This window comes from Lithobates pipiens, unplaced genomic scaffold, assembly GCF_037356315.1.
Source record: "Lithobates pipiens isolate NorthernLeopardFrog02 unplaced genomic scaffold, aLitPip1_a1.2 Scaffold_27, whole genome shotgun sequence".
Lineage (NCBI taxonomy): Eukaryota > Metazoa > Chordata > Amphibia > Anura > Ranidae > Lithobates > Lithobates pipiens.
In genome coordinates, this window is record NW_027507788.1 from 95,517,130 (window position 1) to 95,661,308 (window position 144,179).

The following is a 144,179-nucleotide window of genomic DNA, read 5'->3' on the forward strand; positions in this document are numbered from 1 at the left end:
GATACCCTGAAATACCCAGCCATAGACGCCCCCCACCCCTCACCGCCCTCCGGTGCTTCTACCAACTCGCCAGTACGATCAAAGCCAGAATCTTTTTTTTATTTTTTATTTCAGGCTTCCCAGCCTAGAGGTGAGATGTGGGGTCATATTGACCCCCAGATTTCACTGTAAAGAGGACCTGTCACCCCATATTCCTATTACAAGGGATGTTTACATTCCTTGTAATAGGAATAAAAGTGATCAAAAATATATTTTTGGGGAAAAAAATGTCAAACTAAAATAAATAAAGTAAAATGAACAATAAAAAAAAATAAAAAAAAATTAAAGCGCTCATGTCCCCATGTGCTCGCATGCAGAAGCGAACGCATGCGTAAGCCCCGCCCACATATGAAAACGGTGTTCAAACCACACATGTGAGGTATCGCCGAGAACGTTAGAGCGAGAGCAATAATTCTAGTCCTAGACCTCCTCTGCAACTCAAAACATGTAACCAGTAAAAAAAAAATTATGAAGAAAAAATTACTAATCTGCTAAATTTTATAACAGAAACAAAGAAAAATTCATTTTTTCGCAGAATTTCCGGTCTTTTTTCTTAGCACAAAAAATAAAAAACTGAGAGGTGATTAAATACCACCAAAAGAAAGCTCTATTTGTGTGAAAAAAAGGACAAACATTTCATATAGGTCCAGTGTTGCATGACTGAGTAATTGTCATTCAAAATGTGAGAGCACCAAAAGCTGAAAATTGGTCTGGTTATTAAGGGTGTTTAAGTGCCCAGTGGTCAAGTGGTTAATAATAGAGCTTGCAGTCAGTAGTGTTAGGAGATAGTGCGTGCTGTCTGCGTGCTCTGTACCCAGTACATACCGCTATAATATAGGGCAGGCCCCTACTTTCAAACATCCAACTTACAAACATCTCCTACTTGCAAACGCAAGGAGACAGCAGCAAGTGAGATGAAAAAAGACGGACGACAAAACTAATTATACAGGGGTGATAACCCTTCCCTATGTTTTCCAAAAAGCTTAAAAATAGTTTTTTTGACTGGAGCTACACTTTAAAAATGTACCAGTTGAAAATTACAAACAGATTCAACTTAACACAACAAACCTACACAGTCCCTGTCTTGTTTGCACCGCCTGTATACTGCTGTTCTGAGTATATAGGGCCTGGGGGCCACACGCATTTCCTTTTTTTAATATGGGTACAGGGTTCCCCTTAATATGCGTACAAGACCCAAATAGGCTGGTAATGGGCAGGGAGGGCTACCCATGCCATTTTTCTCAATGATTTTCAACCATATTGCAGGAACCAGATATAACATTAAAACCGCAAGCAGTTTTAAATGGTGTTATTTCCGTTTAATGTCATTTGGTGCAGGGACTGTTCTAAACACGGGAAACACGTGGCACTTCACAGGCATACTACAGACACCCCCCAGGCACCATATTTAAAGGAATATTTCACTTTTTTTTTTCACTTTAATCGTCATTAAAATCAGTGCTCCCGCCAAAACGGACGTTTTTAAAACTTTTTTTTGCATTGACCCATGTCCCCTGAGGCAGGAGGCAGGTCCCCAAACCCTTTTTAGGACAGTATCTTGCATATTAGCCGTTAAAATGAGCACTTTCCATTTCGAACGTTCGAGTCCCATAGACTTCAATGGGGTTCTAACGTTCGTAACGAACGTGGGGGCCGTTCGCAAGTTCTGGTGCGAACCGAACCGGGGGGTTTTCGGCTCATCCCTAATTATGAGTCTAATCTAAGATTTGTTACTAAAACCCTTTCTTTATTCATTACATAATTCATTTGCATGTTGAAGAGAGAGAAAGCAGAAACCAGAGAAGGAAAAATGTAGTGCCTTCAAAAAGTATTCATACCCTTGAAATTTTCCACATTTTGTCATATCGCAACCAAAAATGTAAATGTATTGTATTTTATTGGGATTTGATGTGATAGACCAACACAAAGTGGCACATAATTGTGAATTGAAAGGAAAATGATAAATGGTTTACAAAATATTTTACAAATAAATATCTGAAAAGTTTGGCATGCATGGCATTCAGTCCCTTTTACTCTGATACCTCTAACTAAAATCTAGTGGAACCAATTGCCTTCAGAAGTCACCTAATTGCGAAACGGAGCCCACCTACGTCTAATTTAATCTCAGTATAAATACAGCTGTTCTGCGAATCCCTCTGAGTTTTGTTTTGAGAACCTTTGTGAACACACCGCATCATGAAGGCCAATGAACACACCAGACAGGTCAGGGATAAAATTGTGGAAAAGTTTAAAGCAGGTTTATGTTATAAAAAAAATATCCCAAGCTTTGAACATCTCATGGAGCACTGTTCAGTCCATCACCTGAAAATGAAAAGTGTATGGACAGCTGCAAACCTACCAAGACACGGACTGACAGGCTGGGCAAGTAGAGCATTAATCAGAGAAGCATCCTAAGAGGCCCATGGTAACTCTGGAGGAGCTGCAGAGATCCACAGTTCAGGTGGGAGAATCTGCCCACAGGACAACTATTGGGCTTGATTCAGACCTATGCATTTTTAGTGCTTTCTGCATTTTGCAGATTTGCACCACAGATCGTGTTCCATAGGAAACCATGTTAAATGGACAATTTTGCAAATAGCACTAAAAATGCTTTGGTGTGAATCCAGCCTTAGTCATGCACTCCACAAATCTGGCCTTTATGGAAGAGTGGCAAGAAGAAAGCTATTGTTGAAAGAAAGTCCTGTAGTTTGCGAGAAACCATTTGTAAGACACAGCAACCATGTGGAAGGTGCTCTGATCAGATAAGACCTAAATTGAACTTTTTGGCCTAAAAGCAAAATGCTATATATGGTGAAAAATGAACACTGCACATCACCCTGAACACACCATATCCATCCTGGAACATGGTGGTGGCAGCAGCATGTTGTGGGGATGCTTTTCTTCAGCAGGGACATGGAAGCTGGTCAGAGTTGATGGGAAGATGGATGCAGCCAAATACAGGGCAATCTTGTAAGAAAGCCTGTTAAGCTCCATACACCCTATTAGTTTTTCTGCTGAGTTTTTCTTTCAGATTTACCAAAACCATATAATATGAGCTCAAACCTTACAAGTTTCAATGTGTATGCAATCAGGCAGACCCTTGCACTACATGGTTTTGGTGAACCTGAAGGAAAAACTGATAGTGTGTATGGGGCTTTAGAGTCTGCAAAAGACTTGAGAATGGGGCGGAGGTTTATTTTCCAGCGGGACAATAACCTCAAATATATAGCCAGGGCTACAATGGAATGGTTTGGATCAAAGCATATTTCTATGTTAGAAAGGCCCATTCAAAGCCCAGACCTAAATCCAATTGAGAATCTTTGGCAAAACTTGGAAATAGCTGTTCATAGATGCTCTACATCCAATCTAACAGACCTTGAACTATTTTGTAAAGAATGGGCAAAAATATCACTCTCTCTAGATGTGCAAAATGGGTAGAGACATACCCAAAAAGACTTGCAGCTGTAATTGCAGTGAAAAGTGGTTCTACAAAGTATTGACTCAGGTGGGCTGAATACAAATGCACGCTACACTTTTCACATATTTATTTGTAAAAAAAAAAGTGAAAACCGTTTATTATTTTTCTTCCACTTCATAATTACCGTATTTATCGGCGTATAACATGCACCGGCATATTACGCGCACCCCAAGTTTAGGGGGGAATTTAAAAGAAAAAAACTTTTAGGAGGGAAGTTTAAGGAAAAAAAACTTACATTTAAATGCCCATCAATGCAGCCTTATCAGTGTCATTTGCAGCCTTCCATTGCAGCCTTGTCAGTCACTTGCAGCCTTGCATTTAGCCTTGTCAGTCATTTTCAGTCTTTTCTGTGGCTTTGTCATTTAAAAATGGCGCCGCCAAGATACAGAGCGGATATCCTGTGTATCTTGGCGGCGCTCGGTAGTTCTCAGCGGCTTTTGCCTATTTTCGGCCATAGTTAGCCGTTCTCTGCGGCTTTCGGCTTTCCGAAAGCTGCCGAAAATAGCCGACAACGGCCGAGTGCGCCGAAAATACTCCGAAGCCGCAGGGATCGGCAGAAAGAGTTAAAAATTGTGGGGGATCGGTGTATAACACGCACCCCCACTTCCCCCTGATTTTAGGGGGAAAAAGTGCGTGTTATACGCCGATAAATACGGTATGTGCCACTTTGTGTTGTTCTATTACATAAAATCCCAATAAAATACATTTACATTTTTGGTTGTAATATGACAAAATTTGCAACATTTCAAGGGGTATGAATACTTTTTCAAGGCACTGTATAAGCAGATTAGGCCTCTTGCACAGCAGCTGGTATGTTCTGGACTGAAACAGTTCAGATGCACTTATCCCGGTTTACTTTTTCTTTTTTTGTTAGAACTTTTCTATCGGGATGTCACAAGTGACATTTCATTACATTCTAGTCACAAAGCAGTATAGTTTATGGTGCAACCCACTGTGCTCAAATGTATTGAAAAATATTGCATGCAGTATTTTTTCCTGCGCTCACCACTGCAACACAGTGGTTTGAATTGTCCTAATAAGGAACGAGGCTTTTTGCCTTCCCTTGCCTTTGGACTATGCTGGGCAAATTTTACCAATAGAGCAACACACCAATAAATAATAGTTCCTTCCTTCCTAGTTTAATTTTTTGTCCTGTTGTCTCCTGTTACACTCATTTTTTTCTGGGTGTCACTAAGTTAAAAAGTGAGAGAAAATCTCCCCAACAGAGCCGTAGACAACCATAATTAATAGTTTCATGTGTTAGGAAAACCATTCTCATGCCCATGCTCAAAGGAATGCACATGAGTGCAGAATGGTCCATGGAACTGAGCACAGAATTAGGATCCTGCATGCATCTACATGGGCACCTGTGCATGAGCTTTAGCGTACTCATGAGCGTGCATATTGGATGGACTATGGCACCCAGAGGCCTATTTATAACCCTACAGAGCTCAGGATTATTGCTGAGTGAGCGGTCTGCTCCTTTTGCTTGTGACCTAATCCATATCCTGACCTGGCTTGTTAATCCTGCTTGTTCCTGAACCTGTTGCTGACTCTGACTTGTGACCTGACCCTGCTTTACTGCCTGCTGTTCCGGTACCTCCTTTACTCATCTGATACTGACTTTGGCCTGGCTCTAACGTCGCTCCTGTTTCCTGACTCTGTACTCCTGCTGCCTAGTTGTTGCCAGCCTCTGCTCATCTGACTATGTATCCAGGATCCTGCACCTGCCTACTGCCAGCTTGCTTGCTTTGGCTCTGCATCTGTTACCAAGATTTTCAAAACCAGATCTCCTACAGGCACCTGTGCCACTCTATATCCTGTTATACCCTGCCATCATTCCCAGGGGAAATAGGACAAGAGCTGTAAGGGGAACCCTCACGTCAACTCCGCCTCGATCAGGTACATGACATAATGTTTACAGTTTTATAATTAATAATAAATGTTTATTCAAAGAAATCCAGAAAGTCGACAAGGGGAATGGAAATCTACCGCTCCAGGTCAGTCCACCAAGAGATTGCTCGTTCTCCAGGCAAGTAGGGGTCCCAGGTGCAGTCTGATTGTACAAACCAAGTAGATAAAGGATGAACAAACTCTGGACAGCCGCACTCTGGATCAGATGAAAAGTAAAAGGTGCCTTTATTTCTTCAAAATAAAAAACCTCACATCACGCAAATAACAAATATATACCATACAAGTGTCAAACATGTGATCATAAAATCAAGTGAAAAGCTGATGGACCATCATCATGAAATCTCCACACATGTGACTATTACACTCAATCACTGAGTGGTTAGGAGTGAATGAAAGTGAAAAGGAAAGGGGGGGGAGGAAGAAAAGAAAAAAAAAGAAAAGAGGCCCCCTAGATCCAGATCAAATATATGAAAAAATGTGTATATAGGTAGTGGATAAGTGTATAAATAAAGTTGAACTTAAAGGGTGAGAATGATAATTAATGAGGAGTATCACAAATATATGTGAAAAGTATAAGTTATTCGTTATGAAAAAAACAGTACTAATAAAAAATGTGTATGTATCTGAAACCAAAATACAAGATGAAAAATATTTAAATATATGTGTAAGTGTTTTAAAGTGCTTATGGGGACTTGTATAGAAGGTGATGTCAAACCGGTGCTGTGGAGTGAAGCTAAATTCCACAGTGCCACTCATTGGGTGATATTAATGTAAACTACCGAATGATAATACTTGATGTAAAGATCAGTTGAAAGGCATAAGAGCAGCAACATTATCTAAATTGTGCATTATTAGATTTATATGATTTAGTTACAGATTCTGATCCTCCACCCCCTTTGATCCAGTCGATGCTTGCAATAGAATCAAATTTAAAACTTTGTCAGATTTTTACCCGATTGAATCAAGGGGCAAGGATCCAGATCAATTTCAGAAAATGGTGGAGAGGGATTTGACCCGCCTTGCTCGCGCTTGTCACAATAGACCAGCCATACATAATTTAACATGTGTTAAAAGATCTGCTCTTAAGACATTGTCATCTGACAAAAATATAGTTATAAGGAACGCCGATAAGGGTGGCAGTGTGGTGGTTCTGAATTTGTGGGATTATAGAACAGAAGCTTTGCGCCAACTCTCAGATATCAAAACCTACCAACCACTCAGAACGGATCCCACTGCCCCCTTTAAGCGTGAACTCTTCAATTTATTAAACAGAGCAGTAAGCGCTGGTCTTCTTTCTAAGATAGAGATTTGTTTATTCCTGAGAATAAATTTGCGTGGTGTGAGGTTTTTTTATTTTGAAGAAATAAAGGCACCTTTTAATTTTCATCTGATCCGGAGTGCGGCTGTCCAGAGTTTGTTCATCCTTTATCTAATATATGTTTATTATTAGCCCCGATGATGGGGGTGCAGATCCTCAAAATGTGTTGACTCTTGTGAATCATTCCATTAACACTGCAACCATTTAAAGATTGTCATGGTGTAGCACATTCTTTTGAACATAGACATTGCCCTCCCTAATGGAGCGGAGCCCTTGAACCTCAGTTTTTACCTTAATAATAAACACCCAAAAAAGGCTCCAACCCTTCCCCAAAAGAAAAAGTTTTGAGTGGAGTTAGGCTCCAGACCTGCACACTAAACCCAACATTGCACTTGGCCATTGGCCACAGCTCATTACTGAAGAAGACCATATTTTCGCTTTTCTAAAACATACAGCTGGTTTATTAAAAAAATATTTATAATAAAAAATTAAATAAGTTACAGGAATGCAAAGTCTGTATCAAAACCCGTATTACCTTTCACCCTCTACTTTGCAGCAAAAGACATACATGAACAGAACGGTGGATACAGCAATTGTTTTTCCTATGTCATATAATCTCTTCTCAATCACAGATATAAAGAAGATCATCACTTCAGTCTACAATAGTTCATACTCAGTACATGAAGTTCATATTGATTCTTCTGAACTATTTACTTGAAAAATAATAACGTTTCTGTAGAGCTAAGTTGTGGAACAGTATAATGCTGTGATTGTTGAGGTATCTCTACCAAATGTTTTCAACATTGTCATGGCGTAGTAAAAGTGTATCACTGATCACAAAGATGACAGGCTGATAGATAAATGGGAAACTTGTGGAATGGTCTCCAGCTCTTGATGGCCTCTAGAAAAAGATTTGGTTTGTTGTTTTTCACCCCGGTGTAGTGGATCACTGGTCACAAAGACGACCAGGCTGATATGTGACAAAAAACGAATTTTGCCTCCCGTTCTTCATGACCTCTACAAAAGTTTTTGGTTTGCTGGATATCAACATTGCCATGGTGTAGTAAAAGTGAATCACCGATCACAAACATGACCAGGCTTGGAGGTAACAAGAAACTCAACTTACGGCCTCTAGTTCTTGATGACCATTAATCATAATCACCATGGCTCCCTCTGTATATAGAAACTAGACCCTAAGCTGTGACTCAGGCCTATTGGTACAGAAAATTTGCAAATAATAGCCCCTGGACTGTAAGGCTGAAAAACATCTCCAATATCATCATGAGTTGTTCCTGAATGCCAAGAGAGCATTTGTTCCCCAAATGTAGAAAAACTTTCAGTGTCCTAAAGCTAAAATCCAGGAAAAAAGGTAGATTTGTAGTTGAAGTACACACATGGTAAACTGCCTTATCTGCCAAATTATTTGTAATTCTCTCCAGGCGCTTTTGTAATTAATATACGTCAAGGGACTCACACCATTTTCTCTGTTCAAGTTAAAGGGTGACTTTAGAGAGATCCCTTGGGGAAATTCCCATGACAGAACAGGGGCACCCCTGGAAAAAAACCTGACAGTGTCTTAACCATTCCTTAGTCTATCCAAAGGTTTTCACTTTACATATAATTTAATGAGCCATCAGGCAGTTCAATTTTAATAAAACCCATTGCTCTTAGCGAGCAGCCTGGGGGTTCTTCCAGTACAATGACCAGGTTTCATACAGTCTGTTGCTGTATGTACAGCCTTCCATACTGATACATACGGTATGCCATTCCAATAGGTAGGATGAGTGAATAGTTGTACATTGTTGGTTTTCCAGCCAATAATGACTCACATACACTATTACACGATTATGTGAATTCTGATTCATAAGGGTAACCTTTCTTCAAACTAAATTGAATCAAAAAGGGGGGTGTCCTAAAAGCAAGTCCAATGGGAGTTACACACAAAAACATGGGAGTCCTAAAGCTTTTAATATTGATCAACATTAAAAGCTTTTGGACTTCCAGACCTTTTGTTTGGTGCTTTCTTGTAGACATACAGGCACCAACTCTTTAAATCTGGGCCACCCTCCTTTTGTTAAGTGCAGCCTTACCGAGACCTACGATGCCCATATAATAATCTAAATGATCTATTGATACATTTATTCCAGCACCATGTTTCTACTTGTTCCAGTTTATTCTGGCTATCTTTGACTTCACTAGGAAATGTAACCCCTCTGTTTGTTTGTCTCAGTGATTATTGTCATCAAGGCTGAAGGAGAAGCCTTTCAATGGGGACACTCATTGGGGGAGATTTCCTTTCATATTCTGTTGTGTGTACAGGACAGGAAGTGAAGAGAAATTTCTTGACGGAGGTACAAATGACATAAAATTATTCCTTATTGTTTCCAAAATTAAGGAAAAAAAGATTTTGTCTTTAGTAAGTATTCTAGTGCTAAGTAAATGTTAACTGCACACACCGACACTTGGGTATTAAATGACATACAGTATTTAGACTATGAATGGAGTGCACAAGTTTATGTCCATTGATCTACTGTGAACCAGCAGTCTATGAATGAATTCACTTATCTCCACTTCCAGCTGAAAAAATGGTCATGGTGGTATTGTGTGGGCTTCTGGTAGGTCTATGTTGAAGGGCAGTTTGCAGAGAACATTAAGGTGAAAGTGAATAGTTTTGGACTAGAGAGGGGGCCCATCTCATCCCATGATCCCATGTATTGGAATTCTCAGTTTGTTTTTATGCCCTGAAACTTGATGTTTTTTCAACATCCTTTATTTCGCCCATTGCCTTGTTTCCTAAAGTTCTCTAGGCCGATGGGGTCATTCAGTGAGGACCAGCAACCATGAATCCTAGTTGGAAGTCTTTATCTTTATTTATACAGGTCACAGTATTGAGTCTGAGGTAGGGAGAGGAAACGGATCCATATCTCTTTACGGAGGTGGACTGATGGAAGTGGGACTGGATGTTATAATTCTGTGTTGTGGTGGAGTGATGGTATGCTCTCGACTTTCTCCCTTGAACCTCTCGTTTTGAGCTCGTGGAGAAGAGGACTTTCCCCGGAGGATATCTGCAATCTGAAAGACAACATAACAATATCTTTCATTAAATCAGACAATTATTAACTTCTTTTATAACTCAAGCGAATATAACAATACAAAAAAAAAGCTCTTGCTTTTTGTTGAAAACAAAGTCATGTTTTGCATTTTTTAGATTGCCTGACATTAAGCAATGCTGCTTAATCCTTTCCTGATCAGAGTTTTGTTTTTTTCTGAATCTTAGAGAGTCGGACCAAATTTATAAGAAACCGTATGCTACAGTTAAATTGACAATAAAGTCTAATATTTCCATTTGATTTTGGGCCTGAGAACTAGGAACAACTAGGAGCAGTTGCACTTTGCCAGTCTTTGCTGCAAGGTTAATTAACTTTCTCCCAACAAGAGGCATTTTTCTTGTGAAAATAGAGTATATTTGCCATTGCAGTAAAATTTATTTATTTCTGTGTTGGGTGCTCCTGGATTCCTGCCTTTTTTAAATGGGATGTCTGTGTTTTTAGTTCATTTATTTTTCTTTTGGTGAGTTTTAGAGAAGAGTAAGGGTCCTTTCACACGGGGCGGATCAGTTCTGATCCGCCCCGTGGATGTCCGTTTGCTCAGCGGGGATCACTCCGCCGATCCCCGCTGAGCAGGGAGATGACAGGTCTGTCTCCGCACACTGTGCAGGGACGGACCTGTCACAGCGCCGCTCTCCCCTATGGGAGATCGGATGACGACGGACCGCAGTGCCCGTCGTCACCCGATCCGATCCGCAGACGGATGGAAAAATAGCTTTTTCCTCCGTCACACTTTTTCGGATCGGAGCGGGTCGGATGTCAGCGGACATGTCACCGCTGACATCCGACGCTCCATAGAGCTCTATGGAGCACCCGTTCAGGTCCGCCTGAAAAACTGACAGGCGGGCCTGAACGGGACGTTAGTGTGAAAGGGGCCTTATGGTCATTTTTATTTATATGTGCACCTTTTAAATTTTTACTCATATATGGGTAATTTTTGTTCTTGTCTCCTTTTGCTCAGCCTTATAGATTTTGGGGCAACCCAAATCATAACTCTATCAGTGTATGTCCTGACATTTTACATTGATATATTATCTCCACTATCTCCAATATCTACACTGAGGGCTAGGTAGGAACTTTCACATCTTATAGGGTATGTATATTCATTGTTTAATGAAACCGCTGAGAAATAATCAATACATTTTATGATAAATGATAAATACCTACCATAGTTATCTTTTATCTGTTTCTTATACAACCAACCCCCCCCACCACAGGCTAGGTGGTCTTCCTTTTTTGATATCAGGGATATGTAGTCTGTTTGTGTCTATGATCAGCTTGAAATCTTTTTTCTCCATCTAATTGAGATAATCCTAAAGCTACATGGAGCAGTTTTCAGTTGCAGATACTGATACCACTCAGTTGTTTTATAAATAAATTAATTGTGAGTGTGTCCCCAAAACTAGATATCTACTCCACAACTGTAGAGGGTGCATTTGATTTCCAGTGGTGCAGAAAAAAAGTTTGAGGGTTTTGGAACAAGGCTCTATAGATAGCTCTATAGCTTATTTTGTTGGATCCTGTACCAAAAGAATTTCTAAAATGCCCAATATATATTGCTTTGGCACTACACTGTAAAAGCGAGACAAAAAAAAAACACCCCAAAACAAAATTAGAAGGCATGCAGAGAGCAGCAGCATTCCCCATAGATGGTTTTCAGAGGACGGTGGAGAATGTCGCAGATCTCACAGACCTGCAGGTAGATATTTGCCGAAGATATGTATGGGATAGAGAACATGACTATCCTAAGATTACAGCTTGCACATTTCATGTGATGTACTCTTCATGAGTTATTTTGGTATTTAAACCAGCTATTTCCTTGTGTTTACATGGATTATGCAGTGAAAACAAGGCATAAAATACTGTAAAAAAAATGACACTTTGAGGAAGCAATGTGAATTTATTTTTGAACCATAACCTACAAAATAGTGCATGACACGCACTTAAAACTAAATTATGGGAAATCCCCCTTGCATTGCAAAGGTTAAACACTCAGGGTTGTCTAGGGTAAAAAGCACTATTTTGCCTTTCCTGTTGTCTCTTCCCATTTCTATTATTGTACTAATGAAACCTTTCTGGTTTTATTACATACCTTATTTTAGAGCTAGTGATGGCATTACTGGATCTCTGTGCTTCCCTATGCAATGCAGATAGATCAAGGCTTGTGGGAGAGGCTGGCAGGATACTGTACATAGCTTCATGAAAACATCACAGCACCCTGCTTCAGTACTCTTCTCAAGAGCCATCAGCCCTGGTGTAAGCAGTAGACATGTGCATTCGTTTTCGTCCAAATGCATTTTCGTCCGAATTTCAGCTATTTTTGTTTTGACAAACGATAACGAAAGCACAAAATCCGAAAAACGAAAGATCCGACATAAATAAATGCTTTATTTTCGTTTTCATTGTTACAACAGTTCGATATAGAATAGGAGATTCGACATGACTCTGACAACAATCTGTGTCAATAGAACCTGTGGTCGAATGTTCCTAACCTTACCTCTATTAGTCCAAGATTATATAGAGAAAATATTCGACAGAGAAAAAAGATTTGACAGAGAGAAAAGATTCTGCAAGTTACTGTCCTAAAAAGTGTTTGGGGACCCAGGTCCTGCCCCAGGGGACATGTATCAATGCAAAAAAAAGTTTTAAAAACGGCCGTTTTTTTCGGGAGCAGTGATTTTAATAATGATTAAAGTGAAACAATAAAAGTGTAATATTCCTTTAAATTTCGTAGGGGGGGGGGGGTTGTCTATAGTATGCCTGTGAAGGGGCGCATGTTTCCCGTGCTTAGAACTGTCCCTGCACAAAATGTCATTTATGCAGGAAAAAAAGTCCTTTAAAATCACTCGCAGCTATTATGAATTGTCGGCTCCCGTAATACAGAGAACACTCATTGAAAGTCATTGATAAAAAAATAAAAAAAAAAGCGTGGGGGTCCCCCAAATTCAATTACCAGGCCCTTCAGGTCTTGTATGGATATTAAGGGGAACCCTGCCTCAAATTTAAGAAAAAATTTGACGTGGGGTTCCCCCTAAATATCCATAACCAGACCCTTCAGGTCTAGTATGGATATTAAGGGGAACCCCACGTCAAATTAAAAAAAAAATTGACGTGGGGTTCCCCCTAAAAATCCATACCAGACCCTTTATCCGAGCACGCAACCTGGTAGGCCGCAGGAAAAGAGGGGGGGACGAGAGAGCGGCCCCCCCTCCCTCCTGAACCGTACCAGGCCACATGCCCTCAACATTGGGAGGATGCTTTGGGGGTCTGTGACCCCTCAAAGCACCTTGTCCCCATGTTGATGAGGACAAGGGCCTCATCCCCACAACCCTGGCCGGTGGTTGTGGAGGTCTGCGGGCGGGGGGCTTATCAGAATCTGGAAGCCCCCTTTAACAAGGGGACCCCCAGATCCCGGTCCCCCCCTGTTTGAAATGGTAAGGGGGTACAAAAGTACCCCTACCATTTCACAAAGAAAGTGTAAAAAATGGTTAAATAAAACAAACACACTTTTGAAAAATTCCTTTATTAAAAATAAAAAAATAAAAAAATTCCAGTGGCGGTAATCCACTCTTGCTATCCAGCGACGGACCCCGTGACGTGTGGGTGACCCCGCACCCCTCTGATGTAACACAGGCAGGTTTCCGTTACATCAGAGGGGTGCAGGGTCACCCATACGTCACGGGGAACCCCGGGTTTCCCCTTGCGTCAGAGGGGGGCGGGGTCAGGTGACGGGTGGCCCCGCCCTCCGTATATAAGAAACGTCAGCCGCCGGAATGTCTGCAGTGTCTCCTCCACGGAGACAGAAGAAGGATGGAGGATTCGCTGCGCTGGATGAGATGAGACATCGCTGGAGAGATGACCGTCCGTCGCTGGATAGCAAGAGTGGATTACCGCCGCTGGAATCTTTTTTTTATTTTTTTATTTTTAATAAAGGAATTTTTCAAAAAGTGTGTTTGTTTTATTTAACCATTTAACCATTTTTTACACTTTCTTTGTGAAATGGTAGGGGTACTTTTGTACCCCCTTACCATTTCAAACAGGGGGGGGGGGCGGGATCTGGGGGTCCCCTTGTTAAAGGGGGCTTCCAGATTCTGATAAGCCCCCCGCCCGCAGACCTCCACAACCACCGGCCAGGGTTGTGGGGATGAGGCCCTTGTCCTCATCAACATGGGGACAAGGTGCTTTGAGGGGTCACAGACCCCCAAAGCATCCTCCCAATGTTGAGGGCATGTGGCCTGGTACGGTTCAGGAGGGAGGGGGGGCGCTCTCTCATCCCCCCTCTTTTCCTGCGGCCTGCCAGGTTGCGTGCTCGGATAAAGAGTCTGGTATGGATTTTTAGGGGGAACCCCACGTCAATTTTTTTTTTAATTTGACGCGGGGTTCCCCTTAATATCCATACCAGACCTGAAGGGTCTGGTTATGGATATTTAGGGGGAACCCCACGTCAAATTTTTTTCTTAAATTTGAGGCAGGGTTCCCCTTAATATCCATACCAGACCTGAAGGGCCTGGTAATTGAATTTGGGGGACCCCCACGCTTTTTTATTTTTTTATTTTTTTATCAATGACTTTCAATGAGTGTTCTCTGTATTACGGAGCCGACAATTCATAATAGCTGCGAGTGATTTTAAAGGACTTTTTTTCCTGCATAAATGACACTTTGTGCAGGGACAGTTCTAAGCATGGGAAACATGCGCCCCTTCACAGGCATACTATAGACAACCCCCCCTACGAAATTTAAAGGAATATTACACTTTTATTGTTTCACTTTAATCATTATTAAAATCACTGCTCCCGAAAAAACGGCCGTTTTTAAAACTTTTTTTTGCATTGATCCATGTCCCCTGGGGCAGGACCCGGGTCCCCAAACACTTTTTAGGACAGTAACTTGCAAATTAACCTTTAAAATTAGCACTTTAGATTTTGAACGTTGGAGTCCCATAGACTTTAATAGGGTTCTAAAGTATGCTATATACTAGCTCCGTCGAATCTTCTTTATACATTTGACAGACACCATAAGCCTGCAAAGACAGATTCGACCGTAATTCATGTGGATTTTTGGACGAATGCAATTTTTGAACGAAAAACTAAATAAATAAAAACAAATTTCGGGAGTAACTAAATAAATTAAGTTTTCGGACGAAAACGAAATTCCTAAACGAAATATTTTACTCTGCACATGTCTAGTAAGCAGCAGGCTGGCTCTTAGGAGGAGTTAGGCAACTTTCAAAATGCCTTGATAGATAGATGGATGTCAGTCTGGAGGAGTGGGCATTTGTATTCAGACCACCCTAGGTAAGTCCACATGTGATGCAGAACCTCCATGATTGAAAAAAATAAAAATGCAATGAATAGAAGGGGCAGGCCAGGGGCATTCAGGCTGGTGAGGAAAAGGCTAGATGATGGACTTCCTCTAGCATGGAAATGAGACAGGCTCTATCTGACTTGCTGCAACTTTTAACACACATTGTGGAAGCTCATAGTGTGCAGTGAAATCAGAGTAAGCCTGTGGACATACCAAGACTTATGGGGAACTGTTACATCAGCCCTTCGGCCGCGTACACACGGGCGGACTGTTCGCCCAACTAAGTTTGTCAGACAATCCGACAAACAGTCCGCTCAAAATTTGCATGAACGGACTTGACCACACACGATGAACGAACAGTCCGCTGAAAGCGTGCGCGATGACGTGAACGGCACGTATGACGGGACTAGAAAAACGACGTCCTATACACTGCAATGCAACCTTCGCCGTGTAAATCCTTTCTGAGCATGCGCGAAACTTAGTCTGTCGAACGAGCCTACACACGAGCGGACTGTCCGCTGAAACCAAGTTTGGGCGGACAGTCTTACGGAAATTCCGAAAAACTTTGTTCGTCAGACTGTCCGCTGAAACAGTCCGCTGAAGCCCACACACGAGCGGACTGTCCGCTGAAACACTGTTCAGCGGACAAAGTTGGGCGAACAGTCCGCCCGTGTGTACGCGGCCTTCCAGGCTCTCCTGGCCCAAGATATATTACTGGTAATATTCATCGCGTGAACTGCACAGCACACATCCTATGGCACCTAACTGGTGGACAGTCATGTAGGTTTGTTTTCTACAATTTTGGAACTGTAATGAAATATTTGGAGTTTATTATACCCTATCTTGGGAATGTGGCACTGCCATAATAATGGACTTGTATATACTGTAATGCCATGTGCTAAACCAAGGTTCGTTCACTTTGCAACTCAAGTTTACCTTCAGTAAAGAAGCATAAAAATGAGAATTGTGGTCGTTGAAATTATTAGTATGTAAGGTGGGTGCACCTGCTTTAAAGGCCGTAGGCATTCATGCTTGACTTAGTGTATGGAGTAATGTGTGAAATTGGCTGCAGACAGGTATAGGCTGAGCACCAGTTTGGGGTGGGAATGGTGGTGGTTCAGTGATGGTGGATGACCAGGTAAGTTCCTCCTATTCACTGGTGGTGCCATCTTGGCACCAGTGTAGCATATGCCACAAGTGGACACCTAAGGACTTGCCCTGGAAGCACAAGTGTACCAGAGGTTGTAAAGTGTAATCAATACTCCTATCCAGGTCTAGGGCCATTGGGATTACTACGTGAGCATGTTTTGGAACCAACATGTCAAAAACAGAGCTTCAGCTTTCCATGGCTGAAAAGCTGCATACATGGGCCCTAACATCCAGGAACCAGTTTGACAACCCAGATGCCAGATGACAGAGATATTGAATAAAGACCTATTTTTCAGTTAGTTTAGCTTGTGCCTGAATGCAACTATTTACATAAAACTCTCATTCTGTGCAGAGATAAAATCCGTCTGTCAAACCAACTATAGACCAGCCCTTCTCAACCTTTTCAACACAGAGGAACCTTTGAAATACCTTTCTGGTCTTTGGGAACCCCTGATAAAAATTAATATATATACAGCTTATAATACATAAGTCTGACGGTTATTAGGAAGACTGCTCCTTGTGGTCATTGTGAAGAATTACCCCCTTATAGATAGCTAAACAGATCAATGGTGTCAGTAGGAACTTTTCTGAGAGGCAGAAATTGGTCATTGCTCAAGGAATCCCTAGCAACCTTTTGGAGGAACCCTGGTTGAGAAATCATGCTATATAGACATTTAACACCTTTTTGTTTTATTGTATTTAACCATTTTAAACCGAAGGTTCCGTTGAGTTTCAAAAGTTGGATGAATTGTTTAGTGTATAGCAACATGTATAAAAAGGTAACCAGATTTCCAAAATAAAATCCAGAGACACCTATCGACCACACCCACTTTTATTAGGGAGGGACAAGGGGGTAGGGATAATATCAGCACCCAAATGTTGGGTATGGCCAAATTGTGCTAACAGTAGGAGGGAATTAAAAGGGTATGGTTTAAAAAAACAACAAAAAAAAAACAGTCGGCTCTAGGTCAAGAGTACAGGCCCAAGTGTACACTGGAGGTCACTATCACAAGCAAGAGCAAGGCAGCAAGTAATCCACATCCTCACCTCCTGCAATGAAGTCTGCAGCCATGAAGGCATTGACCAGGAAGACCACGTAATATTTGCATCTGACATTATCAATAACCCTGGACACAACCAGAAGCAAACACAATTGTATCCTCCCTGTTCCTACTCCAGGCCAATCATAGAAATGTTGCCAAGATGGGTTACCCTAAAGTCGCCAGGGCCAGGACACCATTAGTAAATGTATAAAGAAATCAGGGACACATTCTATAACTGGGACATTTGTTTTCCTGGGCATTGCCCCCTAAAATTGGAGACTGTCCCCAGAAACCAAAGATATCTGGTCACCTTAATATATAGCATGTTCGGTAGTTAAATTGTGAATTTTTAATAGAAACCTGAAAACGGCAACTGAGGAGCAAAGAGGGATACACTGCCACGGCTTCAAAGCCAACATCCGCACACAACTTAATTGCGGCTTGCATGCAACTTCTTTAACAGAAGTCAATGCAACTCATGTTGAAGTTTTCCCAAAGTAATGCAAGAACTTTTTCCTAAGTCGGAGCGACCTATGTCAATCAATCAGTTAAGCCAGTGAAGCCAGTAAATGTTAACCCTAGAATGCCTTTGTATTAGATGGAAATTCTGCACTACCACATTTCACCTGTAGATGGTGGAAGATAAATTGTAACTGTAGCACTATCTTAAGAACAGCATCAAGCTGCAGGAGTTCCCCTCGGTGAGACCACTTGCAAAAGCTCCAAACATATAAACAATTTCCAGTATGTGGCCTTGCGTGTCTTTTACCATGAGAGTGAAGCCTCAGTGGCATGCATACAGCACTAAACACAGAAACATTTGCACAATGTGTTAATGTAGTGAGAAAAATCACATACCACTTCCTACCGTTCTGAGCTCTGAAGTGACGTCAGCAAGGACCCTCTCACCCAGGGTATGATGCTCAAGATTATTCAGAAACAGAAGTGACAAAATGAGTCATTTCTATGTTATACAGAGAATCTGTTTACTGTGTAAAGCATATTCAATATTTTCTTCCCGTCATTGTGGAATGAACATACTGAATAAATTGCAATTGGCAGTATAGCCATTTCCTACGAAGGCCACACATAACATGAGGCAAGATGAGTTTTTCTATAAGGGTGCCATTGGACAAAGATCCCATCTTTCTGGTGTTATGGATAGACAGATGCCAAATCTTCATCTCTCTGCTGTTTCCTACTAGGCTATAGTTGCATGAACATCTGAATTTGCTGTAGGTGGAGCTTGAATATAAGGAAAGTGGTATTGAGAGAGCACAGCAGAACCTGCTGTCTTCAGGCTGTCTGTAGGGCCTCTATAATGAATAGGACATGGAAAAAGAAGGCAGGGTTCAGAGCCTTACTCGCCTAGTTGTGTGTGTGTACATTTGATCTTGAGCTATTGAGCTTTGTGAACAGGCTTCTTTTAAAAGCATTGAATTCCAGCTCTGGGATACTGCTAAGTTTGGACTTGCAGATGCCCTCCCAAGGCTTTATTAAAATGCTGACTAAATGTAAATCAAAATTCCTTACTTTTCTTGTAGTTTCCACTCCCTTCGATGTCACCATGTCCCCCTGAAAAATGCATACTTCCATGTGCTGGATGGAAGACTTTCTGTCCTCTCACAAGTCACCTCTAATGTGGTGGAGAGCACTACATTTCCCACAAATCAATGGAAAATGCATGGCATGATGGCAACATTGTGTGGGTGGAGCTTTCGGTTAAAATTAGTCTGATGCCACATGTACAATGGGTGGTTCAGACCAGGTGTCTTAGACTCCCGGGTCCTCCTACTACAGCGAGCTGTTACGTAATTACATCACATCTCACTGTAACAGAACTAAAACAAGGAGGTTACCAGACTGGAGTGATTGCCTGCAGAGGTCATCATGTTCCTTAGTCTGGCATTGCACCCTAGGATGGCCAGGGCCCACCCACAACCCAGCGAGAGAAGAGCACCAGAGCCCACTGGCCTAGAAATAAAATAAGTATTGCAGCTTCTTCCTCTACCTCTAAACGTAACAATTGTTTAACCCTTGTAGTGTGTGAGCTCAAGTCAGCAAAATAAATTCCAGGTACATCACAGCAAACTATGATATAAGTCTTATGCTGTGTACACACGATTGGACATTCTGCCAACAAAACCGTGATTTTTGTTTGAAGCTTGTTGGCTCAAACTTGTCTTGCATACACATGGTCACACAAATTTTGGCCAACAATTACGAACGTGGGAATGAGGTGACGTACAAGACATACAACGAGCAGAGAAAAAGGAAGTTCAATATCCAGTGCAGCTCCTTCTGCTTGATTCCGAGCATGTGTGAACTTTTGTGCGATGGACTTGTGTACACACGATCGGACTTCCCGACAACAAAGTTTTGTTGGCGGAAAATTTGAGAACCCGCTATCAAACATTTGATGGCGGAAAGTCTGACAGCAAATGTTCTATGGAGCATACGCACGATCGGACTTTCTGACAACAAGCTCACATCCAACATTTCCTGTCAGAAAGTCTGACTGTGTATACGCGGCATTACAGTTAGGCTGCTTTCACACTGGGGCGGTATTCAGGCGTTACAGCGCTAAAAATAGCGCCTGAAAAAACCGGCCCCTTTAACTCCAGTGTGAAAGCCGGAGGGCTTTCACACTGGAGCGATGCGCTGGCAGGACGGTGAAAAAAGTCCTGCTAGCCACATCTTTGGAGCGGTGTATTCACCGCTCCTATACCGCTCCTACCCATTGAAATCAATGGGACACCGCGGCAATACCGCCGGCAAAGCGCCGCTGCAGCGGCGCTTTGCGGGCGGGTTTAACCCTTTTTCGGCCGCTAGCGGGGGTTAAAACCACCCCGCTAGCGCCCGCAGACCGCCGCTAAAACGACGGTAAAGCGCCGCTAAAAATAGCGGCGCTTTACCGCCGACGCTGCTCCCACCCCAGTGTGAAAGCAGCCTTAATGTTCTCTGAAAACTGGCCAGAGCCTTGGTAAAAAAGCCTGCGCCTTGCCAGCATGCATCTGTGAGGATTCAGTTATCTCTTTGCAGAAGTCTAATGCCGAGTACACACAACCGGACTTTTCGGCAGACTAGGTCCGACGGGATCAGTCGGCCGGCTAATCCGATTGTTTTTCGTTATAAAAATCAGACAGACTTAGAAATAGAACATGTTTCAAATCTGTCCGACGGACTCAGTTCCTATTGGGAAAACTGTTCATCTGTATGCTGGTCCGATGAACCAAATATGACGCAAGGGTAGCTATTGGCTACTGGCTATTGAACTTCCTTTTTTAGTCCCGTCTTACGTCATGATGTTCAAAACAAACGGACTTTCGAGCGGACTTAGTCTGTTCTCGTGTGGGCAAGTCCGTTCGTTTGGAAGTCCGTTGGAACTCCACTGAAAAGTTTGTCGGGAAAACCGTCGGACCTAGTCTGCCGGAAAGTCCAGCTGTGTGTACGGGGCATAACCCCCCCCCCCCCCCCCCCATGTAGTCAGTGTCAAAGTGTAATTACACCACTGCTTGCTGTAAGAAAACCAAAATGGCAAAGTTACCAAGTTACCAGACCAGTGGCTGGAAGGATTGACAGCACAGTGGCCACCACTCTAACAAAGTGACTGTGTAGGTGAATCAGGCCTGCAATGCAAAACCATTATAGATAGAAAATATTTCTGCCTGGAGTTCAGCTTTAAGAATAGTTGCACAGTAATTTGTTATAGCAAATTTGTTCATGGACATGAATGTCCTTTATGGCAAAATAGTTGCCTAAAGTTTTTTTTTTTTTTTTTGTTGTGTGGTCTTGAGCTGGTCAGTATTACCACTGGGGATTCATAGCTGAGTGGGAAGATGAGAACAGTGTAACTGCCTCTTTACTCCATGACTAACCAGAGTTTATAGTATGTGTTTCTGAATGACTGGCACACTCATGATGTGTATCTCTGTGTGGGAGAGAATCACTAATTCAGTGACCACATTGCATTATTAACATACTATAACTTCAATTGTATGCTCAGTTTAGACACCACTCACCTACACTCACATCCATAATCCTACAGAGTAGTCATGGGGTGAGCTGACTACTACTGTGTGTGGAAAATTATATTACCGCTTAAAGTGGTTGTAAAGGCTCAAGATTTTTTACCTTCTTTTCATGAAGGTAATAATATTCCTGTGTGCACCAGCAGCCCCCAGCCCCCCCCCCCCCCCAATACCCACCCGAGCCCCATCCCGATCCAAAGATGTGCGGGAGAACCTCAGCTGTCCCAGGTCTCTCCTCCCTCATTGGCTGAGATATTGTCTACCGCTACTGTCAGTCACAGCCAGTGAGCCAATGAGGAGAGAGTGGGGGTGGGGCCGATCCACGGCTGTGTGTGAATGGACACACAGAGCAGCGGCTTGGGAGCCCCCATAGCAATTTTTTTGCTGTGGGGACACTTGGCAGAAGGGAAGTTAGGGAGTTATCTTTTCTTAACACTGCAAAGAATTCTGTGATCGTAAGAGAGGCCCATCACATGACTCTCTTACTGGCTTTTTTAAATTCTTAATTCACTTTATTTGTACTCCATTTGCTTCTCAGCTTGGACGCATGCAAAGAACTTTTTTTTTTTTCTTTAAAGCAGCTCTATACCACTAAGCCCTTGTACACACGGTCGGAGAATCCGTCGGAATGTGTCCTATCGGACCGCGTTGACGGATAATCCGACTGTGTGTGGTATGCATCGGCCTAATTCCGTAGGACCCAATTTTCCAACTTGTTGGAAATATTTTCCGACAAACTGGTCCGATCGGACATACTCTGATCATGTGTAGCGAACTTTGATCGGACCAAGTGCCACGCATGCTCAGATCAAATTCCTACACCAAAGCTATTGGCTACTAGCCTGAATGTAGTCCCGTCGTAACGAAATAACTTCATCACGTTCTGAATGATCGGATTTTCCGACAACTTGGTCCAACCGTGTGTATGCAACAGTTTCGGACACAATCCGTCAGACAAAATCCAACAGATTTGGTTGCCAGTATGTCCGACCGTGTGTACAGGGGCTTAGGGATAGATTTCTGTATGGCAAACATAATCAGTGGCCTACAGCAACATAGGTGCAAAGAACAGCACACATCCACCCACACATCGTTTTCAGATTTTTGGTAACGCACTCTCGTGCAGGGCCGGTAGAAAGAGTGGGTAGGAGGGGGAGTTGACCTGGGTGCAGTGAAGCAAAGGGGCAAAAAATAGACACAGGTTGGTACACTTATTCTGAAACATGTATTAATAGCGGGGAAGGTGGCGCAATTTTAGATCCTTGGGCACTGGACAACCCTGTCCCAGTACTGCTTCCATGTATAGTAGAACTGCAGTGCCAATGCTCTGAAGCTGGGCCCACAATGTTGCCCCTGCACAGTTTATACACCTTTATTAGTTATAAGTACTATTATTTTACACATTGTGGGTCCCTGGCAAAACTGCAGAACAGGGTTACAGTTAGGTTGTCTACTCAGTCTGCATAATCCAACCTAGAACTGACAATCAATTTATTTTAGCCTCTCTGTCCCTGGTCTCAATTTATCTTGTGTGTACCCATTGTGTACTTAAAAGTGGGGTATGCCTGTATATATGATATTCTAACTTGTTAGCAGGGCTGGGACAAAGGGTGGGGCAGGAGGGTAAGTCACCTTTTGAAGGCACTTTCATGACAACGTGTGGTGAGAATCGCACCACAACTCGTGGACCATGGCCTCCCTTCCTTCAGCCCATGACATTATGTTTTCTCTACTCCATCATGCAGTGCGTACACTCAAAATGAAACACCAGGTACAATAACAAAAGGAGGACACAAAAAGTGAACCACAAAAAATGCACAGGGAGTACACATGGTCCTCCTCCAAAAAGAAAGGTCCCAGGCCCTGATCCCTCAGAGCAAAATACTGCTCAAAAATAGGTGGACTCTTTTCTTTAGGGGACCTGCCGAGGCAAGGTCCACCCAGGTACTAAATGGGTTTATCTCAAAGGGAGAACCTTACCATAAGACCACTTGCCCTCTCCCCAGGACTTTTAGGGCACGTTTGGGGATTTAAACCCTACTGGAGTGAATAAAGTGCATAGTGCTGTGAAAAAATAAATAAGTGCTTAGGAGTGTCAAATGCAAGATATTGGCGGGCCTTCTGGCCGGTATGAAATTTCCTTCTTTCTCAGCCAAAAAGCTCAGCCCAAAAAGCAGGTGTGATGAAACATATGCAGGAGTGTTGCGACCAAGATGCCATGCTCTGGCACTCCTACACTGCCACCCCAGGGGCACAAGCACAATGGGTTCTCTGAAATCTACTGCTGTTAAAGTGAGCTTCAACAAATCCACTCTCCACTAGCCCATAGCCAACATAAAAGACACACCTTGCATGTACAACCAAACCAGCTGCTGGAATGTAGACCACACCTACATACTGCACCCTCCATGCCAACTTTGGGCATCAGTGGCACAGGGCAGGGGGTGGAAAGTGGGAGCTTAAGAGCATGTAGGGCAGTATGATCACCTATGTCATACATTAGTGGGGGGGACGGGGTGGAGTTTCATGTTTTTGCCATGGTTGAATGTTATACTATGGTTGGATAGTCAACTGGAGTAGATTGGGGCTTGGGTGGCAGAGAATGTGAATCCAAACCTGATACCACTGCTTTATAAATTGATCTGTAAGTTGATGTTTAGCCTATAACACATGACTAGCTCAGTGATTAATGTTTATACAAACAGAGCAATATGGTAATTGAAGCAATGTTGTGCAGAGCAGCATTGTGCAAGAAATTGGGGGAATTCTATGCCGTTGTTTGCTGAATAACAAATTAAATAATTAGTTCCCTGTTACAGTATTTTTGAGCATTGCCATAAGCTAATCTATTATAATAGATACAAGGGCCCCTTTCACAGTGGCATCAAGATATGAGTTTATTCAAAGTTATTCAAGAGGAACTAAAGTTCAGATCACTGTTTATTTATGTCGAATTGCACGCCAGCACTAGACAGAATTTACCATTTCTTACATTAACATTAAAGTTTTACTTTTTCAATGAATTCCCTATAGATTTCATTACTCTCAAGCATACCTTCAGTTTGACTTTCATTCTTTGGAACAGATATAGTCTAAAAGTAGACTAAAACTCACCTGTGTGTGTGTGTGTGTGTGTGTGTGTGTGTGTGTTATATATATATATATATATATATATATATATATATATATATATATATATATATATATATATATATATATATATATATATATATATATAATTTTTTTTTTTTTTTTTTTTTTTTTTTTTTTTTTTTTATATTTTTTTTATTATATGACTGATAGCTAGCTCTCTTTACACTACACTTGTTGGCCAGTATATGTAAACACTAGCAATAAACTTCTTTTATTTGGTCTGTTAAATATGCTTGAAATCGTTTTGTTATATCCAGGTTTTTTTTTCTCTCTCTCAAGAGAATGGGTACAGCGCAGGCAGGGCCGGTGCAAGGATTTTTGACACCCTAGGCAAAACCTCATTTTGCAGCCCCCCTTGGCCACACCCCTGACTCCACCCCCTTGGCCACACCCCTGACTCCACCCCCTTGGCCACGCCCCTGACCCCACCCCCTTTGCCCTGCCCATGTATACCCCACCTTTTTAATGAAGCACCCATCAAAGCAGCCCGCCAGCGCCCATCAATGCAGCCTCACCAGTGCCATCAAATGCAGCTTCACCAACGCCCATCAAATGCAGCCTACCAGCGCCCATCAATTAATGTTTGCTTGCTTCCATTAATTCGAGACACAGACACAGTCCTCCGCTGCACCCCTGACACTACATGCGAATGGAGCAGAGGCTGCCTGCTGATGCTGAGACTTAGTTGCAGAGAGACGAGAGTAGGAACACCAGTGACTGGGCGCCCTAGGCTGCTGCATAGTTTGCCTAGTGGTAGCACCGGCCCTGAGCGCAGATACTCCCCGCTTCTAAGTCACCCCTTGTCTCTGTCCCCTACCCACTTCTGAAGCATGATCTTCTGCAGCCAGGAACAACAGACCCCCCCAGCAACATTGGATTCCCCCCAGGAACAATATATCTCCCCCCAGTAACAATAAACCCCCAATGTTACAATGTAGTAGATTTCCCAGCAGCCAGCAACAATAGACACCTTCCCTAGCAATATAAGATCCCAGCAACAATCCCAATAGATCCTAAAGCAGCCGGCATCAATAGATCCTCATTAGGATAGAAACTATTTTCCTGTGTATTGAAAAACAAGCATGCAGAAGGTAGCATTATCGCCTCTTGGATGCCTGTAAACTGGCTGCTCACTTTTCAGAGGGTGCTAATGTTTTCTGCCTGTGTCAACAAGGCCTAATTGTCCTAGGGTGTCAACGCTTCACCTTCATAGATTTATTACAGTGAGTGGGCTTTGGGATCCTAGGACAGAAAATGTGCAAGTTGCAGGATCTATATCAGGGTTTCCCAATCGGGGTTCCTCCAAAGGTTGCTGCTTGTGCAATAACCAGTTTTTGCCTCTCAGGTTTGCACTGGTACTCATCTTTTCAGCTACCTATAAGGGGGTAATTCCTCCCAATGACCACAAGTGTAAGGAGCATTCATTCCACTGACTATCTGCAACTCATGATACATTAGTGTGATAAAGTAATTTCAGGGGTTCCCTGAGACTGGAAAAATATTTGAAGGGTTCCTCTGTGTTAAAAAGGTTGAGAAAGTCTGCTGTCTATCATTGAAAATTGCAAATCCCATAAAAGACCTGAGAACAATGGCATGGTACTGCCAGGACGACTTCTCTCTCTGCCTCCCAGCTCACCTTTTTGTCCCTTGCCACTGTCAAGGCTGTGTCATTGTGGCAGTTTTTTATGCTGCCATCTGCGCCACTCTTCAGAAGTAACCGTGTGATTTCAGCAAGGCCTCGTCCACTTGCCACATGCAATGCAGTATTTCCAGCATATGTCAGCTGATTGACCTTTGCGCCATTCTGTGAGTAAGCAGGGAGATCATTTAGATACAATGGGTTACAATCTAAAATTTCTAAACAATATAAAATTCCAACACTAACAATATAAAATACCAACTCTAACATACTGTAATACAAAAGATTAACTAAATTGAGCCACAATGGTATTTTAGATGCAATACGCACCAAAAAGGTCGTTTTTTTTTTGTCTTTGTAGCTTTGTAAGCCATTCATTTTCTCTTACATTACTTCCTCAGCTCATCCCCTGCCAGAAGCCCGATTTGTGGGCGTTCCCAATTCTGTAGCTCCAGCAGAACTTTTTAGCTAATGTCCCCTTTGCTGTGACTGAGCATCCATTGGGAATTGACGAGACTGAATGTCTTCAGTACCCTCTGAAATTCTTTATACTGCAAAGTACCAACATGAATTTTCAACTATAAGTGCTTTAGTCTGCGGATCATCCTGACATACAATCTAATACTTTCACGATTTTTCTGTGTTACCCTTATTGATTCAATTAACCTATTCAGACCCAAACAGCAACTTGTCTTCTTGATTTTGATTCTGAGCCAGTTTAGGCTTATATCCTAATCTTAACTGATTCCCCATTGATACCATGTGAATTCACTATTAATGCAGGAAGTTCTGGCGACTTTGTGTTAATGTATTGGCTGCTCCATATTTTCCTGAAGAAGCCCTAATTGGGCGAAACATGTTGAAATCGCAGCTTTTCTCTTTCTGTATGGATAAAAGTCGGGTAATCCTGAAACGCCTTTCTACGCCTGAATGGGCAAAATTTGTTTTTACGAATGTTTGAGTTATACTATTCTGTATAATATGAATAAAATTACATTATTTTATCTATTTCTTTGTTAATTTTGTGATCTGATACCCTAGTCCCAGGGGTTGGTGATTCCCCAGCTCCTTTTTTGGCCCCCCACTTTTTCTCCTTTATAATTATTGGGATGTGGTATCCTTGTTGATTTGAATCCTTTTCTCTCAAAAACTTTTTTCCTAACATCCATTGGGGTTGATTTACTAAAGGCAAATCCACTTTGCACTACAAGTGCACTTGGAAGTGCAGTCATTTTATATCTGAGGGTGAGATCTGTAATGCGGGAAAGCTCTGCTGATTTTATCATCCAATCATGTACAAGCAAAAATGCTGTTTATTTTCCTCACATGCCCCCCTCGAATCTACAGCGACTGCACTTCCAAGTGCACTTGTAGTACAAAGTGGATTTGCCTTTAGTAAATCAGCCACATTGTGTTTGCTTTTTCTTATGCACTAAAAGACACTTGTGTTACGAAAGAGTGTTCTGAGCTTTATAAAGGCAGAATACAGCAGCAACTTCCTTTGTAACTGCCTATTTTTAATTGGAACATCATTCAGAGCAATATGGTGGAGCTAAGAGTTACATTTAGCTATAAGGCTTAATGTTCTGTAAATATTAGGCTTTTTTTCAGCAAAGCAGCTAAAGGCAGCCTGGTAAACACATAATAAGAAGCCTATTGTGCCATCTGCTGGCATGGCAGGAAATAGTGTCTATAAAAATAATATGCAAGCCTGATCTCGCTGCATCTCCCAATACTGTGTTCTCCTGCACTGTCTATCTACAATGGGCCCCCTGTATTTTGGGAGCCATACTACTATTGCTGTATGCCTGTACTATTACTTTTGTTATACGACCACGAAAAATAAATAAATTGTTATTTGCAAAAAATAAATAATAATATGCAATATTTCATATAATAAAAAAATATATTTTTTTTATTCTGAATATCATCAATATTAATATAATCCACTATAAGCCCTTGTACACGCGGTAGGACATTCTGACAACCAAATCCGTTGGATTTTGTCCGAAACTGTTGCATACACACGGTCAGACAAAGTTGTTGGAAAATCCGATTGTACATAACGTGATGACGTTATTTCGTTACGCCGGGACTACGTTCAGGCTAGTAGCCAATAGCTTTGGTCTAGGAATTTGATCTGAGCATGCGTGGCACTATGTCCGATCGGAGCATTTTGTTTGAAAATTTTACGGACAAGTTGGAAAACTTGGTCCGTCGGATACTCTGATGGAAACAGTCCGATGGAGACCACACACAGTCGGATTATCCGACAAAACGGTCCGATAGGACACATTCCGTCGGAATCTCCGACCGTGTGTACAAGGGCTCATATATTCCCTTTAAATAAATAAGTTTGATATTTGTTAACCCTGTCACCAGACCGGGTGACAATTAACAAAATATTTTACTGCTGTATCTATTCTATTTCAGATAATGTATTACTCATGTAAGCTTCATAACAATTCAGTTTTACAGGAATATATACAACCTATAAGTCCTGATGAAGGGTAAATGTTAAGACCCCCGAAAAACACATTGATATTTTTTTTTTATTATTTCATGAATGAATAAAGTTTATTTGGATCCATTTATGGTTTGGCGCTCTTCATGCTATCTTTTTAGCCTCTCTTGCCTGTTGACTGACAGAGCCAGGTACTCTCAATTTAAGCTTAACTTCACCTTTCACTTGGCAGGTTTTCAAATATTTGCTTAGATTTTGCTGATTTTCTGGTTTGGAAAGGAAGTACAAAGTTATATACTGGGACAGTCCCTTGATGGACTAAGCCTGTGACGTAATTTCCATTTATCTCAACCATGGTACACTTATGCTCTTCCCTGGTTAATCAATAAAGGAAGCTGAATTGAATGTTTCAACGTTATCTTGCTGGGTGAGAATTATAAACCATATCGTTATTTATAATAGACATCCACAATGAAAGATGTTGCACAATGCTGTTATCATATCTGGCCTTTGATCTGCTGTATTTTTTTCAGGAACATTATATCATTGCTTCCAGTAAAATATTGCAGTTTACTGACTGTTTCAACCTAAAGGATAAAACATTTATTCTGTATTTGCATTTGGTGAGAAGTTTTGAACTAGGAAGGAGTTTAAACCTTTGCTAGGTTGTTACTACTGTTTGTGTCAGAATGGGAAGTACGAGGAAATCTACCCAATGGGAGCAATGGAAGCAATACATTTTTCTTTCCCAGAAGAGGAAGTTTTAGAATCTCTATCAAGTTTTTATTGTTTTCTGTGATCCCATAAATTAGTTTTCCATTTCATGTCCAAAATCTAAGAATGAGAACACAACATTTCAAACTTTGATCAAAACTGACCATTCTTCACACTATCCAAAACTAACAAGATACATTTTTCCCTGGAATTTAAAGTGATATTCAAGCTTCAGTTTTTTTTTGTTTGTTTCTAAATAATAAACATGTTATACGTGCCTGCTCTGTGCAGTTGTTTTGCATAGAACAGCCCAGATCATCTTCTTCTGGGGTCCCCAAATGGTGCCCCTGGCTCCACCTCTTCAGCAAGTGCCCCCATAGCTGCTTTCTATCAGGACACTTGAGCGGGCTTGCTCCCGAGCCAACGTGTCTGTGTCTATAGACACAGATAGGGCAGCTCGACCATGTCCCACACTCCATGGTCATAGGATTTTATTGAGAGCAGCAGAAGTCATGGCTCCCATTGCTATTAATCTGCACTAGTGAGGAGGGGGAGAGCCGAGAGAGATCCTGCTTATCGTGCAAACCGCTGGACCAAGATCAAAATGGAAGGATCGCTCTGTTGCAAGGTCCCAACCCTTAAAGCGGAATTAAACAGATAGAGTCAAGGCATGCCCTAATTGATAGTTTTCACAGTTTCTTGTGCTCTCAACTGAACTGAGAAGCCATCAAAGGGCTGGTGTCATAACTGATTAGGTGTACAGCATCATGGAAACTACAGATCAAATAGAGGCTAAGTTGGTAACTTCCTTGGCTGTAAAGGATAGGACAGTTTAGTTCCACTTCAAAGTGAAATCACCTGCAAAGATGATTTTAAAAAAAGCTGCAAAAAAAGCAAAATAATACCTCGGCTTTGGCTTGCAAAGCTTTTGATAGGTGTAGGTGATGTCCCCTACCCTTATCGTTGCCCCTTGGGATAGCTGGGCACTGAAAAGTCCATGGGAATGTACTCTATCCCATTGCAGGAGCATATTCTTTTGAGATTTTGAGTGCCCAGCTCAGGAGCCAGGAGGTATCAATGAGGTAAGGTGATATACCACCATGCCTTCTGGAAGTTTTGGAAAACTAAATTATTGTTTTTCCTTTTTTAACAGCAGCTTTATTTTTAAATTGGCTTTGCAGGTATAGGGATCTGCTGCCCTCTACTGTCAGAATTTGTAAATTCCTGTAAATGTATTATTGATGTACTCTGTCCCTGAGCTGTTGGCTTTGAAATCTTAGAAGGAGGCAGTGGAAAGAGAAAAAAAAGTCTCAGCCCCATGTCCAGTTCATGTTGCTAAGCCTAAAGTTAGAAGGAAATATTATAAACTACTAGGGAATAGATAGGAGTTACAGTGTTAAACCACAATTTCTGCCGATTAGAAGCCCCATTCCAGGCTGATTGGACAACAGTTGGAGGATCTCCCCACGACTGCAGATCTTATCTTCCGGTATCAGACAAACACAGGTGCGGCCTCATTCTCAGGGGCCCCTGTAACTGGACTTTTCTGCAACATTTATCTAGAGATGTCACATTTAATAATAACTATATAAACTCGGGTATATGTGCACAATTCCACCAGGACTCCTATCGGGCACTTTGTTGATTAATACCTGTTTGTACATTGGATCCGTGTATTGTTAATAAAAGCTTTATATAAGAAAATATTTCTATAAAGGGTGCATCTATATAGTTATAGTTAATGTTTTATGCTGGTTGCATTTGTTCTTCTTTTCCCAATGACTTTGTTTAGATTACTGAGTAATTTTCCAGGAAAGGGTATTTCCTCTGTTCACAAAGGCCCTGACAACTTTATAATCAAACCCAATCTTCCACTTAGCGAAGGATCAGGTTCTCTTATTTACCTACAGGTTTGGCACAATATCCTGTTTGAAGAGGGTCATTTTCATACCCCCACAAGTTGATATGGTACCTTCAGTAGAGCAGTTCATCCATTTTCATTGAATATCCACTTTACCAAACTGTAAAAGAGCTTTTAAACAAGCCAGCCCTGATCTCTCTAGGTACTTGTAGTGTGGCATTGTGCATTCTGAATTCTCACTTCAGGATTAAGGACTATTTTTAACCAAAATATATATTTTAGCATTGGGTGATTACTGTTGAACTGAATTTTATGATGAATGTATAATTAGAGCATTCAAGTGACATGATTGCCCCACATCTGTGCCAATAACATGACCCAATAATTATGTTAATACCCAATAGATTTTCCATTATGTAAAATATATGGTTAAACAGGTTACCTAATTGTAACTATAACACCAGCTAAAGCAACATGCATAAAGGGAACCTGTATTTTGGACTCCATGAACCCATAAAGTAATAAATATAACCCTCCCAAAAATTGTATTGAGTCAATCGTAGTGGATTCAGCAGCAATTGGAGATGCAAACTGTTGGAGGGAAACTCAACCCTGGATGCCCAAGATACCGTATTTAATTGGAATATAAGTTTATATAATACTATCTACAATATCTGACTCTCTACAGTATCTATCCTTATTTCTTAAATGAAGCACTGCCAAAAAAATGAATAACCCTTAATAACACCTGCCACTGGCCAGGAGCACCAATCCTGCTCTTGTAACTGGAACTACTTGTTACTGACCATACATTTTACAAAACCTCTCCATAAAAAAGTCTGGTTTGGTCAGAAGTATTGCAGAGATAGCCTAAGAGGACACCCGGCCAATGAGTGCAAATCAAGGTACATTAGCATGAGGTAGCACTCACCTGAATAAGTAGGGACACCATGTCCTCTTGGTTACTTTCCACCGCTTGGATCAATGGACTTTGTCCACTCTTTATATCCTGTAAGAAAATGTCACTAGGTTAATGAAGAACTATGATCTAATTATTGATCTATATATTCTTTTGAAATCACTAAATAAAAAACATTGCACACATTAGGACTTTTTTTTATTTTAGTTTGGAATGGAATGGGGAGGGGTGCAAACTCTGATATATATTTTTTACTATTTTTGCTTTACTTGGGAGTTTTCCACTACTTCCTGCCACAGGCACAGATAGTGAGGGTTCTCCAGAACAATGTATTTAAAGGGCCATTGGGAACTTTCCAACTTGTATGTGCAATCAGATGAAGAAAAACTTCAAACAAGATTAATCTGGCAAGGTGGCCCCAACATGGAAATGCTTCCCCCAGTGGTCAAATAACAGGAATACAGAAATGAGTGCCAGACCAAAAATGGATGGGGGAGTCCAAGATACATTTAATTCAGTAAATATGTAATCTAAAAATAGCCCATGCATTTCAAAGGGCAACGCCACTACCACTTTATCAGGGCTCAACAGAATACAACTTGAATGGACTTGGAGAAACAGTGACATAACAGATCTATATTAGAACCAACATTAAACTCTGAGGAGCAACTATCCCACTGTTACTCTATGAGAAGAGTAATAATACAGGAAGTGGAATACAGAGGAGATGGTGCTAGCCTGTCATACAAGTGCTTGGAGCTGGAATAGGCACCGATTATTAAGTGCTGTTCTCCTTGCTAGCTATGTTGTTGGACAGCTGTGGGGGGGGGGGGGGGGGAATAACGTGTCTGACCTTGTAGCGTGACATATGAAGCATGTAGGAGCTTGGGACAAAGAACTGCATATAATGTGACAGTGCAAGGTCCTGCCACTGTGGAAATGTAAGAGAAAATGACACAGGATTTGCATTAAGGTTAATTGTTTTGAGTGGAGAAAGCTGTGTTTTTGGTTTTCTCCAGATTCTGTAGTAATGGATTGAGGCCTGGAGCTTGAAAGGTTCCAAAGTGTCTTGGGTGGGACAGAACCTTCAATGCTGTGTCCATATTTTACTGGGTTCTACAGCCTATGTGAGTACACAGGTGTGCAGGGTCATTAAATACTCAAGCCTGAGGATAGCTCAGGACTCCCAGTTTGGAGACAGGAGGTCTCACTTAGGGGTCGGAGGAGCCCCAGCCAGTAGACAGGGGGACAGATGGGCTTCTAGCAGGGTGTCAGGAGAATCCCTATCCTGAAGTTAGGAGTGGGCCATGCAGCAGGACGCTGTGACTAATAGCTAGGAGAAGCAATCGAATCAGGAGAGCTGGGCAACACAGTCAGAGGGACTGGTAAGAAGAGCAGTGGTGCTACTAACAAGGGAGCCAGGTGGCTCAGCATTTTAATATGACTATTGATGTTGAGGTGGAAGAATCCTTGCATGGGCAAGACATGTTTATGTGAACTTTCCATTTTGTTAAATAAAAGTAGGCTGCCATGCCCTGAAATACAGTTTTGACTGGCACAATTCATTGGGAAAACATCTGCCACATAAGTATAATCACCCCAACACCACAGTACTTTGTCCCTCCCCTTGAGGGACAGTACACTGAAAAAATATTTAAATGAGAGTTTCTCTATAAAGCTTTTTCAGCTTTTTCGTGGAATTTCCCACCAACATTTTCCTTTTTAGTAATGTTTGCTAAATGCACATTACACAGGTTTGACATAAGTTAACCTTTATATTGTTGAAATACAAAATGGCACCTTGTTAAACCATGAAAATGCTAATGGTTCCATGGTACATCATTGATTGTATGTTTTACATGGGTTTTTGGGATTGTGTCCCCTTCATTAGAGTTTAAACCACATTTGCCATATTATACACCACTAGCTAATGGTTGGAGTTTGGAGTTACGTGAGAAGGATTTAAGAGTCTGGCTGGATTGTCCCTGTTTTATCCTGACTGTAGCAATGGGCTTTGTCCATTTCTTTGTTCTTGATGTATAACAGGCCTCACTGTGCTGCCTATCATTAGAGGAGTTTTGTACACTAAAGGGTGGTCTATTGTGGTCTGAATTGTGAAAATTATAGTATTTGTGGCTAGATTAGTGGAAATTGGGGCTGTGTTAATAATGTGTTGAGTTAAATGCATCTTTTGAAACCCTTCATACTGTGTGCAGTTTTGTAGTATTGTAAGGACTATAGTATAGTATAGTATAGCTTTTTTTGGGGGGGAATGTTTGGGAAGCAAAGTAAAAATCCTGTTGAGTTTGGTACCCCATAAATGACATCGTACCACTGCGTTCACATCAACTCCGTGCTTCAGCAAACAAAGCGTTAAGTCCCTGCGTTCTGTACTGACAGCTATGTGCAGTGCGGTCATACCTAAAGGAGCAGACAAACGGAAAAGTTTAGTGTCACAGAGAGAAGACAGATAGATAAAGAAAACTCTTAAATGAATACTATGAAGGTTACCATTGCTGACCTCCTAAAAATGAGGGCTGTGCTGCCAATGAGGCCAGTGAAGTAGGCCTCATGAGAAGCACATCCTTGAAGTCAGGCAACCTTAATTTACAGTGGAGAAAATAATTATTTGATCCCCTGCAGATTTTGTAAGTTTTCACACTTACAAAGAAATGAAGGGTCTATCATTTTTATCATAAGTGTATTTTTAATGATTGAAACAGAATATCAACCAAAAATCCAGAAAAAAAACACACGAAGAAGAGTTGCAGTTTAGGCAGTAAAATAACATTTGTAAGCATTTGATCCCCAAGCAAAACATGACTGGGTGTGACTGTGAGCTGAACCGAGTACACTTGACTACTCTCGGCTCTGCTCGGGACTGCGAGAGGACCCGAGAGCCGCCGAGAGGACTCGAGAATCGCCATGAGCCGCCGTGAGGACCTGAGAGCCACCGAGAGGACCCGAGAGTCGCTGAGATACACAGGACTCTGTATCTCAGTGACGCCATTTTTAAACTTCAAGACTGCAATGACAAGGTTGCAAATGACACTGGACAAGGCTGCAGATGGACACTGCTAAGGCTGCATTGATGGGCATTTAAATGTAAGTTTTTTCCTTCCCCCTAAACTTGGGTTGTGTGTTATATGCCGATAAATAAGGTAATGTATAGAAGGTAGGGCTGAAATTGACTCAAGCCCGGGGGCCCCCACCACCAAGTCCTGTCCTGCCTGGTGGAGAAACTTGTTGGAAAGCACAGAGGTAAGAATTTTCTTGTAGTTGGCTACCAGGTTTGCACACATCTCAGGAGGGATAGTCACTGTATTGTCATACCGTAAACGCCATCGTTAGTGTAGCTGCTAAGTAATGCAGTGTAAAACCACAGGCTCAGGGTTACTAAGTTCCCCCGACCGGCCGCTGCACCTGCCGGCCTAGGGAAGGGGGGTGGGGGAAAGGGCCACCAAGGGAAACATCACCTCCTGGCTCGGCCCTGCCTGGATTCTGTATTGAAGCAATGGCTTTGGTACTTTTCCTAGAATAATTAGATCTTACTTTCCTTGCTGCAAGCTTATTACAAGCCAGTGATTGGATGCTGTGACTCGACATTTATGTTTTTGCCAACTATGTTCTTTTAAACATTATCCTAAAACATTTATTTATGTTATGGATATTCAGTATATTCTTTAAAAGGAATAAATACAAGCTAGTGCTACTTTTTTTACAAATTGTTGTTGTAATAAGGCCAGAGATTATTGATCCATGGAATATCCAATTGCCTTCTGTGGTATCAGGAAGGAATTTTTCTTTTTTTCGCTGGAGCAATTTGGTCCATGCTTCATAGGTTTCCTTCCTCTGGATCAACTCTGAATATAGGATTGTGTGTATGGAGGTTTTCCATTTATTTAAAACCAAGACAGATGTATTTATTTAAAACCAAAAAAAAAGAGACATTGGCCTTTTCCAGCATATGTAGAAAAAAAATAGATGAAAACTGGGGAAAATGGTCTCCAGCTACCTAAAAGGGCAGACTATAGCAGCACAGCAGGGGAACTAATTTAAAATAAAACATCTGAGCAAAGCAAAAATTTCTATAATGTTTACTTGCCTGTCTCCAAAGCACTAAGTGTTATACCTCTCTGCTGTCTAGTTCATCTGTTATCAGTCACTTCTGGCAAGTTTTTCTGACACCAGCTTGTGATTGACAGCCTCAGTTCTGTTCCTGTGTGAAGGAGGGTGTGTCCCTTCCCTCCAATCAGCTATCAGAGCTATTATACAGTGACATACCTGTCACTTATGACGAAACACATCTGGAAAAGCAAATGTGCTGACGTCACCATGCTGTCTCGTTAGGAGGACGGGAGTTTGTTTGTAGCCCTCTGGCTCTGTATTTTTGCACACTTTTTAAACTTCTACAATGTAAGTGCAATGTTGTTTTTTACTTAAATCAATTTCCAATTAGGCAATATTACACTGTGGTAGTTCTCTCTTTCTGGGTTTACTGCTGAGTGGGTTGCTGAATGGTCCTGGATTGAGCAGTGTCATCTGTGTTTGGATATAGCTATGCAACCATCCATCCAGAGCTTATCTTTACAATCTTCTGTGCAAGCAAAGGCCTTGGCTGGGCTATAGCCATATGCCTGGTTTTGCTTGCCATCTGGAAAGCAAGTTTTTCTTACGGTGGTGGCACATTTATTGAATTAACTCACTGTGGTGTTAATATTAGAAGAATTTGAATCCACAATTTTCCTGCCATATGAGAGATGAATTTAATTTCTACAATCAAATATTTATAAATTGGACGTTACATCAACAACTTATGAGGGGAGATTTGTTTAATCTCCATGTATCATCCTAAGGCCAGTTACCTCACTGGGTATAGGTAAGGGTTTACAACCATTTTAAAGTGGTTTTTCTGCCCACGCATGCCACCATAGCCTTGCGGCTATACAATTGGTCCTCTGCTGTGCATGCGTGAAGTGCGCTCCGCTCTCTTACTGGCCTGGCAGCAGAGGAAGGAGGAGGGGGGCTGGACTTCTTACATACCTCGCCATGTCGAGGTCTGACGGAAGTGGGGACAGATACCTATCAAAAGCAGGTACCCGCTCCCCCCTGAAAGGTGCCAAATGTGGAGCCGGAGGAGACAGATAAGCAGAGCTTATGAATGTCTCTTTGTTGGAGGGGGCATGTCTCTTTGTTGGAGGGGGCATGTCTCTTTGTTGGAGGGGGCATGTCTCTTTGTTGGAGGGGGCATGTTTCTTTGTTGGAGGGGGCATGTCTCTTTGCTAGACTGGGGCATGTCTCTTTGCTAGACTGGGGCATGTCTCCTTGCTGGAGTGGGCATGTCTCTTTGCTGTAGTGGGCATGTCTCTTTACTATTTTGTGGCTCACAAATCTTGGACCCACAAATCTTGGACCCAACTTCTTAGATGGCCATGATTTTTTTTGTTGGGGGGGGGGGGGGGTTGGGGGCATTTCATTCTTGAACCCAGTCAGCACAATGTATTGGGCCAGCCCTGGGTGTAGAACTTTCCATATGTAACCCATTTAAGTAAATGTGGCTGCTCTGCAACCATGTACTACACACGCGGTTGCAGCATGCCAATGCAGTGATCAAGAGGTTAAAGCAGGCAGTGAGCAGATAATACAAGGTCACCGCTTGTCAAATGCTCTGCGTTCAGGTCATTCCTCAAAGGCCAAAGCTTGTGTGAACAATCCCTAAAGCCATAGGTAACACTACATTACTATTTACATCAGTAAGGTCTCACTTTTTCTAGTATTCCTTCTGCAATTAGCCTTATGGAGTTGTCACGCTTTAGCTATCTTCATGTTTATCTGAATGACAAAGGTAAACCATCAAAACAGACAACAGGGGAATTCAATTTTACTGTTTTACTGCAGCCTTGAAGGGTGCAAACAAGCTGCTTCAGTACATTCTGAGTCAGTACTTTAGACAAGTATTCAGATCAGGAATCTTTTTGTTTGTTTCAAGTTTCTGACTCAGAAAGGATCAAAGTTGAGACACGCAATGACCATTCTCTGAAAGAGGTCAGCAATGGCAGCCACTATGTTTCTTTAAAAATAGCCTCTATTCAGCTGCAGAGTGTTTTTTTTTTTTACCATTTCAATACCGGAAAATTTTACCCCCTTCCTTCCCAGGCCAATTTTCAGCTTTCAGTGCTTTCACAATTTGAATGACAATTGCGCGGTCATACAACACTGTACCCATATGAAATTTTTATACATTTTTTACACACAAATGGAGCTTTATTTTGGTGTTATGTAATCACCTCTGGGTTTTTACTTTTTATTTAAAAAAACGCGTTTTTCTTTGTTTCTGTTATAAAATATTGCAAATAAATAATCTTTCTTCATAAATTTAGCCCAAAATATATTCTGCTACATTTCTTTGGTGAAAATAACTTAAATCAGTGTATATTATTTAGTCTGTAGGAATGTTATAGAGTCCCAAACTATGGTATATATCTGAAACTTGATCAATCCTGATGTACTGATAGACTATTTCATTTCTTGAGGCCCAAAAATGCCAGGACAGTGCAAATATCCCCTAAATGACCCCTTCTTGCAAAGTAAACAGCCCGAGGTATTTAGTAAGGGGCATGCAAGTTTTTTTACGTTTTTTTTTATTTTAATATTTAATATTTTTTCACATTTTTTTAAAAATTATTCACATACTGTCACCAGTGCAGTACAGCATCAAGCATCATCATATAACTGGTGTGGCGGTGATCAGGTGGTACACTGACTGGTGACAGTATGTAAAAAAAAATGTGTGTATGTGTTTATATATATATATATATATATATATATATATATATATATATATATATATATATAGTTTTCTTTTTTACATTTTTTCTTTTATATAGAGTGACCAGAGCAATACAATGTTACCATAGTAACACTGTACTACTCTTGGGAGGTGCTTTTTAAAAAAAAGAAAATGCTTACACACTATGACTGCTTATAGCTGACTTTTACTGTTATAAGCAATCTTTTTTTCTGAATGAAAACTATTCATTCCATGTTTATGTAGTGGATGACTTTTGGGATCAAATGTCACACGCCTGTAAATTTAGTTTTTTGCCTCAGAACAGTAAAGGTTTTGAGCGTTAATTTTGTAGGTAGGCCTTGACACCCGTCTTGCCAGGCTGTGTTTGGAAGTTCTGCCTGGTCATGTGGACGGTGAGGTGCATGTGACAGGCCAGAACCAAGTCTGGTTGGATGTTTGAGTATCGACCCTCTCTGAGCCAATCAGCAGGAGTGCCAGGGCCCGCTGAGGAGTCTAGGAGGGGGTACTTAAACGGGTGTGGGTCACGTGCTCAGGGTTCCGGAGTTGTTCGAGAGACCCGTGTTGTCTGGTCTGGTTCCAGGACCAGGGGAGCCCTGTGAGGGGTCCCGATAACGGGGTGTTCGACACGCCGCAACATGTTCCTGTCAGTGGTCCCTGATAGACCTGCTTGGTCTGGGGTAGGGAGCCATCTGTTCCCGAGTCTCAGAACCGGCTGGTCCGAGGCGCAGTAACTGAGGGAGGATTCAGAGTGTCCGAGTGTGCTCTCGGCTAGGAGGGACACCGCAGCTCATGGAAGTGACCGGGGGAGGAGGGCCGGCAAGTGGCATCCTGAGAAGTGCCTGGTTACTGAGTTGAGTAGGACATTGGTGAATTCACACTTTTCCAATACCATAAAGGAGACAGGAAATGTTCCAGGTATGGAGAAAAAAGGTTCCTGTTGCCCTTAGTAGTTTGTTCAAGTTTGAGTCAACGTGCTGACTGCCATGATCTCTAGCTAGAGATCTGTTCAGCCTTGAAGTACCCAGCTGCAAGTGGCTACTCTCTGGGTGGAAAATAGAGACTTTGTTAGACCTGCAGTTCAAGGTGCCTAAGTTCTTCACTCGTGTCCTCTGTTCCCTAAGAGACTGTGTTAATTGAAAGTTCAAAGTGCAAAATAAAACCTTTTTGAAAGGACTTTATCTGTGTCGGTGTACAAGTCATTGGGTATCAACCCTGGAAACCTCTAGAAACAGAGGAGCAGGCCAAGAGAAGGTAACCGGTAAGCCCGTTCAGTCAAATCCGCCCTGCAACTGGTTATGGCCGCTACATTTACTATTGTGATTGGCCCTGTCTGTACCAGTTGATCACATAGCTCATCACAATAGTACACAATGAGCGGCATGAATCAAAGCCTTTCATTGTGTATAATTGTCATGTGATTTGCCACGGCCATTACATGCTACCAGCAGCAGGCAGGCACGGCAAGTGACAGAGCTCAGTGCAATCCTGGAAAGACGTTGTATTAAAGTGGTTGTAAACCCTTACAACACACTTTGACCTACAGGTAAGCCTAGATTAAGGCTTACCTGTAGGTCCAAGAAATATCTCCTAAACCTATACGGTTTAGGAGATATTTGCCCGAAGACAGGCACCCCTGTCTACGGCGCATGCGCCGTAGACAGCGGCGCACAGGCGCACTGAACGCGGCATTTCCAAGAACGGAGCTGCCGCACGTGTCGACTCCTGTGCGCATGCACGGGAGTGACCTCATCGCGGCTTCGCCGAATGACAGCGGCGGAGCTGCGAGACCCCACCGACAACATGGATGAGCCGGACTACAGGGGACAGCGGTGACATTGCTGGCTGCTGTGTCAGGTAAGTGACACATAATGGACTACTATGCGATGCATAGTAGTCCATTATGCTTTGCCTTTGCAGGGAATGAAAGAGGAATAAACTCATCAGGGTTTACTTCCTCTTTAATAGACCAGGCGGGGTTTAACGTTCCAGCTTTTCACTCTTTGTACTGTTTTGTGGCTTGCTGATTTAGCTTATTTGCAATAGACACAGGCAATTACAAAATTATGAATAGAAAAAAAAAAAAAAAAAAAACTCTAAGGGGCCTATTTCTAAAAAAAAAAAAAAAAAAAAAAAAATTGGCTGTGTAAATATCTCAGCCTTGACATAGATGTCAAAAATAATCCCCATAATGTGTCTAATATGTTTAGTTCCTATGATTGGCAGGGCCACCTAGTGGTCATAATGCATTATGTTCTTGAAATGGTTTACAAAGGAAAATGTAGCATTATAGCCACTATATAATAATCACATTATGGTGATTATTCATGCCAAGGCATTCACATAGAGTTTTTTATTTTATTTTATTATAAATAGACCCCCCCCCCCCCCAAAAAAAAAAAAATTACTTGTTTCAGTTTCCACAGACAACTTAGCTGGATCAACAAACACCAAAAATATTGCAAGGCAGTGACATTGTCTCTGGAAAGGGCTCCCGACCCCACTGTGTTCACCTTCACCTTACCATGCACCGGCACAGCTCCCTGCTCCTCTATAGTCAGAAAATTACTTGGAACGTTTGAGCATAGAGTGAGCATTTGACCTGATCCCGTGTAATGAAGCCAGACCCACCAGCCAATAGCTAGGCCTAAGCACTGTGACCTGACCAGGGATTGATGGTTCCTCTGGGTCCTGCCAAAGCCAGGCTCAGCACCGGCTGCCAAGGAGCAAACAGCTGGAAGGGAGCATAGGTAAAATAAATGTAAAGGGTTCAGGGATGGCCTTTCCAAAAACAGTGTCCAATATGACCAAGTTGACAGTCTGATGCAACATTTCATCAGCGATGTTAGTCTATTTGCTGAATTCTGGTCAGGGAAATATGAAAACAAATTGGTTTACAAGGATTATTGGACCAATGGTCTGTGCATTGCCTGACCAAATCAGCCCACTAACTATATTTTCAATAAAAGACAATTATAAATTACATTTTAATATGAAATTATTCTCATACCCTCATAATTGGTGGCCTCCAAGTCTTTGGTGTCAGCTCTCATCAGAACCTCTAGGCAGGCAATACTTCCATATTCACACGCTAAATGAACACAAGTCTGTCCGTTACGGTCTTGAATGCTGGGCGAGGATCCATGTTCTAGTAGCAGGCCAACAATGTCTGGCTGATTTGTGATCACCGCAAGATGGAGGGGCGTCTGAGACAGAACAAAATGGATGCCAATAAAATGTGATGTCAAAGTGCTCAGAAAAATCATTTTTAAATTCCATTTGATCCTTTTTGGATGGGGCAATTTCTACTTGGGAATAGAAGGGGAAAAACACACACACACAGGGGGCTTATTTAAAAAATTAATAAAAAAAGGTGTGATAATCCCTGTAATCTGTATAATGTTTTATTCTTATGATCATTAGCTCCATCTAGTGATCATAATGTTATATTTTCCTGATTGAAATATTTCAGGAACCTACAACATTATGACCACTAGATGGAAATGACAATCATAGGAATTATACATATTAGACACGTTACAAGTGATTTTTTAAGATGGATAGGCTGAGACATTTGTACACCATTTTTTTTATTTTTATAAATAGACCCCTTAAACATAATATCATAATATATATTTTAGACTTTATTAATAATAATAATAATAATAATAATTCTAAATTCTAAATGCATACGCTAAAAGGAACTCTAACTCAAAACCACATCCTTTTTTTGGTTCAATTCAGCAGGTGGTAACAGCAGCAGCTGTCACCTTCAAATGATCTATTGTTCCATGGTAAATTGAAAAAAAAATATATATGTTTTGGTCGGAGATGCACTTTAATGTCTTTTTTTTCTGTTTTGGATAGAGTAGGTAGGGGTTAATAATCCTGTAAGGTCATTATTGTGTCCCTACTGAGGATATTCACACTCTTTATTTGTTCAGGAGACTATGAAACAGAGAAAGGAAACCTGGCCAATGAGAAACGAATACCATTTACAGAAAGGCTTGTGACTCCACCATAGTGGCCCTATCATTGCCCCTCCCATACATATGTAATGCGCTCCAGAAAACCAGCAACAGCATCAGCATCCCCTCTGGTGTTCATTTTGGAGGTAAGTAACCACAGAGTACAAATGAACTGGGACCCTTCACCCACTAACACAGATAATAGTGACTCTTTAGCCAATAACACCAACAGTAGGTGGTTCTTCGCCCACAAACACCAACAGTAGGCGGTTCTTCGCCCACAAACACCAACAGTAGGCGGTTCTTCGCCCACAAACACCAACAGTAGGCGGTTCTTCGCCCACAAACACCAACAGTAGGCGGTTCTTCGCCCACAAACACCAACAGTAGGCGGTTCTTCGCCCACAAACACCAACAATAGGCGGTTCTTCGCCCACAAACACCAACAATAGGCGGTTCTTCGCCCACAAACACCAACAATAGGCGGTTCTTCGCCCACAAACACCAACAATAGGCGGTTCTTCGCCCACAAACACCAACAATAGGCGGTTCTTCGCCCACAAACACCAACAATAGGCGGTTCTTCGCCAACAAACACCAACAATAGGCGGTTCTTCGCCCACAAACACCAACAATAGGCGGTTCTTCGCCCACAAACACCAACAATAGGCGGTTCTTCGCCCACAAACACCAACAATAGGCGGTTCTTTGCCCACAAACACCAACAATAGGCGGTTCTTCGCCCACAAACACCAACAATAGGCGGTTCTTCGCCCACAAACACCAACAATAGGCGGTTCTTCGCAACCAAAAAAACCAACAATAGGCGGTTCTTCGCCCACAAACACCAACAATATGCGTTTCTAAGCCCACAAACACCAACAATAAGGGCTCTTTAGCCATTAACACCAATATTAGGGGGCTCTTTAGCCATTAACACCAATATTAGGGGGCTCTTTAGCCATTAACACCAATATTAGGGGGCTCTTTAGCCATTAACACCAATATTAGGGGGCTCTTAAGCCACTAACACCAATATAATAAGATTATTACCTCATTGACACCAACAATTCCCCTTCCCATGACCACCAGTCTAGTAGAGGTATTTACAATGACCATCAATCAAATGAGGGATTCTACACTGATCACCACTGTACCAGGGGCATTTATGCCAACTTCCATTGTAACACTGGATATTTCACTAACCTATAATGTAATGGGAGTATTATTCAAAGTCCACCAATGTAACAGGCTTTTACATTGACCACCATTATACCAGGGACATTGATGGCAAGTGTAGCATCTCCTGTAAGGAGGGGACACCTACACTGATGATCAGTGTAAAAGGAGTATTCTTCACTGGCCACCAATGTACTGGGGAACCTACCCAGACAACCATTATATCTGGGGCATTAGTAGTGGGGAAAATGGTGGGGAAAATAATGGTCATCATGGCAAGTAATGATCATTTTAGCTAGTGCAGTGCCTCAAACCTAATTTCTGCACAGGGACCCCTTGTTTACTTTACCTATTACCGATTGGCTAGACACCCATAAGAAACAGTTACAAAATCGACATCACTTTCAGTGAGTACATGTGTGGGTGATTGAATTTGGATTCCCCTGTTTTCGTAGTGTGAAGAGGTGTATGTGGTGAAATCCTTGTTTATTTCAAAGAACATTTACTCAGAAAGTGAATGTTGGTTTTTTACACACACACCCAGTAATGGAAAATGTTTAACATTTTCTGCATAAACTTGGGGCTTGTTCACATCAGCCCCCGCACTAAAACATCTTGTGTAGGGGGAATAAAGGGGTGATGCAATGCATGGTTACAACACATGACACTCTTTACTTTTAACTATAAAATGAAACTTTATTTAGATCTATGCATTGCATTGTGACGGACTGTGGTGACATGCAGTACCATGCGTTGTGATGCACAAAGATGCAAACATGCTATATTGTTATTCTGCTTTATGGGACAGTATACAGATCAATGCACCTGGTGTTTTAAGCTGTAAAGGAAATACAGATTTGGCCTGTTTGTCCGTCTGTCCCCACACATTCAGCAGAAATCACTTTTATAGTGGTGATATTACTAACCCCACTAAATGACAGCTTCCATCTGGCTGCTACTTCAAAATTGTAAACAAGCCGGCAGACATCTGTGGTGACGTTAACCATGTATAATCATGACCATATTTGGTCAATGACGTCAGCGACAGAGTGGCCATATTTTGGCATCTTGAGACGCCATTCAATACCTGCCTGCAGCGAGGTCTGTGTGAGTGCCCGGGAGACTGCAGCCTGTGAGGCGCAGAGAGGAATAGATCGGCCTCTGAGATGTTCCAGAGCACAGACAGGCGGACCCAAGATTTCTAGAGGTCTCCAGCATTACAGTCATCAACCATCAGATGGCGCGTTGTGACGGCTCCAGTTTTGGATTGAAATGAGATATCAGGAAAGGAGCCTTGCAAACAGCTGGGCCTGTTGTGGAGAGTGGGCACTTGCCCTGATCAATATAGCGCACTGTTGCTGTGTGAATTAGTTACAGACTGCTGTGGGACTTGTGGTCCCACAGGAGTGATCTCATTTATTCATAGACTGCCTACAGTGGAACGTCAGGGTTTGCCTTCCCTGTGCTATAAAGATATTGCTGAGTTGCACCTACTGCTAATTACAAGTGCTTTATATGTGCAAGTACATGATCACTAGCACATTGTTTATTCTACAATTTGCTCCTTACATGTTTCCTTGTTTGGATTTACAAATACTGCAGTCTAAATAACATAAGCTAGCTGAAGATCCAAAGAAGACATGGGACTTTTTATCATCTTCTACCAGGCATCACAGTTTGCTTTGCATTTGGGACATTGCATTACAACATAGGGGGAGGCCTTGAGTACAGAATACATATATTGTACTGTTGGATGTTCATAACCTTATATTGCCGATTTGGTGTGTGTGCTTTGAGGTTTCAGTGGGAAGGCGTTTAATATAAGTGTTGGAGTATATTGGACGTTTATCTCATTATGGTAAATATTTGATTTGCAATTCTCAAGTTTATATTTAATGTTATCCATTGTTATTTATTGGTCACAGTAATTACAGTAAATTACTTAACCACTTAAGCCCCGGACCATTTTGCTGGCCAAAGACCAGAGCCCTTTTTGTGCACTGTTGCTTTAACTGACAATTGCGTGGTCCTGCAACATGGCTCCGAAAACAAAATTGACGTCCTTTTGTTCCCACAAATAGAGCTTTCTTTTGGTGGTATTTGATCACCTCTGTGGTTTTTATTTTTTTATGCTATAAACAAAACGCATAATTTTTTTTTGCTATAATGTCTACAAAATAGGGGTTCGTTTTTTATGGCATTTTTATTATTTTTTATTTTTTTACTAGTTATGGTGACGATCTGCGATTTTTATCTTGACTGCGACATTATGGCGGAAACATCAAACAATTTTGACACATTTTTGGGACCATTGTCATTTTTACAGCGATCAGTGCTTTAAAATTGCACTGATTACTGTAAAAATGACACTGGCAGTGAAGAGGTTAACCACTAGGGGGCTAGGGAGGGGTTAAGTGTGTCCTGAAGAGTGATTCTAACTGTTAGGGGGCGTGTCTACCAATGATACTTCACTGATCATAGCTTCTGATTACAGGGAGCTATGAACAGTGACAGTGTCACTAGGCAGAACGGGGAGATGCTTGTTTACATTAGCATCTCCCCGTTCTTTAGCTCCGTGAGACTATCGCGGGTATCCCCCCGGATATAGAGTCTGCGGGAGGGTGGCGCGCATGCAATCACACAGCGGAAAATTCAAAGGGATGTACCTGTACACCCATTTGCCCAGCAGTGCCATTCTGCCAACGTATATGTACATGCGGCCGTCGGCAAGTGGTTAAGTGGTTCAGTAACTCTGTGTGTGGTTTTCATTGATAACATCACTAAACCCCATGGAACCCGAGGTGTCAGAGGTAAGAGAGGATCTGCAGAGTCGGGGTAGCCAGTGGGATATAAAGTCATTCAGCAGCCCCTACGGGGATACCGCTACAGTAGTCAGAGTTTTATATGATGACCACCAATGTGACATGAGCATTTACATTGATCACTATTATACCAGTGATGGTCAGTGTAAATGTCTCCTTACAGGAGAAAGGGGGCTGGATGCACATTTGCTGTCCTTTCCTGGCCAGAATGCATGCCTAGGTAAAAGTCTGGAATGGATTTCAAGGGGGAGTCCCAGACTCGTCTTTTAGTGTGAGATCCACCTCAATTTCCATACCAGACCCTTATCCAGGCATGCACAGCCTGGGTGGCAAGGAAAGGGAGGGGGCACTGAGCATGCATCTTCCCCCTAATCTCCTAAACCAAAGCAAGCCATATGCCTGGAGAAAAAAAAGACACAACATAAAAAGGCATAGGGCCCCCTTCAAAGTTTATATCAGTTTAAGGTGCACTCCAGGCAAAAAAAGGTATGTGGTCTCCAACAAAATTTATACCAGGCCCCTTTCCAGGCATGAAGCCTTCCTGTAACAGGGGCATTTATACTTCTGTTGTAACACTGGATACTTCACTAACCTTTTAAAGTGGTAGTAAACTGCTGAAAAGAAACAAAAAATAAATAAAAATAACCCGCAAGACAATAGCATAATGTGCTAGTATGCATCGCATATGCATCAAAATACTTACCTTAGAAGTCATCACAAATAGACGCCACAATCTGTCTAATATGTGTATTTGCTATATTTGTCAGCTCCATTTAGTGCAGAATTTTCCTAATTGAGGTATGTCAGGAAAATACCACACCTATGGCCAAGATGTAGTTGGTATTCATATCAAAATACCACACCTATGGCCATGATGTAGTTGGCGATCTTCGGAAATAAACATATTAAACAAATTACAGCGATTACTCATGACAGCTGAGCAAATACTTGAGACATTCACATGGCAATTTTTCTTTTTTTAAATAGATCATTAAATGTTAGGTTTAAAGTGATACTGAACCTTATTTTTTTTTTATTATCAATCAATCATCAACTGCCAACTAGACTCTCTGAGCCTGTGTAGATGGGCAAATGCAGCATGTTTCCAGATATATTCAGCTTTCTGTCCTGTTTCTGACCTCCTGATTTTATTCTCTTGTTTCTGATCTTCTGACCGCCTTCTCCTGTTTTTGATCTTCTGACCGCCTTCTCCTGTTTTTGATCTTCTGACCGCCTTCTCCTGTTTTTGATCTCCTAACCGCCTTCTCCTGTTTCTAATCTCCTTCTCCTGTTTCTGGTCTCCCAGCTCCTTTTCCTGTTTTGAATCTCCTGAACTTCTTTTCCTGTTTCAGATGTCCTGAACTCCTTTTCCTGTTTTGGATGTCCTGAACTCATTTTCCTGTTTTGGATGTCCTGAACTCCTTTTCCTGTTTTGGATGTCCTGGACTCCTTTCCCTGTTTTGGATGTCCTGGACTCCTTTCCCTGTTTTGGATGTCCTGGACTCCTTTCCCTGTTTTGGATGTCCTGGACTCCTTTCCCTGTTTTGGATGTCCTGGACTCCTTTCCCTGTTTTGGATGTCCTGGACTCCTTTCCCTGTTTTGGATGTCCTGAACTCCTTTCCTTGTTTTGGATGTCCTGAACTCCTTTCCTTGTTTTGGATGTCCTGAACTCCTTCTCTGGTTTCAGATCTCCAGAGCTCTTTCTCCTGTTTTAGTTATTCTAAACTCCTTACTCCTGGTTCAGCATTCCTCCCCCTGTTTCTGATTTCCATTTCCTGTTTCTGATCTCCTTCTCTTATTGTCCTCCTTCTGTTTCTGATCTCCTGAACTCCTTTCCCTGTTTCAGGTGTCCTGAACTCCTTTCTCTGTTTCGGATGTCCTGAACTCCTTTTCCTGTTTCGGGTTTGCTAAACTCCTTTTCCTGTTTCGGGTTTGCTAAACTCCTTTTCCTGTTTCAGATGTGCTAAACTCCTTTTCCTGTTTCGGGTGTCTGGAACTAATTTTGCTGTTTCGGGTGTCTGGAACTCATTTTCCTGTTTCGGGTGTCTGGAACTCATTTTCCTGTTTCGGGTGTCTGGAACTCCTTTTCCTGTTTCAGGTGTCCTGAACTCCTTTTCCTGTTTCAGGTGTCCTGAACTCCTTTTCCTGTTTTGGATGTCCTGAACTCCTTTCCCTGTTTTGGATGTCCTGAACTCCTTTTCCTGTTTCAGATGTGCTAAACTCCTTTTCCTGTTTCGGGTGTCTGGAACTCCTTTTCCTGTTTCGGGTGTCCTGAACTCCTTCCCCTGTTTCTGATCTCCTGTTTCTTATCACCTTCTGACCTTTGGCCTACTTTAATACTGTTTAAAACTGTTTCATGCTTACATTTTTTTATATATATATATATATATATATATATATATATATATATATATATATATATATATTATACTTGGAGAATTGTGTAGTGGAATGGGAGGTGGGGAACATGGCAAGGGGTGGGGGGGGGGGGGGGGGGGGGTGGAGAAGGGGTTAATGCCAAACGAAAATATGTGGTTGATGGGAAAATGTAACCTTTGTTTGATTTTAACAAATTTTTTATGTTGAACCTAAATAAAATAAAAAACAAAAAAAAAACTTTTCTGCCTTTTTTACATCCCTGTTCTAATGTATAAAAAAGTCAGTTTATCATTTCACCAATATCAGAAGATGTAACGGAGTCTATGTGACATAATTACTGGATGCCAGACACTTACCTGCCTGAGGTTATTCAGTATATCCAGGTTTATTCTCCCATGGTTTAGCAGTGCAATCACCCTTTGAACAGCTAAAATGTTCTCATGGACCACAGCAATGTGCAGCGCTCTAGAGAGGGAGAAGTAGAGAATATTGTTATCACTGGAGCACAGTAATCACCGGAAAACAAAGATACCAAATAGATCACCGGAAAACAAAGATACCAAATAGATATCAACAGGTTGGACTTTTAAGGCATGGAAGCAAATAGGAAAGTAGAAAAAAATATTTATTTTATTGAAAAATACAATATCATAACAGTGTTCAAAACAATATAAAAAGCATATAAAATGATAGACTTTGTACATTGAGCCCTTGTGCGTCACGTCAAGTTGGCAGCCTTGTGTAGAGATCAGAGTTTGTTTTAAATTTGTCGAGCCAATAGATGCTTTCTTCTATACTACATTATTACCTTATTCACCAATTGGACCAACCGAGTACGACTAACTATTTACCATGGAGCCACGCTTCAGTAAATTTGGTTATCTATAATGTTTACAGTATGAACCAACTATGTTACTTTATTATGGGATTGTGAGTTAATAGTTGCAATTGGATTGTATCAATTTACCAAGAACATAATTATCTATTATAGAGACCTGCTTCTAATGGAATTGTTTTCTACAGTATTTACAGTATGAACTAATCAATTTTATTTATATTATTTATACAATTGGAGATTTGTCTCCAATGAATTCGGGTTTTTATAGTATTTACAGTATGAATTATGATATTTTTACTTTTGTTATATTTTATATACAATTAATTTAATACCAATTGATGTCATGTGATGCTTCTATGCAATATTTTTGGCTATATTCATTTATTGTGTTATCTCCTGGGGTGCATGCCTCATATAAAGTCCCACCTGTTTTGTTCAAATTATCGGGAATGGAGGAGCTTGGCTCTACACACCTCGCGCCTCATATAAAGTCCCACCTTGCTGCTCTGTTCTAAAATTTTATTCAAATTTGATGTGTCAAATCACCAGAATTTACCAAGAACTGCTGACATGTTTTATTATTGTTATTTAGACACCCTTGCCAGACAACATACCCAGGTTGGTGACCTCAATTTGCTGTTGCAGTATGCAATTTTGTCACTGACCGACTCTCAGCCTGTTTACTGGACAATGAAGGATCATCACTATACTGAAGGGGTCCTCATTATGCTCTACTGTCAGCATGCTCCCTGTGTCACATTTAATAGAGCCTGGCTATCATACTGTCAGGGCTGTGCTCAACCCTTCCTTCTCAAAGCTGGCTGCTCAGCTGTCAGCTAATTGTCAGCTCCTTTCTCTCTACAGTGACTCACCTGTTGATGATCCTGCTCTTCAGTCCTGTCTACTTAAGCCGTCCAGCCCAGATGATCTCTGCCTTCGCCACATCTCTAGAGACGCTCTCCTGTGTTCCTGTTAAAGACTTGCTTGGCTGACATTCCTTCTGGCTGCAGATCCTTCTTGCTGTTCTACTATCCTCATCTCAGGCTCCCTGACATTTTGGCTTGTCTGACTATCCATTCCAGTTCCTTAACTCTGGCTATGTTTTGACTACGTTTACTCTGTTTAACATTTTATTATTATTATTAAACACGTGTGATTTAACTGTACTTCTGTCTCAGTTTGATTCATGGTTTCTGACACATACCGTCCTCTCCTCTACAAGTCTGGCTCTGCATGGAATTACAGAAATCTATTATGAAGACAGTTTCAGTGTTTTATATCAAAATGTTTTATTTAAATGAATGTGGATGTATTAGGAGTAAAAGGTCATTTTATTTTAGATCAGGGTTACTCTTTACGTTGAGGCTTACATTAACATTTTAATGGAGGGCTCTTTGGCTTCTTACCTCACTCCACTGAACATTACTTGTATCTCAGATGGCCAAAAGACATAACCCATACTGTATTGGTTTCGGTAAACCTACAACCATCTCTATAGACAGAATTTATTTTTGTCACAGCTTATTGCATCTGACAGTAGTGTAAGCGCTAATAGGACTTAATATTTAAGTTCTTAGGGTAAGTCGACACTCTTGATGTCGGGATTGATGTGATCAAAAAATAGGGCGGGTAGGCACCACATCATTGGGGTGATCAGATGGGCACCCTCCTTCTTTAACGTTTTGTTGATAAACCCACTTTGTCACCAAAGTCTCAACAGTGATACCTGATGTACCAGGCACACCAGGCTCATCTTGATGATGGGATTGGTGTGAAGAAAAACAGGGGAGTAGGTACATCATTGGGGTCATCAGGTGGACATCCTTAGGTCCCTTTCACATATGCGGATCATTTGTTTCATCAGTTCAGTCACGTATTTAAAAAAAAAATAGATGAAGTTTACATCAGTTTTTCATCCATTTTTACATACGTTTTTTTATATCCTCCAGCTACAGTCCTTAACCACTTGAGTCCCGGAACCATTTTTTCATGCAAAAATGGACTGTTACATCCTTTTTTCACTTGATCTGTTTTTTTTTTAACGGAAGGAAAATAGGGCTTTGATCTGTTCCAAAAAATAGATGTTGACAGAAGTGTATATGAATGGATAATCATCCGTTTACATCTGTTTTTCCATAGAGATGCATTGATGTCTATTTTTTCATCTGCCAACAGATGAATGAAAAACAGACAAATCGTCCACATGTGTGAAAGGGGCCTTATTGTTTTGGCATTTTGATGATGAACCTACTACTTCTCTAAGGGCTCAATAGTTATACCCAACCTTCCAGGTGCAGCCACTCCTAGAAATATCACAGTTGACCAGATCTGAACTGTGCTTGCTTCTCCAGTTACTCTTTGGGCTTTCCTATCAGATTCATCAAATAGACGTATTTGATAGATCTGATCTAAACTAAGCACATTGCCCATAAAGTTTCTCCTCTTACATGGCACGGAACAGTGGTAAATGTGTTAACAGCTTGAATTTAGTGGGTTTAGTGGGCTAATCCTTTTTAAAGATAACTTGTTGCAACTTTTTTTTTAAGGCCTTTCTCTAATTCTGAAGGCTGTTATTGCCAATCTTCTGGATGTGGCACCACTCCCAAGGACTGGATGACAGTGATCTCCTAAATTAGACAGAAGCCTCAGCTGATCCACATAAGGAACCTTCTGAGAGGTTCCATTTTTAATAATGCCCTAGTTTTCCATCAAACTGGAGTTGGCATTTAATACTTGACTGTTTTAGACACACTGCAAAGTGTATGTTAACCCAAAATTAAAATTGTAGTACATTTGGATTTATGTCTCCCCATGTACAATTCCCTTAAGGAAATTGTTTTTGTCAATCTGGTGTAAAGTTTCTTACATGAAGTTCCTGTCAGTAACATCAGTTGCTATTTAAGGCTGACAATGCTATGCCACTGCTGCATAGTTAGCAGCAGCGTTGTCAGCCTGTCGTGCTAGCTTCTTTAGTTGGCCATTGGGCTACCTAACAAAGTTATTAAATAGAAAGCCCAATGACCAACTGAAAGAGCTTACCTAGTAAGCTTGTAGGCAGGTACAGTCTGTATTCTCCCATGCAGATGGGAGAGGAATTTTAGAGAAGTTGGGTTTCTCTATGTTTTTCGTTTGGATGCACATGCCCCAGGTGACCTTGGCACCTATCTTGGGTCAAGCAGAGTCTATTTAAGACTCTGTACCTGATAGATGAGGAACCTATCCCTACCTTATCAACTCACATAAAGTGCACCAAACCCAGTGCTCATAGTGATAGAGAGAAGTTCATGTGGTGTAGGGAAAGAGCAGGGACTAAGTCTTCCTTCTCATGAAGCTTCCCCGTTGGGTCAGACTGGCCAGGTGGCTATCTGCTCCTCATACCAGAAGCTGTTGGCATCCCTGAGTCTTTAAACCACTGCCTCTCTGCTGTGCAGTTTTAAGTGGCTCCTGACAGGCGAGCCTCCCTGCCAGGCCTGTTTGTGCTGTTAACCTGCTGTTTTAATGCATCTTTCTTTGCAAATCTGGACTTTGTGTGTTTACTGCCTACCACACTATGTTGCATCTATCCATCAAGCTGAGAACGTTGCTGCTAATCGTGCAGCATTGTCTTAAAGGGTTTGTAAAGACAGAACGCTAAAGAGGAAGTAAACCCTGATGAGTTTTACCTTTCTTTTAACCTGCAAAGTAAAAGCATAATGTGCTAGTATGCATCTCATACTAGCACATTATGTGACACCTGCAAACGAAGCCCGCGCCATTACAGCTGCAGGTCGCATCCATGTGTCTCCCTCTTCCTTTCCAGGGCCGCCGACTCCGGCTCTGTGACTGGCTGGAGCCACGTGACGTCACTCCCACACATGCGCGTGGGAGCCACCGGTCACAGCACTTGCTCATGAAGAAATATCGAGGGGGGCTGTTTCCTCACAGCAAATGTGCCAATGACATAATCTGCGCAGTATACAGTAAATATCTCCTAAACGGCGCACTTTTACGAGATATTTACAGTACCTATTGGGAAACCTTATTCTAGGCTTACCTATAGGTACAACTTGCAAATGGGGGTTTACAACCTCTTTAAGATAAAAAGCCTTCTGTGTACAGCAGCCCCCCTAACACTTACAGAGAGGTCCCTCTCTGTCCAGCAATGTCCACGAGTGTCTCAGCCGAGTTTCTCCTTCCTGATTGGCTGAAACACAGCAGCAGCGCCCTTCTTGGCTCCCGCTGTTGTCAAAGTCAGCTAGCCAATCAGAGGAGCGAGGGGGCTGGGTCAGGGCTCCTTGTCTGAATGGACACATGGAGCTGTGACTCAGTTCGGGTGCCCCATAAGCTGCTTGCTGGAGGGGCCAAGAGATAAAAGGAGGATCCGAGCTGCTCTGTGCAAATCCACTGCAACATAGCAGGTAAGTATAACGTTTATTATTTTTATAGGGGAAAAAAGGAGACTTTACAATCATTGCTTTATGTCAGCCTGCAACATGAAATGCTGTTACTGGCAGGAGCTCCAAAAAAGCCACGGCTGCCTAAAAAACGTTTTGCTAAAGTAAGCTCTATACAGTGAAGTATGATGCCAAACATGTTGGAAACTTGATTTTGGGCCATTTCACACCAGTTGCGAAGGAGTGGTTGATCTACATTTTTAGCACCCCACAACCACCCACTTAAATTCTGCTTGAGAAGCCATGGCCACAATGCTTTGCTTCTTGACCACGGCAAATTGAACTAGGCTTGCAGAGTTTGACAGGCATGTCAAACTCTCTCATGATGTCAAGGGGACTGAACCACAACCCAGAGCCTGCACCTTGGTTTGCAATTGTGATGCACGTTTTTTCACATCAAAATCCCCCTTGGGATAAAAAAAAAAAGGTTATCTGGAAGAGGCAATATCACCTCTTGAATGTCTGGCAGCCCTTGCTCCACCGCAGCATAAGCAGTCCACCGCAGATCCCTTTTCAGAGGTTGGTAGAGACTGCTGTTCATGTGAAAGAGCTCTTAGGGTTTACATAAAAATGTATGTATTTACCACAATATCTGTAACTCAGAGATTTTTTTTTTTCTTTTGTGGTACGATAAATTGTTGGTGTCAGCAGGTGACAGATCTGAACAAATAGGGTGGCGGTTCACTGTCTGGGGGCAGGACGGGGGAAGGAAAGTTAGTAATGTGTCAGTTTTAGGAAGTTAAAGGGATTTCACAGAAAAGGCTCTTACTATAAAATGAAACTAAACACTGAAGGGAATGACGTCATATAAAGATACAAACACAGATAACCAACAGACATACTTCGGGTGAAGATAGCGAAATTGCAAAACAGACCCAGAGCATCAGATATACAGAAAGCACTGCTCTGCAGAAATGTACAATTTCCTATAAACCCTCCGGCAGACTTTATATAAGAGTAGAAGTAATTCACATCTAGGAAACTAAAAGGTTTGACCACTGTGGACCAGTAATGGCCAACGTTCTGGATATAAGGGATCCCCAAGTGCGGACACCTACATCAAAGGGCTGCATGTAATATCCAGTATATGTAATGCTATAGGAGACACAGACTATGGGGTTGATTTACTAAAGGTCAAATTTGTTGTTTGTTCAATTTGCAAGAGATGTTTCATTTTGCAAGGCAATTTGCCTCAGAGCTTGGTTAAAAGAAAAAAAACCAAAAACGTCCGGTTCTGCACTGAGAACTGAGTGATCAAAGACCGTTGATCACTCAATTGTCAGCATTCTGTGAGCAGAGAGCCAGGGACTTTCTGCTCTTCCCCCCCAATCTCACTGGAGCGCTGAGCTGTGGAGGAGATGAGAGGGGCTGGCTCAGGCTCTCACCAGATCTCTGGAAGGCTGAACCAGCTGTCAGCCTAAGCTTCTGGGTGGATCCCAACCATATGGTCAGGATCTTTTCAGAGTCTGGACCAGCTATGCTTCTCCTCTAATGGGGTAACATTTCCCTTTGCAAACAATACCCAATCACAGACAAGAAAAAAAATAAATGGATAATAGCAGTCAACAGAGCTTTACCCCATTCACTTTTTGTAAATCAAACCCTATGGGTATGCTATAGGAGATGGCCAGAGATGACTGATGTGATTACAGTTTTTGTTTTGTTGGAGTCTGGAGGCATGCTATATTACCAGTGATGTAAGTAACTCAGTTAAAATAAACAGAGTTACTTAACACAGTTACTTTAGAGGGTAACAAGTAATCTGATTACTTTTCCCCTCATGGGAACTCAGTTTACATTACTTGGGCATCGTTACTGCAATTACATCTACCGCCCGAGAAGCCCGCCGTGGCCGCGCTGCCTGGCCGCTCTTTCCGCCATGGGGAAGGGGGCTTTCGCCCGCTGAGCTGAGAAGAGGCTGAGACTCAGTGAGACTGTCTGGACCGCCCCATCCCGCCCCGCCTATCTAGAGAGAGAGAATGTAGGGAGGCGGGGCGGACACTGAAAAATTAAGTCAGCTGACACCAATCGAGTGAAGGGGAGGGTCTCCCTCTCTCCCCATGAGGAAAGGCATCACTGGAGGCATTCAAGTAAGTGACTGTCTGACGATTCGAATTGCAGTGCAATTGATCCATCCCAAGTCCTCCACCACCTCTGCTTCTTACTGATCCCATCCCTACCCACCCACCATCACTTCTACAACAGAGGTGATGGGGGATAGGGTAGGGATGAGATCAGTGGTGGTGGGGGATGGGATCAGTAAGAGGCAGAGGTGGTGATGGGAGAGGATGGCACCACCACCGCTGCCTGCCACCCCCCCCCCCCCCCCCAAGTACTGTACACCACCACCATTGCCACCCCCCAAGTACACCACCACCACTGCCACCCCTCAAGTACCACCGCTGTAACCCCTGTTACAGTTACTTTGCTGAGTAACTAATTACTTTTCCAATGTAGTAACCGAGTTACTAAACGCAATTACTTTTTCGGAGAACTAATTTGTAACTTAACTAATTACTTTTTTAAAGTAAGATGACCAACACTGTATATCACTACCATTACATTCCCTATAATTGCTGCCACATTTTATATTCTCTGCATCAAGATAATTATAAGTTCAGAGAAAAGACTTCATTCACATAAGCATGTATGAGCCATCTTTTTGTGTGGCAGGAGCTGCGTGCTGGTAGCCTATGTTACTGAATGGGGACACAGCGTATGGACATGACCGCAAGTCCTAATTTTACAGTCGCGCGGAGCCAATGAATGCAGACCATGTGCTGTGAACCCGCCTGCATACCTCTTGAACTCGGGCATGTGGCTGTGTCCATACAGATGCTGGGTCCCTGCTCAGTAACACAGTCTGCCTGCAGGTAGCACTGGGTGGCTCCAACCACATAAACAGACAACTGTATGGACGTCAGCACCCATGTGAATGAAACCTAGAAGAGAAAAGGAAATGGACAGTGTTGTACAGAAAAAAATAAGTGTAAAATAAATAAATGTAGCTAGCAGAAGCCAGTATAATTAATATATTGCCTTCACTGACTTAAGTCCTGGTCCTGGCTGCGGGCTGAAAAATAAATACTAATAGAGCCATGTGTGTCCATTGGGCTGCAAGTTGGACACCAGGAGTCTGGACTTACTATATACTAATAAACCTCAAGGGTTCTTTTTTCCTAAAGGCAAACAGGCTGTTCACTTTGCAAGGGAAGTTGCACCATGCAAAATAACTTTCCCCAGAGCTTAGTGAATGTGGTGAAGTTCCATCATCTAATCATGTGCAAGCGAAAAGGAAGTCTTCATTTTCCTTTCGCAGGATTTGGTATTCTTTGCAAATTGAAATTTCATCACAAAACTAAGAACGTTACCTTGCAAAGTGTGCAGTTTACTTGTCTTTAGAAAAATAAGCCCCTTAGAGTCTAGACTTTAGCTACCCATAGATTTTATAGAATGATCAGTCTTGCAGGTAGGATACCCCCCCCCCCCCCAGCTATATTTCACTAGAACATGGTAACGATATGAAAGCTCAACTTTTTTAAGCTTACAAGGTGTTGCAGTAGACAAAGGAATGAGTGTAGGTAAACTGAGGTTGCAGCTGGGTGTAGCCTGATGCCGCCAGGTGTGTAATCTCTTGCTCGACCCCCCACCCTGTTTAATGACAGACCAGGCTATGCCCCCTCCTTTTTTCCCCCAGCCACTATGTATGAGCAGTGATACTTGCAAGAGCATACCTCCCAACATTTTGAGATGGGAATGAGGGACAACTACTAACAAATGTATGTAGGCATAGGACTCACCCCCTGCCACACCTCCTTAAGAGAAAATTAACCAAAAAAAGTTCAATAAAACCACAAGGACTTTTTTAACACTACTATTCCTTTGTATTGACTTTTAAAATGTACAAATGCAACAATTTAGAAATTGTATGAAAGGTTTGGCACTGTGAAACACTTTTTGAAAGATAACAAGTGCATTTTATATACAACTATATGGATCAGACCAAAATGAGGGACAAAGGAGGGGAAAAGAAGGACTGTCAGGAAGGGCAAGCCAGCACCTAAGATGGCTGCCAAAGAAGAAAACCTGTTACCTCTGCCCCTGTCAGAATTCCATTGGTGCACACACACCCTGTGACAGCTTTTGGCGCCCAAACAGGCTATTTAAATTCAGCCAGTTTCTAGACTCAGTACTGTCTGCTCTACAGCGTTCCTGTTGCCTTGTATCTGATACCTGTTCCTGTTAACTGACCCGGCTTGCCTCTGATGTTCCTGCTTCCTGCCTGTACCTGACCCAGCTTGTTTGACTCCGCATCTGCCTGCTCCCTCTGCTACCTTGCTGCCAGCCCATCACCGATCCGGCCTGTATCCTGACTACGCTTCTGCCCTTGCATCTGCTTCTGACGTGCCCTCCAGTGTATGACCCGGCCTGCCTGTACCTGCCTTCTTTTCTGCTTGAAGAATCCTACTGAACTACCATCCCTCCTACAGCTGTCCCGGCTTTCACTGTCTGCGATCCACCTGGCACTCGTGCGTCTCTACACTCCTGCGCCTCCTGTCTACTCTACCAGAGGCCTCGAGTCAGAGGTGTAAGAGAGGCCATCCTCTGCATATCAGGCTCTACCGTCAGGTACGTGACATGGACAGAGGGACATTGTTCCAAATGAGGGACAGTCCCTCGAAATCAGGGACAGTGAGGAGCTATGGAAGAAGAGTCTGCAGATGCCCACTTCCTCCCTAGCATTTGGATGATGCCATTTGAGCCTGGAATGATGGGACATGTATTCCCCAAGGAACACTGAAATGCAAATGAATGGGCTGCAAACTACAATTCCCAGTGGAGGACTGAGTTTCTTTCGGGCAAATGTGTGAGATCTGGGAAGTCTAGTGGGGAGATCCAGGAAGTACAGACCTGCTACTGGAGTCTGCAACAGGTCCATCCTATCTCTGGTGTGGTGTACAGAGTGCTGAGGCTGGGATTGAGTTGGTGCCTATGTGCGGTTAAAGGAGCTGGGAAGGCACTGGATCTGAATGTGCCTACATCAGTGAGAGACTAAGCCTTTCTGGGCACTGAGGAAGCTGCGAGACAGAGCCACAGAGAGTTGCTGTGTCTTGGGACCTGAGCTGGAGGAGACCTGTTGCCATGTATGCCACATCAGAGAGGACCCAATCATGAGTATTGAGCTTTCTGGGGCAGCTGACCACCACGCTGATGGAAAAAATGTCATTGAGTGGTGAGTGGAATTAGCAAGTTTACTCCCTTACTGTCTACAGTTAATGCCAAGGGAGAATGCTTGTTTCTTAACAGCCGTACAGTCTTAAAAGGATAACTTCACATGCACCACCTTACAGATGGCCCCCAACGATAGCCGGATTTGTACTGCTAAATAGGTGCCAGGTACTTTACAGCCCTCTTCAGGGGTTCCCCCTTGTCAGGAATGCATACGCCCACCTGTATGCATAAAGTGCACTCAAGGACATTTCTTTGGGTTAATTAATATTTTTTTATTGTCTACGTTTTATACTAGCTGTAATTTGGTTTAACTTTTTTTGCAGTTAATTGGCATATTATAGGCCAGCGTTCACCTTAACCAGTACAGCATGTTTAAACTTGTTCAATTTCCTGATTAAGGATTATTGCGTTGTCTAACTTGCCTTGCCATAATACATATAAATAATCTACTACCAAGTTGCTGGTGGACTATTTTCTGGTTATTATTATAGAGTGGTAGCATACTAACATTTCAGTTTCACAGGTGTGTCAGTAGGGACCCAAGCAGCTTAAAAGAATCATAACAGGCAATCATTAGGCCCTTTTCACACTGAGGAGCTTTGCAGGTGCACACTGGAGCGTAATTGTGCAAGAAAACATAAGTAGCATAAAATAAGGAATCCTCACTAACCTCTTTTATTATTTCACTTATTCTCATCTTTCTCACATGACTGCGTGAAGTTGAGGGTGAGCCGCGCAGCCATTACTTTGTCACTGAAACCGGCCCACTGAGCCATCGGCCCACCGGGAAACTCCCTGTAGTCCCAATGGCCAGTACATGCCTGGCGACAGAAAAAGTCCAGCCAGCAACTTCTTTGGAGCGCATTAGGAGTGGCAATCTCAAGGGTAAAAAAAATTCCCAGTTTTAGTATTGTCCCTTAACTCCTTTTTATACTTTCCTGAGCCCTATCTCGACCCAGTGCTGTGCCCGTTTGTAGCGGCTCTCTTTTTTCTCTCATCTCCTGCTGCTGTCAATCAAATCCTGTGAGTAGAGGGCTGTGCTATGTGTGTGAATAAACGCATACAGCCTAGTTCAGGATTGAGCGCGCAGGTGTGCCACCATAGGAAGTGGCTTCCTATAGTGGCACATCGAGAAGTGGAGGGGCCTGAAACACCGGCTGGGAACCCCAGAAGAGGAGGTTCTCTGTGCAAAACCATTCCACAGAGCAGGTAACTATAACACGTTTGTTATTTTAATAGAAAGAAAAAATAGCTTTACAAATATTTAACTTGCTAGATTGAAGCTAAGGTTGATCTTTCAAAAATGGCATCTGCAACCCAGTTGACTACAAAAAAGGGTCACAAATTTCTCACATTATTAAAATACACACAGCCTTTTCCAAAAATTGACTTTCTAGTCCAAATCAGAACAAACGGCGACCATAAAGGTGATGCCACAATAAATGTGCCCAATCTATATGTACTGTAGCTGTATACATTGCTGGGCTAACTAAATGGGCAATGGAAAGAGTAGTGATGTGGAACGTACCTGGCACCTTACCTTTGATGAAAAATGAAATGTTTGATTGCTATGGGTTACTGCGCTACAAATACTGCCCTCTTCCGTTTAACGTGGAAGAGTCAGGGGAATATTGCAGACACCTGCGAAACACATTATTACAATAACACAGGCAGGGAAGTATTGTATGGTGCAGGAAGTTTGCGGTGGTGGGGGAAGAGTAGGGGAACTTTGTGGTTTCTGAACGGCTAGATTAGGTGGTTTCTATGTGCTTTACTGTTTGCTATTTTCCAGTAACAAGGTGATTGTTTGGTTATGAGAGGTCACCCACCTAGACTCTGCATGGTCATGAGAGCCTCAGGTATTAAGGGTTTAAGATGCATAGTTAAACTGACTTATTTCAGATTAATATTTGTAGGCAACCCTAATGTGCAGACTCTCTATATTTGAAATATTATTTATACTGTACTCTATTCCTAAATATAACCTACTTTGTGTTCCCATCATCCTTACAGCAAAGAAGCCAAAACACTATGGCCCACCCAATGGAATCAAGGGTATGCTCAGATGGGTTGCACTAAATTAAATACATATGGACACATTGGCTTGCATTATGTTCTATTTCCCAACACAGAAAGATAAATGTACAAGAAAAAATACATAATTTTTCAGATTTTGTTCTCACAAATGTATTGCATTACAGTTTGATGTGGAAAAGTTCTGCATGCTGTATTTTTGTTTGTGTTGATCCACATATTGCCATTCAATTCAACCAAAAAGTAATCTTCTCAGTCAACCAGATGTGGCCTAAAATGTTTCTAAAGTAACCAAAAGGCTATCCATAGCTTCTTGACTTCTTCCAAAGTCACAATTAAACTCCACCCCTCTCATGGAACTTGACCTCCATTCCCATCATTCATGCTAGAACTCTATTGAGAATTAGTAGCATTTAAAACTTAAATATCAAGGGCCAGGCCTTAGAATCAAGAAGGTGGAGTGCCAAATCTTTACTTGAAACCCAGTGAACAATTTTTTTAACAAAAGAAGGTTCCACAAAGACATACAGGTCGATTTGAAATAAAATACTTCAGAGCTGTTGAATCATTTGGAAGTGGCTTATTGGTCAGCACTTATGCCATGTGGCAGTAGAGCCATTCATTCATTGAATTCAAACAGGACACTACATGCATGGAGTTTGCATGTTCCTGTGCTTGCATGGGCTTTCTCTGGGTACCTTGGCCTCTTACCACACTCCAAAGACATGCTGGTAGGTCAATTGGTGCTTGTCTAATTTGGCCCTTGTATGTGTAGGTATGCCAATGAGATGGGGACCTTAGATTGTAAGCTCCTTGAGGGCAGGGACTGATAAGAATGTTAATTGTCAGAGCTATATGCTGTGGATATTTGTAATACATACATCAATAAAAATTAAATAATGGCATACAATTAGCATTAATGAATGTCAATGCATGATTTTCTGTTGTAAGCTCAACTTAATAATAAAAAAAAATCTCTGAGTATCTATTCCTACTGAACTAGATTTTTCTCCCACTTTCTAAATGTGCATATTCCTAGCGTGAAGACTATATGCATGGAATCTAAATAATGCTTGTTTGCCTATATTTTACTCCCGTTTTCTTCTGCAATTCAAAAGCATACTTTTATTGGCTTCCACCCATATTGTCAAGGATTGCCTATGACTTCCACCCATATAGCCCATGGCTTTCACTCATATTGTTCATGGCTTTCACTCATATTGTTCATGGCTTCCACCCATATTGTCCATGGCTTCCACCCATATTGTCCATGGCTTCCATCCATATTGTCCATGGCTTCCACCCATATTGTCCATGGCTTCCACCCATATTGTCTATGGCTTCCACCCATATTGTCTATGGCTTCCACCCATATTGTCTATGGTTTCCACCCATATTGTCTATGGTTTCCACCCATATTGTCTATGGTTTCCACCCATATTGTCTATGGTTTCCACCCATATTGTCCATGGTTTCCACCCATATTGTCCATGGTTTCCACCCATATTGTCCATGGCTTCCACCCATATTGTCCATGGCTTCCACCCATATTGTCCATGGCTTCCACCCATATTGTCCATGGCTTCCACCCATATTGTCCTTAACGTCTACCCATATTGTCCTTAACGTCTACCCATATTGTCCTTAACGTCTACCCATATTATCCATAGCCTGTGCCTTGAAGACTATGATAGGGATGCTATTATTATACCCACAGGGCTGAGAGAGATAAATCACTTGGTTCCCCCATGCACGCTAAATAATGTGGGTGGAAGAATCTGCCATGCCAGGCATATATTACAAATGGCTTAATAAAGATATATAGCAGGGGCAAGTGTTATGAGATGTAGAACAGATGAGTGCAATAAAAGCTGAAGTAACAGAAGTGACACATACTGGAAGAGAAGAGGTTTCTGGCACTTACGTGTCCCCATCCTCATCCGCCCGGGTAGCTGCGATGATGTCAGCATGGAGATCTATTTCAGTATTAAGCGTTGCTGGCACTAGTCTCAGGGGTCGTGGGGTCATAATGGCAGGAGCAGAGTATATCGTGGAAGATACATACGCAGGCGGACTCCCTGATAGCAGACAAAAAAACAAGTTGGGCTCATTTTTTAAAATAGTCATAAATATTCACCACTTTAAAATGAACATATACAGGACTTTGTGCCTCACACATGTTCAGAGAACTTAATTTTTTACATCTGGTGTAAATAAATAGACCACTCAGCTAACAAATGATTCATATCTCTTAAAGCCTAACTTTTTTTCTTTTCTTTTTTTTCAGCACAAGGAATAGGACTTACATTTAATTAGAAGTGTCTCCAGGGGTGGACTGACAACTCATGGGGCCCCCAGGCAATCAGAGATTATGGGGCCACACAGTATACACAGACATGTTTCTATTGGCTGAGAAGGTACTGGAGAGGTGGGGCAGCTATAATCTCAGGATTTTTAGACCAGAAGGATGTCGGTAACGGAGACAGATGTAAAAAAAACACAGATTTTTACATAGTGTCTCTGGTTTTACTGAGGCTGGCAATGTTGATGGGGCCCCCTAGTCGCCTGGGGCCCTCGTGCAGTGCCTGAGTGGACGAATGGTCAGTCCGCCCCTGAGTGTCTCTCAAGCTGGTGACTGCTGTCCTAGTGAAATCTTCTGTACGCTGCCTCCTCTCCCCACATCCATGCAGCAGTAATCTTCCAGTACTTCAGGGGTTAAGATAGCTGCTGGACCCGTCGTTGGCACTTATCAATAGTACCGGCTATGCCCACCTTTTTGCCCCCTATTCATTAAAGTTCTACTGGAACATCCAGCAATGAAAAGTGCTCTATGAATGGAGGAGGTGGACCTTTCATTCATCAGCCTGTCGTCCATTCATAGGGCGCTTTTTTATTGCTGGAAGCTTCTATGGATGGAGAAGGGGGGTGGAAAGGGTGGGCATAGTCGGGACTCTTGTAAGTGTCCATGACAGGTCCAGCAGCTATATTAACCCCACGACACCAGACACTAGAGTGAGACTACAGCCCCTACTAAAAAGGACCATTTTAGAATCTAGCAGACTTAAATTACATAAAACTCAAATTACAGTTGACAACTTTTTGTTCCATATTTATTTCTGTAATTATTTATTACAGCTATTTTTATAGCACTGAAAATGTACGTAGCATTTTATATACTGTACATTCATATTAGTCCCTGCCCTCAAGATGCTTACAATCTACGGTCCCTATTTCATATGTATACATACAAGGGGCAATTTAGATGGAAGTCAATTAATCCAGCACAAGGAAAATATGCAAAATCAATGCAAGTAGTACGCTGGTTAGGATTTAAAACGATGACCTCAGGCAGATGTGCTAACTACTGTACTACCCAATTTATTTTCCAGGAAGAATTAGCTGTGCATCAATTATTTTATTTGTTGCCTAGGATTGCTATTTAACCACTTCAGCTCCAGAAGGTTTTACCCACCTTCATGACCAGGCTGTTTTATGCTATTTAGCACTGTGCTACTTTAGCTGGGGATTGCACGTTTATGCAACTCTGTACCCAAACAAAATGTATATATTTTTTTGCACACAGATAGAGCTTTCTTTTGGTGGTATTTGAACACCACTGGGTTTTTAATTTTTTGCAATATAAATGAAAATTAAAAAAAAAATTAAATTTAAAAATAATTTCTTCAAGTTTGGCCAAAAAAAACGTGCCCGATCTCTGCAGCCGCACATCGGGGTAATGTCTCACTACCTGTGATTAGCGCAGCTCTGCGCGGACTTCCTGGCGAGCTCTGCACATGCAAACACGCCTGAGCTCATCCTTACGGGGGCTGTTCGGATCATCCCTACAGAATAGCATTATGTAGGAAGCCATGACTACAGAAAAGGAAACAAATAATTTTGCCCCATACTCATCACCTTCACAGGTAAGGGTAGGCAGTGAGCAGCACAGGGTTTTTCTTTGCCAGCATTGCTATATTATTTTATAGTGTAGTGTATATAGTATATATAGTGTATAGTGTATATAGTATATTACCTATACTAGCAGCCACACAGTACACTACTCCAAACAATTTACAGCAGAAAATGTTATATAGCACCTCTTTTGATGTAAAAACTGCTATATGCATACGGATGATATTTAATTCAGAAGGTCAACCACAGTGAATTGTGTTAATGTAAACACATGATTCAACAAAATGCGTTTATAATAAGAACCAGCAACCTAAATTTACACTCCCCTGTAACCTTACATAGTCATTATAAAAGTACAGTCATTCTCTTGAATTAAGTATAGATTCTCCTGAAAAAATTAAACTTTTTCCACTGACACAGAGCAGAGGTAGTTGATGAATTACAAGCCTCAGCTCATTAGCTGTGTTTGTCGTCTCAGCTTTTACTTGTCTGATAGAAGATTAGGAATCTAGCCAGTACATTGGTTTTTGGCACTGGGAAATCAGCAATTAGTTTACAGTGTTGAGCTGCCAGCACAGAGATCGGTGCCCTACCTGAAGTCCCTCCTCACCTTAACCCTCCCAATAACCCCAAAGGCTGCCAATGCCATACAAGGCCCAAATTTTGGCCAAATCTTGCTGAATCAGCCACATCCGAGCCATGGTTGCTCTTTTGACACCACCAGGCTTAACTAAAGTTGATTGTTCAACCAAGTTGGTGGCAGCGATGACCTCTGGTGGTGACTACTGTCAGAATGTAATAGTCGTCAGGGGAGATTCGCCTATCCCCACTCTTTCAAACCGGGCTTTGTCTCTCTTATTAATACCTTGTCATCCAGTCCCCGTCAGCTCTTCTCAGCCTTTAAAGCGGTTCTCCACCCTAAAGGGGAAGTTCCGCTCATCTGATCCCTCCCCCCCTCTGGTGCCACAATCGGCACCTTTCAGGGGGGAGGGGGGTGCAGTTACCTGGATAATCCAGGTATCTGCACCCACTTCCGGGACAAACCGCCGCAGATGCCCTGCCCCCCCCCCCCACACAGTTCCCAGGACACAGCGGGGACCAGCAGAGACACACAGCGCAGCTCGCGCATGCGCAGTAGGGAACCGGGCAGTGAAGCTGCAACGCTTCCAGATTCACTGACAGAGGATGACGGCAGGGGCAGCAGAGAGACGAACGATCACTCGTCATCTGCCGCCGACATCGCTGGACCCTGGGACAGATAAGTGTCCATTTATTAAAAGTCAGCAGCTGCAATATTTTTTTAAGGTGCAGAACCGCTTTAACCCTCTGCTTCGCCCCCCACCTCATCTACCCACTAACTCACCCACTGTTCAAGGGATTGCCAATCACTTCAAAGACAAGATTGATGCAATTCATGAGGATACCGCCACTGTGCGTACATCTTCCCCACCCAACATACATCGCCTAACAGCACATTCAACACTCTCCTCTTTTGAATTGGCTACTACTGAAGAGAACGCTTGGTCTATAACCATCTTGGCTCCTATCTCAGTGAAAATAACCTTCTTGACCCTTTACAGTCTGGCTTTCGCTCTCAGCACTCCACGGTAACTGTCTTACTAAAACTCACGAACGATCTACTAACTGCTAAAACCAACAGCCACTACTCCATACTCCTACTACTTGACCTCTCTGCGGCCTTTGATACTGTTGACCACCCGCTCCTTCTCAATAAACTTCTCAATAAACTCCATTCCCTTGGCTTCCAGCCTGGTGCTCTGCCTACCTATCACAGCACTCCTTCAGTGTTACCTACAACTCTGTCTCCTCCTCTCCATTGCCCCTTTCTGTGGGGGTCCCCCAAGGCTCTGTTCTTGGACCTCCTTCTTTTCTATATCTACACCTTCTCCCTTGGCCTCTTAATAACCGCCCACAGCTTCCAATACCACTTATACGTTGATGACACCTAAAACTTTGTCTATCTGACATAGCACGGATGTCCCACCACTTCCTTAAACTAAATCTCTCTAAAACCGAGCTATTAATATTCCCCCCCCCCACCACTGCCCATGCCCCCTCCACCACTGCCCATGCCCCCTCCATGACTTTTCCATCAAAATATCAACCATGCAACCATCAGTCCCTCCCCTCACGCCAGGGTACTAGGTGTAACCCTAAACTCTGACTTGTCCTTTCAGCCCCAAATTCAATCGTTGTCAAAAGTTTGTAGAATTCACCTCTAACATCTCTAAATTTCGCCCCTTTTTAACAAATGAATCCACCAAGCTCCTCATTCACTCCCTTGTTTTCTCTTGCCTTGACCATTGTAACTCCCTTTTCATTGGCCTGATTCTCCATAGGCTATCCCCTCTTCAGTCTATCCAGAATGCTGCTGTAGGGGTCAGCCCCTAGGATTACTGAACTATATTGCACTGTGTTCCATCTATAATATATACAGCCTGCTATTTCCAGTTTAGCCACAAGATGTCACTGTTGCTGCCGACCCTTCAGAGGAGAGGAAACAGGAAGTGGCAGTGAGAGAGAACTGTGAGGAGTGTGTGGGCAGCTGAGGAATTCCTGTGCGGAGCTGAGGAAAAGTCAAGTCTGTCCTGAGGAGAGGGAGACTTTGTGTGGATAAAGAGTCGCAGTATCCAGCTAAAGATCGGGCACCTCGGGCAGAGAGAGAGAGCTGTGGTGATTTTGGGCCGCATCTGTGTTCATCCATCCGTCCCAGACGGGCAAGCTGCAGCACTAGGAACTGGACTTCACCTGCCTCATGAAGGAGGCCAAGACAAGGGACCCTCCAGCTGTCTAACAAACTGTGAGTGAGCACCGGTGCTGGATTGTGATAGGGAATAGTACAGTCCCTACTGAGATAGTACGTTGTAGAAACGTGTCCCGATAAGCGGGAATCAGGCAGGACATATTAGAAGAGGGTAGCCTGTATCACTGTGCATGTGTTGGCGGGAAAGCCATTTTGTGTACCACATTCCAGTTAGCCTTACTGTAAACTACTGTGAATTGTTAATACTGTTATCCTCCTCCTCCGGCCATTATATCTTACTGTTTAATAAAGCCGGTTTTTGTTTCAGCCTCCTTGTCTGCTGTCCCGTACTTGAAACCTGCATTGCGGTCTCCTATACCTCTGACCGCTACAAGTGGCGCTGCGAGCAGGGTACGGTTACAGAGATGGAGGCGGCTGAAGGCAACGTACCTGATGTTGATGTGAATGCCTTAGGTAATGGTGGAACCCCTACAAGGACCCTCCCTATGGGCATGCTTTTTAACTTGTTGCCAAAATTTGATGGCCAGAACATGTCACTGTCAGACTGGGTGACGAGATTACAGAGCGTTGCTAGAATTTACAATGTCAGCCCAGAGCTACAGGTGGAAATTGCTTTGGCTGCCCTGGAGGGTGAAGCGCGGAAAACTGTTTGCTTACAACCGGAAGCTACGCGCAGTACCTTGAAAGAGATTGTGCGCTTTCTAGAAGAAATATACGGTGAAACAGCTAGTGCGGGCCACCTCCGGGCAAAGTTCTTCTACCGGGTACAGCAGGAAAATGAAGGGGTCTCACAATATGCAACGGCTCTACAGGAAGTACTGGCTGAGATACAGAAAAAAGAGGCAGACGGGATAACCGCCATGGGATCCGCAGACCGGATACTGAGGGAAGAATTGATCCTGGGACTCTACAGCTCTCACCTGAGACAAGCCCTACGGGAACGAGTCAGAGTGGACCCTACACTGAATTTTCGGCAAATATTGGCTGAGGCCGTGGAGCGAAGTAAAGAAGAAATTTATGCCTCTGGAGTGATACGGACCCAGACCGCCTCCCTCGGGGTTGCGAAGAATGAAGAGGTCCTGGTTAGAGTGGTGCAGGACCTACAAAGCTCCCTGGGTCTCATGCATGAGAAGTTGACGCAAATAGAGAGACGGATGGATTTGAGCTACCCCCCTGAGGTTGCATATCTGGGGCAACAACAACCTTATCAGACTGCCTCGATGGTTCCTGCACCAGAGCATCCTTACCCACGTATTCCCACCTACCGAGTCCCTCAATATCCTCCAGTGAGCTCGGCCAGTCCAGGCCTACGGGCGCCTCCCGCACACAGACAGAGAGAACAACGCAGAGAGGCTCAGTGCTGGCGGTGTGGAGAAAAAGGACACTTCGCTAGAGAATGCCGGAGGGACCTGCCTAGACGCCCAGAGCCGGCGTTAAACTTCAGGCCCCCGCAGTAATGAGGCACACTGCGGGGGAAGTAGAGTGTCAGGCCACTCAGCACAGCTCCGAACACCTGGTTGCAGGATGTCCCACCATAAGAGCCGAGTTTGAAGGCATTCCAGTCAACTGTTTAGTGGACACCGGATCACAGGTAACGACCATGCCTCAGTCATATTTCAACCGTTACTTTCAAGCACTGGCCAAGCCAGAACAGGGGACATTGATCCGGGTCACAGCAGCTAACCAGCAACAAATCCCTGTCACAGGTGTCGTATGGATGAATGTACGTCTGTGTGGACAGGAAGTTGGAAAAAAAGGTATCCTGCTGGTCCCTGAAACCTTCAAAGAAGATGTACCGGTGATAATGGGCATGAATATCCTGCGAGAGTTGGATCAAATTATGTTCACTAAAAGGGGGCCGGGCTATTGGAAGAATGCCACTCCACACAAACCAACGCAAAAGGCATTTCAACGGTTAATCCGGTTTTGTGGGACACAGAAGAGTGTCCCAGTACATCAGTCTGTAGGAAATATTCGAGTGCCGGGAAGGGCTACCCTTACCCTCCCTCCTGATCGGGAGACTATACTGACTTTGCCCGTGGGAACCTCCCGCAACCTTGAAGGTATGGAGGTGATCATTGAGCCTGCAGGCCTGGGAGAGTTAGGTCAGGATGTCCTAGTGGCCCGGACACTGGCAGTAGTCCAAAATGGACGAGTACCCATAAGAGCTGTAAACGTTGGACAACGGGAAGTCTCTCTGGTGCCAGGAGTGGAACTGGCTCGCGTGTACCTACATCGGGGAGAAGTGCTGAGTCAGGGAGAAGTGACTCTAGCTCCGATAGGCAATTCTGCTTGGACCTTGGCAGTTACTGCAAAGCCTGCAGAGGCACCGACCCCAGAATGGAATGGGACAGTCATCTTGGAACAAATGGAGATAGATGTGAAAGCTCTAAGTCCGGATCATTTACGAGCAGTTGAAACCATGCTGTGGGAGAATCAAGCTGCGTTTGCCCGCAATGCCAATGACTTTGGTTGCACAGATGCTATCACCCATGAGATACCGACGGGGGACACTCCCCCAAGCCGAGAGAGATATCGACAGATTCCACCCAAGTTGTATCAAGATGTGAAGACATTGCTGAAACAGATGATCGATTCAGGAGTGGTTCGGGGTAGTCAAAGTCCCTGGGCAGCCCCAGTGGTGCTTGTCAAGAAGAAGGATGGCACCATTCGATTTTGTGTGGATTACCGGAGATTGAATGCGTGCACAGTGCGGGACTCATATCCTCTGCCTCGCATCGAAGAGTCCCTAACAGCCCTAGGGCGGGCTAAATACTTCTCCACCTTGGATTTAGCAAGTGGATACTGGCAGGTACCGGTGGCTGAACAAGACAAGGAAAAGACAGCATTCATACTTCCCATGGGTCTGTTTGAATTTAATAGGATGCCATTTGGGCTGTCTAATGCCCCAGGAACCTTTCAGAGGCTGATGGAAAAATGTCTGGGAGATCTAAATTTTGAAGCTACCCTGATATACTTGGATGATATTATAGTGTACTCTGCTACTTTTGAAGAACACTTGGCCCGATTAGGACAGGTACTTGAGCGACTGCGGGCCCATGGCCTGAAGATAAAGCCAAAGAAGTGTCATCTCTTCAAGAAGGAGATCGAGTACTTAGGCCATACGGTGTCCAAAGACGGGGTGCTGCCATCCCAAAATAAAGTGGCTGCCATTCAACAATGGCCGGAGCCTAGAACGCTGCGTGAGTTGAAGGCCTTCCTTGGTCTGACTGGTTACTACCGGCGGTTCATCAAAGACTATGCAAAGATAGCGGGCCCTCTGAATGAGATTTTGAGAGGAACTGCTGGGCAATCCAAGAGTCAAAGTGTTCCCTGGGGACAGAAGCAAGAGGAGGCCTTCCTGACCTTGAAAGAGGCTCTGACATCGGCCCCCATCTTGGCTTATGCTGATTTTGACAAACCATTCTTCTTATCTACTGACGGTAGTCTCTACGGACTCGGGGCAGTGTTGTCACAGATGCAGGACGGACACGAAAGAGTGATTGCCTATGCCAGTAGGTCCCTGCGGGATACGGAGCGAAACCCTCATAACTATAGTTCCTTCCGGCTAGAGCTCCTTGCCCTGGTGTGGGCCATGACAGAGAAGTTTGCCGGTTACCTTACAGGGGCTAAAATCTTTGTACGGACTGATAACAATCCCCTGGCCCATCTGGATACTGCTAGACTGGGAGCCCTGGAGCAACGTTGGGCAGCTCGCCTTGCAAAGTATGACTTCTCAATTCGCTATCGCTCTGCTACAGAGAATACCAATGCTGATGGTCTGTCGAGGGTTACTTTTGAAACTCCATTGGGAGAGCTTGATGAACAAAAGGAAGAGGATGAAATTCCAGACTTCCGCAAGTTTACACCTCCAGCAGTCGCAGCACAGACAAGCGGGGAGGCCCGGTCCCTGCCTAAGGCATTAGCAAGAACTAATGAGGAATGGGGGCGAATACAAGATGAAGACATTGGACTGCGACAGATAAAAGGTTGGGTGGCTCGGCAAAGAAAACCAGACAGAGAGGAAAGGGCTGATCTTGATGCTGAGATGAAGTCAATTCTACATCAATGGGACAGACTAGAGGTTCATGGAGCTGTTCTATACCGCAAGTGGCAGCAGCCTGCCGATCTGGAGGCAAGATGGCAGGTTGTCATACCAAGGAGTCTGGCACTAGAGATAGCCAGGGAAGCTCATGAATTTGGAGCTCATTTCGGGCCAGTCAAAACTTACCAGTGGCTGCAGCGTTATGTGTATTGTCCACGACTGGAGGTCGTAGTTGAAGAAGTCTGCCGACAGTGTAGAGTGTGTGAGCTTACTAAAAGCACAGAGCAGAGGGCACCCATACAGCCCATACAGACCAAGGAACCGCTGGAGGTATTGCTGATAGATTATCTCCTCGTGGGACAGTCAGCCAGAGGCCCACAATACTGCCTGGTCATGATTGACCACTTCTCCAAGTTTGCAGTGGTCACTCCAACTCGGGACCAGACGGCTGAGTCTGCAGCTCGGGCCATCTGTCAAGATTTCATCCGGGTCTATGGATGCCCGAAACGGATTCACTCAGATCAAGGAGCATGCTTTCAAGGGAAAGTGATGGAGGAGTTACACCGACTGTATGGCATTGGAAAATCCAGGACAACTCCATATCATCCCCAAGGGAATGGGGCCTGTGAGCGCTTTAATCGGACTCTGCTTCAGATGCTGAGGACCTTAGAGGAGGACAAAAAGACACACTGGCCAGACTATCTGCCTGAATTAGTCTGGGCCTACAATAATCGTGTCCACACTACCACCGGCTATACCCCATACATGCTACTGTTCGGTAGAGCCGGACGAGAAATTGTCGAATTGAATTTGGAACAGCCAGAAGATGTGATAGAGCGATCAACCACCTCATGGGTGAAAGAACACCGCAAGCGACTCCAGACCATCTGCCGGTTAGTAGGCCAGAGATTGCAAGAAAAGACTTATACTGACCGTCCTCCCATCCAAGAGATTCCGTTGCAACCTGGAGACCGGGTGCTGGTTCGAGAGAAACGGCCCAGAGGCAAGTTGAGTGAGCGTTGGGAGGTACAGCCGTACAAAGTGATCAAGAGAGTGTATCCCAATGGTCCAGTTTACGAAGTTCGTGTTGAGAATGGGGAGTCGGCTTCAAGGGTTCTACATAGGAATATGCTACGGCCATGTCGGTCAGAAGATCGGATACCTGCACAGAGGACACCACTCCCTGCCCCTTCCTCAGAATTTGTCATTTCCGATGGGAATAATATTGAAGACTGGTGGATTGTTCCTGACTCTGCACGAGATGAAGCCCCTGTTATAGAACCAGTACCAGCTCCAAGGGAGGAAGGACAAGTCCTAACAGAAAGACAAGACCTTCGGAGATCTAGTAGGTCTACTGCAGGGGTTCCACCAAACAGGTACAATGCTGATCAGTTTATTTGGTCTAACTGTATGTATTATGAACAATGTTGTGCTGCCGTTAAAGATTGATTTAACCCTTTTCTTCCCCATGGACTATATAGCAAGGCCGAGGACGGCCACCTTTAAGCGGGGAGGCATGTAGGGGTCAGCCCCTAGGATTACTGAACTATATTGCACTGTGTTCCATCTATAATATATACAGCCTGCTATTTCCAGTTTAGCCACAAGATGTCACTGTTGCTGCCGACCCTTCAGAGGAGAGGAAACAGGAAGTGGCAGTGAGAGAGAACTGTGAGGAGTGTGTGGGCAGCTGAGGAATTCCTGTGCGGAGCTGAGGAAAAGTCAAGTCTGTCCTGAGGAGAGGGAGACTTTGTGTGGATAAAGAGTCGCAGTATCCAGCTAAAGATCGGGCACCTCGGGCAGAGAGAGAGAGCTGTGGTGATTTTGGGCCGCATCTGTGTTCATCCATCCGTCCCAGACGGGCAAGCTGCAGCACTAGGAACTGGACTTCACCTGCCTCATGAAGGAGGCCAAGACAAGGGACCCTCCAGCTGTCTAACAAACTGTGAGTGAGCACCGGTGCTGGATTGTGATAGGGAATAGTACAGTCCCTACTGAGATAGTACGTTGTAGAAACGTGTCCCGATAAGCGGGAATCAGGCAGGACATATTAGAAGAGGGTAGCCTGTATCACTGTGCATGTGTTGGCGGGAAAGCCATTTTGTGTACCACATTCCAGTTAGCCTTACTGTAAACTACTGTGAATTGTTAATACTGTTATCCTCCTCCTCCGGCCATTATATCTTACTGTTTAATAAAGCCGGTTTTTGTTTCAGCCTCCTTGTCTGCTGTCCCGTACTTGAAACCTGCATTGCGGTCTCCTATACCTCTGACCGCTACACTGCTGCCAGACTTATCCACCTTACCAAACACTCAGTGTCTGCCAACCCTCCAATCCTTCCTCTGGCTTCTGATCACCCAGCAAATTAAATTCAAAATACTAACATACAAAGCCATTCACAACTGAGCTACATCACCAAACTTGTCTCCAAATATCACCCAAACCATCCTCTCCACTCCTCCCAAGACCTCCCTCTCTCAGGCTCCCTTGTCTCCTCTTCCCATGCTCGTCTTCAGGATTTCTACAGAGCCTCTCCTATCCTCTGGAACTCGCTACCTCAACCTGTCTGGCTATCCCCTACTCTTGCTACCTTCAGGCAATCCCTGAAAACTCATCTCTTCAGGGAAGCCTATCATGCCTCCAACTAATATTTTACCACTTCCATCAGCTCATTCCCCAAAGTTACAACCTTTTGTACCATCTGCCCCATCCTATTACATTGTAAGCTCTTCTGAGCAGGGCCCTCTTAATCCTCTTGTATTTTGTTGTATTATAACTGTATTGTCTCCCTTTTATATTGCAAAGAGCTGTGTAAACTGTTGGCGCGATATAAATCCTGTATAATAATAATACTCCACTCCCCAAGGTGCACCAACAGGTCATGTCTCAGGCCTTACATTTTTTTGCACAGGTGATTTGCTCAGTTTCCCTGCCTTCATAATTACCACAGGGAAATCCTGAAAACATGACCTGTTGGGGCGCCTTGAGGACTGTAGTTAAGAAACGCTGGCCTAGCCCTTCTAATGCACATTTAACCTTTCTGCATACTCACCCCCTACTCCTGGATCATCTATACTGAGGCCCTATTCACACCAGCGACTTGGAATTGGGCATTTCTGTTCTCGACTTCAAATCATGCTAAAATCCCAGCAAAATGCAGGTTTGGTTGCCATTCATTCTTAATGGCAGCCCAATCCTAGTGCAATTTTTATCACGTGACAAAATGTGCAAAATTCATCACCCAAAAAGATGCAGTAGCTTCTTTGGCATATTTGTCACGTGATATGCAGAAACATAGCAAAAAAATTAGCAAAAAAAGGGAACCAAATTCGTGTTCTTGCTACGAGAAGTGGGAATGAGGCCTGAAGATTACCTATTGCCAGAAATTTGTGCTTTGGGGGATTTGCTGTTATTTTTGCAGTAGTACAATATAGTTGTGTTTATGGCACAAGGTGTAAGTGAAAGTTCCCACTCCAGGGGCAAGTTACAATGCATTATAATAGCTTTAAGGAATAGAAGTCCTAAAAAAGAACAGCGATCACTGCATCAACCAAAAGCATTCTTGTTTCACTAAAAAACAATCCTTCATTGTTTACACGGCATACTTAGGCTTCATGTACACTTCGTGGCCTACATATACTGCAGCCGCAGGAAAACACAAATCGCTGCATTAAAGGCAACGCGCTGTTCTAAATTAAGCTTAAGTGCACCACCCTTGTGTGGGCTATGTTTGCCTACATGGGATGCCCAGGTGTTCCATTATTCTGTGTGCAGGAAGACGGATTCATATATATTGGGAACAGAAACTGCAAAGCCACTGCCCCCAATTTGACATCTGTGTGGGTGCATGCGGGTGCATGTCCCAGAATGCAAACACTGTGATTTCGAGAACACGCACCCAAACCCACACTGTGTTGGCACCTGCATGTGGATCCACAGAACACCTGCAAACATGACCCTGGGTGTAAGCCAAAAGTGGTATTAAACCAAAAACCTAAAATTGTATATATTGCCAATCATTAGATGTGTTGGCTGCATTCGATTTTTTTTTTTTTATTATTTAGTCTCTTTTTTTCATCTGGTGATCCGGCCAGTAACACGCCTCCTGTATTAGACTGCCTCCACTCTGGATGAAGGAGCACATGGGGCACCTTTTAGACAACAGTTGTCACTCTGAGGGGGAGGGGAGTGTTAGATGGACTAGCAGATTTAGATACACTAACAAACTGAAGCCAAACTCCAGCTCCCGCTGAAGTTTAATGCACCATGACAGCAACAGCTTGTGTTCCTTTTGGGATAAAGGGTTTGCATTAATAAAGCTGATCATTGTAAGCACCTCTGTCAGTGGTAAGTGCTTTGTCTTATCACTCTAACTGATACAATTGTAGGGGATTGTAACAGACTTGCTGGCCAGATCACCAGATGAAAATAGAAAGCCCAAAAAAGAAAATGAACACATCCATCACATCTAAGAGTTGGTAAGCTGCCACATAAATGTATAATAAATGTTTGCTTTTGGGTTTATCTAAAGCTATCTTTAGTGCACTTTAAGAGGTTAATGGTCTGCAGGGCTATCCGATTTACACAAGAGCTGAATTCCTTTCATAGCTGGAATCATTGTCTAATTTAGGCGTAGAAGTATTTTCTGACAATGGACATAATTGATGTTGATATCATAATCTGCTCCCATTGGGACTCAAAAATTATCCGTATCTAAATGTTAAATGAGCTTCCTCCTGCATTCCTGACAGCAGGTTCTGGTTTTCCCCATTCTTTCTGGACAGTCGCCTGCTACTGATAGAATCTTTGCAAGCTATAAATCCATCTTCAATGACATCTTCTCCCAAGATGTGAGGATGGAAAGTCCCAGCTGTTTCTTAATATTTATCATTATGAGATATGATTGTAGCAGCAAGCTTCTGGTACAGATATCATTTTCTTTGGCCACTGTGTTAGGTAAGCACCTTGATTCACATGGAGGGATATCTCCAACAGTATGAGCCACCCTGTAATCTAGATAATAAAAAAATTGGCTTGGATTTATGTGTTGTCCAAATAGACCTGTGCAACAAGTAATCAACTCTTATTCTCCCAGTAAGCCAATAATTTATGGAAAAAGGACCATTATCTTTCCATAGAGAAGAAGTTGAAGAGGAGCCCAAAGTATGCAACAGAGATAATAATGGACAAATCAGTAGTTATGTTGGCTGCTGGTGGCTAGATCTGCATCTGATTTGACCAAATTCAACAAATGTTGGCATTCAGTGCTAAACTCCGATGTTGTGAAGGGAACAACACAACTGACAATATCAAAAATTGACAAACACAAATTGATGTTACTTCATACATTCTCGTCATCAGTTCCATCAATTCAATATCCTAATGGGTATCTGTCTGCTTTGTAAGTTAGTGGTGGCTTGTACATAGGTAATTTTCAGAGTATGAGGGAGCATCTGACCCCTTCCCATGATGCAGTGCTTGGGTACAGTGGAAATTTGCTAAAATTGAGTACTATCACATAATGAGAGAGTGTTGTTACTGGTTTCTCTGTGATCCAAAATCATCCAACACTTAGTTCGGTGGCTCTGGCAGAGGTGGGAGGCAAGGGGTGCTAGAGAGGGGAGTGTAATGGGGTCGGTGGGTGGCCTTTACACAGACTATATTACTTTGTCTCAGTGACAAAGGTGATGTTGTCAATTCAAGGCTGGATATTAAGTATTAATGGGACTTTTAGGCAGCATAGTGGCAAAGAGGTTAGCATACTTCACTTGAGGTGCTGTTCTAGGTTTGATTTCTACCTGGGGGCACTATATACCAGTGGTCTACAAACTGCGGCCCTTTACTTGCCTTCATCCAGCCCTTAGGGCACTTTTCCTTCCACTGATGCAAGACACTATTCTCTCACTGACCCCAACGATGGGGCACTATTCCTCCCAATGATGGGGCACTATTCCTCCCACTGATCCCAATGATGGGGCACTATTCCTCCTACTGATCCCAATGATGGGGCACTATTCCTCCCACTGACTCCAACGATGGGGCACTATTCTTCCCACTGATCCCAAATGATGGGGTACTCTTCCTACCACTGACACCAGCGATGGGGCACTATTCCTCTCACTGACACCAACGTTAGGGCATAATTCCTCCCACTGACCCCAATGATGGGGCACTATTCCTCCCACTGACACCAATGATGGGGCACTATTCCTCCTACTTTGTCAGGGCTGGGCTCAGCCCTTCCTTCTCAAAGCTGGCTGCCCAGCTGTCCGCTAATTGCCAGCCTCTTTTCTCTCCACAGTGACCCACCTGTTGATGATATCCTGCTCGTCAGTCCTGCCTACTTAAACTTCCAGCCCTGATGATCTCTGCCTTCGCCTCTGTCACATCTCTAGAGATGCTCTCCTGTGTCCCTGTTAGGAATGTCAGCCAAGCAAGTCTTTATTAGCTCCAGATCCTGTTTGCTGTTCTACTACGCTCATCTCTGGTTCTTTGATGTTTTGGCTTGTCTGACTATCCTTTCCGGTTCCTGAACTCTGGCTCTGTTTTGACTACGTTTAATCTGTTTATCTTTTTTTATTATTATTAAACAAGTGTGATTCAACTATACTACTGTCGCATTCTGATTCATGGTTTTTGACATACTTACAGCAATGATGCGGCACTATTCCTCCCACTGTCACCAACGATGCGGCACTATTCCTCCCACTGTCACCAACGATGCGGCACTATTCCTCCCACTGTCACCAACCATGCGGCACTATTCCTCCCACTGTCACCAACGATGGGGCACTATTCTTCCCACTGACAACAACAGTGCCAAAAATGCACTGTTTACTCCCACTTACATCAGGGAAAATTTCAATTTCCAATGGCCACATTTTTCCCCCATAAAGTCTGAAGGACAGTAAAATGGCCCTTTTGTTAGAAAGTTTGGAGAACCCTGCTGTACACATTGACCTTCTATGTACTTCATGGTTGATTTCTTCCTCCAACCAGACACGTACTAGTAGACACATACTATGACCTCTATTGGATTTACTTGAGAACTTTAATGAAATGTTAATTGTATACATTTTTCTTTATGTTGCGCCCACCCCATTTAGGTGGGTGCTTAGTGTGTTCCTGTGGTTAGTGATAGGTAAATTTAGGCAGGGCCTTGCGCTTTTTCTAGGCCTGGTTGTTTATTTGGGAGATGGGAGTGTTAGAATAGAGGGGGGTTTGGCCACCTACACTCTGGCTCAAGGAAGTACCCTCATCCTTCCAGTGGAAATGTTCTGGAAGGGAGGCAGGATTTGGGACCTGAGTGACAGGATGTGGAGAGCTCTGGACCAATCATTAAATTGTATTGGCAGGGGCAGGACTTGCATATATGGGGGTCACATGCTTCCGGGGAGGAGGAGAGAACCCAAAATGTAGAGAGTGCAGCAGAAGCGGGCTTGAAGGCCTGGGGGTTTGCAGACCCCAGTGCTGGATAGCAGAATCTGGCTTGAAGGGCTGGGGGTACAGAGACCTCAGCCCTGGATAGCCTGAGCAGAGGTCACAATGTAGACCAGAGGAGAAACCGGGTGTCCCAGCCGGGGATGCGCTGGACTATGCGGAGGAAGAAGTAGGGGTAAAGTGGACTGAGGAAACTGGGAAATTACTTTCTGTGGTAAACATGGACTGCCGATTGGGAGTGAACCACGGGAGTGCAACCCAGTAGTGCTTATCCGTAAACTGCTAGGTGTCCAAGGACCTAGTGAGAGACTTTCCAGAAATGACATGGGCTGATTGCAAGAGTCAAGGCATTAGGCAGTAAAAGCCTGGGACTTTGGAATCTGTACCCACGGTATTATTCAGAGTGATGCTGGTCATTTCACAAAAGGAGAGTACGCAGGATCAGAGTTAGGAACCAGAATCTATGGAGGTATCTCATATCTTCTATCTACTTGTTCCAATAACACAAGTTCATGAATAAAGCTTTACAGAATATAAAGACTGTCTGGTGTTTGTGAAACTTTTTGCATGGGAAGGAAAAACGGGGGGCTATTAACATAAAGGTAATGAACAACTTTGCAGCTCCCAAGGGAGTAATGCGCTACATTTATATATTTTTTATTTATTGTGAAAGATTCACCTATGCAGCAATAGACAATCTCGATACACAGACAAGTCATGAGATAACAAACCAACCGTATAATAGTATACAGTGGATGAGTAGTAAATACAACCCAGGTGCACAATACATTGTAATAGTGTAAACTCTGTCAATTGGAATAGACAATATTGCAAGTTAGGCGTTAACCCCTCATTTTTTAAAGTGTATATGGGGTTGTCCCCTAGGCCAGCCTTTTTACACCAGGGTGCCTTGCGTTTTCTTCAGGGTTGCCTTGGGAAAATGCCTAAAAAATTGTCCCAAAATTGTTGGGTGAATGAGACCTGCCTTTTAGTTACACAAAGCCACAGGTTTTTATTGTACCATTGGCATCATCGGTTGATAAGGAGGATGTCGGTTGCCTGCATTTACCTGCATTTCGGTTGCCTGCATTTACTTGTTTGACCCTCCCTTGCCTCATCGTCAGCTTTGGGGTCTTATTAGCTAAGTGATGGAGAAAAACAGAAGGAGAAGAGAAACACTGGAATACTAGTCGGTACTAGTATTTGCTCGGGAAGAATAAATCACCTCTATTGTTGGATGTCCTATGTTGATGCATTATGTCAAACTATTAGAATAATTTATACATTTTCGAATGGGGCGCCTCAAGACTGTCCAGTCTGTTTCGAGATTGTCCATAATTTTAAAGGGTGTGTTGACTGAAAAAAGAGAAACACTGCTCTAGACATATGTTCAACATTCAAAAAAGGGCAAATGGGACTTTAAATGAGGCGTGTGATTCCAGGCATATCTGCAGCCATAGAATTATACACAAGGTAACTGAGATTATTACATTTAAAATGATTGCATTAATTGCACATTATTCATTTATTTCATTTACCTGCAAGTATGGATTTGTTCCATCAATAGTAAATAATCTCAATAGGCTTTATCTCTATATTTCTGCAGAATAGTACGGCCTGGTAAGCACACATCCTACACTATCATGGTCACCTGGGCTTTACACAGCTGCTACCCTCGTTTTGGGTGTGATTCCTCACCTCAGCCCCGGGGGAGATCGATATCCCTGTCCTCTGTATCTCCTGGACAGATGTTTGGTGTCACCTATGGGCCGGACAGTAAGTTATATCCCCCTCTTTTCTTGAGAGATTGTTCTCCGTTTAAAGGTTATCCCATATTTATAGACACTTTTGATCTAATTTCAGAGCATTTGTACTCCTGATGATTGGCAAGAGCCATGAAACGTGCATCGAGTATATATCCAACTCATGCCCAGATCATTTCGACTTACTATGAGCAATGGCTAATGTTTATTGGTTTTATGAATGGATGAGTATATCTACACATCTGCATTGCTAATGATGTTGTACTGTACTTTTCAAAATGACTGTATATCTAAACAAATGCATTTAAAGAAATGTACTAAAGTTAATTGTGTCCTTACTGTCCTATATTAGTTTGACACTTTTTGTGATATGGTTTGTACCCAACAAATAAATATATATTTTTTACTCAGCAACACGCCTCATTTAAAGTCCCATTTGCCCTTTTTTGAATGTTGAACATATATCCGGGATGGAGGCTTGCTGCTGCTACTAATAGGTTATGTCAGGTCGCATCATTTTTTACTGCTCTAGACATATGTCCAGGGGTATGTCCAGGTCACAAAGGGAGAGTAGATGAAAAGAAAAAGGGGAGAAGGGTACCAACTTGAAGCAGAGAGGGAGGATGGAAAAAATAGGAGGGGGAGGGAAGGGGAGATAAAATGGAAAATAGGTGAGGAGTGAAAATGATGGGTAAGGAGGACCTCTTAATAATAATCTTTAAATTGGGATGAGCACTTTAATTCTTCCCTGTAAAACTATTTCTTGGTCTGGTCTGCAGATTTATCTCCGAGGACAGCGGTAAGGTCTTGCATGGCCTGAATATTATTCACCCTTTCAAACCATTGTTTGTGGTTTGGAGAGGTAGGTTTTTTTTCCATTTGACTGAAATACAGGCCTTTGCAGCGTTCAGTAAGTAAATGATTAGTGGCTAATTTTATAATTATTAAGAAAAAAAAATAACTTTGTGATAAGATAAAGGCCAGTCTGCCGACATACAAATTCTTCTGCCACCCTGAAGCTTTCTTTCCAATCCAGGCTATAAACAATGAGATTGATACTTCTAGATATAGCAATAGGAAAACACCATGAACACATCTGGTATCTAAACAACTCGTTTATCTAAATTGGTCTTATATCTGACTTTATTGTTTACAACCACAAAAAAAACTTCACAAAATGTAAAAGCAGAAACCTTGAGCGTATGTGTAGTAAATTTGCTGAGGCGTTGTGTATCCCCATTGTATTATGGGAAGCTTGAAGGAATCATGCCAGCTCTGGAAACTACCTGAATTTTCTAGGCTCCCCATCTTTTCCCGGACTTTAAATTATGCGTAGGACGCATGTAAACATCAAGAAGACAATGCCTAAACATGCAATTTCATCTGCAAAAGGACACTGCACGGTGAAAAGAAATAAAAAATGAGCTGAAGACTTAATTATACTTCAAATTTTCTGATGAGTTTATATTTAACAAATAAGTTTGTCCTAACCAACCTGTATGAATGACTCTTTCATCCAGCAATGGTGAACTATTGTCAATTTGCTGGACCGATAGACATGAGGTTCCATGGTCACAAATTCTCTAGCACTCTCTGAGTTCTCTGTATACTGTATCATATAGTTTCAAGTATAATTCCTGTCCAAACATTTTATTGTTTTTGAATACAGTAGGCAAAGGCTGGGACCACTGTTGGCTGTTTTGTATTGCCTGGGTCCCCATTGGGGTGGATTTTCTATCACTTCTTGTCCTGGTGACCATTATCATTGGAAAATGTAGCAAACAGCTATCTATGCAAAAAGTCACACCGTGTTCTTTTTCCAGCTTCACTGGCAATGACTGATGACTGGAGCATGAAAAATATACTTCTTGTGGAACACTTAATTATACTTAAATATAAAAACAGAAGGGATTTAAAACATGGCATGACCTGACCAACCTGTATGATTGACTCTTCCACCCAAAAATGATAAACCATTGGGAACCTACTTGTAGGCACATGCAGTCTGTATTCCCTACTGTAGGTGGCGCTTGACCAAAGCAGCAATGCTGAATGGAAGGAAGTTGTGAGGAACTTGATTCCTCTATGACTTTCTATGGTCACCAGGACACTGCCTGATTGGATGCTGGCACCCCACGTGACCACGATGGCCATCTTTGGTCAGAGCAGAGTCCTCCAACTCCTGGGGAAAGGCTCCTGTGGAGTAGGGGAAGTACAGGGACTATGCCATATCCCCATAGAAAGCCTCAGATTTCAGTGTGGAATGGCCGGGCTGCATTTCTGCTCTTTGCTGCAGAAGCTGTCTGCATCATTAAAAGATCTTGATCTTCTGTTACTGTTTGTAAGTGGCTCTGGTTGTCTGTGCCTACCCGCTGGGCCTGTTTGTATGTTGTTGGAACAATTACAGTACACTGTTCTCATCCATCTTGGCCTCTGAGTGTATTCCAGTGCACCACGTTGCACCCTACTCACATGCTGAACCCATGGGCATGTGGTCCATAAGACACAGTCACAAATTATCTAGTACTTCTTGAGTTCTCCATAAATCATGAAGTTTCAAGTAAATCTTCTGCCGTAACTTTTTATTGTTTTTAGCTGTGATTATGGAACCACTGTTGTCTGTTTCTTTAAGTTTGGGTTCTGAACTTCCCATTGAGGAGGATTTCCTTTCACTTCTATCCTAGTGCTAGCTTTTTGCATATATAGCTTCCCATTACCTTTTCTAATAATAGCAAAGTACAGTTTGTGTTGCTGCTTCACTGGCAATGACTGCATGGAGCATGAGAAGGATACTCTTTGCAGAACAATCAATTATACACAACTTTAAACGCAGAAGGGATTTCAAACAAGTCAGTGTGACCTGGCCAATCTGTATTACTCTTCCACTTAACAATGGTGAAACATTAGGAATTTGTTGGACCCACAGGCATGATGTCCATAAAGTCACATGGCCACAAATTTTCTAGTGCTCCCTGAGTTTTCTTTTAGTTCTCATGATGTAGTACAAACATACGTTTTTTGTTTTGAATAGCGTAGGCAATGGTTGGAACTACTATTGAGTCGACTGTTGTTTTTACAGTCTGGGTTGCCATTGGGAAGCATTTCCTCTCATATCCTGTCCTGGTGACCACTATCAATCGGAATGGTAGTGAGACGCTATTTATGCAAAATGCTACACACCAGCAGCATACACAGTACAGGGGTGGCTACTGCTACCCAGCCTAATCCTTAAGTGGCTCCCCTGTATAGCTGGATAGGAGGGGCAGTTTATAGAGAAACCATTCGCTTTCATGTCAATCCTGCAGCCGCTGAATGCCTGCTTCTCCTCGTCTCCTCCTCCTTGTTCTTCCCGCAGACATTCAGTGGCTGCAGGAGGAACATGGAGGGGATCGGTTCCTCTATATGCTGCCCTGTCACCCCTCCTATCCAGTTTTTTTTTTTCGCTGGCCCCAGGCCCCTGTGTGCGCCCTCATCTCCTTCAGCTCTGCTGGGTCCCCCCCTCCCCTCTCCCTTTCTTGCTGGCTGCTGTGGGGGATGTTGTCAGGATGGAGAGCGAGAAAGGGGCTGCTAAACATTTCATTTACTGGCCCCTTCTTTGTCTGACTAGACAGTCAGTGATCAGTACCGATCACTGACTCTATCCATTTATAACCTAAGCATGGTAAGTTTGTGAATGAATGGGAAGCTCTGTACATGAGGGCTGTGTGCTCAATCTCTCTTCTCTGTTTCAAAGGTGGAACATCAGAGGTCGGTTTGGATCTCTGATATATCTCACCAATGCAGCTCCTAAAAATTGTAAAAAAAAATTAGTAAAAAAATAAAATGGTAAAATATAATAAAATAAAAATAAAAAAAACAACTGCTACCAGTGGGGGAACTACCAGGGTTGCAAAGGTTGCACTTGTGACCGGGCCCTGGCGTTCCGCCTCCAAGCCTGCAAGGAAGGACCCCAAATGGGCCTTCATAGTAATTGCGCCGGGCCCTGAAGGTTCTAGTTATGCCCCTGCTACACCCTGTGTCTGTTGCAGCTTCACTGGCAATGACCGCATGGACCCAAGAAGAATACTCCTTGTTCACTGGATGGTGAACTTTTTGCTCATTGTACAGTAATGTAATCCATAATGGAACCTGGCAGTAACTAACTGCATGCACTGAGGCCAATTTATCAAAGTAAATCACATTCTATCTTTCTAACCACAAGCCATTTTCCAGTTTTTATGAATCACCCCCTCCAATGTTGATGATCTGGTTGAATTACCCATAACAATGTCTGCAAGAGCATCTTGGTGTGTTTTGCTGACTGTTGCTGATGTCTGGAACACACCCACTATCATGTCCATACTGGTTGCAGGTGTTACTAGGTAAGGTGTGTCCAATAGGAACATATTGCAAGACAAGATTGCCGAATTTACAATTGCGTCACAACAGCTGGTCGCTTTTCTTCTGTATTAACTTGGAGCAGAACTTTTTATAGGAGTTGGCATTTAAAGTGCCATTTTGATGGACTGCATGTAGGGTTGCCCCCTGGCGAGTATTTTAATGACCTAGCTGGTAAAAATGGGACTTGGCATTGAAATAATTATTTGCAAAGAGACCATAAGACCACGTGAGATCACCCATTAAATCCTACAACAGAGACTCAGATAGCAAACGTTCCCCCAAAGTAAAGGTCACTCTCTTTCTCAATTATGTTTTCCAAAAAAGTATAGACTGTTTGGTAGAGTGATGGCATCAGATGGTATTTGGTAGGGATCTCTTAATACAAGTCCCTATGAGAGGTGGAAAAAAAAACCACATCATTCAGTTTCAACAGCAGCTACCCAATGGGGAATACCAGTTTTGGGTGCAGTAATGCTAGCCTTATGCAACTCAAATTCATTTTGATCCTTGCTGACTCAACCTAAGTTCAAGGTGTGGGTGGTCCTGTTGGCACCACCCAACAAGACATCCTTTGATGGTAGTGTGAAAAAACCTAGATGGAATATTCTTGGCCCAAGATGGAATATTCTTGGCCCAAATGTGACCGTATCCTATGAGATGCAGTCACTGTTTGGGTATTCAGATTAGCTGTTAGTAGTGCAGGCTTCTCCATCCACGCTTTTTGGAGGACATTTCAGGCAGGCAATGGGTGCAGAATCTTTAAAATCATCTCCAATTTAAAGGCTAATAGGCAAATGAATCTAAAAAAAATCACGGGGGACTGGACACTGCCATGGTGGACATGTACTAGTGCACAATAAAAAAAAATGAATTGTGGTCCCCCCCCCCCCCCCCCATATTAATATCAGATCTTTTATTCTTGATGAGGGTTTTTAAAAAGCAGCATGAGGTCTCCCCTCTCCAAGATCCATATTAGACCCCTATCTGATCATGCAGCCAGGAAAAGAGGAAGGACCAGCATGCGCCCCTTCCTAAACCATACTTACGAGCTGTGAGGACATTTTTGCATGCTGAACATACAGTTTCCCCTCTATTGAGTACATATTTTTAATGTCTAGATCATGGGTCTTCAAACTATGGTCCTCCAGTTGTTCAGGAACTACAATTCCCATCATGCCTAGTCATGTCTGTGAATGTCAGAGTTTTACATTGCCTCATGGGATGTGTAGTTTTGCAACAGCTGGAGGGCCGTAGTTTGAGGATTCCTGCTCTAGATAATCCACTATGCACTGTCTCCACAATAGCTTCTCCGTAGGAATATATAGAGACAGTATTCCTGAGAAGGGAACAGGAAGTGCTGCACTGCCCGTGGTGTCACTGGGACAGGAAGTAAAAGGAAATGTCTCTAATGGGGACACAGACAAGCTTTAAAACCTAAGGGAGTTTCTAAGCCTTTTTCATATAATGTTCAAAACAAAAAAAGAAGAATTTGGCATGCTATTTGCTCAAAGTTCTGCTTTGACCTTTCCTTACATAAGTTTTATTTGCTATGCAAATGAAAGGCCTCCGAGCAAATGATTCCCATTATGATTCCCCTTTCCTGTTGGGAAATCTGTTCTAGAAAGCTTGCCAGGAAATTTTGCTTATAAAGAATTTATCGGCAGCATGTTTCTCAGAAGTTTGGAGCAAAAGGCTTTACAATCCAGAACAGGAAGTGACGTCAGCATCTTGCAAAATACTTGGCAAACCTTCTACAACATCTGATATCATAAGTGGCCTTGGGTCAGGATGGACTGCTCCCTGGTCATGTTTTCCACATTTCTTGATAGGAGCACAGGCGTATTAAACTTAGTTAGACCAAGACTAAGTGGTCAATTGAGCCTGCCCCAAATATATTGTATGTGTGTGTGCATAGATACAAATAGTATTTATTATGTGCATCATTTAAAGTACAATATTATAATTTTTTTCCCCCTTTTTTTTTTTTTATCTTATGTTAAGGTGTAAATATATTTAAATATACAGTGTATACACAGTATAGATTTATATACTGTGTGTGTGTTTGTGTGTGTGTGTATATATATATATCTATATATATATCGAGAGAGAGAGAGAGAGTACACCCTCTCACATTTTTGTAAATATTTTACTATATCTTTTCATGTGACAACACTGATGAAATTACACTTTGCTACAATGTAAAGTAGTGAGTGTACAGCTTGTATAACAGTGTACATTTGCTGTCCCCTCAAAATAACTCAACACACAGCCATTAATGTCTAAACCACTGGCAGTAAAAGTGAGTACACCCTAAGTTAAAATGTCCAAATTGGGCCCAATTAGCCATTTTCCCTCCCCGGTGTCATGTGACTCATTAGTGTTATAATGTCTAAGGTGTGAATGGGGAGCAGGTGTGTTAAATTTGGTGTTATCGATCTCACTCTCTCATACTGGTCACTGGAAGTTCAACATGGGAAATAAACATATGAGTGCTGCCAGCACTGTTGCAGAGGTTGAAGGGGTGGGGGGGATGGGTCAGCCTGACAATAAAACCTGGAAGCTGATAGGTTTCTATGCAGAGCTGCGCCAGATTTTGCACTTTCCAGTTTTAGTAAATATCACCACTAGCGTCAGAAAAAAAATGCTGTGGGGGAAATTTCTGGTGACTATTGCACGCTGATTTTGATATTTTATCTATTAGGGCCCCTTTACACAATTAAATTTAACGGTCATGTTATAATGTGTATTTCCAAGTTCCCTGTAAATAATAATAATGCCTGTTTTTCTCTGCAGTGCAGTATGTTTAAAATAAAACATGACTGGTTTTTTTAGCAAAATAAAGGCCTCTGCGTATACCCCTAAATTTTAAAACAATGAAGCTTTTAAAGTGAAAATAATAATAATATTCACTTTATGAATAAAAATAAATAAAAAATAAGGCACTGTGACCCGTCAGCATGAGAAAAAAAAACAATAATTCATAAAAAATAAAACACAAATATAACTAAGACCCCTTTCACACTGAAGCATAGCTAAAACAGCTCTAAAGCGCCGGTCGCTTTTGCGGCACTTTAGCAGCGCTTCTAGGGCGCTTCTTTAAGGTCACGTGACATTGTGACTTAAAAAAAATCCAAAAAACAACAGTTTTCTTCACTTTCAAAGCGCTGCCCATTCATTTCAATGGGCTGGGGTGTTTTTGAAGAGCTTTTTACAGCGCTCCAAACTCACCCCAAAGATGCTGCTTGCAGGACTTTTTCTAACATCCCGCAAGTGCACCCCCCTGTGGAAGCACTCATGCAAATGAATGGGAGGTGGTTTTCACGGGTTATTTCTAGTGCTAAAACACCTGAAAGCTGCCTCAGTGTGAAAGGGGTCTAAAAGTAGAGTTTAAATCATATTTTTGTTTATTAAATAACAGCAGCTATAAAAATTGTAGCTGCCCACTTTTTAAAAACACTCACCTGTCCCAGGATCCAGCGATGTGCTCACCCACGCCGTGTTCTCCCAGTGTCTTCCCTTCTTGGCGCCGGCATCTCTACTAGGGGCACCCAGCTGTGACAGCTTGCGGCTTCAAAACCAGGAGCTCACTGCGCATGCGCGATTTGCACTGCAGTCTGTGACTGGTCGGAAAGTCTTCTAGGACCTGTCATATGTCCCAAAAGACTTTGGGAAGGAGAACTTCCACTTCTGATCACCTAAGGCAACCGGAACGGAAGTGGGAGCTGGCACCCCCTCCTCCCCAAAAGCTCAGTTTCACAAACGGGAGCTTGGAAGGAGGCCTTAAAGGAGTTGTAAAGCTTTGTTTTTTATTTTCTAAATAGGGTCCTTTAAGCTAGTGCATTGTTGGTTCACTTAACTTTTCCTTCGATTTCCCTTCTAAATGTTTTTTTTCTTTGTCTGAATTTCTCACTTGCTGTTTCTCCTCAGTAAACTTCACACCATCATCCGAGCGGTGTTTAGTCAGCCAGAACAGCTTACTGAGGAGGAACAGGAAGTGAGAAATTCAGACAAAGAAAACAAAGAAAAAAAAACATTTAGAAGGGAAATCGAAGGAAAAGGTAAGTGAACAATGCACTAGCTTAAAGGAACCTATTTAGAAAGTAAAAAAGGAAACTTTACAACCCCTTTAAAGTAGAAGTTCCACTTTTGGGTGGAACTCCGCTTTAAGTAAAAAAATTACGAAAAAGTCCATATACATGCGTTGTGATCCTCCACCGTGCATTTAAATCTTGTGTGTGCCCTGAGATCAATCCGGAGGATTAATCCCACTGCGCTTATTGACCTTTAGTAATATAGAAGTCACTGGATTGTTGGTGAGGGCGCACTTTTCACAGTGACTCGTGATCTGTGGTGGCACAGTTGGAAGATCATTTAAAGGGATAGTTTACCTTTACTACAAAACTGCCTATGCAGATAAGGAGTGTCTGTATACAAAAAAAAAAAAAAAAAACTGCGCAGCTCTGACTAAAGTTGAATAATGCCCTATAGGTGTAGATCCTTTACATACCTTATGAAACCTGACTGGAATACTCCCAGGACATTGCTAAGTGAGGCCTAGTCATTACTCCTCACCTCCACCATCACAGGAGTGAGCTCTGAGATATTGCATCTGAGGAGAAAGAGTATGTGAGGGGGGTTTGAATCAGAGAAAGAGCTCACTCCTATAATGGTGGAGGTGAGCAGTGATGACTAGGCCTCAATTAGCAACGTCCTGGGAGTATTCCAGTCAGGCTTCATAAGGTATGTAAGTGGCCTACACCTATAGGTCATCTTTAGACCCCTTTCACACTGGGGCAGTTTTCAGGTGCTTTAGCACTGGAAATAGCCCCTGCTAAACGCCTGAAAACCGCTCTGAAAAAATGTTCGGAAACGTCCTGCAAGCAGCATTTTTGGGGCGGGTTGGGAGCGCTGTGTTTAGCGCTCCCAGAATGCCCTGCCCATTGGAATGAAAGGACAGCGCTTCCAAAGCGCCGCAACACAGCTGTAAACGAGCAGCGCCTTTACCTGGGAAAATGACTATCAGCTGTAATTGAATTGTTATTTCTGATTTCTGAGACCTTATGTACAATGTAATGTTCATGTACTGTTTCATGGTCAACTCTAATATTTTTAAATAAAAACCTATTTATTTAAAAAAAAAAACGAGCAACGCTTTACCGCGAATGTGGAATGTGGAAAGGGCTGCACAGTTTGTTTTAATCTACAAACATTTCTTACCTGCATAGGTAGTTTTTTTTTAAAGGTGAACTATCCTTTTAAGGGCACACATATTTTAATGCATGGTGGTGAATCATGTTTATGAACTTTTTAATCTTTTTTTTTTTTACTTTTTTGTTAATTCTTTACTTTTTTTTTGGGGGGGGGGGGGGTTTTCTGTTTCAGGTCCCTTTTTAGACTTAAGCCCCATTCACACTTTGCATTCCCGCTCACGATTTTCTAAGGGCGATTTTCACATAATTTGTCATGCATAGGGTAGCCCATTCCCTTCAATGGGCATTTGTCCCCCAAAAGAAGCACCTGCTCCTTTTTGGGGGACAATTAAAGGAGCATTTTGGCACAATTGCAGCGTAATTCTGTCGTGCGGCAATCGTGGCATATTCGCACTGCACTGAATGACACCCAGATGCACATCACATATTTTTCGTGGTTTGCCATGAGGTTTGGAATCATGGACAGAATCACCGCGATTGCACAAGCAATTCAATTCACCAAGTGTGAATGGGGTCTTACATATTATGGACAGCTGTCTGTTTTCAACTGCAGTGAGCCAGTGTTTCTTTTATTTTTTACTTTATTTCAAGTGAAAAAAAAAATGACACCTTATTCATGTTTCTGCACGTTCGCATGGTGCGTTACGCTGCTTTATGGTGACATGCGGTGCTCCAAGTGTCTTCATTTTACAGGAGCCTGCTGCACCACACCTCTGCGTGGGCTGCATTGCAGTGCAAATGGGACACACAGAAAAACAATTGCTTTCCCAGCATTGACTGGCATTTATTCAGTACAGAAAAACGCCATTCTCCGTGTGTGAATCAGTGAGTTGGGAGACTCATAGAAGTCAATGGAAACTCATCAAAATGCATTTAACATGCTTTGTGATAAATTGGCAACAGGTATTAACAAGCTTGGGAGCTACGATTAACATCCATTGACCAAACTGTCTCTGATTTCGAGGGACTGTCCCTGATTTGGAGCAATGTCCCTCTTTCCCCCTCATTTTGGTCTGATCTATATAAAATGCACTTTTTATCTATCAAAAAGTGTTTTCCAGCGCTAAGCCTTTCATCTAATTTCTAAATTGCTGCATTTGTAAATTCCAAAAGAAAATATAAAGGAATAGTAGTGGTAAAAAACAAAACAAAAAAAAACACTTGTTGGTTTAACAAATCTTGTTTTTTTGTACAATTCTCCTTTAAGGGGCGTGGCCAGGGGTGTGTCCTATGCCTGCATACTTTTGCTGATAGGCGTCCCTCATTCACATCTCAAAAAGTTGGGAGGTATGAAGTTAATGCTATTCACTCCAAATCATAAACTGAAAAAGTATTAGAAATGCACATCAGTAACACGTCATTGCACAAAGGAAACGCACATTAATGGATGACAATGTACCTGCTACAAAAAATAAATAAATACACTACACAGAAATTAGCCTTGAATATTGGGATGTGATGTTAGAATATTACATGCACTTAGTTCCCAATTGAGTGGGAGAAGTGTAGCCACACCCAATCACATCCCTCCTTCCATTTCTCTTGCACAGGGTAGGAAATGAAAGCAGTGCTCTGATTGGCTCCTGATTTTGTCTCAATTTCCTCAAAATGTTAGGTAAGTTCAGGGAGGTCCAAACAAGCTGGAACAACTGTCATATGTTCTTTGGAGAATATTGCTTTGACAGATAGACTTCTCAGCAGATATACTGGAAGAGAATGCTTATTAAAACAAGTGCAAACAATCCCTGGGGCTTGGAGAAGAGATGCTTACTGCATGTGTCATACTCACATACAGCCGGTAGCAGATATAGGAGATTAGACTGGAGAGAGACCATGCAATAAATAATATCAGAACCTTATAGGATGGTTAGATTAAAAAAAAAAAAAATGTTGAGAAAAAACAAACAAACGTAGGCATCTATTGCAAAGCAACTCATGACAATTCTAGATGCCTCCCCCCACAATAGTCATGCACAAAAGTAAAGTCTGGTCAGGGACCCAGAAAGCATAAGATATAAGCCTAAGGCATGCTAGAATAGAACATTTGTAATGAGGCCACTTTAGCATGCTTAAAAAGCACAAAGGCGCCTTAAATGCTCCAGCAGTTGATTCATCAGGGCTGTTGGCCTGATATGATAGCCTGGAAGAACAACATATCCGGTGATCTAAATATTCTGTTAAAAAAAAAACATTGCAATGTCGCGTCTGCCAGTCAATCAAAATCTGTATTTTACTGATCTGACCTAATGGGGGTTATTTACTAAAGGTAACTCCACTTTGCACTGGAAGTGCACTTGGAAGTAAAGTTGCTGTAGATCTGAGGGAGACATGCAAGGAAAATAAAAAGCAGCATTTTAGCTTGCACATGATTGGATGATAAAATCAGCAGAGCTTCCCCTCATTTCAGATCTCCCCCTTAGATTTAGAGTGACTGCACTTCCAAGTGCACTTGCAGTGCAAAGTGGATTTGCCTTTCCTGAATAACCCCCATATATCTCTGAGTTACTGCATATGCCGTGTTATCACAACTCCACTTTGTACTGCACTTAAATATAGACAGATTCTAAAATCTAAAGTTCTGTAATGTGCAGCAACATTTTTTCAACCAAACAGATTGATTTACTGATGTCCGATCAGTGAAAGAAGAATTCCAATTGGCTGATATTGACTTTGAACATTGCTCTTGCCTTGGTAAGTTTTTAGGGTTAATAATCATACTGAATAATAAAATTGAATGAATGGTAATCATGGACAGACAATGGTAAAGTCCATGTTATAAAGTCAGTTTATGGATAGAAAGTGCACTACTTTTGGATGACAAAAACGTTTAAAGCCCTGATGAAGGGGAGGCCTATAGAAACGTGTTGGCTTATTAACAGACTTTTTATCAATACCAGTCTCTCTATACAGTTCATTTCTCCCTTTTTTTTTTTTTTTTTCTCTCCTGCACTCTTTTTTACCATTACCCATTTCTCATGCTCTTTTCCACTTTCTTTTTCCCTTGCACCCCTCTCACCTTCTCTCTCTCTTTTATTCTCTCTTCTCACTCTTTTCCTACAGCCTCTCCCCTCCTCTCTTTTCCCCTCTTTTTCCCCACTCCCTCCTTCTCCCTCTCTTATTTCAACTTCCTTTCTCCATTTTCCCACCACCCATTTCCCCACCCCTTTCTTTTGTTTTTCCACCACCCTTCTCTCTTCTCTTTCAGTCTCTATTTCTCTCCCCATTTCAGCACTACCCATCTTTTTTCCTCTCTTTCCCGACACTCTTTCTTCCATCGCCCCTCCCTTTTCCCACCACCCATCTCTCCTCTTTTCTTTTCTCTCTCTTTCCCGGCATCCCTTCTCTCCTCTTGTTCATTTTCTTTTCCTGTCTTTTATTCTCACATCATCTCTTCCTTTTGCTTTTTTACCCTTCTTTGTTTTTTTTGTTGTTGTTTTGTTTTTTATTTCCAACCTTCTCTCCTTTTCTCCTCTTTCATTCTCACTCTCATTTTTCCCACAAACCATTTCCCCTCCTCTTTTCTCCTCTTTCTTTTGCTCCACCACCCTTCTCCTCACCTCTTTCTCTCCTCTTCTCTCCTTTTCATCACTACCCATCTTCCTCTCCTTTCCCCTCATCTGTTCTCTCCTTCTCCTCTCTCTTTCATTATCTCTTCCTTTTCCCACCACCAATCTCTCCTCTTCTTTTTTCCTGTCTCTTTTTCTTCCACCACCCTTCTCCCTTTTCCCTTCTCTTTCATTATCTCTCCCTTTTTTGTTATCCCTCTCTCCACCTCTCTTGTATTATTTCTTCCTCTCTTCCTTTTCCCAACACCCCTCTCTCTTCTCTTTTCTAATCTTTTTCTTCACCACCCTTCCCTCCTCTTTTTTCATCCTATCCTCCTCTCACCCTTTTCCTTTTTACCCATCTCTCCTTTTCTTATTTCCAAACTTCTCTCTTTTCTTTTATTTTCTCTCTCCTTTTCCCACCACCGCTCTCTCTCTCTTTCAATCTCTCTTCCTCTCTCCCTTTTATCACTGATCATATTTCTTCTTCTCTTTTCCACGCTGTCATCCCTTCTCTCCTTTATTCTCTCTCCCTTTTCCCACCACCAGGGGCGGACTGACAACTCATGGGGCCCCCAGGCAATCAGAGATTATGGGGCCACACAGTATACACAAACACACACACAGTATACAATCACACAGTATACAGACATGTTTCTATTGGCTGAGAAGGTACTGGAGAGGTGAGGCAGCTGTAATCTCGGGTTTTTTAGACCAAAAAATGTCAGTAAGGGACATTTCAGAGACAGATGTAAAAAAAAAAAAACACACATTTTTACATACTGTCCCTGGTTTTACTGAGGCTGGCAATCCTGATGGGGCCCCCTAGTGGCATGGGGCCCTCGGGCAGTGCCCGAGTGGCCCAATGGTCAGTCCGCCCCTGCCCCCACCCATTTCTCCTCCTTTTTTTTTTCCCCTATCTTTCTCCACCACCCTTCTCTTCTCCCCTCTCTTTCATTTGGTCTCCCCTTTTCTGATACCCATCTCTCCACCTCCTGTTTTACTTAGACTCCCTTCTCTCCTCTTTCTTTCTTTCATTCTCCATTTTCCTCTCTATTATTGTCTTTTCCTTTCTTTCACCCTCTTTTTCTTTCATCCTCTTTCTTTCTTTCATCCTCTTTCTTTCTTTCATCCTATCTTTCTTTCATCCTCTTTCTTTCATCCTCTCTTTCTTTCATCCTCTCTTTCTTTCATCCTCTCTTTCTTTCATCCTCTTCTCTTTTCCTCCTCTTCTCTTTTCCTCTTTCAGTTTTTTTTCCCTCAATCTCTTTTCCCACTACCCATCTTTCATCCTCTCTTTTCCTATCAGTTTTCTCTCTTTCTCTCTTTTATCCTCAATTCCTTTTTTCACCACCCATCTCTCTTCCTTCTCTTTTCCTGTCACTTATTCTTCGCCACTCTTCTCACCTCCTCTTTTCTTTCTTTAGTTTTCTCGCTCTCTTTCTTTCTCTCCTTTCCTCTCTCTTTTCCTCTTTTCATCTCTTTAATTCTTTTTTTCCTCAATCCCCTTTACCACCACCCAACTCTCTCCCTCTCTTTTCCTGTCACTTATTCTTCACCACCCTTCTCTTCTCCTCTCATCCTCTTTATTCACCACCCTTCTCTCCTCCTCTCCTTCTCTTTAAATCTCTCTTCCTCCAAACCTTTTGCTTTTTACTCATCTCTCCTTTTCTTATTTCTCTCCTCTCTCACATTCATCTCTCCTCCTTTGCTTTATCTCATTCTCTTCATTGTGTCGGTTGAGTTGTCACTTGTGTGTGACAAGCAGACAAATGTTTAGGATGTAATTACAATTTCTCACCAGCTGAGGAGATGATGATTTATTTTAGCTGCAATGTTTGTTATTTGCTTCAGTTAGAATTTTAGCATTTCCGATAGAAAAAATGCTGCATCTGACGTTCCAATTTTAATCTGGCCATACACTATGCAATCTGACTGTACAATCTATGTGTAATCTCATTTAGCTTTACCAAAACTATGTAATATTCAGACAAACCTAAACAACCCTTTTTTAATTGGTATTAAATTATGCAGGACATTATAGTACATGGATTATTGTAGAGCTAAAGGTGATTGAATAGGGTAAAGTTGACCATTCACTATTCAGTCTTATATTACATAGTTTTGGTAAATCTAAATAAGATAGTACTGTGATTGTACAATGAGGACAAACCTTAACTATCCATTCAACTAGTATTAAATCAGGCAAACATGGCTGATGGTAGATCTAAAGAAGATGTACAATCAGGTTGTATAGTGTATGGTCAGCCTAAAGCCACGTACACACGGTCGGAGAATCCTTCGGAATGCGTCTTATCGGACCGTGTCGTCAGATAATCCGACTGTGTGTGGTATGCATCGGACTGATTCCATCCGAATCTCCGTCCGACCCAATTTTCCAATATGTTGGAAATATTTCCCGACCAACTGGGCCGGTCGGACCTAATCCGATCATGTGTAGAGAATTTTTATCGGACCAAGTGCCACGCATGCTCAGATCAAATTCCTACATCAAAGCTATTGGCTACTAGCCTGAATCTAGTCCCATCGTAATGAAATTACGTCATCACGTTCTGAAAGATCGGATTTTTCGACAACTTAGTCCGACCGTGTGTATGCAACAGTTTCGGACACAATCCGTCAGACTAAATCTGACGGACAAAATCTGACGGATTTGGTTGTCAGAATCTCCGACCGTGGGCTAATAGTGATTTGATCCAACAATTTTTCACAAGATCAGATCTGTGAATTCTTAAAAAGACCCATACATCAGCAAAATGGATCAATTTGATCAACATTATCCAGGTTAGTCTGGATGGAAGTTTTGATCATAGGAATGGAGATAATTCTATATGCTCACTAAGTCTATAGTGCATTGAACGATCTTTTAGATCCTTGTATTTCTGATTGGACAATACATCTATCGGCATTATGATTGTATAAAAAATAATTCCATGTAAGGTCATCATTAGACCAGCATCGTAATACATGGGACTTTTTATGACTTAACTGAATTTCTGCTGTAATTTAAATGGCAATTCATCCACTGGGACACATACACACCAATACAATCCGATTTTTTTTAGAATGTGAAAGGTTCACAATGGGGGAGATTTACTAAAACTGGAGAACACAAAATATGGTGCAGCTGTGCATGGTAGCCAATCAGCTTCTAACTTCAGTTTGTTCAATTAAGCTTTGACTATAAGCCCACGTTCACATTGGGTCAATTTGGCATGTGATTTGACATGTCAAATCGCATGCCAAATCAGCAGCTATTGCTGGCAATGACACCGTCTGAATCAGTGCCGGCGGCGCTGCACCGGTTCCCAAAAGTAGTTCCTGCACTACTTCTAGCGACTTCAGGGGGGGGGGGTGCGATTTGAATAGACATCTGTGCTTGAACCCACACAGATATCTGTCAAATCGCCCCCGAAGTCGGACTGCAATGCCGGTTTGAAATTGTGCACGTTCAGCCGAACTCGCACAATTTCGAACCTGCATTTTAGTGCGAGTTCGGGGGCGATTTGAAAGACAGCTGTGCAGATTCCTGCACAGATGTCTATTCAAATCTCCCCCTGAAGTCGCCAATAGTAGAACAGGAACTACTTTTGGGAATCAGTGCAGCAAAGTCAGCGTCGCACTGATAGGGACAGTGCCATTGCCGGCAATAGGCTGTGATTTGGCATACGATTTGATGTGAATGGGGGGGCAAAAACATACAAGTGGATTGGTTAGCACAGCTGCACCAGATTCTGTGCGTTCCAGTTTTAGTAAATCTTCCCCAATCTCTTTAACGTTTTTAGTCTATGATCAGTGACCCCACACAGGAAGTGAGGCCAAATCTTTCCAATGGGGACACAGTTGTAAGAACTTTAAAGGAGATCTGTACTATGAATATGGAAGCTGTCATTCCTCATCTCTCTTCACAAATATGCAAGTAGTCTGGCTGTCAGAATCTGATGACATCAGTACATGAGTCTTGGAGGAAAAATGCAGATTGGCAGCTCTGTCCAAACTCCGTCTTCCCTTTATCTGAATTTTTATTTTTTGCTGCCTGTTCAGCCAAATGGAAAGAGTTCCCTGGTGATCCCAAAAGACATGATGGGAAATCTGAGGACTAGAATAGCAATAAAAACCTGGCTGGGTTTCTGAATAGTTCTCCCTTTTTTCAGAGATGGTAAAAATAGATTCTTCATAGTAAAGGGCTACTCCACCCAAAACTAATATTTAATTTTCGGTAGATGCCGGACAGTTTTTTCACCCAACAGTTCCTTGTGTTGATTTTGGACTTTGGTACGATACCATGAGGTGTGCCCTTGAGGGTTTTTTGTGCGTCATATTTAAGGAAGCCCATTCATTTCAGCATGTTGGCTTACGTAATGGGTACCGTGCGTTTTGGCCGGCTGCAAACGCACCCTTCGTTAAGCAGATGCTTGCAGGAGCCAATAAAAATGAATGGTACCTGAGCATGTCTGTAAAAGGCAGCGCGCTTTTATGCTGTGTGGGAAACTGCACGTTCCCCACTCCGCACCTGTCTGTGCAGGTTTTTTTTGCACGCCATGTTTGGAGCAGCCAATCAATTTCAATGTTTTGCCTTATGCATATGAAGCGACCAAAAATAGCAGTGCCATGCATTTTGGTGGCTGCGAATGCACCCACATTTGATAGCTGCTTGTGGGTGCTGTTAGGAATTAATGGCACCTGAGTGCGTCTGCAGAACGCATCATGTTTCCATGCACTGTAGGAAACGGCACGTTTTTGCGTGCATTCAACACTCCGCACCTGTCTGTTTTTTTTTTTTTGCGTATCGTGTATAGGGCAGTCTATTCATTTCAGTGTGCTGCTCTTTATGCCGTATGGAAAACTGCACACGTTCGCATGCATTCCCCGCTCCGCACCTGTCTGTTTGTTTTTTGCGCACCATGTTTAGGGCAGCCAATTAATTTCAATGTATTGCCTTATGCACATGAAACGTGCAAAAATAGCAGTACCATGCCTTTTTGGTGGCTTTAAATGCACCCGTGTTGGCTAGAGGAGGTAATGGCACCTGAGCACATCTGCATAAGGCATAGCGTTTCCATGCGGTGTGGGAATTTGCGCTTTGGCATGCATTGCCCACAGCGCACCTGGTGAGAACAAGCCTTGAAATCTGATTGGTTACACTTTACTAAACCTTGCACAGCAACATATTTCTACCACCCTATTAGCAATTAGAATCATTAGGTTTAATGCACACAGCCATAAAAATTGCTTCGTTCAGATCTGTAAACCGTATTGTTGTTTTTTCTTTTTAACGCAGCAATATTGCATTCCCATCGGATAAATTGCGATCTGTCAAGATCGGTAATATAAAAAATTTACACTCCCTGCATGTGTGCATCTAAACATCTATGTACACATATAAATTTGAGTCAAAGTAATGCAAAAAAGAATTCTGCTAATAGGCATCTAAATACGTGTTTACAGAAGCACCATTCGATTCCAACAAGACCCCGCAAAAAATCTGTAAATTAACTATGGCCATATGCATGACCCCTTATATATACATTATATATTGAATGATTTCAAGACAGTTACCTTGGTAATAACCTGGTGTCGGCAATACCGGCATTGCCACATAGGAATTGTAGCACTGCCTTGTCCATTCGCATTCATCAATCCGCTTTACTATGGGCTTCTCCTCCTTTGGTGACTGGGGGAACCTACGTTTCCGCAGGGGCAAACAGGCTTGGTCTTTGTGCAGTCCTGTTTCATCCAGCAACCCACTGTGTCCCCCTGTTGGTGACTTTATATGCTCCATTTTGACCTCCTTCAGGGTCTTGGCCACCTGCACAGCACCCTTTGCCCATAATCTGGTGGGATTTCGGGACATTTCCTCTAAAACACTTTTTCGGAGGCTGAGGTCCAAAGGTGACACGGCCTCCATCCTTCCTGCTTGGTGGTGGTACTGTACAGTGTCCATCGGTCAATCAATGGAAGATCTTAATCCATGTAGACTTCCAGGTCCTAAACCCTCCAACCAGATCCGTAGATCTCAACCTCCAACCAGATCTGTGGATCTCAACCTCCAATCAGATCTCTGGATCTCAACTTTTAACTAGATTTTAAGATCTCATCCTTCAGGCACTAAACCTCTGCAGATGTCCGTGTAGATGGTGTAGATCTCAGTGCATGTAGACCTCCAGGTCCTAAACCTCCAACCGGCTCTTCAAATCTCTACCTCCAGCTAGATCTCCAGATCTCAACCTGCAGACACTAAACTTGTGCAAATGTCAATGTAGACTGTACAGTTTCTACCAGTCATTCAATAAAAGAGCACAGTCCATGTAGACCTCCAGTTCCTGAAACTCCAACCAGATCTTCAGATCTCTACCTCCAGACACTAAACCTGTGCAGATGTCATTGACACTTATGTGCCCCTGTGGGTTGCTCTCCTCCTCAATCTCTTCCTCTCCTCCTTCTGTTGTCTTCTCCCTCCCCCTGTTTACCTGCTGCAAATTTTATTTCGTCACGTTGTTGCCTGTAGTATCAGTCCCATTGAAATGTTTAGCAATCTAAAACCAATTGTTGGATGGTAGCCATCATCAGTCGTCCTCGTGCTTTTGCAAGACCTCCTTGCATGTAGATTTCTGCAAACCACTTGTATGGATGATAAAGGCAATTTACCGACTTGCTTAAATGTGCGAATTCGTGGGCTCTACTGACTCATTGCCAGGATCTCCCTTTTTCCCTGACGCCTTAAACTCTACAAAGTCTCTGACCCCCTCCTCCTCCTCCTGGCTTCCTCTGCTCACTCCCTCGGTGTCCCCCCCCCCCTTGCTCTACCCAGCAATTGTACAAACTGACAGGCAGAATAGGAAGCAGCTTTGACATGAGGGACTTCCCCACTCTGAAAAAACACACCCAGGTGCTTTCTCACCCTGTTCCCTGCAAGGCTCCACCTCTAGTGAAAATGAAAATAAGGAGAGCCACCACCGGCCACTCCTTTATTATAATAATACTAAGCCATCAGCATTACCTCATATTACCCTGCACTATAGCACTCCTGAAGTGCTGATAGTCCTGCATGGCATGCCTTGTTAACTCTAGGTTCAGTCGCACCACATATACACATGACTTTTCTAAAGACACTGAAAGAGACAGGATCTGTCATAGGGAACTCACTGCCAAATGACTCATGGTAGCCATATATGTAACAATCTGATTGAATGATTCTTGACAGATTCAGATATATGCAATACTAACAAAATACTTTACTATACTATATATACTATGTTATGCTATATTATACTACGCTATATATACTATACTAACTTATGGGTTACTATGCTATATTATACAATGATAGACACACACACACACACACACTATACTATTCTATATATACTATACTAACCTATGCTATATATACTATGCTTTACTATACTCTAAAAAAATATATGAATATTAAATATATGTAGCATCAACCCCTGAAGGAGCTGTTGGTTTTATTTGGGCTTACTGTTACCTCACCTGCTCGCCTCTCCGTCACAGGGGTCCCGTTGGAAAGTAGCCCAAATGATGTTGAATCCAACACTTAGTCCTTTTTTAGACTTTATTCAGGATAAGCACAAAAGTCTTTCAATAGAGGATCAAAGGATAAAGGGGGAGTTCAGGCACCTAGTAATTGCGGGTTAGAGGTATTGGTTAGATCCAGAGGACAAACTGTTCCACAGACTGGATCCAGCAACCATCGGATAAGCCCCTCTCACTTGACCTAGCACCCAATGAGATGCTCAACAAAGTCTCTGCCACAGACTTATCAATTGAACTTAGAAATCTTGAGAGATTTAAAGAACTACCATACAGTATCAGTTTATTTCCGCCGACCCGGCGATACTGTATGGGTGGTGATCCAGGTTGCGTCCTCCAACTGAGTTTCCAGGCTCCTCCAGAGCCACCAGCCTTGCGCTCGGTCTTCTACTAGAAAAGTCCTCCCCTGGATCCTCCAGTTGCTCGGCTTCTCCCTGCAGGCGAGACAGCACAGGACCACCCCTGGATCAGTAGGCTCCAAGACTTTTGAGCCCACCCTCTCAGTTGCACAGTCTTGGGCCAGCCAGCCCCGATGCACAGGACCATGCGACACAGACCCCAGGCCAGGAGGGCCATGAGTTTGGGATAGTGGACCCTGGAAAATGAACCACCAAAAATGGTGTTGGTACCTTTAAATACCCTCTCCCAGAATGCACAGCAGGAAAACCACTCCCACTGAGCTATTTCCGAGCAAGAGGTGGTATTCAATACATCCATTCTGCTGCATTTCCACACTTACCGGCAGTGACAGTGACACCTACGGTCAAGTGGGAACCAATGCAACCCAGCTGGACTGGCACAGAAACCAGAACTTTTAGGAAAAATTATCCTGAGCCAACTGCAGCTTCAGACAACTAAATTTGAAAAAATAGAGTCTGCCATTAGGAGCAGGGTGCTATATATATATCTATCTCAAACTATGCTATACTATATAGACAAGAAAAGACGTGGAGGGATTGGCGTGTGTGTGGACAAGGATTTGGTCTGTCCTACCCAATTTAAAGCGGTTCTGCACCTAAAAAAAAAAAATATTAAAAGCCAGCAGCTACAAATATTGCAGCTGCTGACTTTTAATAAATTGACTCTTACCTGTCCCAGGGTCCAGCGATGTCGGCGGCAGATGACAAGCAATCGCTTGTCTCTTTGCTGCCCCTGCCGCCATCCTCTGTCATGGAATCGGGAAGTGAAGCGTTGCGGCTTCACTGCCCAGTTCCCTACTGGGCATTCGCGAGTCGAGCTGCGCATCTGCTGGTCCCCGCTGTGTCCTGGGAACTGTGTGTTTCCCAGAACACAGTGGGGGGGGGGGGGGGGCATCTGCGGCGGTCTGTCCCGGAAGTGGGTGCAGATACCTGGATTGTTCATCCGCAGACACCCGCTATCCCATAGGAATGCACGTATGTCCGTATTTCATCCGCAAACGGATGGATGAAATACAGACATAATGTCCGCATGTGTGAAAGGGGCCTTAAAGTCCTTCTTCAGAGGTTATTTTGGTTCAGATGGATACAGATTTTCCATAACAAAGTATGCAAGTGGTAGGCTCGGTTCACACAGGGGCGGCACGACTTGCAGCGTGACTCACAGACGCGACCTGCAAACGACTTCAGCGGTGACTTGCAAAACGACTTCTGTATAGAAGTCAATGCAAGTCGCCTGAAGTCGCCCCAAAAGTAGTACAGGAACCTTTTTTCTAAGTCGGAGCGACATGAGTCGCTCCTATTAGAACGGTTCCATAGTACAGATCGGAGTGCGACTTGTCAGGCGGCTAAGTCGTCTGGACAAGTCGCCCCTGTGTGAACCGAGCCGTACAATATTAGTATACAATAATTGATGTAAATATTATGCCAGTTGCAAAATATACAAAATAATTTCTAATCATATATGTTCAGCCATGTATATGGACTACTTACATAGTAAAATAGTCCACATGGAACAGGTCTGAGGAATAGTAGATGGTCATTCCAATCGTGGACAGCAAACGAGATCCCCTCCAGAACACAACAAGCTCAGAGACATAAACGGCAACCAATGCTTCATTGCGAGGACTCAAGCTTGGCGAGCAAAAGCTCTTGCTTTAACTGGGCCAGTATAACTGTGTTAAAGATATAAAGCATGGCAAGATCACTAACAAAGGTAATGAGTGCATTAGAATAAAACACTGGGCAGTAATACCCCACAGCATCAATAAAGCTGCATTGAATAAGGTCTGTGACTGGTAATAGGAGGAATAGTGAACACAACTGAGAGATATTAGGATATATCAAGCTGTGCTGCTTTACCACTATGAGCTCCTTCAGCATCTGAAATAAATGCCTAGTATATGAGCATATATCGGAGCATCAGGCCAATCAATTGATTACAACATCTAATGCCAAAATACAGAATCAAATTACAATATATACAGTATATACCGTAAAGGGGGAACAGTCAAAAATTATGGTTCCATTGATAAGCTAATACAGAATAGAAAGTGTGGTGCACTCTAGTGGCCAAAGTTTACGTGGACCGAGGTTACTTAACAATACACTCTGGTGTCCACAATTGAAGGTGAACCACAAAATTACAATTGAAAAATTATCTTCCATCCTAAAGATCTAGCTCACAAACTCCTGACTCAAAGCCAGCAAAGTAGGGCCTAAAGTTGAAGGCCTCATTGAGACCAGGAGCTGTGGTAGCTCTGAGATGGAATATCCATTTAAGTTCATTCTGCAGTAGGGATTTATTATAGTCACTACCCGTGCGGTAGCAGTAATGTGATCCAATGCTAAAAATTTTACTTTGGGAGTACTATCCCAAGGGAAGAAAGGGATCTCGTTTTTCAATGCTAAGCACATGTTGCCACAGTTCTAATTTAGTCTTTCCTACGTAGAAACTGCTGCAGTCACAAGTAAGTAGGTAAACTACCCCTTCTGTGCAACAATTCACATGGTGTTTTGGTTTAAAGTCATCTCTGTTGGGTAGGATGATGTTTTTGCATGTATCCATGTATTTGCGATAGCTGCAATGGCAACATGGGTATGCTCCAGAATATTTTGTTTTTGGTTTTCTTCATTGTAAATTCACTATGTACTAGTTTGTCCCGAAGTGAAGGAGCTCGTCTGAATGTAATAAGGGGGCAGTCATTAATCAAAGGTGCCAAGGTAGTATCAGTGTAAAGCAGGTGCCAATGTTTGTGCAAGATATTTCTTATTTGTCTATGTTGGGAGGTATACTGAGGATTGTCAGTCTCAACTTTCTTGTGTGAAAAAAGTTATTCAGATTGTGTTTTATTTTTTGCCTTTTTCTAAGCTTTTTTTTTTAAAATGATGTTTGAATAGCCTCGGGCTTGTAATCTAGCTCTGAGGACTGCCACCTCCTTTTTGAAGAGGGCATCACTTGAACAATTATGTTTGTCACAAACGTATTTGCCACAAGGTATAGAAGCTAACAGGGGTTTAGGGTGGAAGCTGGAAGCTTCCAAGGTGGTATTACCTGATGTTGGTTTGCGATACAGGTCAATGAATGGGTGTCCATCAGGGTGTTTGCTTAGAATTAAGTCTAAAAAGGTAATAGATGAAAAACTATAATTAATAGTAAAATTAAGATTAAATTCATTCCCAGAGTTGATATGAATCAAAAATTGGTCAAGAAGTGCAACTGGACCATCCCAAATGACAAAAATATCATCAATGTGCCGAAACCATGCTGACGCATGGCTTGTATACATTGATTGCTGCTTCATCCATAAAAAGATGACTTTCCCACTTTCGCAGGTACAGATTGGCATAGGATGGAGCACAAGAGGTGCCCATAACTATGCCCTGTACCTGGAAGTAGTGGGAATCAAGAAAGGAGAAAAAATTATGTTTGAGTATGAACTCTAAAGCTGCTAGCACAAATTGCACTTGAGCATATTCAAAATGAGTTTGTCGGAGAAGTATGTCTAAGGGCACAGAGGCCCTTATTATGAGGGATCGAGCTGTAGAGTGCCTTGATGTCAATGGCCACCAAGATGGTCTGGCCATCGACGGTGGAGGCCTTCCAGCGTTTGAAGAAAATGGATTGTGTCCTTGGTATGAGAGGGAAGTTCTTCATCCAACGGCCTTAACTGATTGTCTACAAATTTGCTCAGATTATCAGTTAGACAGCCTCTCTCAGAGACCATCGGCCTACCGGTCTGAGTTCTTGTGCACTTTTGGTAAGACATAAGCTGGCCTCTCGGGGGTGACTAATCCTTATGTATTCCCATGTACTTTTGTCCAGTATTCCACAGTAATATGCAACTAATCCATATAATTCTTCTGTGAAACTGTCAATTAAGGATCTAGGTATCAGGCGATGCCACTCTGGGTTATCCATAATGTTTTTACACATTCATATATAGTCTATATTATCTTGAATGATGATATTTCTCCCTTTATCAGCGGGTTTTATTGTAATATCTGAATTTTGCATCAGGGATTTTAGTGCTTTTGATTTGTCTTTTGTAAGGTTTCCTTCCACATGGGATGGAACTTTGAATTCTTGAATACAGCTTTAAGAAAGGTGGCGGCATTAGGATTTGAGCTAGGAGCTGGATAGAAACTTGATTTTTTTTTTTCGAGCTCTGAAAAAAAGTGGGGGGGGGGGAAAGAGAGGTAGAGATGGCATCATCTACTTCAACTAAGATTGTCTCAAGGCCGATGGAATCCAATAGATCCTCTTGGTCATTTTCTTCAAGCAGAGCTGTGAACTGATCAATCGCTTCAAGCTCTTGTTGTGTGTAAGTTGGGTTATTGTCTGTACGTAATTTGTTGGTTAAAAGCCTGTTTATGAAAAGACTAACAAACGGATGTATATCTTTTGATCGTTTCAAATTTATTAATTTGGAAAGTGGAACAGAACATTAGCCCTTGACTATGGTATTAAATGTCTTGTTACCTGCTATACCAAAAACCCCACCCTTCCCATGGTGACCATACCATACAAAATCTGAGTTAAATTGGCCATAGTAGCCTTTTTATTAAACAAATATAAATAACCCATAATTAACATATCACTGTTATTTTGCTACTGGCTGTGCTTGAAAGGGTAACCCAAATGTATCCTTTGTATCCAATTTACTGTACCAACCTCATCAGTTTTCGGACCCTTTATTTAAAATTGATCAATTATGTAAATAATAATACCAACAACAAAAACTTAACCTTTTGGTTCCCGATTTTTGGAGGCACTACGTATCAGAAATATTTCCTTGTATCTGCGAAAAGTATCTCCACAGTCCCTGCATCACTGCAACGACTCTGGGACGAAAACCTTCTGCAGATACACCATTGTACTCCCAGTTAATCCACCATAACTGGTATACCACCGGGGACCCATACTTTAGATGTGTCCCAATTCTCTAATTATAGCAGATTATTTAAAATGCCTCTAAAGCAGCACAGTGGTGTAGTGATTAGCACTTTCACCTAGCAGCAATAGGGTCCCTGGTTCAAATCCTGATCACGATACCATCTGACTGGAGTTTGCATGTTCTCCCTGTGCATGCGTGGGTTTCCTTTGGGTACTCTGGTTTCCTCCCACTCTCCAAAGACATGCTGTTAGGTTAATTAGATCCTGTCGAAAAAGGACTGCGCTATACCGCAGATGGACATCGGCAGCAAAAAGCGCCCTGAGGCGATTCAGTTTGCATAGGTAGTGCTATACAAGTCCCTCATTCATTCATTCATTCAAAGACCCAACTGCAAACCTTAAAAATGAGAAAAAGAAAAGGAAAATAACAATTACAAACAACCAACATAACACAGACTCAAACCATGTCGGGCAGTCGGGAAAGATTTCTTCCTTGTGTCTGCTGGCCGGATATCCTGTCACCCCTAACCTCCCTCCCTTGAGCTCCTGCAGTACCTCCCCCCACCACTTAACTGGCCAATGCACGGCCTGCTCTAGTTGCCTAGCAACAGTATTAACCCCCACTAGCCTGGCTCCCTTGTGCCCCTGTTCATGCAGCCCTGGGCTTTTTAAATTCTTTATTTTGCTACGGGCTGTGCTGATTAAAGAGAAAGAGCCACAAGATCCTAATAGGCATAAAACTCAGGACAGTACCTGCTTGTCACTTCACAGGACTCAGCTGCAAAAACTACCAACTGGGAGACAACTAGCAGGTACATATCCACCAACTGGGAGCAGTGCTTCAGACGAGTCCCTACACCATATCTTTTGTGCCCATGTGAACCTAAAAAGGACCTTGCACCCCGCCACCACCACACAAACCTCACACCTTTAGGTTTGTGTGGACCTCCACACTCGCAGTGCCCTCTGAATATCATCTTCCAGGTCAAGACACCCCGTAAATGTCTCCAGGGTTCCAACTCTAGCTCACAATGCCTCACTGACAAACCCCCATTCTGCATCAGAAAGTGGGCCACCTCCTGATCAGCCTTCACCCTAGCCTTATTAAGCCCACAAACTGGTCCGATATGGTGGCTCGTACACATTGGCGGGTGGCTAGGTCAAACGATCAATAGATCTGGATAATCCGCCCGCAGCTGTAAGAAATCATATTTTACATCCTAAAAGCAAAAAGAAAGAAGGCGCCTGTCAATAACGAGGTAAGGAGGCCGAGATGCTGAGAGGGCTCCCCTTGCGGCCGAGTGCAGTGCAACCCTGAAGGTGGCACAGGGATGCAGTGCCCACAGTAGCACAGGTTGCCGGGTAGCAGCAGTAGATGGAAATGCTGAGCAGACCAGTCTCTGGAGGCAACTGTGCAAGAAGTCCAAGGCGGGGTCAGGGTCAAGCCGAAGGTCAAACACGGGAGGTCAATCCGGAGGTAAGAGGGATGGATGCTGAACTGGAGACCAGGAAACGGAAGTCAAGCCAAGCCGAGGTCGGGTGCCGGGAGCAGACAAGGAGTGTCAGGGACAAGCCAGAAGTCGGAGCCAGGAGAGTAATCGGAAGCAGGTCAAACAAGCCGGGTCGGTAACAGGAGATCAGGTAGCGGAGATAACAGGCACGGGTACTCAGGAAGAGCTGACGATAAACCAGCAATGTGATGCTGTCAGGTGAACGTTTAAATAGGCACGACGCTTGGGTTACGTCGTGAGCGCGCCACCACGTTCGTACGCCTACGACGTGTAACGTAATGCGTTCGTACTACCCGGCGCATGCGTACTCGATCAGAAGCTCCATCAGGCGTTCGTCTGAGAATCATATTGCGTCTTCGTGGGCGCTGACGCGCGTTGACACGATCGTGTCTCACGAGGTAACTCCTATTTCCCTGACAGCGCCTCTAAGTGCAGAATTAAAATCGTTTAATATCCCCAAAAGGATTAAAAAGAACTTACAGGATCTGAAGAGTTAAAAAGCATGTCATCATTATTAATGCAGGTGGTCCGGTGAGATGAGAAGGTCCCGAGTGTATATAAGGTTCTTAGGGCTGTTCACTGCTTGTACTATACAGTCCCAGGTTCACCAGCAGGGAGATGTCATGAGCCCCTCAGATTACACCAAGCCAGCAGACAAACACACTTGTCGGAAACAGTGGAGGACGGAGCTCGCGGAGGTGACGTCAGCGGCGAGGGACATCAACCAGCGTGGACCGCAAGCCAGAAGTAGCCATCAAGAAGGGACGCGTTTCAGAACGTCTGATTGTTTCCTTTGTCAAGCTCATGGCTATGAGTGTATACATGCATAATTTATGCTAACTAACAGGAAGTGGGCGGGTACAAAGATGAATAAAGAAATATATAATAAAATAAAGGATAATATGGAGCGTTCTCTAAGAATAGGAGGCATTAAACAAAAAATTATTAATTGAAACGTACAGATCCCTATCTAAAAAAAAGAAATAATTAACAAAAAATGGACCACAGACAAAAGATAATGTAGTTAATAACAAACAGTTTTAGCAGATCATAAGAATACTATGACCATACCTTACACATAGAAACATGTACCGTAAAAAATAAAGAAATTTCATAGAAAAAAAAGGGGGGGATATCATGTCTAGAGATAAAATATGTATGCACGTTTATCTTAGAAGACAAAAATACACACATATACCAAAAGTATATAAAAAAAATTGTTTTTTCTTCTTTTGAGCGTTTCTCTTCTTTTTCTTTCTACGTGTTCTTTTTGTGTGTTTTGTGGTTTGTTCATTGTTTTTATCTTATGGATTTCTTATCAGAAATCGTATTAATTTAAATATTCTAAAATTAATGAACTTCTTGCTATTTTCCCTAGTGATTTTTTTAAGCCATTTCCCCAGTTTACCCATACTGATTATGGGGCTCTATGTCAGTTGTTCCAGAAATTGGAGAAATTGATCCCCTCTCCCAAACAGCAGTGGTGGGATGAATTTTTCCTTCAAAAATACATATCTGCCCACATAACTCCGAGGGGGTCTGAGGATTTTGAAGACTTGTTCCTTCTTAGTTCCCACACAGCAGAAGGAGTGGTCCTCTATTTCTGAATTTTGTACTAATAAATGGATAAAAAATGATAGCTACACAAAGACGTATCTAATATGAACAACTAGTACATCAGATACAGATCATTTTTTCTCAAATTTCAGAGTTGACTTCACATTTGCCCTCTTTGTGGTTGTCTATTATTACTAAAAAAACGAATAGGAAAGAAGATATCCTTGTAAAAAGCAAATTAGGAAAATTTAGCAGAGATTTGAAAGATTATAGCAATAGAATTTTCTCATGGAAACGTAGATCTACCAACGAGATCCCATCCCTTATGGATATCAACCCACACACCATTCAGATCCATCAGCCAGTAGATGTGTCACAAATAAGACCTTATTCTTCAAAAATAAAAAAACCTGTTAGATTGCATAAAAGAAAAGCCACTACTCCTGCACCGCCAACACCTGTTTTGTCGCCGAAGTCTGATGACAATCCTTACCCTAGGTCCTTGAAGGCGATGACTTCTTCAGTCACTATCGTTGGTACAGGCTCAATCTCCACCTTGTCCTACAGTCACCCAGTTGTAAGCGCATTCGTCTCCTTCTATTCATATTAATAAGGACATTGGTATTCAGGTTAGTGTTGCATCCGTCTCCAATTCTTCCACCAATGGTGTTTTGCTTGATCCACCAGTTTCTTTTGGCCCTTCTCGCTACACATACTGCCAGCACATATTCCCTTGACCCCACTGCAGTCTCTTTTTTAGTATCCGACCTCCCTCGGACCAAACCTCTAAAAAGAAAGCACGAAGGAGAGGTTGCAGAGGCCGAGGGGGTAGATCTAAGTCCAGATCCCAGGAAAAAGGTGGTACTATAAAAATCTTTAATCTCTCTACCCATCTTTTGACCAACGTTGAGATGTCATTACTCAGTGGAGGCCTTAACGTTGCACCTTCTGCCCAATTCAACCCCTTTCTTCTTTTTAAGGATTTGAATAAATTTGTGCGTTGTCTTGCCTTAAAAAGATTTTACAGTATTCAGTCTGCTAAACTGAATCATAATTACCCCCAGGCTGACCCTATCCCTGCTGATTGTTTATGTGAGGACTCTGTGACCCATAGTGATTTAGGTTGTCTTGCTCTTTTGGAAGAATTATATGCTTATAATACAGAACCCAGTAATCAGTAGAATATTCCTTCCTTTCTGGCTGAAGACTCTGTGACCGATCAAATTCTATTCACTCAACATCTTATGACTTCCCCACCCATTAAGAACACAAACTTTAGACCTACATCTGTGTTCTATCCTACTCACTCGAAGGGCTCTTGCATTGATTTTTTTTATCGCATTGTGTATGTAGAGATAGTGTAGTTCAGCTAAAACCAAAACCAAAAATTGAATTAAGATTAGTTCTAATCTCACATATCCCGAAAAGAAAGTCTTGGATACTTTAACTAACAGTTTTGATTTGGTTATTAAAAGTGCTGACAAAGGAGGGGGCATAGTTGTACTGTTGATTATGTTAATGGAACCCTTAGACCAGGCATGTCCAAAGTCCGGCCCGCGGGCCAATTGCGGCCCGCGGTCCGGTTTTGAACGGCCCGCCTGGTTGTTTAAACATATATACGTTTTGTGGCCCCCGGCGATCTCCCAGCGCCGGGGCCACAAAATATGTATAGTCCAGCTGCCTCGGAGGGAGGAGGCGGGACGAGTGCCGTGCACACAGGAGGAGAACTTCCTGTTTACACGGCAGCTGTAATAGGAAGTCCCGTCTCTGCCATTGGACGACTGTGCTGTCCATCAAAGGAGGCGGGACTTTCTCTTAAAGAGGCCGTTGTGTAAACAGGAGATTCTCCTGTAAGATGTCTTTGGCACTCGTCCTGCCCTCCATGGCTGCACTGCTGGTAATGGTGGCTGCATTCCTGGCAATTGCAATTGTGGAGCTGCATTCCTGGCAATGGTGAGTGAATTACTAGCAATGGTGGCTGCATTCCTGGCAATGGTGGCTGCATTCCTGGCAATGGTGGGTGAAATTCCTGGCAATGGTGGGTGAAATTCCTGGCAATGGTGGCTGCATTCCTGGCAATGGTGGGTGAAACTCCTGGCAATGGTGGGTGAAATTCCTGGCAATGGTGGCTGCATTCCTAGCAATGGTGGCTGCATTTCTGGCATTGGTGGATGCATTCCTGGCAATGGTGGCAGCATTCCCGGCAATGGTGGCAGCATTCCCGGCAATGGTGAGTGAATTCCTGGCATTGGCGGGAGCATTCCTGGCAATGGTGGGTGCATTCCTATCAATGGTGGGTGCATTCCTGGCAATGGTGCCTGCATTCCTGGCAATGGTGGCTGCATTCCCGGCAATGGTGAGTGAATTGCTGGCAATGGTGGCTGCATTCCTGGCAATGGTGGCTGCATTCCCGGCAATGGGGAGTGAATCCCTGGCAATGGCAGGTGAATCCCTGACAATGGTGGCTGCATTCCTGGCAATGGTGGCTGCATTCCCGGCAATGGTGGGTGCATTCCTGGCAATGGTGGCTGCATTCCCGGCAATGGTGGCTGCATTCCCGGCAATGGTGGCTGCATTCCTGGCAATGGTGAGTGAATTGCTGGCAATGGTGGCTGCATTCCCGGCAATGGTGGCTGCATTCCCGGCAATGGTGGCTGCATTCTCGGCAATGGTGGCTGCATTCCTGGCAATGGTGGCTGCATTCCCGGCAATGGGGAGTGAATCCCTGGCAATGGTGGCTGCATTCCTGGCAATGGTGGGTGCATTCCTGGCAATGGTGGCTGCATTCCCGGCAATGGTGGCTGCATTCCTGGCAATGGTGGCTGCATTCCTGGCAATGGTGGCTGCATTCCCGGCAATGGTGGCTGCATTCCCGGCAATGGTGATTGAATCCCTGGCAATGGTGGCTGAATTCCCGGCAATGGTGGCAGCATTCCCGGCAATGGTGAGTGAATTCCCGGCAATGGTGAGTGAATCCCGGCAATGGTGGGTGAATTCCCTGGCAATGGTGGGTGAATTCCCTGGCAATGGTGGGTGAATTCCCTGGCAATGGTGGGTGCATCCCTGGCAATGGTGGCCGCTGCATTCCTAGCAAAGGTGAGCGCTGCATTCCTAGCAATTGTGGGTCTGCAGATAGACACTGATCCTTGTTTTGCTTCACAGTTCTTTATTTAAAATTTAAAGTTTTTTTTTCCTGAAGTTTTCTTAAAGTGAAGGTGCGTGTTATACGTCAATAAATATGGTGTATCCAAATAATACACTTGAGCTCATCTATTCACCACACACAGCCACAAAGGCAAGAGAATTCTTGTGGGGAAGTGTATTAGTGCTCAGATGGACACACTTAGACCCAATTTTAATGGTTCAAAGAATGTCAGGCAAAATGGTCGGCCCTCGCGCATGTTCAGTTCATCAAATCTGGCCCTCTTTGAAAAAAGTTTGGACATCCCTGCCTTAGACTCTTCAAGGACACTAAGGCATATAGAAGACTTAAAATTGACCCATTACCTCAGTTCACTGTGGAGGCTACTGCTCTTGTTAAAGATGCTCTTAGTGATCATATTATTACCCAACAGGAGGCCTCTTTTTTGGTTAAGGATGTTCATTTTACCCCATATTTTTACCACCTGCCTAAGGTGCATAAGAGCTTGGCCAATCCCCCTCCTATTGTTGTGTAGTGATGGACGAACTTCCGACGGGACGTTTCGCGAAAGCGAAATGCGAACGGACCCAAACGTTCGCGAAACCGAACGTTCGCCGCGGGCCCCATTGACTTCAATGGGAGGCGAACTTTGCAAACCTTCATGTCGAATTTGCGGCCACGTGGTAATTATTAGGGGGTAAAACGTAGTCCCACCATCTGGACAATGACATAATACATGTATGAGGTGAATTTGGGATCGATAACTACAAGCATTTTTATTTTATTTGGGAAATTGTTCTAACAATTCAGGACTATGGAGCTAATGAAGGCAATGGAGGAGAGGGAAGGTCAGGGACCAGGGTAGGCAAAGAAGAGGGTGCAGGAGATGATCACCAGCAGCGTGACATACCGGAATGACACATGCACCGTGATAGAGGCATCTGACAGCAGCACCGTAATACAGAGCACTGACAGCAGCACCGTGACATACAGCGCTGACAGCAGCACCGTGACATACAGCGCTGACAGCAGCACCGTGACATACAGCGCTGACAGCAGCACCGTGACATACAGCGCTGACAGCAGCACCGTGACATACAGCGCTGACAGCAGCACCGTGACATACAGCGCTGACAGCAGCACCGTGACATACAGCGCTGACAGCAGCACCGTGACATACAGCGCTGACAGCAGCACCGTAAGCAGCCCCAGGAGGAAGTCAGCACAGCACAGGGATGGTGTGATCCCCTCATAATAAGAACCCCCAGGAGGAAGTCAGCACAGCACAGGGATAGTGTGATCCCTTCATAATAAGAACCCCCAGGAGGAAGTCAGCACAGCACAGGGATATCATAAGCAGCCCCAGTAGAAATATGACACCGCTCAACCTCTTCAAAGAGGAGGGTAGGGGCATATAGTACGGTGTGCTTTTTTGGGTCAAGGAAGTGAGCCAAATGAATTAAGAAGGTCTGTGTGCTTGATTAAAAAAATAGTTTATAGACATATACATGGTCTACTGGTCACATGTGTTGAATTCCTCCGAGATCCATGCCTCATTCATTTTTAGAAATGTGAGGTAGTTAACACTGTGGTGAGCTAGGCGAGTACGCTTATCGGTCACAATCCCCCCTGCTGCGCTGAACGTCCTTTCGGACAGGACACTGGATGAGGGGCAAGCCAACAGTTCGATTGCAAATTGGGCAAGCTCTGGCCAGAGGTCAAGCCTGCCCACCCAGTAGTCTAGGGGTTCATCACTCCTCAGAGCGTCCACATCGGCCGTTAACCCAATGTAGTCGGACACCTGACGGTCTAGGCGTTCCCTGATGCTGGATCCGGATGACACCTGTCGATGGGTCGGCTGAAAGAATGACCTCATATCCGAAGTCACCAACACATCTTCAAACCGGCCTCTTCTTGCAGGCGCTGTTGGATTGGTACCCGCAAATCCTTCTCTGGGAGTGGGAATTGCTCCTCTGCCAGCGCACGCAAAAGCAGAATGCAGCATTTCTCGAAGCAAGGCCTGGAAGTGCTGCATTCTGACAGCCCTCTGCGACGGCGGTAACATTTCCGCCATTTTGTGTTTGTACCGGGGGTCTAAGTACGTTGCCACCCAGTACTGGTCCTTGACCCTCATGCTTTTTATACGGGGGTCCCTATTAAAACACTGGAGCATGAAGGCCCCCATTTGCACTAAAGTGGAAGCGGTGTGGTGGCCTGGCTCCTGCTCATCATCCAGGATAATGTCGTCCTCTTCATTCTCCTCTCCCCATCCTCGCACAACAGGGATCCCAGAAAGGTTTAAAGCATGCTCTTCTTGCTCCTGCTCATCCGCCCCGGCACCATCCTCCTCTGACTCCTCATCAGACTCCTGTTGTTGACTTGTCTCAGATAGAGTAGCCCCCCCTGGGAATTCATCCAGCATTGCGACTTCCTCATCTTCCCGCTCCTGCTCCTCCACAGCCTGATCAATGACACGACGCAATGCACGCTCCAGAAAGAAGGCATAAGGTACCATGTCACTGATGGCGCCATGGCTGCGACTGACCAGTTTGGTGATCTCCTCAAATGGCCGCAGAAGTCTGCATGTGTCGCGCATGAGCAGCCACTGGCGCGGTGAAAAAAAACCCAGCTCCCCAGAACCGTTTCTTTCGCAGAGTTCATACAGGTAGACGTTAACTGCACGTTTCTGCTGGAGCAGCCTATCAAGCATATAGAAGGTTGAGTTCCATCGCGTCGGGCAATCGCAAATAAGACGTCTGACCGGCAGATGGTGTCGCCGCTGAATGTCAGCAAGGCGAGCCATGGCCGTGTAAGATCTTCTGAAATGGGCCGAGATTTTCCTTGCCTGCCGCAAGATGTCCTGGACCCCAGGGTATTTGACAAGGAATCGCTGCACGACCAAGTTTAAGACGTGTGCCATGCACGGCACGTGCGTGATTTTGCCCTGTTTCAATGCGCTAAGCAGATTGGCACCGTTGTCACACACCACTTTACCAACTGTCAAATTGAGCGGTGTTAGCCACTCATCTGCCTGTGAACGCAAAGCTGAAAGGAGTGCCGGGCCAGTGTGGCTCTTTGCTTCCAGGCACAACAGACGCAGCACGGCATGGCAACGTCTCACCTGGCATGTGGAATAGGTTCTGGGGAGCTTGGGCGGTGCAGTGGAAGAGACGCTAGCAGCGGAAAAGGAGGAGGCAGCTGAGGAGGAGAGGGAGGAGGATGGAGTAGGAGGAGGAGAAGAAGAGTCAGGCCTGCATGCAATCCGTGGCGGTAAAACCAAATCTACACGGGTGCCACGGGTTACATGCTTGACGGCCGTCAGAAGGTTCACCCAGTGGGCAGTAAAACTGATATACCTTCCCTGCCCGTGTTTGCTAGACCACGTGTCTGTGGTCAGATGTATCTTGGCACCGACACTGTGTGCCAGAGATACATTCACTTGCCGCTGAACATGGCCATATAGCTCTGGGATGCCCTTCTCTGAGAAATACTTCCTTCCTGGGACCTTCCATTGTGGTGTTCCAATGGCCACAAATTTGCGAAAGGCCTCCGAGTCCACCAGTTTATATGGCAGTAGTTGGCGGGCTATGAGTTCTGACAAGCCAGCCGCCAACCGTTGGGCAAGAGGGTTATCCGGCGTCATCATTTTTTTACGCTCAAACATTAGGCCCACGGAAGCCTGCCTTTTTGCAGAAAAATGTGAGCTTGGCGTGATGGAAGGTGGAGTGGAGGACAATTGTGAGGAGAGAGGAGAAGGAGAAGTAGAAGACGAGGCTGGACGGTGAGAGCCTGCAGTGTGGCTTTGTGTGTTCCGTTGCTCCCACTGGGCTCGGTGATGGCTGCTCATGTGCCTTCTTAAGGCGGTCGTCCCTAGGTGAGTATTGGGCTTACCGCGACTAACGCGTTGACTGCAAAGATTGCAGATGGCAACGCTATTGTCAGCAGCGGACACGTTAAAAAAAGCCCACACTGCGGAGCCATGTGCCGGTGTCCTGGGAGCGCCAGATGTGACCGTACATGGTCGATGACTCGCTCCTGATACATTTGCAGTCTGCTTTGTCCCTGCTGTGCAATGTAAGTCATTGCTGCTTCTCCTCCCTATCTGCTGGTCCATATCTCCCTCTGAACTCCCCTCCTCTTCCTCTCTTGTGGGCACCCACGTGACATCACTAGACACGTCATCATCAACGTCACCTTCCCCACCGCTATAAGTAGAGATCTCGGAGTAGGCAGCAACACCGGGGACCAACCTCCTCCTTGGGCTGATCTGGGTACTGGCGTCAGACTGCTGAGTAGCGCTTGTTGCTACCTCCTCTTCCTGATCCAATACCAAGAGTGGCTGCGCATCAGAAATGTCCTCTTGATATGGATCGGAAAATAATTCCAGTGACTCAAGCGGAAGGTATGTGGTGGTGGTGGTGGTGGTCGTGTTGTTGGTGGTAGTGTCTTTGGGGGTGCACATAGCAGAGAGTGAAGAAGAGGGTGCAGATCGAGAGGATGAGGAGGGTGCAGAAGAGTAAGGCTGAGCGAGCCACTCAACCAAGTCTGGTGCATCCTTTAAAGTAATTGAACGCACCTTCTGCAACTTCCCACTTTGGCTCAAGCCTGTTGCTCCTGCCCTACCCCTACCACCCCTGCGGAAGGGCCTGCCTCTTCCTCTGCCTGTCATTTTTTAAATGACCCTGTGACAAAACTCTTAGTCCCTATACCGATGAAGGACTGCTGCAGTATAGGGCAGCGGTCAGCAGTGGTGCACGTCAACCCTATCTATTGTGGACCTATAGCGGTCCTTACAGAACAGCAGACTGTACCGCACTCAAGCCTATGTACCGTAGCACCCTATACCAAGTTACCAGTCCTTATAAGAACTTTTGTGGAACAAGCAGGTTGTGTGTTAGTGATTAGCAGACTGTACGTCAGTCCCTATACCGCTGAAGGACTGCTGCAGTATAGGTGAGCGGTCAGCAGTGGTGCACGTCAACCCTATCTATTGTGGACCGATAGCGGTCCTTACAGAACAGCAGACTGTACCGCACTCAAGCCTATGTACCGTAGCACCCTATACCAAGTTACCAGTCCTTATAAGAACTTTTGTGGACCAAGCAGGTTGTGTATTAGTGTTTAGCAGACTGTACGTCAGTCCCTATACCGCTGAAGGACTGCTGCAGTATAGGTGAGCGGTCAGCAGTGGTGCACGTCAACCCTATCTATTGTGGACCGATAGCGGTCCTTACAGAACAGCAGACTGTACCGCACTCAAGCCTATGTACCGTAGCACCCTATACCAAGTTACCAGTCCTTATAAGAACTTTTGTGGACCAAGCAGGTTGTGTATTAGTGTTTAGCAGACTGTACGTCAGTCCCTATACCGCTGAAGGACTGCTGCAGTATAGGGCAGCGGTCAGCAGTGGTGCACGTCAACCCTATCTATTGTGGACCGATAGCGGTCCTTACAGAACAGCAGACTGTACCGCACTCAAGCCTATGTACCGTAGCACCCTATACCAAGTTACCAGTCCTTATAAGAACTTTTGTGGACCAAGCAGGTTGTGTATTAGTGTTTAGCAGACTGTACGTCAGTCCCTATACCGCTGAAGGACTGCTGCAGTATAGGGCAGCGGTCAGCAGTGGTGCACGTCAACCCTATCTATTGTGGACCGATAGCGGTCCTTACAGAACAGCAGACTGTACCGCACTCAAGCCTATGTACCGTAGCACCCTATACCAAGTTACCAGTCCTTATAAGAACTTTTGTGGAACAAGCAGGTTGTGTGTTAGTGATTAGCAGACTGTACGTCAGTCCCTATACCGCTGAAGGACTGCTGCAGTATAGGTGAGCGGTCAGCAGTGGTGCACGTCAACCCTATCTATTGTGGACCGATAGCGGTCCTTACAGAACAGCAGACTGTACCGCACTCAAGCCTATGTACCGTAGCACCCTATACCAAGTTACCAGTCCTTATAAGAACTTTTGTGGACCAAGCAGGTTGTGTATTAGTGTTTAGCAGACTGTACGTCAGTCCCTATACCGCTGAAGGACTGCTGCAGTATAGGGCAGCGGTCAGCAGTGGTGCACGTCAACCCTATCTATTGTGGACCGATAGCGGTCCTTACAGAACAGCAGACTGTACCGCACTCAAGCCTATGTACCGTAGCACCCTATACCAAGTTACCAGTCCTTATAAGAACTTTTGTGGACCAAGCAGGTTGTGTATTAGTGTTTAGCAGACTGTACGTCAGTCCCTATACCGCTGAAGGACTGCTGCAGTATAGGGCAGCGGTCAGCAGTGGTGCACGTCAACCCTATCTATTGTGGACCGATAGCGGTCCTTACAGAACAGCAGACTGTACCGCACTCAAGCCTATGTACCGTAGCACCCTATACCAAGTTACCAGTCCTTATAAGAACTTTTGTGGAACAAGCAGGTTGTGTGTTAGTGATTAGCAGACTGTACGTCAGTCCCTATACCGCTGAAGGACTGCTGCAGTATAGGTGAGCGGTCAGCAGTGGTGCACGTCAACCCTATCTATTGTGGACCGATAGCGGTCCTTACAGAACAGCAGACTGTACCGCACTCAAGCCTATGTACCGTAGCACCCTATACCAAGTTACCAGTCCTTATAAGAACTTTTGTGGACCAAGCAGGTTGTGTATTAGTGTTTAGCAGACTGTACGTCAGTCCCTATACCGCTGAAGGACTGCTGCAGTATAGGGCAGCGGTCAGCAGTGGTGCACGTCAACCCTATCTATTGTGGACCGATAGCGGTCCTTACAGAACAGCAGACTGTACCGCACTCAAGCCTATGTACCGTAGCACCCTATACCAAGTTACCAGTCCTTATAAGAACTTTTGTGGAACAAGCAGGTTGTGTGTTAGTGATTAGCAGACTGTACGTCAGTCCCTATACCGCTGAAGGACTGCTGCAGTATAGGTGAGCGGTCAGCAGTGGTGCACGTCAACCCTATCTATTGTGGACCTATAGCGGTCCTTACAGAACAGCAGACTGTACCGCACTCAAGCCTATGTACCGTAGCACCCTATACCAAGTTACCAGTCCTTATAAGAACTTTTGTGGACCAAGCAGGTTGTGTATTAGTGTTTAGCAGACTGTACGTCAGTCCCTATACCGCTGAAGGACTGCTGCAGTATAGGGCAGCGGTCAGCAGTGGTGCACGTCAACCCTATCTATTGTGGACCGATAGCGGTCCTTACAGAACAGCAGACTGTACCGCACTCAAGCCTATGTACCGTAGCACCCTATACCAAGTTACCAGTCCTTATAAGAACTTTTGTGGAACAAGCAGGTTGTGTGTTAGTGATTAGCAGACTGTACGTCAGTCCCTATACCGCTGAAGGACTGCTGCAGTATAGGGCAGCGGTCAGCAGTGGTGCACGTCAACCCTATCTATTGTGGACCGATAGCGGTCCTTACAGAACAGCAGACTGTACCGCACTCAAGCCTATGTACCGTAGCACCCTATACCAAGTTACCAGTCCTTATAAGAACTTTTGTGGAACAAGTGAGTTGTGAATGTTTAGCAGACTGCAGCAGAAGGGCAGCAGTCAAGTATAATATCCTTTCTATATTTGGAAGAAAGAATATTATACATGTACAAGCCTATTACTGTACCACTGATACCAGTCCTGAAAAGAACCTTTGTGGAACTAATAATAACAGCAAGTCTTTAAAATTACCCTCACTGCCTGACAACACTGCTTCCTTCCTGTCCCTATACAAATTGGCAAAAAAAGAGAACGATTAGTGGTTACTGGAACAGCTCTTTTGTGGACCTTGATAGTAACAGCTAATGATGATGATGATGATGATGATGATGAAAGACTAATCTGGCTGTCCCTGTAGCATACACCGTCCTTTCCCTTTCTCTAAACTAACAAAAGACACTCAGGCTGCTGCAAGAATCAGCAGCACAGCAAACCTATCAACACCTAACACCTATACCAGTCCTGAAAAGAACTTTTGTGTACCAAATAGCTAGTGGTTTATCTCTCCCTACTCCACACAGGAACCTGTCCCTATCGTAACAGAAGAAAGAATGTAAAATGGCCACCGGATCGGGTGTATTTATAGGTTAGGGGGAATGTCCAAGTGTCCATGTGCTGTCATGTCTCAATTGGCTGTCCTGTATCACATGATAAACGTGTCACCAAAGGTTAAAGTTCTTGTATACATTAAACACGTAAGTCCGCCGCGGCGAACGACGGAAAAAGGCGTTCGAACGTGCGGACCGCGAATGTCGGAAATTCGCCGCGAAACGACCGCCGGGCGAAACGTTCGTCCATCACTATTGTTGTGGCTACGGGAAGTATAACCAGTGGCTTTTCACAATATGTGGATCATTTTCTGCAGCCACTTGCCCAATCCCTTCAGTCTTATATTAGAGATGGTATTCATTTGATGGAACTACTTTCCCCTTACTCTTGGGAGCCCAGTTATCTCTGGGTCTCCCTAGATGTCTAATCTTTGTATACCTCTATACCACACGATGTGGGGCTGGGTGCCATACAATCCTTTTTTTTGTACCAGGATCCCATCCCATGCTAAACCCCAGACAAGCCTCCTTTTATCATTGATGCCACCTCTTTTTGTCTTACCCACAATTATTTTAAGTTCGATTAAAAACTTTTTTCTACAGGTGAATGGGACAGCAATGGAGGCTAATTTTGCTCTTTCACATGCAAATTTAACTATGGGGTATTCGGAATCTTTTTACATCTGGCACAATAACTCTTTTCTTTCTATGGACGATACATAGATGATGTGATTATTATCTGGGATGGGGATGCCCCTTCAGTCCTAGATTTTGTCGCATATTGTAATAATAACAATATGGGCCTAGAGTTCACCTCTGTTTTGGAAAAAGAAAGGTTAGCCTTTCTCGATCTTGAATTATTTTTTGTTGGTAAAGAAATTCATGCAAAGAATTTTACAAAACCTACAGCTGGAAATTAGTTTCTCCATTATAAAAGTTGCCACCATCCCCAATGGCTTAACAATATACCTAAGAGCCAATTTTGCAGACTTAAAAAAGAATTGTACTAGAAGTGAGGACTATGACAACCAGAGTAAGATCCTGAAGGAAAAGTTTTTTTTGAAAAAGGGTTTCCAGTTTATCTTGGGGAAGAAGACTATTCTTAGTATTAAAATACACTCCCCATTTCTCGCTCCTCCACCAAGGATAACACAAATAAGGATGATTTACATTTTATCACTCAGTTTCATTCCCATCATAGAGAGATGGAGAAAATTGTGCGGAGACACTGGCCCCTGCTACTTCAGGACGAACATCTACTTCCTGCTATATCGAATAAACCCAAGTTTGCGTATAGAAAAGCACCAAACATTAAGAGTAAGGTAGCACCTAGTAGACTTAAACAGAAACCTCTCCCACCTGGCTATTCCATTCCCACTTTCCTAGCTATTTCTGGCATGTAGCAATGCCACAAACCTTTATGTAAAACTTGTCAGTTTGTAAGGCATGGTCAGAGGGACTTTCGTGTGAAAGGCAAAACATATCCCATAAAGGGTTTTCACACTTGTTCCCCTAAACATGTGGTATATTGTTTGACATGCCCTTGCGGCCTATTTTATGTGGGCTGGACTATTCGGCCATTACGCAAACGGTTTGGCTAACATCGCCGTTTTATTATTGGTGGTTTAGATAAACATAGGGTTCCCAGGCATTACCTTGACTACCATGAAAAATCTACAGATGGCTTGAGGGTCTTAGTTATCAAGGTAATGCCGAGGGACCTCCCCCCAGCTGAACGGTTCAGAAGGCTCTGCCATAGGGAAATGTTTAGGATTTTTCTTTGAATTTTATATCCCCTGGTGGGTTGAATGAGGACTTTGAAACCAGTGCTATTTTAGAGCTATTTCTATAGCTATTTTATAGTTGTTATAGTTAAGTTCTTCTTTCTCCCGATTTTGTCTCTTAGTGGTTATAGGTTAATTCATTAAAAAAAAAAATCTTCTATTTAATAGTTTTATGCTTATGCCTGTGGGAACGTTTGTTGGTCTTATTCGTATGTATACATTTACATATATAAGAAAACTATTTCCTATCATTAATTATCAATTTTATTATTTTTCATCTGTATATATGTTTCTTTTAATATATTTTTAATATATATTTTTTAGTATAATTTTTGGTATATGTGTGTATTTTTGTCTTCTAAGATAAATGTGCATACATATTTTATCTCTATACATGATATTCCCTTCTTTTGTTTTCTATGAAATTGTTTTATTTTTTATTTTTTGTGGTACATATTTCTATGTGTACAGTATGGTCATAGTATTCTTATGATCTGCTAATACTGTTCGATATTAACTACATATAATCTTTTGTCTGCGGTCTGTTTTTTGTTTATTATTTCTTTCTTTATATAAGGACATGTACATTTCAATGAATTATTATTTTTTGTTTAATGTCTCCTATTCTTAGAGAACGCTCCATATTATCCTTTATTTTATTATATATTTCTTTGTTCACCTTTGTACCCACCCACTTCCTGTTAGTATAAATTATGCATGTATACACTCATAGCCCTTAGCTTGACAAAGGAACCAATCAGACATTCTGAAACACGTCTCCCTTCTTGATGACTACTTCTGGCTTGTGGTCCACGCTGGTTGCCTTTCCTCACCGCTGATGGCACTTCCGGGAGCTCTGTCCTCCACTGTTTCAGACAAGTGTGTTTGTCCGCTGGCTTAGTGTGATTTGTGGGGCTCATGACATCTCCCTGCTGGTGACCCTGGGACTGTATAGTACAAGCAGGGAACAGCCCTGAGAACCTTTTATATACACTCGGGACCTTCTCTCCTCACTGGACCACCTGCATTAATAATAATGACATGCTTTTTAACTCTTCAGATCCTGTAAGTTTTTTTAAATCCTTTTGGGGATATTAAATGATTTTAATTCTGCACTTAGAGGTGCCTTCTTTCTTTTTGCTTTTTGTTTTTACTAGAGACTACCATCACCATCATTATCACCACTCCTGTTTATAAAGACTCTGTCTGCCTAGTCCTGATGGTCTGAGTGCCCTTATACACTGTACCTATATTATACATCCTGTATTAGCTCCCTCCCAATCCTGAGACCCAAATCATTACCCCCAGTATGTATGACAAGCACGTCCAAGGCTTTATCAAGCCTAGCATAAGGCTCCACTTCAGGAACCACTCTGCTCCACAAGAGGCCTGGCAGCCTGATCCAGCGAATAATAGCCTCAGCCCTAGGAATGCCTAATTTATGTCGGTCAGGCCCCACACCCCAGTGGACATTTGAGTAGCCCAATATCCAAATCAAGCACAAGCCCCCACCTGTAATGAAAAGATGACAAAAAAAAAAAAAAAACACACACCTAGAAGCTATAACCCAAACATAATAACAATACAGGAACATACATCACACACCCACATGTAAACCAACCATGACAGCTATAACAAATTAGGACGAACATACAGGTGATAATGCCGAGATTCCCACCTACCAATGCCCCGCAAGACCTCCTCACTCAAACCCCAACGTGCAGCCTCCATAGCTGCCCCAATGAGGAAAGAATGCAATGCAAAGACAGACGGACAAAAACCCCAAAAAAGCCAAACACCTGCAATACACAGCCGTAAACTGGTACCAGGACAGCGCAGACTCATCCTCATGCAAAAAAAAAAAAATGGACCAACGCGCCCAGGATGCAACTCCCAAAAAACACCTGCACAGCTGGTTTCATAGTTAGGTTGAATATAGACACCAGTCCATCCAGTTCAACCTGAGTGAGTGTCTACAATTGTCCCTATCCCTGTACATTGCACACTCATGTTGGTCCTTACCCTCAAGGAGCCCACAATCCAAGGTCCCTATTCATATCCTAGGGCCAATTTTGAACAGAAGCCAATTTACCTACCTGCATGTCTTTGGATTGTGGGAGGAAACCGGAGTACCCGGAGGAAACCCACGCAGGCACAGGGAGAACATGCAAACTCCAGGCAGGTAGTGTCATGGTTGGGATTTGAACCAGCGACCCTTCTTACTGCTAGGTGAGAGTGCTAACCACTACACCACTGTGCCACCACTGTGGTGAATCAGAAATCTTGAACAGCTCAACCCGTAGCTTCCTGACCAGCTTGATCCGTCTTGGATCTCCTTATCCAAAAAAACACTGAACTGTCCCCACTTCACATCAGCCAACTGCAACCCATCAGACCCCCATCTAGAAGAGCATACCAATTGCCCAATATGCATAGCGCCAGAAAATGCCAATGAAAAAGCCACCTGAAGCAACCGGGCCTCATAAGGTGATGTACACACACTTGGAAGAACTTGAAACAACGAACCCAACAAGTCAAAGGACACTGGCCATCTACTGTCCACTGGCTGCCGACCCCTGCGGTATCCCTTCACCACCTGTCGCACCAAAAAAAGCTTTGGTACAATCCCGGCAACCCAACAACTTGAAAACAAAGGCCAACCCCAGCAACTTACTATTCAATACAGATACCAACACACCCTTCTCCACATTACAATCTATAAAATACAGCACCAAAAACCTGTCATCGCACAAAACTACTTCCCTTGCCAGGCTGTGAACTAGCACAAACCACTCCTCCCAAACTTTCGAATACACCAACCAGGTAACCTGACTCACTGACCTCCGAACCAGCTTCGCTGTTACTACAAAGCAATCCGCCACAGCTTTTCTGGATGAGGAACCCCCAATTGCGCCTGCCCCCGGAGCCAATGAACGAAACTTGTCCGCAAGCGCAATCGGAAACAATTCCAACAATGCCAAGTTCTTGGTGAAACCCACCTTCCTCCATTCCAGTGGCCAAGGACGAGCACTTCACTGACTCCCAAAGTACGACCCATACCCAGCTGTTCCTGTGGCGTCGGTGAAGAGCTCCAGATCAAAACTTGACATCGCTTCAGACATCCATACAGACCTACGATTATACGAATCCAGAAAGGACTCCCAAACCAGCAAGTCATGTCATTCAAAATCGCCATAGTTGGAGAAGGACCGCTGCCAGCGGAATGCACCGTACCCAGCAAAACGCTACAGCAGTTAAAGCCAGCCGACCCAATGCAAAAAAAGTCATCCAAATAGTGAATGACCAAACGGAAGCCTCGAACCTCCCGAACCACCCATTCAAAAAAGTAACTACCCTGCCACTGACAACCCAACAAGTGAAAACTGTTAGGATGCACTGGCAACAACCGAAAAGCGAATTCAGTGTCCGTTTTCGCCAATAAAAACTGTCCATAATGTGAGGGGTTAGCTCGGCAGCCGGTGTGTGTGACCCCCTGGATGGGTTCACAACAAAAAATCAGGCACAGCAGACAGCATTGTAGGTGAAAAAAAACAAAAGGTGCGGTTTATTCATGCTACATGCAGTGAAAAATATAACCACCAAACAAAAGAAAAACATGAAAATAAATCCTGGTCATCTTGACCTCTAATTACACACATAGATTCCCTGTCTAACAACTGAGTGCAGCCTTGTGCTGCACCAGTCCCTGTCTCTGTCTCTGTTGTAGAGGATTGCCACACAGGCGTTAACTCACCGCACAGAACAGGTGTCACACTCCCCAGTCTATACAAACACAAAACTGGTTCCAGGATGGAGCATCTCCCTCAGCATGCTGGGGTTTTTTGTAGAGGTCTTAATGAGCCCACTTACTTCAGCTGGGCTCATTAACTCTTCCACTATAGGACTCCCAGTACTCCCTTCTAATTGTACAAGTCCGCATAAAGCCTGAATCTAGGGCATACATATTTTCCATCCTGGATACAACCAGGTGATTTTACCTGCCTGCTGACATATACCCCCCCCTCTTGTTTCAACCTTGGGGTTGTAACACAAGCAGTCAGACACGCATTTATCCAAGACAAAGCATCCACATTCCCCATTTTAACACCAGGGCGATGCTTAACTGTAAAATTAAATTCCTGTAGGGCCAGGAACCACCTATTTACCCTTCTATTGGTCTCCTTGTTTTGAGCCATCCACTTTAAAGGAGCGTGATTAGTCACCAGGTCAAAGTGCCTACCTAGCAGATAGTACCGAAGGGAATCTAGAGCCCACTTCACTGCTAAACATTCCTTCTCAATCGTGGCATAATTTACCTCATGGGACGTCAACTTCCTGCTGAGGTAAATGACTGGGTGCTCTTCCCCGTTCCAGACCTGGGATAACACTGCTCCTAACCCAACGTCTGATGCATCAGTTTGTACAACAAAGTCCTTAGAGAAGTCTGGTGAGTACAACACTGGCTGGCTACATAAGGCTGCTTTTAAGGACTGAAATGCTTCTTCAGCCTCTGGGGACCATTTAACCATGACAGACTCTTTCCCTTTTGTCAGGTTGGTGAGGGGCACAGCCTGAGAAGCAAAATGGGGAATGAATCGTTGATAATAGCCACCGATTCCCAGAAAGGCTCGTACCTGTTTCTTGCTGTTGGGACGTGGCCAACGCTGTATGGCCTCGACTTTATTGACTTGGGGTTTTATCACCCCCCTCCCAATAGTGTATCCAAGATATTTGGCCTCCTCCTGTCCAATTGTACACTTCTTTGGATTGGCCGTAAACCCAGCTTCCCGGATAGAGTCTAGGACTGCTTGTACTTTTGGCAAATGTGAGACCCAGTCTGTGCTATGGATAATCACATCATCCAGGCACGCTGCAGCATATTTCTGATGGGGCCTCAGAATCTTATCCATTTTCCGCTGGAATGTTGCCGGTGCATTCTGTAACCCAAACGGCATTCTCTTATATTGGAATGCCCCATCTGGGGTTACAAACACAGTTTTCTCCTTGGCCGACTCGGCCAGGGGAATTTGCCAATACCCTTTGGTGAGATCAAGAGTTGTCATATATCGGGCTGTTCCCAGCCGGTCAATCAACTCATCTATACGCGGCATGGGGTAGGTGTCAAATTTTGTAACTTTATTCAATTGTCGAAAATCGTTACAAAATCGCCAGCTCCCATCAGGTTTGGGCACTAGTACGATAGGACTGGACCAGTCACTCTGGGACTCCTCTTTTACACCCAATTCCAGCATCCTTTGAACCTCCCCACGTATTGCCTCCCGTCGGGCCTCTGGTATTCTATAAGGTTTCAGTTTTATCCTTTCTCCTGGTGGGGTGATAATGTCATGCTCTACGCCAGATGTTTGTCCCGGCAGCTCAGAGAAAATCTCTTTGTTACGAAGTACAAACTCTTTAACCTCCTGTTGTTGGGGTTTCGATAAGGTGACGGTTATTCCAACCTCAGGAACTAAGCAATCAGACTGGGCTTGTGACAAAGTCTCTGCGACTAGGGATTCCCTATCCCTCTAGGCTTTCAGCAGATTGACGTGATAGATCTGTTCCGGCTTTCGCCTTCCTGGCTGTCTAACCCTGTAGTTCACCTCACTAATTTTTTCAATTACTTCGTATGGACCTTGCCATTTGGCCAGAAATTTGCTTTCAACCGTAGGGACTAGCACCAAGACCCTATCCCCCGGGGAAAAAGTACGGGTCTTGGCCCCACGGTTGTACACACTCTGCTGTGCTAACTGCGCTTGAGTCAAATGTTCCTTTACCATTGGCATTACCTGTGCAATTCTATCTTGCATCAGGGCGACATGCTCAATCATACTCCTGTGAGGAGAACTCTCATTTTCCCAAGTTTCCTTGGCGATATCCAGCAGCCCTCATGGGTGTCTCCCATAGAGCAACTCGAAGGGTGAGAAACCCGTAGAGGATTGGGGTACCTCCCTAATGGCAAACATCAGATAGGGTATTATACAGTCCCAATTCTTTCCATCTCTATCCACCACCTTCTTTAACATTTGTTTTAGGGTTTTGTTGAATCTTTCAACCAACCCATCTGTTTGGGGGTGATACACAGATGTACGCAATTGTGTCACTTTGAACAACTTGCATAGTTCTTTCATAACCCGGGACATAAAGGGTGTACCTTGGTCCGTAAGCAATTCCTTACAAATACCCACGCGGAAGAGGAATTGCTTCCGGATAATGGGCGGCATAGTCCAATATAACCAAAATGTACTGATGCCCCCTAGCGGACTTCATTATCGGACCTACCAAATCCATTGCGATCCTCTCAAAGGGGACCTCAATGATAGGAAGAGGTACCAGCGGGTTACGGAAATGTGGCATAGGTGCCGACTTCTGACACACAGGGCAGGAGGAACAATAATTTTTGTTTCCTTCATGACCCCAGGCCAATAGAATCTCTGCAATACCCTCTCTCTGGTTTTCTCGGTCCCCAGATGACCTCCCAGAATGTGCCCATGAGCCAATTCTAACACCAACTTCCTGTAAGGTTTGGGCACTACAAGTTGCTCAATGGTTTCTTCTGCCCTTTGAGCCACTCGATACAGCAGGTCCCTTGCAATAGTGAAGTAAGGATAAGGGCAAGTCTTATCTGGGTTCACTAATTCGCCATCTATTTTCACCACATTTTCCCGTGCCTTTATTAGGGTGGGGTCTTTTAACTGTTCTGTGGCAAAATTTGCCCTGTGAACCTCAAGATCCGAAAACTCCACCGACGGCATGTTTTCATCTGAGGAGGTTGGCTCCTCCCCAGTTTCTCGAGTTTCCCCCCGCCAATAACGACAAGGGAAATTCAGGAGAGTCCTCACCACTCCCAGAGGAATTCTGGTCATCTTCCTGGTCTATAGGGGCACCAGTGGGGGGCTCAGGACAATCCCAGAGTTCCCAAAACTTTGGAAAATCCCTTCCCACAATAGCATCATGTGGTAAGTGAGACACTAACCCCACCTGATGAGAGAGGTTACCTTTGGGGGTCTCAAAAAACACTGAAGTTACAGGATACTCTCGGGTGTCCCCATGCACACAAATAACAGCCACCTTGTTCTTCCCAAAGACCTCTGTAGTAACTAATTCAGCTTTTATCAATGTTACCAGGCTACCTGAATCCAGCAACACATCAACATTTCTACCATTAATACACATTTTACATAAATGTTTCTCAGGTCCCCGAATGGCAGTGCATGCAACTGTCGCAAACAGCGACTGATGTCTCTTCCTTATAAAGTCACATTGCATAGGCTCATCCACAACTGGGCAATTGGCTGCAATATGTCCCTCTTCCCGGCAGCGGTAGCAAATAATCTTTTTCGCTGTCTCTTGCAGCCTGGGCTTCCCGGGCTGCTCCCGCCAGACCTTAGGTAGAACTCCCACCCTCTCACTCTCTCCACCCTCACCCCTTGGAGTCATCTTACCCGCCACTGGGGATGATCTGGTCTTAGGGTGGAAAGTCCGTGAGTCCCTGAAAAAGGTGGTCAGGTTCTCTGTAGCCAAGTACCTCTCAACCAGATCCACAAGTTTATCTGCATTTTCTGGGTCTCCATGGCTTACCCATTTTTGGATGGCAGTAGGAAGAGCTCTCAGGAAACGATCCATAACAACACGTTCCACAATGTTTGGTGCAGTCAAAGTCTTTGGCTGCAGCCACTTCCTGCTCAGGTGAATGAGATCATACATTTGAGACCTGGGGGGGTTTTCCAACCTAAAAAGTCAAATTATGCACACGCTGAGCCCGGACGGCCAGGGTAACACCCAGCCGTGCCAATATTTCTGTTTTTAGCACCACATAGTCTTTTGCTTGGTCAGGCTCTAGGTCATAATAAGCTTTCTGCGATTCCCCAGTTAACAGAGGGGCCACCAGTCCAGGCCACTGCTCCTTAGGCCCCTTTTCCCTTTCAGCAGTCCTTTCAAATGTGGTCAAAAACACCTCCGGATCATCCTTTCCAGTCATTTTTGTCAGTAAACGGATGCGGTATTAGTGTAACCACTTGCCTCATTGGTCTGCGGACGTTGCTGTATTAATGTCTCTATTTGCTGTTGAAAACTCTGCTCTTGCTTCTGCAACAGGTCTATGAAGCAGGCTTCAGATTGCTGCTGGGCTTGTTGCTGAGCTTCCAGACTCTGCTGCAAAGTTGCATTTGTCTGCTGCTGATTTGCATTTGCCTGCTGCTGGGCTGCAAGGCTCTGTTGTTGAGCTGCAAGGCTCTTTTGTAAACCCGCATTTGTTTGCTGCTGATTTGCATTTGCTAGAGCCAGCTGTCTCAGTATCTCCTCCATGCTGGCCTAAAAAAAAAAAAAACTGCCCACATTCTCCACCAACTGTGAGGGGTTAGCTCGGCAGCGGGTGTGTGTGACCCCCTGGATGGGTTCCCAACACAAAATCAGGCACAGCAGACAGCGTTGTAGGTGAAAAAAAACAAAAGGTGCAGTTTATTCATGCTACATGCAGCCAAACAAAAGAAAAACATGAAAATAAATCCTGGTCATCTTGACCTCTAATTACACACATAGATTCCCTGTCTAACAACTGAGTGCAGCCTTGTGCTGCACCAGTCCCTGCCTCTGTCTCTGTTGTAGAGGATTGCCACACAGGCGTTAACTCACCGCACAGAACAGGTGTCACACTCCCCAGTCTATACAAACACAAAACTGGTTCCAGGATGGAGCATCTCCCTCAGCATGCTGGGGTTTTTTGTAGAGGTCTTAATGAGCCCACTTACTTCAGCTGGGCTCATTAACTCTTCCCCTATAGGACTCCCAGTACTCCCTTCTAATTGTACAAGTCCACATAAAGCCTGAATCTAGGACATACATATTTTCCATCCTGGATACAACCAGGTGATTTTACCTGCCTGCTGCCACAATAAAAACAAACTCGATGAACCGCTGCATCAATCGTGGTGTACGAGACGGAACACAAGCCAGGATCGATACATTCTTTTTTAGTGTGTTTCTGGAAATGCAGCCTTAACCACTTGCCTACAGGGCACTTAAACCCCTTCCTGCCCAAGCCATTTTTCAGCTTTCAGTTCTGTCGCACTTTGAATGACAATTGCACAGTCATGCTACAGATGACATTTTTATAATTTTCTTCACACAAATAGAGCTTTCTTTTTGTGGTATTAAATCACTGCTGGGTTTTTTATTTTTTACAAAAAAAAAAAAAAGAATAATTTTTATTTAGTTTCTGTCAGTAAATTTTGTAACCAAGTAATTTTTCTCCTTCACTGATGTGCGCTGATGAGGCGGCACTGATGGGCACCGATGAGGCACTAATATGCTGCACTGTTAGGTGGCACTGATGGGCACTGAGAGGTTGCACTGGTGGGCACTGATTGGCGGTACTGATGGGCATTGATCAATGGCACTGATGGGCATTGATGGACAGCACTGATGGGCAGCACTGACTGGCATCACTAATGGGAACTGATTGGTGGTACTTGTGGGCAGTGGTGGGCACTGATTGGTGACACTATTTCCGTTATATTGTAATCAGGGCACTGATGATCAGTGCCCTGATTACATATGTAGATGTCCCCCTGCGAGGAGATGCCGATGTTTGGCTCTCCTTGCCACACACTGTCAGTGTGAGGTGAGGAGCGCCGATTACTGGCATCTCTGTGTTTACATGTGACCAGCTGTGATTGGTACAGCTGATCACATGGTTAAAGTGCCGCTAGTGCAGCACTTTACAGAGATCGGGGTTACGCCGTTGTCCCAGATCGAGAGCCGCAATGCCTCGCTGTCATTTGATGATGGGCGGGCAGCAACTAGTTAAAGTGGTTGTAAATCTTTAGATATACCCAGTGAAGTGACTATCCTCAGGTGATACACAGAGATTAAACAAATCTTACATAAGTTGTATCTGGATGTAGAGCAGAGAAGGCTACAGATAAAAAAAGTGCTGAATTTATAAAGTTGTCTGAGTTGTCAGAAAAATTGGTTGGAGAGCTTAAATCACACACTGCAGAGCACATTGAGGGGAGCATTGAGAGCCGATTGGAGGGAAGGGACGCCCCCCCCCTTTCACACGCAGGAACAGAACCGAGTCTGTCAATCAGCTGAAGATTTACCCACATCCACCCTTACGGGTCGGTCCCACTGCTGTGACTCCACAGTCGTGCGACTTTACATTGCAACTGGTTTGCCACTTTGATAAATCATAACAATACAGAATGTGACACATATTATTGAACTACAAAACCCTCTGAAATCCCAGCCAAAGTCCCAAAAGAAATGACTTTCTTGTGAATTTTGTGATGTTAACATTGCAGTCTATGGCACTCATGTCACAAGGAAGATGCAGAAAAATAGTGCAGGATTCTTTTGTTTTTTGGTTGCAGCAACGCGAGTCACAGCAATTAAAACGGCACCATTGACGTGAATGCGTTTAGACACATCATCTTTTTTGCATGTTATCACAAGTTGCATGAGAAGTAGCAGCAGTGCGAACCAGGACCAACTCCTATTTTGGGGATACATATCCTTTATTATTTTACATATCAATATATACGATCCCACTAACCCCAAATACATGTAATATAAAGCTCATAGCAAGGCAGCTCAGCTAACCATTCAAGTTGTCTTACAGCCCGCAGAGGTTTGGAGGAATTTAATTTTCCTTCTAAAGGTTCACAAGGACACTGTCAGTATCGCCCACATGTAGGAGCGGTGCCAGTTTATTCATGCGTACTTGTTGCGCAGTTAGTCATGCCAAGTCATGCCAAGGTTATATCAAGCCCACACATGCTGCACACAGTGAGAGGGACTGCAGTGCAGGGAAAAAAATTAAAAAACACACTGTGTTCTACCAACCAATCAGGTTCCAGCTGTTACTTTTCTAGTGCAAGTTGAAAAATGAATGATAGCAGCTAATTGGTTACTGTTTTTTTTTTTTTTCTTTAAATCACAAGGTCCCTGCACAAAAGAGCTGCCTTTTTTTCCTGCACATTTAAATACTCTACATACAAAGGTAGTCAGGTTGAAAAAATACACAAAATATACAGATCCATCTAGGTCAACCAATAAAAATAAATACATAGAATACATAAAACGTAAATAGAATAAATCAGTAGAATAAATAATTAGATGAAATAAAGAAAATGAATTAATAGAGTAAATAAATAAAACAAACAATAAAGCATGAGCCAATTTGTTCCAGTGGGGGGAAAATTATTTCTTCCTGATCCCCCAGGAGGTAAGCAGATATTTCCTTGGATCAGCAAAAACAAAAAGTGAAAAACAAACCAATTTCATCCACACCCCCTGCTGTGTCCCCATTTACCAAATTTTTCAAAAATTAGAGCTAACGCCCTAAAGCCTAGTACACACAGACCGATTGTCAGGCTGCATCGACCGGTTCCAGAGAAACCGTCTGAAAAAGGTCAGTAGGAAGTTAGTTGGACGTGGCCAGATGGACGAGTACAAACTGCGCAGATACATACAATACAATCAGAAATACTGTGTAGTATATCGGATACAGATCAGATATCAGATAAACAGAGGAAGGATCATTTTTAAGCTGCTTTAATAGGCTTAAGTGTTAAAAAAATGCGTTGTGCTTAAAGAGCCAAGAAAAATTAGCAGTGTAAATTCAGACAACACATCACCAAATAGTTATTAGAAAAGTCCAAAATCCCTTTATTGTTGATAAGGATATATGATAACAGTAGGAATAACAGTATCCAGAGCATTTTAGTGCCAAGAAATCCCCCTTCATCGAGCTTATAATAAAAATACATAATATATGATAAAAAAAACAAGATTTTAATACTAAATAACAAACGTTATAATTATCTGCCCTGTGCAGTGGTTATGCACAGAGCAGCCCAGATCCTCCTCTTCTCGGGTCCAACGCCTGAACTTCCAGCTCCTCCCTCTTACTTAATGCCCCCAGAGCAAGCAGCTTGCTCTGGGGCCACCCAAGCAGGCATGCTCCCAAGCAGCTTGTCCATGCACACGCAGAGCCGCGGCCCCACCCCCTCCCTCTCCTGATTGGCAGCCAATGGTTCTTGCTGCTGACTCAGTCAATCAGGAGTGAGAATGTCCAGAGAGCCAAGGCTCTCGTGGACATCGCTGGATCCAGGGGGAGCTAAGATAAGGGCCTTAGAGAGTTAAATTAAGGGTAAGGTAAGGGGGCCCACAGATGGTTTTTACCTTCATGCATAAAATGCATGAAGATAAAAAACCTTAAGCCTTTAGAACCACTTTAAATATGAAAAACAAAACAAAATTCATAAAGCATAATAATTCATAATTAATGAAAATTACAATAAACAAATATATACGCATAAATATATATATACAGTACATATTGTTTTATATTATTTATCATAGATGCATATATATATATATATATATATATATATATATATATATATATATACCGTATATACTCGAGTATAGGCCGACCCGAATATAAGCCGAGGCCCCCAATTTACCCCCAAAAAAACTGGCAAACTTATTGACTCGTGTATAAGCCGAGGGTGAGACATGCCTGTCCATCCCTGTGTGTGTGTCCGTCCATCCCTGTGTGTCCGTCCATCCCTGTGTGTCCGTCCATCCCTGTGTGTCCGTCCATCCCTGTGTGTCCGTCCATCCATCCCTGTGTGTGTGTGTGTCCATCCATCCATCCATCCCTGTGTGTGTGTGTCTCCATCCATCCATCCATCCATCCCTGTGTGTGTGTGTCTCCATCCATCCATCCATCCATCCCTGTGTGTGTGTGTCTCCATCCATCCATCCATCCATCCCTGTGTGTGTCTCCATCCATGTGTGTGTGTGTGTGTGTGTGTGTGTGTGTGTGTGTGTGTGTGTGTGTCCAGCCTACCTTTGTCCCGAGCCTCCGTCCCGTGCCTTGCCTCCTTGCATCCGTCCCGTGCCGTGCCTTGCCTCCTTGCATCCGTCCCGTGTCGTGCCTTGCCTTGCCCCCGTCCCGTCCCGTCCCGTGCCGTGCCGTCCCGTGCCCTCTTCGTCGGCGGCCATTGTAAAGTTCAAAAGCTGCGCCGCCGCCTTCGCCTGTGATAGGCGGAACACTGAATTTCCCAGCAGCCTGTGTTCCGCCTATCACAGACGTCGTATCATCCTCGTCCGTAGTACGAGGATGATACGATGTCCGTGATAGGCGGAACACAGGCTGCTGGGAAATTCAGTGTTCCGCCTATCACAGGCGAAGGCGGAGCCGGAGGCGCGGCTTTTGAATAGAATGGCCGCTGTCTGTCTGCTCGACACGCTGATCGAGCGGGCAGACAGCGATGACTCGAGTATAAGCCGAGGGGGGCACTTTCAGCCTCAAAAAAGAGGCTGAAAATCTCGGCTTATACTCGAGTATATACGGTATATATATATATATATATATATATATATATATATATTACTGTGCAAAAGTTTTAGGCAGGTGTAAAGAAATTCTGTAAAGTAAGAATCTAAATCAAATCAATATTTGGTATGACTACCCTTTGCCTTAAACTAGCAAAAATTCTTATACTTGCACATTTTGTACAAAGTCAGGGATTTTGTAGGATTAAAGTCAGGTGTATTATTAACCAATTATATCAAGCATTTGCTAATGATCATCAATTTGTATGTTGAAATACAGTCATTAACTAAAACATAAACAGCTGTGTAGGAGGATTAAAACTGGGTGAGGTTCAGCCAAACTCTGCTACTAAGGTGAGGTTGTGGATGACTGAGTACACCAACAAGACACAAGGTAGTTTATAATGCATTAGCAAGGTCTCTACCAGGCAAAGATTTCAAAGCAGACTGGGGTTGCAATATGTGCTGTTCAAGCTCTTTTGAAGAAGCACAAAGAAACGGGCAACGTTGAGGACCATAGATGCAGTAGTTGGCCAAGGAAACAATGCAGCAGATGACACACACCATTCTTGCTTCCCTTCTACATCGGAAGATGTCCAGAAGTGCCATCAGCACATAACTGTCAGAAACCAGTGAGACCCATCTCCTGTCCAGAGAAGTCTGGCCAGAAGTGGCCTTCATGGAAGAATTGCGGCCAAAAAAATATACATGTGATATGGAAAAAAGGCTAATTAAGTCAACAATGTACGAAAACATAGGAACTGGGATGCAGAAAAATAGCAGTAGGTGTGCTGGACCGATGAGTCAAAATGTGAAATATTTGACTGTAGCAGGAGTAGTGATGGATGAACTTCCGATGGGACGCTGATTGGCTTCTCCGCTGCTTTCTCCCTCACTGTCTGAAACCAGCACCGCGATAGAGACTGAGCACTGACACCAGCACCGTGATAGAGAGCATTGACACCAGCACCGTGATAGAGAGCATTGACACCAGCACTGAGATACAGAGCACTGACACCACACCAGCAGTGAGATAGAGAGCACTGACACCCCACCAGCACCGTGATAGAGAGCACTGACACCACACCAGCAGCGTGATACAGAGCACTGACACCACACCAGCAGGGTGATACAGAGCACTGACACCACACCAGCAGGGTGATAGAGAGCACTGAAACCACACCAGCAGCGTGATACAGAGCACTGACACCACACCAGCAGCGTGATAGAGAGCACTGAGACCACACCAGCACCAAGATAGATAGAGAGAGAGCACTGACACCAGCACGGAATAGAGAGCACTGACACCACACAGTCACCGAGATAGAGAGAGAGCACTGACACCAGCACCGATATAGAGAGCACTGACACCAGCATCTTGATGGAGAGCACTGACACCACACAAGCACCGAGATAGAGAGAGAGCACTGACACCAGCACTGAGATAGAGAGAGAGCACTGACACCAACACCAAGATAGAGAGAGAGCACTGACACCAGCACCGAGATAGAGAGCACTGACACCACAACAGCACCGTGATAGAGAGCACTGAGACCACACCAGCACCGAGATAGATAGAGAGAGAGAGAGCACTGACACCAGCACCGTGATAGAGAGCACTGACACCACACCAGCACCGTGATAGAGAGCACTGACACCCCACCAGCACAGTGATAAAGAGCACTGAGACCACACCAGCATCGTGAGAGAAAGCAGTGACACCAAACCAGCACCGAGATAGAGAGAGAGCACTGACACCAGCACCGAGATAGAAAAAGAGCACTGGCACCAGCACCGAGATAGAGAGCACTGAGACCACACCAGCACCTAGATAGAGAGCACTGACAGCAGCACTGATACCAGCAACTCACTGTGGGACCCAAAAATATGGCACCGCTCAACCTTTTTAAATAGGAGGGTACAGGCATATAGTACGGTGTGATTTTTTGTACAAGGAAGTTTCTCGAAGCAAGGCCTGGAAGTGCTCCATTCTGGAAGCCCTCTGTGACGGTGGTAACATTTCTGCCATTTTGTGTTTGTTCCCGGGGTCTAAGTACGTTGCCAGCCAGTACTGGTCCTTGACCTTTATGCTTTTTATACGGAGGTCCCTGTTAAAACACTGGAGCATGAATGCCCCATTTGCACTAAACTGGAAGCCTGGCTCCTGCTCATCATCCAGGATAATGTCGTCCTCCTCGTTCTCCTCTCCCCATCCACGCATAACAACAGGGATCACAGAAAGGTTTAAAGCATTCTCTTCTTGCTCCTCCTCATCCGCCCTGGCACCAGCCTCCTCTGACTCTTTATACTTCTGTTGTTGACTTGTCTCAGATAGAGTAGCCCCCCTGGGAATTCATTCAGCATTGCGACTTACCTATCTTCCTGCTCCTGCTCCTCCATGGCTTGATCAATGACGCGACGCAATGCACACTCTATAAAGAAGGCATAAGGTACCATGTCACTGAGGGCGCCATGGCTGCGACTGACCAGTTTGGTGATCTCATCAAATGGCCGCAGAAGTCTGCATGCGTCGTGCATGAGCAGCCACTGGCGCGGTGAAAAAAAAACAAGATCCCCAGAGCCAGTTCTGTTGCAAAGTTCGTACAGGTAGTCGTTAACTGCACGTTTCTGCTGGAGCAGCCTATCAAGCATATAGAAGGTTGAGTTTCATTGCGTCAGGCAATTGCAAATAAGACGTCTGACCGGCAGATTGTGTCGCCGCTGAATGTCAGCAAGGCGAACCATGGCCGTGTAAGATCTTCTGAAATGGGCTGAGATTTTCCTTGCCTGCTGCAAGATGTCCTGGACCCCAGGGTATTTGACAATGAATCGCTGCACGACCAAGTTTAAGACGTGTGCCATGCATGGCACATGTGTAATCTTGCCCTGTTTCAATGCCCTAAGCCGATTGGCACTGTTGTCACACACCATTTTACCAACTGTCAAATTGAGTGGTGTTAGCCACTGATCTGCCTGTGAACGCAAAGCTGAAAGAAGTGCAGGGCCAGTGTGGCTCTTGGCTTCCAGGCACAACAGACACAGCACAGCATGGCAACGTCTCACCTGGCATGTCGAATAGGTTCTGGGGAGCTTGGGCGGTGCAGCGGAAGAGAAGCTAGCAGCGGAAAAGGAGGAGTCAGCCGAGGAGGAGAGGGAGGAGGATGGAGTAGGAGGAGGAGAAGAAGAGGCAGGCCTGCATGCAATCCGTGGCATTAAAACCAAATCTACACGGGTGCCACGGGTTACATGCTTCACGGCTGTCAGAAGGTTCACCGAGTGGGCAGTAAAAGTTATATACCTTCCCTGCCCGTGTTTGCTAGACCACATGTTTGTGGTCAGATGTATCTTGGCACTGACACTGTGTGCCAGAGATACATTCACTTGCCGCTGAACATGGCCATATAGCTCTGAGATACCCTTCTGTGAGAAATACTTCCTTCCTGGGACCTTCCATTGTGGTGTTCCAATGGCCACAAATTTTCGAAAGGCCTCCGAGTCCACCAGTTTATATGGCAGTAGTTGGTGGGCTATCAGTTCTGACAAGCCAGCTGTCAACCGTTCGACAAGAGGGTTATCCGGCTTCATAATTTTTTTACGCTCGAACATTTGGCCCACGAAAGCCTGCCTTTTTGCAGAAAAACGTGAGGACGGCATGATGGAAGGTGGAGTGGAGGACAATTGTGAGGAGAGAGGAGAAGGAAAAGTAGAAGACGAGGCTGGATGGTGGGAGCCTAGAGTGTGGCTTTGTGGGTTCCGTTGCTCCCACTGGGCTCGGTGATGGCAGCTCATGTGCCTTCTTAAGGCGGTTGTCCCTAGGTGAGTGTTGGGCTTACCGCGACTTATGCGTTGACTGCAAAGATTGCAGATGGCAACACCATTGTCAGCAGCGGACACGTTAAAAAAAGCCCACACTGCGAAGCCATGTGCCGGCGTCCTGGGAGCGCCAGATGTGACCGTACATGGTTGATGCCTCGCTCCTGATACATTAGCAGTTTGCTTTGTCCCTCCTGCGCAATGTAAGTTCCGCCTGCTTCTCCTCCCTATCTGCTTGTCCAAATCTCCCTCTGAACTCCCCTCCTCTTCCTCTCTTGTGGGCACCCACGTGACATCACTAGACACGTCATCATCGACGTCACCTTCCCCACCGCTATAATTAGAGATCTTGGAGTAGACAGCAACAGCGGGGACAAACCTCCTCCTTGGGCTGATCTGGGTACTGTCGTCAGACTGCTGAGAGGCGGTTGTTGCTACCTCCTCCTCCTGATCCAATGCCAAGAATGGCTGCGCATCAGGAAATGTCTTGTGATGGATCAGAAAATAATTCCTGTGACTCAATCGGAAGGTATATGGTGGTGATGGTGGTGGTGGTGTTGGCGGTAGTGTCTTTGGGGGTGCACACAGCAGAGAGTGAAGAGGGTGCAGATTGAGAGGAAGAGTAAGGCTGAGTGAGCGACTCAACCAAGTCTGGTGCGTCCTTTGATGTAATCACACGCACCTTCTGCAATTTGCCACTTTGGCTCAAGCCTGTTGCTCCTGCCCTACCCCTACCACCCCTGCGGAAGGGCCTGCCTCTTCCTCTGCCTGTCATTTTTTAAATGACCCTGTGACAAAAGTCTCTAGAGAAGTGCAGTATGTATGTGGAAGAAGGTATATAACATCCCGCTTGTTTTTGGGGGCCACTGGTCTATCACACCAGTTATAATATATTTTTTTTAATTGCATTTGTCACTCTTTGTAGTGTCGCTGCAGAACCGCTCAGCAGTCACAATGCTGCACAGTGGAAATGCACTATACTATGCTTTCTATATGTGCAAGTATTTTATATGTGTATTACACCCCTATATACTGCACACCAAATAGTACACCTATACCAGTCCTTACAAGGATCTTTGTGGACCTAGTAGCTAGTGATTTGCAGACTGTCCCTTAGTCCCTACACTGATAGAAGACAGCTGCAGAATCAGTCAGCACTCAGCTCAGCAGTCAAGTATAATAGGCTTTCTATATTTGAAAGAAAGTATATTATAGGTGTACAACCCTATATACTGTACACCTATACCAGTCCTTAAAAGTACCTTTGTGGACCTAATAGTAATAGCTAGTGATTAAACTGACTGTCCCTGCTCCACACAGCGTCCTGTCCCTACACTGACAAAAGACAGCTGCAGAATCGGTCAGCAGTGCACTCGGCAATCAGCAGCACAGCAGTCAGCAGCAGTGCACTAGAACCCTATATACTGTACACCTATACCAGTCCATAAAAGGACTTTTGTAATCACTAGCTATTACTGTCCCTACACTGACAAAAGACAGAATGTAAAATGGCCGCCAGATCAGGTCTATTTATAAGGTAGGGGGAATGTTCAATTGTCCATGTGCAGAAATGTCTCAATTGGCTGTCCTGTGCCCCATGATGGATGTGTCATCCTGGGTCAAAGTTATTTCTCAATGTAAACGCATATGTCCGTCGGTTTGGCGAATCGCGAATGAGCAAAGTTCGCCGTGAACCGCAAGGCCATCACACATGCAAGCAAAACTAAAAAAAGGGTTTAAATTAATTTAATTTCTTTGCCTTTTATAATAAAAATAAGGGATGGAGGCACACGGATTGCACTAACAATAATTATCAAACGTTTTTTCGTTTTTTTCTTATAGTCGTCTTTATGAAAAAAAAATTTTTATTTATTTTTTTCAATAATGTAAATTGGATTTCTGATTTTTTTCGCCTTTCTTTCTTAATTAATTTAAACCCTTTTTTTAGTTTTGCTTGCATGTGTGCAGTGTTGGTTCTGGCTGTGTCTCTCGCTGGACCTTGCCTCATGTGTTCCGTTCGGGAGCTGCGACGCGCACTGTGGATCCCCCCCTCCCCCCGCCCTACTCTGACGCTGGGCGGGCTGGGGGGTTTCCTCACTGCGCGTCGACGTCACGCATGCCACACCGGCTGTTTGGCCCTTTGACGCTACATGACCGGCAGTGTGTTTACTACCTTCTGACCCACCGGGGAATGGTCTGTTCCATCCCCCAAGCGGTCTGACGCGTGACGTTGGGGGCGTGGTTGCGGTGGCGGCGGTGCTTATATGGGCCCCTTCCTCATTCGCACCAAACACTTAGCACTGACCACATCGGCCATATCAGTCACCATAGATGCACAGAGGCACTCTGCCCTCAATTGCGGTCATTCTGGTAATTGTTTTTTATATTTTTTTACCTTCACTCCCCATACTGATCACCTTCCCCCTTCCTCTGTTGTTTTTTCAATCCTGCCCAATTTTTCACATTTTTATTTTATTATTTTTAGCATTTTTTCTTTTTATTTTATTTTTTCACCTAGCTCTTCAACATAGGGGTTTTTCCACCCATCATATCGTTAGTACACATTTCGATTCACATGAGGTGTTGTCCGGTTTGGGTTGCCGCCTGCTGCACTACGTCCCCTCAGCTCCCGGACGGGGCATTGTTTGGTTGGTCTGGGGATCTCACTGTCTGTGCCACCACTGCAAGGACCCTCATGTAAGTAACAGGGCTAACTAAGTTCAGGGGTATTTTCCCCTGTCCGTGGTTGGCCCTTTTTAATAATTTGTTATAGTAAAACATTATTCATTTCCCTCTTAATATTTTCTCTATAGATCCCTACCACGGTTTTGCTCCTGATGATAGGCTATAAGGCCTTGAAACGCGTAGAGCTAACAACAACCGCGTGTATATACGTATGAATTCCTCTGATCTCCGTTCCTTCTTTAATTGTTCTTCGCTATTTGTTTCTTTTTTATTTTCATTTTTTTTGTTTTTTTATGGCTCCTTTGTGACATCTGTATAGTCATAAATTTTATTGCATTAAATCATGTCTCAATTACTGTTTGTACCTTGTAATAGAAGTATCAACTTCTTGTTGGAAATTGTAATCAATGCGGAATAATAATTTTTAAGAATTGTATATGTGTAAAAAATATAAAAATATTAATATATAGTAAAATGTATGGAACCAATTGATA

The 144,179-nt window shown here is 43.6% G+C and overlaps 1 protein-coding gene across 1 annotated transcript; it reads right to left on the reverse strand.

Annotated features, from left to right (window-relative positions):
- Positions 1 to 7,180: 7,180 nt before the first annotated feature.
- BCL3 (BCL3 transcription coactivator) lies at positions 7,181 to 101,741 on the reverse strand. Its single transcript, XM_077457235.1, has 8 exons — positions 100,489 to 101,741; positions 63,752 to 63,905; positions 49,647 to 49,755; positions 41,952 to 42,147; positions 34,466 to 34,554; positions 32,146 to 32,223; positions 26,173 to 26,340; positions 7,181 to 9,821 (listed from the first exon to the last, which is right to left on the reverse strand). The coding sequence occupies exons 1-8, from the start codon at positions 100,871 to 100,873 to the stop codon at positions 9,678 to 9,680; spliced, it is 1,323 nt and encodes a 440-aa protein (XP_077313361.1). The 5' UTR covers positions 100,874 to 101,741; the 3' UTR covers positions 7,181 to 9,677.
- Between the last annotated feature and the right edge of the window lie 42,438 nt (positions 101,742 to 144,179).

Bases quoted from the DNA above. Each gene is read 5' to 3' on its own strand.
- BCL3 (XM_077457235.1), bottom strand. From the start codon at position 100,873: ATGGACACTGTACAGTACCACCACCAAGCAGGAAGGATGGAGGCCGTG. The intron at 63,906-100,488 runs GTAACTGTCTTG...GTCTGCTATCAG, and splicing joins GACACCAGGTTATTACCAAG to GGAGTCCGCCTGCGTATGTA. The intron at 32,224-34,465 runs GTACGATGTCAT...ATTTTCTTACAG, and splicing joins GAGTTGATGTGAACGCAGTG to GATATAAAGAGTGGACAAAG.